The sequence below is a fragment of the Cibotium barometz genome, chromosome 54 (genome assembly GCF_041138505.1).
Source record: "Cibotium barometz isolate CiBa-2024 chromosome 54, ASM4113850v1, whole genome shotgun sequence".
In the NCBI taxonomy this organism is placed as follows: domain Eukaryota; kingdom Viridiplantae; phylum Streptophyta; class Polypodiopsida; order Cyatheales; family Cibotiaceae; genus Cibotium; species Cibotium barometz.
Genome location: NC_141099.1, coordinates 33,954,728 through 34,098,906, shown reverse-complemented (window position 1 = coordinate 34,098,906; position 144,179 = coordinate 33,954,728). Strand labels below are relative to the sequence as shown.

The 144,179-nt window shown below is 42.1% G+C and overlaps 1 protein-coding gene across 2 annotated transcripts; it reads right to left on the bottom strand.

The window, feature by feature from the left end:
- Positions 1-68,052: 68,052 nt before the first annotated feature.
- Positions 68,053-106,198, bottom strand: LOC147608074 (cyclin-dependent kinase C-1-like). 2 transcript variants are annotated; one of them, XM_086789802.1, is made up of 14 exons: positions 105,771-106,198; positions 105,047-105,128; positions 71,125-71,215; positions 70,981-71,010; positions 70,787-70,896; positions 70,584-70,656; positions 70,306-70,426; positions 70,047-70,164; positions 69,783-69,922; positions 69,624-69,681; positions 69,444-69,514; positions 68,828-69,355; positions 68,682-68,751; positions 68,053-68,591 (listed from the first exon to the last, which is right to left on the bottom strand). In XM_086789802.1, exons 1-14 carry the CDS (start codon positions 105,878-105,880, stop codon positions 68,475-68,477), a joined length of 1,719 nt encoding a protein of 572 aa, XP_086645928.1. In that variant the 5' UTR covers positions 105,881-106,198; the 3' UTR covers positions 68,053-68,474. The 2 variants fall into 2 exon arrangements, with proteins under 2 accessions (XP_086645928.1, XP_086645929.1); XM_086789803.1 differs by having other exon boundaries at positions 68,053-68,582.
- Positions 106,199-144,179: the final 37,981 nt, after the last annotated feature.

Here is a 144,179-nt window from a genome sequence, read left to right as displayed (position 1 = left end):
CAACAATGATGTATTCCGCATGTTGGCTGCTGAGGATAAGTTGGATGGCACCAACTATCCATTGTGGGCATATATGATGCGACATGTATTGGTAGCAAAGGGGTTATGGAACATTGTGCAGGGTATTGATGCACGTCCTATTGTGGCTGGGAATGCTGCAAACACATCAGAAACAGGTACTGTTGATGATGGTGCAGGCACAAGTGCTGTAGCAGCTGTTCGAGAACCACCACTTTCAGCAGAGCAGATTCGTTGGGATGGTAGAGATGCGCAGGCTCATGCCTTGATTGCGCTGTCTGTCAAACGTACCATTATCCCACATATTCGCTCCTGCAGGACTTCTAAGGATGCTTGGGATGTACTTGCCACATTGTATCAGGCAAGAAATGAGGCTCGTGTTGCTTACCTCCGAAAACAGTTGGAGAGTGAGCATATGAACGAAGGTGATTCTATGGATAGCTTTTTGACAAAGATCAAGGATTTCAAAGAGCAGCTCATTTCTGCAGATGAAATCCTGTCAGACAGTTCACTTGTGCAAACTGTTTTGAATGGTCTACCAGATTCTTATCAGGGTTTTGCTTCCACTCTTCGCTTGATGATGAAAGGCAATCCCAATGCCTTATCATTTGAGGAGTTAGTTTCTGTTTTGCTGCAAGAAGACCAGTCAAGGCAAAACAGGAATATTATGCGTGTCGCAGATCAAGCTTTCGTTGCTAGTCAGAGAAGCGGGAAAGGTAAAGCTGGCTTTTCTTCTAGTAAGCAGAAATCTGCAAATGCTGCGCAACCAAAGAAGGAAGACAAAGATGAGAAGAAGGGTGACAAACAGAAGACATTTTGCAAGTACTGTAAGGGAAATGATCATGTCATCAAAGCGTGTCCTAAGCTGGCTGCGAAAGAGGCTAAGAAGAAAGAGGCTGGTATGGCTGTTGCAGATGCCTCTCCTTCTAACAATGAATCTGCTAATGTTGTTCAAGATACAGAATGGGCATTCAATGCGCAGTGCAGTTATGACCCATCTTTGCATGACACATGTATGTCTGCAGTAGATTCAGATGTATGGTACTTTGACAGTGGTGCCACTAAGCATATCACCTCGCAGCGCAGTTTATTCACTTTCCTTGAGTCTGCTCCCACAGGGAATACTGTCACTTGTGCCAATAACTCCTCTTATCCCGTTAAAGGAGTTGGACAGATTGTGCTGAATGTTGCAAATTGCAACACCTTTACACTTTTTGATGCATTGTATGTGCCAGGGATCAAAAAGAATCTGCTGTCAGTCTCCGCATTTGCCAAAACAGGTTTGGTTGTAAAATTTGTGGATGACAGATGTACTGTTCATGATCTCTCTTGTGGTGACATCATTGTAGCATCTGGTTCACTATGTCGAGGGCTGTATAAGCTCAATATGGATGGCAAATGTGTAGAGGATTCAGCATGTGCTATTATGGATACGCAGGCTATTTCAAATGCAAAACTGTGGCATGCACGTTTTGGTCATCTGAATTTTGCAAGTTTGCTGCGCCTGCAGAAATCTGAAATGGTGTCTTCTTTGCCTAAGCTTGAGGCACCTGTCAAGCATGTTTGTGAGGGCTGCATATTGGGTAAAATGCAGCGTGCTTCCTTTCCCAAAGATGGATCAGTGAGAGCTGAACGCAGATTGCAGTTTGTTCACAGTGATGTTTGTGGTCCCATGCAAACTCCATCATTTGGAAACTACCTTTACTTCGTGACTTTCATTGATGATTTTACCAGGCATGCATGGGTATATCCTTTGAAGGCAAAGTCCGAAGTGTTTTTGTGCTTCAAACAGTTTTTGGTTATGGCTGAAAATGTGTCAGAAAGTAAGATGGGCACCCTCCGTTCAGATCGAGGGGGGGAGTATATGTCTTCAGAATTTAATGCATTTCTGGCTGAGCGTGGGATAAAACACCAATGTACAGTGCCGTATACACCACAGCAAAATGGTGTGGCTGAGAGAAAAAACAGGTCTCTCATGGAAATGGCAAGATGTATGGTTAAGAGTCAAAGTCTACCACATGGTTTTTGGCTTGAGGCTGTCATGTGTGCCACTTATGTACTAAATAGGTGTCCCACCAAAGCATTACAGGTTGTCACTCCATATGAGGCTTGGCATAGCCGCAAGCCATCTGTTGGCCATTTACGTGTTTTTGGTTGCCTGGCATATGCATTAGTGCCTGTGCAACATCGCAGAAAATTGGATGACAAAGCTGTCAAATGTATTTTTGTTGGATATAGTGCTGAGAGCAAAGGCTATGTATCATCCACAGACAAAGCGCATTTTGGTTAGCCGTGATGTTGTATTTGTGGAAGATGCAGTTCAGCCCTTGGTTTCATGTACTAAGGAGACAGATATCAGCTCACGTGATGTCTATGATACATTGTTGCCTCTTTTCAGTGGTGCACAGTCAAGTGCAATACCTCATGAGGCAGTTTTTCAGCCTATGCAGGTTTTAAATGATGGCACAGATCAGCCTATATCTGATGCAGATGTGCATGATGCACTTGAGGATGAGAGACAAGAGATTGAGGGCTCTAGGAATATGCCTAGATGGCTGGTGCAGACTTTGCGTGACAGCAAGTTGGATGCCCCTTTGTCTAGTCGCACTCGTTCTGGCTCTCATGGTGCCTCTTATGCGTCAGATTGTTATGCATTGGCTGTTTCTAGTATGTGCGATGAAAGTGAGCCTGTTTCATTTGATGAGGCACAAAGTTCAGAAAATTGGGTGGTTGCTATGCAAGCAGAATACGATGCTATTATGAAGAATAGTACATGGTCTTTATGTGACTTGCCCCCTGGCAAGAAGGCCATTGGCACTAAGTGGGTATACAAATTGAAGCGTAAGCCTGATGGCACAGTGGATCGCCATAAGGCTAGGCTTGTTGCAAAAGGTTATGCTCAAGAGAAGGGCATTGATTTTGATGAGACTTTTGCTCCCACATGTCGTATGACCACTGTTCGTAGCATCTGTGCATTAGCAGCTCATAATGGTTGGAATGTACATCAGCTGGACATAAAGACTGCGTTCTTAAATGGAGATTTGCATGAGGAGGTGTAGGTATCGCAGCCTCGTGGTTTTGTTCAAAGAGGGCAGGAAAACAAAGTGTGCAGGTTAAAAAAGGCTTTATATGGTTTAAAGCAAGCTCCACGAGCTTGGTATGAAAAAATACATGCATATTTGACTGCACATGGGTTTCAGAATAGTCCAACAGAAAGCACTTTGTATGTTAAACGTGTGGATGGTGTACATCTAATCATTGCTCTCTATGTCGATGACATGCTGCTCACAGGACCAAATGAGAGTCATATTGCTGATTTTAAGGCTGATTTGAATGCCTCTTTTGAGATGTCAGATTTGGGGCATTTGCATCATTATTTGGGGATACAATTTAAGCAGTGTGATGGAGGTATTGCTTTGTGTCAGACAAAGTATATTGAAACATTGTTGCGGAGATTTGGCCTTGAAGACTGCAAGCCTATTGCTACTCCAATGGAGACAGGTTTGAAGTTGAGTCTTCATGATGCTGGAGATCACTTTGATGTCACACTCTATCAGACAGCTGTTGGTTGCCTCATTTATGTATGCATTACGAGGCCAGACATTCAGTTTGCAGTCTCACAGGTGAGCAGATTTATGCATAGCCCAGGCATTAAGCATTGGCAGGCAGTGAAGCGTATCTTTCGCTATTTGAGTGGTACTCGGCATCTTGGGTTGTTTTATCCCAAGGGGGGATCATTGCCGCCAGATTTACATGTTTTTTCAGATTCTGACTGGGCTGGTTGTTATGACACACGCGTGTCCACGAGTGGTTTTTGCTTCATGCTTGGAAGCTCATGCATATCATGGTTGAGCAAGAAGCAGCCTACTGTGGCCACTTCTAGTTGTGAAGCTGAGTACAGGGCAGCTTTCACAGCTACGGTTGAGTGTGTGTGGCTCAGACGCCTTATGGCTGATTTGGGTGTTGGGCAGCCATCTGCCACCACCATCTTCACTGACAGTCAGAGCGCATTGGCAGTTGCGCGGAACCCAGTGTTCCATGCTCGTACGAAGCACATTGAGGTGCACTACCATTATGTCAGGGAGAGACTCTCTGCAGGAGAGATCAGTTTGGCTTATGTGCCAACACAGGATAACCTTGCAGACCTTTTCACAAAGGCTCTGCCTCGTGAGAAGTTCGAAGCTTTTCGCAAAGCTTTGGGCTTACTCCCTTTTGTGGATTCGTCCACATAGCTAGACACTTCCCTATACATGAGTGCTAGCTCTTGTTCACCGCATCACTCCAGGGGGGATTTGTTACCATATTATAGTAGTGATGTGTGTGAACACACTTAGGACCGCCGGGGCACTTTTTCCCTCACTAGGAGGTTTTTTCCCCCGTGCATTGTATATACGCCCATTATCTTCTAGGGCTAGTAATCTTTCATTTTTGGCACTCATAATACACTACTGTGTTGTGCTCAAGCTTCCTCATCTTCTTGAAGTTGTGTGTGCATTCCTGCAACCCTAATTCCAACAGGGAAAACATTCCCAACTTTACAGATTTGGTGTCTATGCTGATTATCAAAGAGAAGAGCTTGGGTGAAGACCAACAGTCTTCACAAAGCAAAAACAGTTCAGAGCAACATGCCTTCTATACGAGTTCAGGAAGAGGATGAGGTAGAGGAGGCCGTGGACGCGGTCAAGGATGAGGTAGAGGAGGCCGTGGACACGGTCAAGGAGGTGGCTGAACAGGTAATCAGAATTATGGCCAGCAGCAGCAGCAACAACAACAGTCCCAGAATCAACAACAACAACCACAACACTCAGGTGGAAGAGGCAAATTCAGAGGCAGGGGGAGTCAAAGAGGCCGTGGAAATTGGCAAAGGCAATACAATGATGCACGTGAATGCTATTATTGTGGTGGTAAGTCTAGACATGTGCAGGCAGAATGCTATAAGAAGCAGGCTGACATGCAAAATGGAAAAGTGCAGCAAAACAACTATGCATCCTCAAGCAGAAATAATGAGGATAATGAAAGGTTGTTTGTTATGTAGCATGTCGTGAATGAACATGTAATCAGAATTATGGCCAGCAGCAGCAGCAACAACAACAGTCCCAGAATCAACAACAACAACAACAACACTCAGGTGGAAGAGGCAAATTCAGAGGCAGGGGGAGTCAAAGAAGCCGTGGAAATTGGCAAAGGCAATACAATGATGCACGTGAATGCTATTATTGTGGTAAGTCTGGACATGTGCAGGCAGAATGCTATAAGAAGCAGGCTGACATGCAAAATGGAAAAGTGCAGCAAAACAGCTATGCATCCTCAAGCAGAAATAATGAGGATAATGAAAGGTTGTTTGTTATGCAGCATGTCTAAAAATGTTGATGTAGCACAAAAAGATAATGTATGGTATGTGGATTCAGGCGCTTCGAACCACATGATGAGTCATGGGGAGTGGTTCAAGGAGATGAAAAACCCGGAAAGACCAGGTTTTGTAGAAACAGGGGACTCACCCACTGCTCATCCAATTGCCCACGTTGGAGATGTGCCATTGTCTATGCAGGATGGCAAAGTGAAGTACCTTGCAGATGTACTTCACGTTCCAAACATAACAAAGAATCTGGTTTCAGTTGGCTAGATGATTGAGCAGGGTTTGCAGGTTCGGTTTAACCCTGATGGTTGTTATGTTGAAGATTTTAAAGACAAGTGCAGGTTGGTTGCAAAAGGCAAGAGAGTGGGCAGAATGTTTACATTGAATGTAGACATGCCTGAAATGAGTGCTGCGATGTTTGCAAATGGTTCAGGAATTGTTGCAGACACAGACATATGGCATAAAAGAATTGGACATGTGAATGTTCAGAGATTGAAGTCTACGCAGACAAAAGGAATTGTGACAGGGCTGCCAAAATTTAAAGTGGAAGGTATGCAGAAAATATGTGAAGCATGCCAATTTGGGAAGCAAACAAAGCATGTGTTTCCACGTAATAGATATGTGAGCAGAAATGCACTAGATGTTGTGCATTCAGATGTATGGGGTCCTACGAAGACCATATCTATGGGAGGCTGCAGGTATTATGTGACTTTCATTGATGACTACACAAGGAAAGTGTGGGTATATTTCATGAAAGAGAAAAGTGAGGTGTTCACTCACTTTCAGAATTTCAGAGTTTTGGTTGAAAAGCAAACAGAGAAATATGTCAAGTGCCTAAGGTTAGATGGAGGGGGAGAATACTTCTCCAATGAGTTCTCTGAATTTTTGAAGAAGAATGGTATTCGGAGACAGTTTACATGCAGATACACTCCGCAGCAAAATGGAGTTGCTGAGCGAAAAAACAGACACATTGCTGAGATTGCGCGAGCATTGATGGAAGAGAAGAATATGCCGCATTGCTATTGGGCTGAGGCTGTTTCTACAGTAGTATACATCATGAACAGGACTCCAACTGCAGCCATACATGATGTAACTCCAGAGGAGAGGTTTACTGGCAGAAAACCAGATTTGTCTCATCTGAAAGTTTTTGGATGCATTGCATATGTGCATGTGCCAGATGAGCTGAGAACTAAGCTAGATCCAAAAGCTGAAAAATGTGTATTTATTGGATACTCCCTTGTTTATTGGATACTCCCTTGAGCAAAAGGGATACAGGTGTTATAACCCTGCTACACATGAGTTGAGGTTAAGCAGGGATGTTGTCTTTGATGAGATGAGCAGCTGGTATGCTACTGAAAAAGAAGCTGTTGGGGCTGATGTGAGTGGAAGTGTGGTTGCACAGAATGCAGGTCAGCAATCACAGTCTTTGAGTGGACCAGGAGAGTCCTCATCTAGTGGGTCTGTTTTGATAGACCATGGAGTGGCAGGCTGCGTCATAATACCAGTCCTGCAAATGTGATTACTACATCACGTAAAGGAAAAGAGAAAGTGGTTGAGCCCCTTGGTATGCCTGACATTTCTGCAGGGCATTCTCATGTTGATGGAGAGTCTAGTGGCTCAGATATGAGCCTTGATGAGGAGCTTGGGATCCCAGCTATGAGAACACCTGGTGTAAAGAAGGCTATGGAAGCCATGAATGAAAAGCTGCAAAGATCAGGGAGAGTGAAGAACCCTGTGCAGAGATTTACATATGATGGTTATGTGGCACATCACTATGCATATATGGCAAAGGTTGTGCAGGTTGTTGAGCCCACATGCATTGATGAGGCTGTTGGAAATGTGTGTTGGGAGAAAGCTATGGATGAGGAGATGGATGCACTATATGGAAATGAAACTTGGGATTTAGTGCAATTGCCAGAAGGCAAGAAAGCCATTGGATGCAAGTGGGTGTACAAAGTTAAACATAACAGTGATGGAAGCATAAACAGGTACAAGGCTAGATTGGTAGCCAAAGGATATACGCAGACATATGGGATTGATTATGAGGAAACTTTCAGCCCAGTTGCCAAGATGGCAACGGTGAGAGTTGTGATAGCAGTGGCTGCGTCAAAGCAATGGTCTTTACATCAGATGGATGTAAAGAATGCATTCTTGCATGGGGATTTGCAAGAAGAGGTGTATATGTTGCAGCCACCTGGTTATGAGGATGTGGGTCACCCCGAGCATGTTTTCAGGTTGAAGAAAGCCTTGTATGGCTTAAAGCAAAGCACCAAGAGCATGGTCTGACAAGATTTCTGAATATCTTGTCACTATTGGCTTTCATGTAGCCAATGCAGATTTCTCATTGTATGTGAGACATGGTGATAGAGGGGTTGTGCTTGTTGTCATCTATGTAGATGACTTGATTATTACGGGGGACCATGATGCAGAGATCTTTGATGTAAAGATCTTGCTTAGACAGAAGTTCGAGATGAAGGATCTGGGGGATCTCAGATATTTCTTGGGCATTGAGGTGATTAGGTCACCACATGGTATTGGATTACTGCAGAGACAGTATGGCTTGGACATGTTGTCCAAGTATGGTATTGGATTACTGCAGAGACAGTATGGCTTGGACATGTTGTCCAAGTATGGTATTGGATTACTGCAGAGACAGTATGGCTTGGACATGTTATCCAAGTATGGTATGACAGGCTGTAAGCCTATTTCTGTGCCATTGGATCAGAATGGCAAGTTGAGTGCAAATTCAGGAGAGATCTTGGAGGATCCTACTTTGTATAGGAGCATAGTAGGAAGTTTGATCTACATGACGATCACCAGACCATATTTGAGCTATGCTGTTGGGTTGGTGAGTCAGTTTATGCAGGTTTCATGGAAACCGCATTTGGATGCAGTGAGACGCATACTGAGGTATGTGAAGTCTACTTTGCATTGTGGACTATTCTATGAGACTGGGACAGAGATACGTGTACATGGGTACACAGATGCTGATTGGGCTGGTAGTATCTCAGATAGAAGATCTACCAGCGGCTTCATGTTTTCTTTGGGGAGTGCTGCTGTGACTTGGAGCAGCAAGAAGCAGCCTACGGTTGCTCTATCGAGTACAGAGGCCGAGTACAGAGGAGCTGCTATGGCAGCATGTGAGGTAGCTTGGTTGAGAAAGCTACTTGCAGATTTGGGTCTATCAGTTGATAGACCAGTTGTCATTTTTTGTGACAACATTAGCAGTATACAGTTGGCCAGGAACCCAGTCTTTCATGCTCGTACGAAGCATATAGAGGTCCACTACCACTTCGTCAGAGAGAAGGTCTTGGCAGGAGACCTTGACCTTGTTTATGTCAGCACAGAGGATCAGGTAGCTGACATCTTCACCAAAGCATTGGGTACAGAGAAGCTCCGCAGATTCAGGGCTTCGCTTGGTGTACATGAGATGGAGTTGAGCTCGAGGGGGAGTGTTGAGATATCGAGCTCGTCTAGTGAGGCGGTGCCACTGATGACCCGCCTGGGGGATAGGCCCCACACTTACGCCACTGGCATGGTTGGTGAGATCTTGGGTGATATGCGGCCAGTGGGATGACAGGCTATGTGACAGCCATTCTAGAGACTGGCATAGTTATAGCGCCAGCTCATTTAGTCGGGTTCACACTATAGAGAACCCGTGTATGTATTTGGTTGAGTACCTTTCATATTGTGTGTACTCTTATCTTGTATATGGTGTGTTGAGTGTTGAGTGAAGAAGAAGGAGATTTTCAGCCTCTCACTTTGTGTGTTCTCTATTAGGGTTTTGTGAGTGTGTGTGTGTGCTTGCAAGAGCTCAAGCTCTCTTCCCCCCCTGCATCTTTTCAATTCACCATTGTCAAACCCCTATGGAAAGGAAGAAAAGCATAGGCAAGATTTGATGGAGTCAAAACAAAAGGAAATAGCCATAATTTCCAATGAAGATAACAAAGATAGATATGCACGGTTATATGACGAGGTCATACACTCCAAGTTACCAATTCCTTGACAAAAGATGAATTTATGGATTGTATGATTTCTACTTCTATTGGAAGCTTATGGTTCAAGCATAGTGAATCATTTGTAGAAGCTTTGCTCTCTTTTGATGGGGAAGGAGTCACTTGTATACAACACAAAGAGTCACTTGTATACAACACAAAGAGTCACTTGTATTATACAGCTCAAGGAATGGATTCGCAATTGGGATGCCTACTTTTGTGCATTTCCATGCACTTTGTCTTCCTCATTGCATTTCCTGTTGAAATATCAAGCTCGTATACAGCTGGAGGATAGCACATGGGTGCTGACACAGTGACAGTATGGTAGATGGATATCGTGTGGTGTGTTTATGACCGCGTCCAGCTGGTCATGTGTGGTGTGGACATTACATTAGGTTTACTTTGTAGTGTGGATATAACACTATGTTGTGTTCCTCTTTGTGTGTGTGAGAGAGATGGTGACTATGGCTTCTCTCCTTCTTTATGATTGATGGTTATGGATTAGGGTTTGCTTACTGAAGCAACAGATTCATAGTGTAACACGAAGGAATAGGAGTATACATGAGTATGTTCAAGAAATCAAGGGTTATGCAGATTCCTTGTCATCGATCCATGCCCCAATGGATGATGATGATTTGGTTGCACTCACATTGCGTGGCTTAGGCAAAGAATACAAATCTTTTGACACTTCCATCTCAGTAAGATTGGGAGGAATGCCAGACTTTAATGAGCTTGTGTCATTGCTCATTGTGGAAGAATTGAAGCTTGGCCTTGGTGGTATGAGTGTTACAAGTGGTGCATCCTCGTCAAGCAATGATGAACATGCAAGAAATCAGGCTTTTTACTCATCTAGAGGCTCTCGAGGCAGGGGGAGATTTACCCCTCGAGGCCGTGGAGGACGTGGTTGGAATGACAGGTCTACTCAACCACTATCAAATCAAAATTTTCAGAATTCACAGTCGTCATTTGGATCCCGTGGAGGACGTGGATTTCAATCCCATAGGGGGAGATTTGGAATAGGTGCTCGTGGGTAGAGGACGATGGCAAGGTCCTCTACAAAATTTGAATGGGATTGAATGTTACTATTGTGGCAAACTTGGACATTTGGCAAAAGATTGTTACAAAAAGCAGAATGATGCGAGGAATGGAAGACCACAACATGGAAATTATGCATCTACCAGTAACAATGATGGGAGTTCAAACCATCTTTTTGCAATGAAGCATGTTATGGGGACAATGGATTCTCAGAATGCTCGAGATGAGTCATGGTATATGGATTCAGGTGCCTCAAACCACATGACATGTCATGGTGAGTGGTTTGAGAAGATGCAACCATTGGATACAAATGGTTATGTGGTCACAGGAGATGATACTCAGCATCTTATAACACATGTTGGTAGTGTGCCTTTGAAGATGCATGATGGACATGTGAAAAATATATCAGAAGTGTTATATGTACCATCCACCATTACAAAGAGTTTGGCATCAGTAGGCCAAATGGTTGAGCAGGGATTACAAGTAAGATTCAATGAGAAAGGCTGTTTTGTGGAAGATTTTAAGCATGGCTGTAGATTGATTGCCAAGGGCAAGAAGGAAGGAAGGTTGTTCAAATTGGATGCAGGCATACCAGAATTGAGCTCAGCCATGTTTTCAAAGAGCAATGGGATTGTGCAGGACATTGACATGTGGCACAAGAGGATTGGTCATGTCAATATACAGAGATTAAAGAACATGCAAACAAGGGGCATTGTCAGTGGATTGCCTCGATTCAAATATGATGGTCATATGCATGTTTGTGAAGCTTGTCAGTTTGGCAACAAGCAGGCAAGGTTAAGGTTTCCTCGAGAAGGAAATATGAGTAACAGGCCACTTGAGATAGTGCACAGTGATGTATGGGGCCCAGCACAAAATCCATCTATCAAAGGAAGTCTATACTATGTGACATTTATAGATGACTTCAGCAGGATGACATGGATATATTTCTTGAGAGAGAAGAGTGAAGTGCTGGAAAAATTCATGGATTTCAAAGCTCTTGTAGAAAAACAATATGGCTGTTGGATTAAGTGCCTGAGAACAGATGGAGGTGGTGAATACACCTCAAAAGCATTTGAGCATTTCTTACGGAAGCATGGGATAAGAAGACAGTTGACATGGAGGTATACACCTCAGCAGAATGGTGTGGCTGAGAGAAAGAATCGAGTCATATGTGAAGTGGCAAGGGCAATGCTCAATGAAAAGAGCATGCCAGATTACTATTGGGCAGATTACTATTGGGCAGAAGCATGTGCTACTGCAGTGTATATCCTGAACAAAACACCTACAGCAGAGCCATTCATGGAAGCACGCCTGAGATGCGGCTTACAGGTTACAGGCCAGATATTGGACATCTGAAAGTCTTTGGATGTGTAGCTTATGTTCATGTGCTTGATGAAAGAAGACGGAAGTTGGATCCTAAATCAGAGAAATGTGTCTTTGTTGGATATGCACAGGATCGAAAGGCTTACAAATGCTATAACCCTCAAACTAGACAAGTAGTCATCTCACGAGATGTTGTGTTTGATGAGCTTGCTAGTTGGTATAAAGCCAAAGATGAGGGAGTCATTGACACACTTGAGGCTAATGTACCTGTGAACTTGCCATCACAAGCAAGTTCTAGTTCTACTACTATGTCTGGGCCAGCAGAGTAGTAGCAGTGTACGTCCATGGTCAGGACGTCTGAGACATGAGAGTGTGAGCACTGGGAGTAGTGCTATGGATAAAGGCAAGAAGAAAGTCGAGGGAATTGGGATCACAGGTTATGAGTCTTCTAGCTCAGAGAGCCTGGATGAGGAGCTCGGCATACCTGTTGTACGCACACCTGGTGCTAGGCAAGACAGATATGTGCCACCACATGCCCGAGTTACAGGTGTACAGAGTGACCCGCATGCATTGCGGAGATCCCAGAGAGTCAGATATCCAGTGGAAAGATTGACATATAGAGATTTTGCTATGCATTATGCATACATGACATCTATGGTAAAGCATGTGGAACCTACATGCTATTCAGAGGCTATTGGAGAGCATGTATGGCAGAAAGCCATGGATGAAGAGATGAATGCTTTGGACAAAAATGATACATGGGAATTGGCTGAGTTACCTCAATGGGTGTATAAGGTAAAGTGCAAGTCAGATGGCAGCCTAGAGAGACATAAGGCAAGGCTGGTCTGCACAAACTTATGGTCTTGATTATGATGAAACTTTCAGCCCAGTGGCTAAAATGGCTACAGTGAGGTCTATCATTGCATTAGCAGCACAAAAAGGTTGGGCTTTACATCAAATGGATGTCAAAAATGCTTTCTTGAATGGTGATCTACAAGAAGAGGTGTACATGGAACAGCCAGAAGGTTATGTACATCCAAAATATCCGACTTTTGTTTGCAGGTTAAAGAAAGCACTCTATGGTTTAAAACAAGCACCTCGTGCTTGGAGTGACAAGATCAGCAGATATCTTGTCAGTATTGGATTTGTGGTTGGAAATGCAGACTCTTCACTTTATGTGAAGAAGACACATGATGGTATCGTGATGATAGTCATTTATGTTGATGATTTGATTATCACAGGTGATTGTGGGAAAGGCATTGATGAGGTTAAGGCCTCTTTATGCAAAGAGTTTGATATGAAAGACCTTGGTGATTTAAGGTTCTTTCTTGGCATTGAGGTGATAAGAACAAACACAGGTATATGGTTGGTGCAAAGGCAATATGCACTTGACATGCTGGCAAAGTATGGTATGACAGCATGCAAACCAATGTTGACACCATTAGAGCAAAACATGAAGCTTAGGGCTGATTTGGGTGATGAGCTTGATGATATCACCATGTACAGGAAAATGGTTGCTATCCTTATCTACATGACCATTACGAGGCCAGATATCAGTTATGCGGTTGGTTTGGTGAGTCAGTTTATGCAGAGTCCTCGTAAACCTCACTTGGATGCTGTGAGACGGATTCTGAGATATGTCAAAACTACCGCGCATTATGGTCTTTTCTATGAGGCAAGAAAAGACATGCATGTCTATGGATATACGGGATGCAGATTGGGCCGGTAGTGCATATGACAGGAGATCTACCAGTGGCTATGTTTTCAGCCTTGGTAGTGGAGCTGTGAGTTGGAGCAGTAAAAAGCAACCTACAGTTGCTTTATCTACCACAGAGGCAGAGTATCGTGGAGCAGCCATAGCTGCATGTGAGGCTATGTGGTTGAAGAAGTTGCTAGATGATGTCAGGATACAGAGTGATATGAGAGTTGTCATTCATTGTGACAACATGAGTAGTATTCAGCTTGCTAGCAACCCAGTTTATCATGCCAGGACCAAACATATTGAGGTCCATTATCATTTCATCAGAGAGAAGGTGCTAGATGGGCATGTTGATTTGACATATGTGCAGACAGATGAGCAGGTTGCTGATATCTTTACCAAAGCACTTGGCAAGGATAAGTTCGAGTATTTCCGTACTCGATTGGGAGTCCTAGAGATGGACATGTCGAGCTTGAGGGGGAGTGTTGAAATATCAAGCTCGTATACAGCTGGAGGATAGCACATGGGTGCTGACACAGTGACAGTATGGTAGATGGATATCGTGTGGTGTGTTTATGACCGCGTCCAGCTGGTCATGTGTGGTGTGGACATTACATTAGGTTTACTTTGTAGTGTGGATATAACACTATGTTGTGTTCCTCTTTGTGTGTGTGAGAGAGATGGTGACTATGGCTTCTCTCCTTCTTTATGATTGATGGTTATGGATTAGGGTTTGCTTCTCTTGTGTGTGTTACATCCTGCTCCTGTTTTTTATCATTTCCATACAATGAGGAAGACAAAGTAAAGCAAAGTGACATGCAAATTTGGAGGCAAAGCTAGACAATGGTGGCTACAAGTAATGCATGAGTACAAATGGGATTGGGCAAATTTAGTCTATGAAGTGGTACAAAACTTTGTGGCTACTCAAGAGCAATGGAGCTTTAGGGAAAAATGCAAGCCATTATTAAATGTGGATTCATTATTACATGTGGATTCATTGCCTAAGTATGTCGAGGAATATTGGTACCTTTCTTTCTTTGTGCCTAACATTGAGGAGAAGGAGATTATAGGTGGATTTATGCAAAAATAAGGCAAGGAGTTCATGCAAGTGGTCCAATGCATCATGGATATTGACAATGACATTACTCTTAATAATGAGATCATGTTGTTAGTGGAGCTCTTCTACAAGCCTACCCTGTTTATACATGGGCTTTCTACTAGGAGTTCACTTCAGTCCACATCTTTTAGTGGAAGCCATTGCTATGGGGACACTTCAAGCGATGAAGGCAATGCTAATGATTTGTGTCAAGTGGCTTTAATGCATGTATGGATGGCTGAAAATGAACCAGTGGACAACCATGAAGATGCAAGTGTTGATGGGAAAGATGAAGAGCAAATGCATGGATCTCTTCTTGGAGAGAATTATATGGATAAAGATGAAAGCAATGAGACTCTTCTTGATGAAGGAGACAACTCTTATAAAGATCTTCATGGTGTTGCATTACATGAAGTATTTGTGGTTACCCACAACCATGAAGATGTGAAACATGATGTGGATTCACAAAATGATGGTGTGGATGAAAGTAATAATGTAGTTGATGGGGTGATCCTCATGATGACATTTATGAGAAAAATGCTTTGGGTAATGATGATGATGATGCTTTGGTTTATGGAAGTAATTTGCATTAATGTACCTCGTCTCACAAAATACAACTCTTAACATCTTAAGTGTATAAAACGGGCAATTGTCCATGGTGCCCTTGAATGTGCTTACACATTTACAAGCCAAGGTACGAGAAACAGTCATCAAAAAGAATGCAAAAGACAATACCTCAATATGGGTATAAGAACATGCTTTAAAGCAGAACCCAAAAGAGAAAACAAAACCTTCTAAACCCAAGAAAGATAAGGGACTACAAACTATCGAAACCAAGGTTGAATTAAAAGATAAGGAAAAGGAGCTTGTAGAGGACATAAACCCAAAAGGGGACATAATCCCAAAGGTGCCAAAAGCTATACATGATGCAGAAGCATCCACCTCAAAGACCACCACACAAACCTCAAAACCCATGTGTGACACAGGGTACAAAAGCCCAAAAGAAAATTCGATCTCGTCGCATGGGCAAACATGATGAAAAACTGACAATCCAAAGAAGTCAGGAAATGAAACAAGTTCTAATACGTCACTAAGTGAGGATGAAACAAGTTCTTACTCTTCACTCAGTGCACCACATAGACCAATCAAGAAAGTAGAACCCACCCAACCACCCAATCAAGAAAGTAGAACCCACCCAACCACCCCAAATGGATAACAATGATCACATGACATATGTGGAATGCAAAAAGCAAGCTCAAGAGAGCATGCTTTTTGCAATGTGATGCAAGACTCACCACTGACTTCAACCTCAATAGCTTCACCTAGGGTTTGACAACAAGAATGGAGGCCCAAGCAACACCAAGCAAGTCACTCAACCACTCTCGTGCATTCAGCACCTACACAAGAGCTTGTGTGTTCAAGCAACCCCAATGGTAACCAACGAGCAGTCTTATCTACTTCCTTCGACAACATGTGAGCCAAAAAATTAGGAATCAATTCCCATGTCTGCAGCAATGGAGACTTATGTGCGCATCAAAGATAAACTCACAATGCTCTTGTCACCCCTATGGATGTGAAGCATAAGTGCACAAGAACCTGTTGCTCATATGTCATGCTCTAGCTGACCCAAAGAATCATTTCAAAAAAATCATTGGGGTCAGAACCTACACTTTCACGGGTTTAGGCAATTTCATAGAATAAATTCATGGCCCAAAAAAACCTCACGGAATTCCAACTCACGAAACTACATCTCACGGAATTTCATCTCACGGAACTACACTTCACGGAATTACATCTCACGGAACTACACTTCATGGAATTCCATCTCACGCGGAACTACAACTCACGGAATTCCATCTTACGAAACCACACTTCACAGAATTCCAACTCATGGAACTACATCTCACGGAATTCCATCTCACGTAAGTACAACTCACGAAATTCCATCTCACGGCCAAAAAACGTGCAATCTCACGGATTGAGCATTTCATGATACATCCCTTCACACGGCCAAAAAACCTACATATCATGAATTTAGGTTTCGCATGCATTAACAGACTCACAGCTTACAAAAATTTCATGATTTAAGCCACATCACCGATTAAGCCATCTCACGCATTAACACTTTTCCAACAATCTTCAATAGCCATTATATATTTGTTAAGCTTATTGCTTACTATTCTTATGGCTAAATTAATGTAGCAGCTGCTCCATGAGTACATATCCATACTTATGCACTAGAGAACATTTGCACTAAAGCCTCACCATTGACAACTTCTAGGTACATCCCTGGATGGGGGGCCATGGTGGGCAAAAGCCTGGTCAATGGTACAACCCATCACTTGGAATTTTCCTTCAAATTGCAAACCTCTCCAAATAACACCACCATCTTCACAAATCAATGATCTTCAATCCTTAGTGTAAAGATATCTATATTAGCCTCACAAGTCGACGTAATTCTTTCAATCCTCACCAACAAGTGGGTACTTCAAGACAAATCAGTTTAAAAAGAGTCTATAGGACTCAATTCTTGTACTTCATGTATATCTGCTTCATAAGAGCACTTACATATACATAAAAACATAAAAGCACATGGGTAGTAGAAGGCAAGAATAGAGCCTACTTGACAATATTTGACAAGAATCTTGCCACACAAAGGGATATCATCAAAGGCCAATTTCTTGAAAGGATGAATGTCGCTTCAATGAATAAAATGAGAAACTTAAAATCACCATCTCGTTCTGATGATTAAGTCTATGTTCCTCCGAAAACCTTGCCTCTCTTCTCTGCCATTATTAACATCACTTAGCATCCCCACTAACACAAATCCCATGTACCATTGCTTATGATTGCCAAAAACAAAGTGAGCAAACAACCCAAAAAAACATGCTCACACAAATATAAAAATGTAATCATTCGTAAAAAACCCCAACCCCCACCCCGTTAGGAATTCCCAATGAACCACTAACCTCTTCGTTCATTAACTAGCTTTTCTTATTCCTTCTGGAGGAACAAAGACCATTGAATGTCACTCCACATCAAATCCATCGACAAAGCTTGTTCATTCTCCCCACACAAAGGTCTTCAATGCGATCCACGAGGATGCGATCACCATCAAGAAAGGGGGGATGTTAACCCCACTCTAGGGTTAACAAGAGCTACCACCATTATATGACATCAAGGAGTCACGATAGATACACCAATGGGTCATACATTCAAGATATGAAGCAATAGTGTTGAAAGCTACAACTTGGATGGGCGCCTGTAATGGTGTGACATAGTATTTACGATGATTCCTGCTTCAAGAGTGTGTGATAGCAAGTTAGGCAAGTTAGGATGAAGTCCTAAGTGATGTACTTCATGGATAATTATGAGATTAGTCATTGTAATAGCATTAGGCCTCTTATGAGCCTTAAGTGCCCAGCCAGCCACCACAGTTTAAGTGAGTGTGAACACTTATGGGCAGGTCATGTATATAAGTGAATTTCTCTCATAATACAACATACTCTCCCATTGTGCAATTGAGTCTTGCTCTTTCTAATCCTCTTACCAATCTCTCTCCTTAATGCATGCTAGTGAGTGTGTGTGAGTGAAGTGAGGTGAGAGGAGGGACGAGTACCTGTAGTGCAACGCGGCGGTGTGACAATGCTCGTGGGAGGCGCGCGGTGGAATTGTTTCTCAAAGGAGCTGTAGAGCTTGGAGACCTCAAGGGTCACGAGCTTGGCCATTAGAAAGATCCTCACGACAGTTGTGGTTCGCCAGGTAATCTCTTTTTGGATGTGTTCCAAGGAGGGTTAGGGTGAGCCATAACCACACTATATACAACAAAGTGCTATTGCTATATAGCATAGAAAGCTATATACCACTTTCAGAGAATACAACTTCATAAACACTATAAAGAAACAAAGTAAACATGAAAAAATTGAAGACCTTTGCGTGGGGAGAATGAACAAGCTTGTCAATGGCAATTGATGTTGAATGACGTTCAATGGTCTTTGTTCCTCCGGAGAAAATAAGAAAAATTGTTCGATTGTGGTAACCATATGATAGAATTACCATCATAGTATCCTTGTTGTTGAAGTACGTGCACATGACATTGTAATTTGGTAGCCGATGTGCTTGATGCTGAGGCTTAGGGGACTTTGTGATGCACTTGGGGACCCAAGCTTTGGTATTTCTTTTTGGTAGTACCCTTGTGCTTGCAGCAGTGTTTTTGGTACCCACACTTGTTGCATTGGTTGAGTTCTTTGAGGAACTCGCATAAGCTTTTGTGGACGGTGTTATGGAGTACTCTTATTCTTCCTTGGCTTTCAACGAGTGCTTTGTTGAGGAAGAGGTTTTGACTGTCGAGGTACCCAAATTTGATTGGCACCTTCATAGTAGCCTTGAGCTACAAGTAGGTGCTTCTCCACCCAAATTTTGATACTATTAAGATATCGTGATTATGTGAGTCTTGGTGGAGTTTTCTTTAGGGTTGATAGGGAAGGTTTGGGGTCTTCCTTGACTTTGGTTGGCGCTGAGGCTGTAGGTTTGACTCATTGGCATTGTTGATGATGAGGTTAGAGTCTCTTGTGGAATGGCTGTCGATAATAACGAGGCCTTTGAGTATGTGGTTATCTCCATTGGTGAGGTTTGTTTTGATGAAGATGCATAGGCTCCAGGGTCTTTCTTTTGAGTTCCTTGTTAGAGATAGATGGTTTGGGTATGGGAACTTCTTCAGGAATAGCTGCTGATTGCGAGGTTTTGGCATCGAACTTCGTAGGTGAGGATGGGTTTGAAGGAGTAGAGGCTTTATTGGAGTTGGTTGTTGATGCAGATGGTAGGCCATTTTGTAGAGGGGCTGTTGTGGAAGAGGCTTGTATCCTTTTGCGTTCAACATCATAGATATCCATTAAAGTTGGATCCTCTTCCTGGCAGTATGGTATTGTCAACTTTTTGTCATTGACCATCATGATGACTCTATTGCTAGCAAAGCACAGTGGTGCTTGGACAGCAACAGTCTATTTATGTCCCAAGATCAAATTTGCTTCCAACACATACTCAACCACAAAAAACTTGCAAGTGAGGGGGTTAGTTTCAATATACATTGTATGTTGAAAGTACCCCAAACTTGCAAGTGAGGGGGTTAGTTTCAATATACATTGTATGTTGAAAGTACCCCAAACATGGCATGTTCAAGTCTTGTGTAAAGGTAATCCTTTTAGGATGTGTCTTGAGTGTTGGTTGACCTAACAAATCCCATAGCTCGAGAGTCATGAGATTGTGTTCTCGTGTTGGATAAAGCTGTGCTTGAGCTGTGGTGATTTTATTTGAACCAATCCAACCAAAATCCTAGGGATCTTTTCAGTAAGATATGTTGGAAGTTCCAACTCATGCAAGGTTTCTTCCTCCTGTAATAGCAATTGTACATTGCCTGTGCAGGAGTGTTCAAGGTGATTGTTTGCCTAGATTCATCTAGTGAATACAATGATTCACTTATCCAAGGTCCACCAAAGATGACATCATACTCAAGGGGGAATCTAGGGTAACATGAAATGTAAAGTCCATATCGCCACCATCGACGATTGTTTGAGTAGTGTATCTAAAGTAACCTAGAACTTCAATGTTTTGTTCATTGGTTCCTTTATTGCTTGTCGGGGTGAGTTTAGGTTGTCCCACCAATGACACCCAAGTGTCTATTGTGATGATGTTATGAATTGCTTGAGGGCTAATCAATGCGCGTTTGCGCTACATCATTGTCTGTAGGAAAATCCAACCATACATGATAGAATCTAAGGAACCATGGGTGTTTCGGTTATTGTTTTAGCTTCAGATCTTGTGTCTGTTTCATATTCCCATTCATTTTCATCCTCTGTTTGGGTCTCATATTTTTCAAGAGTACCCAATGCATACAATGGAACACTTGGCCCTCTGACAATTCTTAATGAGGGCTGTTTGGAAACTTGTGAATCCTCACAATCCTATTTTATGTAGTTTGTTATGTCCTTGTATAACTCAGGTTGAGCCATTAAAGGTGCAAGTGCCAATGTGATGCTGGCTTTATTATGAGAGAAGAGCATTCCTCTAAATGAGGTTTTGAGAGACTGTTTTAATCTTGTAAGGAAATTATTGAATTCCTCATGTACTTTCTCAAGCCTATAGTTCGTACAGTCTGTTTCAAATGACTCTTTTGTAGAGAGTATGTATTCCTCTTGAAAGGGAAAGTGGTACTCCTCTAGGCTTTGTATTTTGGTTGGTGTTTTAGGTTTGGCATTCTGAGGCTCAATCACAACCGGTGACCTTGTAAGACATTCAACCAAGCTAAGCATGCTAACTTGAGCTTGCTTTTTGCATTCTGCATATGTCATGTGATCATCATTATCCATTTGGGGTGGTTGGGTCTAGTTTCTTGCTTGGTCTATGTGGTGCATTGAGCAAAGAGCAAGAACTTGTTTCATCCTCACTTAGTGATGTACTAGAACTTGTTTCATTCTCTGACTTTCTTTGGTTTGTTAGTTTTTCACTATGTTTATCCATGCGACGAGATCGAATTTTCTTTTGGGTTTTTGTATCATGTGTCGTACATATGGGTGTTGAGGTTTGTGTGGTGGTCTTTGATGTGGATGCTTCTGCATCCTGTATAGCTTTTGGCTCTTTCATGTTTATGTCCCCTTTTGGGTATTTGTCCTCTGTAGGCTCCTTTTTCCTATCTTTTAACTCGACCTTGGTTTTGATAGTTTTTTGTAGTCCCTTGTTTTTATTGGGTTTAGAAGGTTTTGTTTTCTCTTTTAGGTTCTGTTTTAAAACATGTTCTTCTACCCATGTTGAGATATTGTCTTTAACATTCTTTTTGACTGTTTGTCGTACCTTGGCTTGTAAGCGTGTAAGCACATTTAAGTTCATCGTGGACAATTGCCTGTTTTGTACACTTAAGATGTTAAGAGTTGTATTTTGTGAGACAAGTTGCATTGAAGTAACTCGTCTTGGGCAATCTTGGAACATGTGATCAATGCCACATCGTTCACACATCGGCGGTCAAGGTGTCAGTGACTATGGGCATGAAAGTATTCCAAACTGTACAGTCCGCCACCTTGTGAGGTCCATGACAATAGAAACATTGAAGTGTTCGATTAACTGCCTCTCCTGAGCAGTTTCTACCCTTTGGACTGTTTTGGTGCACAGGAGATGGAGGTTTCGATTCCATTGTAGATAAAGCGGGACACTTTTTAGTATCATGGTCAAAGGTTTTATAATATATGCAGTATAGGATAGGTGCCTTGTATACACAATGACGATTGGGATGGTCGTAGTGATTGCATTCAACACAAGGCATTTCGCTCCTCAGTTTTAGAGGCATTAAGGATGTCTAGTTTTGAAGGTTTTCATCCTCTCTTAGAGATGTTGGCTGTAAGGTTTTAAGCAAGGCTACATAAAATTCTAGGAATGTCAATTCCGAGGTCGATCTTTCTTTTGCCATTGCTTCACTTGGTTAAGATGAGAAACGCCTCATAGCATGCTCATCTTCCAGCATGTTGTCATCTAAACATATTGCTTCTTTACAACATTGATCGAATGTTTCCGGATTGGATACAATGATCAAGTTGTGTAAGCTGTTATTCTTCAAGCCCATCACGAAACATCTCCTCAATTGAACATCGTTTAATTTTTCCCATGACACAATGTGAGTCCAAGAGTTTTATCCGAAGGATAAACTCTCTAATAGATTCATTGGATTGATGCTCAATTGAATAGAGTTATGTTACTGCACTCCATCGATCACCTTGTCTGAAAAAGCCATGTATAAAGGCTGATTTCAAGGTTTTGAAGTTGGTCTTGATCGTCGACATTGTTGAAATATACAAGTGAATAGGATGTGTGCGGGAACAAGCCCATTGGTTTAGAGGCTGTAAAAGAGAATGTGTAAATGTGAAAAGGTGAGAAGAATCTACTGGGAGAGAATAAAGGGTAGCATGAGAGGATTTAGGAAGTGTGGAGATATTCTAGGAAAAGTGAAGAGGTGGAGAGAATCAAGCAAAAGAGGTGGAGTGAATCAAGGAGAAATCAGTGGGATTTGATGCTTGGATGTAAACTCTATAAATTGAGGCATTGGCCTAATGAGAATTTGTTGGTTTTTGATTATCCATGCCTACATTAAGCTATTTGTTAACTAATCATGTCTTAATTATTATCTAATCACTTTGTTAATGATATTGATTCTAGCATTTGATCCACCATAGCTCATCATCTAATCACTTTGTTAATGATGTTAATTATCATCTAATCACTTTGTTAATGATGTTAATTATCATCTAATCACTTTGTTAATGATGTTGATTCTAGCATTTGATCCACCATAGCTCATCACATTGCTTTAATTTCAACATGGTATCAGAGCCATGCCTAGAATTCATCAATTTGTGAGCCCATTATCTTGCTAATCATTTTGCTAATTAGGATTAGTAAAAAATTATAAAATTTCCCTCTTTTTTCAACTCACCTCTCTACCCCCAGCTAGTGGGGAGGAGATCTAGCTCCTTGCACACTCAACATTAGGCCAAACCCTTCTAGCCACAAATAGCCAACTCATTGCTACTCTAGCCAGTCGAATCAGAAGCGCAAACTGCCACGTAGAACTCCCGATTTTCGCTGATTAGTGGGCACCGTTTTTTTGAGGTGAATTTGATTTCTCTGCTGCTCTAGATCAAATGGGTCTAATTGCTCTTAACCCCAAGTGTTTTCAAGCATGCTCTACAAGCTGGTGAAGTCAGAATTCAATTTGATCAAGTCTACAATGAGATCCAAGCTCTTCATCAAATCTGCAGGTGACTTTGGTAAAACAAAGATTAAGCATTCAATGTTTGGTCAAATCTTGTGTTTCTTGGCTTAATCCTCTACTAGACTAATTGCTATTGATGACCTTGAAAGCATTTGAGCTCATTTGAAGTCTAAGGCACCAGATCTGGACTCCCCGCATACTTTGTTTTTTGCACACAAAACAGAGGATTAATTTGCTAATCAATGATTAATTAGTACTAATCACTGTATTTTGATGCAATTAAGGGTTCAAATTAACCATTAGGTATTTGATATAGATCCATATAACTTCAGATTGCAATTCGGAGTTGGTTTGATACTCCAACTATTCCGTACAAATTGGTTACCCTTGATTTAATGTAGTTTTCTGGTGATTTTATGCTGATAAATTTGTTGTAATCATCTCTTAAACACCAGATTGAGCTGTAAAAGGGTAGACACTACCCTTGAATCTTGAAATTGGATCAAGAGGTAAGACCCCTTCACATGATCATGAGTACAGCACAAGAAATAGCCAAATTTAATGGGGAGCAGTTTTACACATGGCAGACAAAAACCATGTATTTGCTCATGAGGAAAAATCTGTGGGGGCTAGTTGAGGGAAGAGATGAATGCCTGGAGACGAGAGGAAAAAATGAGTGGAAGAGCAGGAATGAAAAAGCATTGGGACTTATTGCACTCAGTTTAAATGATGAAATCATTCATCACATCACAGGGGTACAATGGGCAAAAGATGCATGGGATGAACTCAATAAATTATTTGGCACACAAGCTAAAAATTCAAAGATAAATCTATTAATGCAATTCTACAAATTGGATATGAAGGAAAGTGAACCTTTAATCACACACTTGAACAGATATAAAAGCATTAAGCAACAGCAGCTATTGGCAAAAAGGTAGAAGATGATGAGGCAATAGCAGTGCTTCTGAAGAGTGTGGACAAAGGTGAATATGAAAATATTATAGCAACACTAAAGAATGTACCTGAATTGAAGCTACACGAGATAGAAGGAGCTCTACTAGAGCAAGAGAGCAGAGGTAAAGAGAAGAAATGGCTCGACTCAACAGCAGGAGAAGAAAAAGCATTCTTCACCCGAGGAGGATTCTCTCGAGGACAAGGAAGAGGAAGAGGCAGAGTAGGAGAAAGGACCTTCACTTGCCATAATTGTGGAAAGCCAGGACACATGGCTGCTACAGCAAACCCAGTGGAGAGAAGGAACAACATCGGCAAACTTCATGGAGGCTCCAAAGGAAGTGGAGTCGGATCGTCTTTTCTGAGAGAGAGAGAGAGAGAGAGAGAGAGAGAGAGAGAGAGAGAGAGAGAGAGAGAGAGAGAGAGAGAGAGACCACAACCCAATGTAACCTACCCCAACAAAGTAAAACCACCTTTGAGCCACCGGTCAATGATGTAGACCACATGGTAGATGTATGTGTGAGCACTTTAGTCAAGGTCGCGGGCACTTGTAGTAGCCTTGGACACATAGAGAGAGAGTGTGTCAAGGACTATGAGTTTAGGGACTTGAGGCACTGGTTGCGGGTTATCAAGTAAGAGAGAAACTTGGTATAGGGTCCAGGTGTGCTAGGAGTATTCACTTGAGGGGAGGTGTTGAAATATACAAGTGAATAGTGTGTGTGCAGGAACAAGCCCTTGGTTAGAGGCTGTAAAACAGAATGTGTAAATGTGTAAATGTGAGTGAAAAGGTGAGAAGAATCTATTGGGAGAGAATAAAGTGTGTGCAGGAACAAGCCCTTGGTTAGAGGCTGTAAAACAGAATGTGTAAATGTGAGTGAAAAGGTGAGAAGAATCTACTGGGAGAGAATAAAGGGTAGCATGAGAGGATTTAGGAAGTGTGGAGATATTCTGGGAAAAGTGAAGAGGTGGAGAGAATCAAGCAAAAGAGGTGGAGTGAATCAAGGAGAAATCAATGGGATTTGATGCTTGGATGTAAACTCTATAAATTGAGGCATTGGCCTAATGAGAATTTGCTGGTTTTTTATTATCCATGCCTACAGTAAGCTATTTGTTAACTAATCACATCTGAATTATCATCTAATCACTTTGTTAATGATGTTGATTCTAGCATTTGATCCACCATAGCTCATCACATTGCTCTAATTTCAACAGACATCAATGTGATGAACCATCAACTAGCTTTTCCCTCTAAGCATAAGTTCAATGCATGTATCTTAGTGGGGTAGTTAGGGTTTCCAAAGGCTTCACATCTCTATTCAAACATTTAAATGAATTGAATAGGGTCTGTTGTTCCGTCATATTTGCCCATAATTTTGGAAATTTCTACGGCTGTATTTCTGTATGAGTAACTGAGACCGTATGTGAGTGCTCTTGTTGGAAGAGACTCACTCAGTCCTTGGGCCACCCCCCCCTTCCTAGACTTTTTAGTATGTCCAAGGTATGGGCATCCAGGAAAGGGTTGGTATTTATAGGACTTGTGGGAATGTTAGGCAAGGGACCTGGTGGAATCGAAGTCATAGAGGGAGTGTAAAACCCGATGACACGCTTGTTATAGGCATGGCCAATGGCATTGGGAGGTGAATTTGTGGCATAGATCTCAATGGCTCGAAGATGTCAGCCACATTGGGTTCAATCCTTGTGTGACCCCTGGCAATCCCTCCATCGTGGCCATGTCGGAGTGCCTAAATGCTCCTTAATGAGCAATTACATTTTTTTTTGTTTTTTATACTTTCCCTCGACCCCTTACAGCCTCAAGAGGCTTGGCCTACTCTCGTTTGATCAAACGGGTGTTCGTTTGCCCTAATTAGCTTAGGTGCTATACGTACGTGAACCTCATATTTTTCCAAAAAAGCGTATGCTAGGAACTTCCCAGATGGAAGAGGAGGTCCTAAAACCTATTTTCCATCACTGTCTCAAGACGAAAAAATTTTATGAGAATTTGTTTCCTATTTCGCAGTTTTTGAGGGTGTTCAAAAGGAATTTTGAAAAACTCTATGTGAGGGAGTTGTAGTATTTTTAGAGTACTACAACTTTGTTTCCCTGAATCATTCGTGATTTTGTCGTCTAGACCCTCAAATAGTAGCCCGAATATGGCTCGTCGTCGTTTTTGCACTGTTTTTTATGATTTTTCGTGGTTTTTGGGCTATTTTTCGCCTCGATTTTCGGGTCAAATTTAGAGGTTACTGGTCGGAGGCCAAAATTATTGATTTTGACTTCAGATGACCAAGTCCAAAGTCACAAAGCTTGATGTTAGCTTTTCGATGAGTCCTAGAGCGCTTTCATCGGATATATGGTTTAGGAGATACGGGCCTCCAAACAGGGGTGTTTTCCATTATTATTATTTTTTGCCACGCGAACTAGTGTTTCACGCCGTGAAAGGGTTTTCATGCCATGAATTGGACTTCACGTGGAAATTAAATTTTGATTTATTTATTTTTTGCCACGTGAACTGGTGTTTCACACCGTGAAAGGGTTTTCACGCCATGAACCGGACTTCACGTGGAAATTAAATTTCATTTTTTTTTTGCCACGTGAACTGGTGTTTCACGCCGTGTGAAAGGGTTTTTATGCCGTGAACCGGACTTCACGTGGAAATTAAATTTTATTTTTTTTTATTTTTTCTACGTGAACTGGTGTTTCACGGCCTGAAAAGGTTCATGCCGGACTTCACGAAAAATTAAATTTTAACTTTTTAAAATTTATTTTTTAAAATTTATTTTTTAAAATTTTAAACTTTCACGTCGGATTTTCGTTCACGTCATTTTTTTAATAATAATTTTTTTTTCACGTCGGATTTCCATTCATGTCGACTAAGCCTAATACAACTATGTGCAAGCCCTAAGAACATGAAAAACCACAAAAACAACAATAAAAATTATAAATTAATCTAAAAATTAAGCAAAAAGCATTCTTTTCAAAAACAAAAAAGAGAAATATTCTACACCAAATCTCACACAAATCACCATCAAATCCACATTTTTTTCATGAGAAACCACTAATCAAGATAATGGGAAATGGGTTATGCGTAGATTAGAGACAAAATGATGGGAAAAAGCCAAGGGATGGCTCCCCGCCCCATCGACAACGGCCCCAAAAATGTTATGGCTCACCCTAACCCTCCTTGAAATACATCCAAAAAGAGATTACCTGTAATGAACCGCAACTGTCGTGAGGATCTTTCCAATGGCTAAGCTCGTAACCCTTGAGGTCTCCAAGCTCTAACTCCTTCTTCAGAAGTAATTCCACCGCGTCTCCCACGAGCATTGTCACACCGCCACATTGCACTACGGGTCCTCGTCCCTCCTCTCACCTCACTTCACTCACACACACTCACTAGCATGCATTACGGAGAGAGATTAGCAAGAGCAAGACTCAATTGCACAATGGGAGAATATGTTGTATTATGAGAGAAATTCACTTATATACATGGCCATAAGTGTTCACATTGGCCGACCGGGCACTTTAGGCTCATAAAAGGCCTAATGCTATTACAATGACTACTCTCATAATATATCCATGAAGTACATCACTTAGGACTTTATCCTAACTTGCTACCACACGCTCTTGAAGCAGGAATCGCCATAAATACTCTGTCACACCATTACGGGCGCCTGTCCAAGTTGTAGCTTTGGACACTATTGCTTCATATCTTGAATGTATGACCCTTTGGTGTATCTACCATGACTTCTTGATGTAAGATAATGGCAGTAGCTCTTGTTAATCGTAGAATTGGATTAACACCAGAGTGGAGCCTGAAAGAATAGTGAAGGCCCAACCTTTAGTAGATTCCACACCCTAGCATGAATAAGTAGGAGGTATCTGATACTAAGTTGTTCTATGTTAACTTCTTTGAGGTCTAGGGAGGAAAGTGAGTCTTCTTTGAAAGGGAGATTTAACTAGCGGGTTGATAATGACTCATCCTCTCTCAGCTTTGCATAACTGTGAAGCCACACTCCACAAAGCTTCCTCATGCACAAACTGCTTTAGGTGTATAATCGTCAAAGATTGGTAAATTTTAGACATTCTTCAACTCTTACCAATCACTACCCTTGCCATCTAAAGGCATTGGTCTTTGCACAAACTGCTTTAAGAATAACCACGTCAAAGATTAGTAAAGTCTAGACATTCTTCAACTCCTACCAATCACTACCCTTGCCATTTAGTGTAAGGCTAAAGGCATTGGTCTTTGTAAGCTCATCAAAGACCTCGAGATGACTTCTAGGATTGCCCCTCCATTGAACTTATATGTGAGCTTCGCGATTTGTGCAGGCTTTCTAGAACTACTCCGTCCACTATCTCTCATGGTTGGTCCTATACTTTCAGCCACTGCTCTCTCCAATGCTTGCGCAAAGGCTAGTGGATTAATTGGGAGGGATGCTATTGCTATGAGTATCAGTATAGTAGGGGCAACATGTGGTACGAATGGTGCTACGCACGGGCATAATGGCATGAATCCTAGAGGAGTAACATGAGTTCGATAGGTGGGGGGTCGTATAGAAATTCCCATAGGTACCGATGACATATGAGCTAAGGGTGCCAGTAGTCTAGTCATTTCTAAAATGAGGATGTCCTCCTTGCTTTAGGTTGCATCGATAAAGTAGAGGAAGAGGCAAGGAATTGAGGATGTTGGGTGAAGGTTCCTTCTTGTAGGGCCGTAGTAGATGATATGGATGCGTTAACTAAGCTTGGAGCCATTGTTGTAGGGGATGCTGCAACCATGGTTTCCATAGTTGTGATTGACTGAGGGCATGAAACTAATGGGCAATGCTACATGTTTGGTCATAAGTGCTGCCGTTATGAGTGATGTAGTACCTAGTACCATAGAGCTCAGGATTGTGCTAACAACATCTTGAGTGTGTATCTCTCTACTACGGTCTTGGAATGTGAAGCTCGTACTAAAGACTCTTGGAGTCATGTGTAACCTTAAGGAACAATAGCAGTAGTCAGGCTTGGTCCATCATGTCCATCATGTAGTTAGGCGTCACCACATATGTGGGACTAGGAGGGCTTATTGATGGTGTCTCCATCTCACTCAAGGTAGGGTCTCGTGCATTACTTATCCAAACCTGTGCCCGAGGAAGTGGCATGGGCATGGTGATTCCTTGTCTAAGTCTCTCTTTCTCTACAATAGCCTGAATATATTCCATGAGCATCCGAATTTTCTCTTCCATGTTTGTGGAAGTAGAGACGGCTTGCTTGATTTCCTCCCAGCTAATAGCATATATAAGGCATGTAGCTAGGTCTATTAAGGTTTTTTTTGGGTTCCATCGAACTCCTAGCTCTTTGTTTGTAGTAATGAGTCTAAGAATATTACACCTAGATCCACCTTGGATATAAATTCATGTAGCTCCGTGCTCTTGACGCTGTCAGTCAGTCACTTGAGCAACCGGTGAGTGGGTGGCTTGCCCAATTAGTGCGGCTTGGGCCACTAATCATTGTTGGGATTGACATAAGGTCTATTTCTCTTTCGCCCTAGTAGCTTGGATTAGGGCTTCTACTACTTGCACCTCCTCTTCGGTCCTGCCATCTAGCAGTAAACTTCGAGTGAGGTTTTTGGTCTATGGGCATCAGGTTGCCAGTCAAGATTGGTTCCATGTGGACAGGGATTTCCACATGCATGGGCCGCGTGTGTAAGGCAACACTAGCTATGGCTTTGGAGCTAACCTCCACTACCTCATCCCCAAATTGATATGTCACTGGTTAGGTGAGAAGTAGTTGAAGCTGAACCTCTGAGTAATTAGTCATGTGGTCTATTAAGCTAGTGCGGGTCTATTAGTCATGTGGTCTATTAAGCTAGTGCGGGTCTACCACATTTATTGGTTGAGTGGGGATTTCTCCCCTCATGGTCTAGTATCCCTTCTATCGATTCTAGATCAGAGAAACTATCGCTGCTTGTTGAGAGTCTTAGGCCCTATATCGCACTCAATCTCATTCCTGAAAAGGGTCTCAAGGTAAAGGTGGGTTGATAAGAGCCTACTTGGGTCGACTTAAATTTCTCAAAATATGTCTCTAAAACACGTCCAGATCATAACTGCATATCATTGCAGGCTATTTTAGGGCTCGAGGGATATCAATTTTTTTGGGTGTTATAGGAACTTGTCTAAAGATGGATTTCATTCAATTCTAAACTCTTTGGGATGGGTTGTGCATGACCTTTTTTTGGGCCGACTAAAGGGTTTCCTATAGTTAGTCCCTTAACTATGGGAAATTGTAATTTATTTGGGTCTTGTATTAGATGCGCCAAAATGACAGCAATGGCCTAAAACCTATAGGTAAACTTTGTTATGGACTACCACACCTCCAAGAAGGAACTCAATGCATTCACCTTTGGAAAGAGCAATGGAACACAACTGTCATAGGGCACTTACCAATACTTCAAGCTCGTGTCCCTTGAGGTCTCGAAGCTCACTTGAGAAGCTCACTTGAGAAGCTCCAATCCTCCAAGCTCCACCTCCATGCTGTCACCGTAGAGCCGCTCGCACCACCACACAAGGCAATCACTCTCTGTCACTCCTAGCATACAAGTATAGAGAAGGCACATGTGCTAGAGTACTCTCTCTCAATCTCTCTCTCTCTCTCAAGACAAAAGCAAGAACTCTCATAGCACAAAGGGGGATTGTGTCCATTCATTATGAGAAAATGCCTTACATACAATTGGCCCTTATTCACACTTGGGCGCCTAAAACTTACTAACTAAGGCCCTTATTCACACTTGGGTGCCTAAAACTTACTAACTAAGGCCCTTATTCACACTTGGGCGCCTACTAAAACTTACTAAGGCCTTGGGTGGCCAATATCTCATAATGTACAACTTTATAGTACCTTTACATGACACTTATTAATGTCCTCAAATGGAGGAGCATATTTGTTAATCTAAAATGGGATTAACATCCCCCCTACCTAATGTAGGTTCTGTCCTTAGAACCTATCACCGAGGTCTAAAGACCTGGTCACCGAACTTGTGAGACGATAGAAGTTTTGGCGTGATTGAAGCTTTTTGAGGGTTCTTTTGAATGCAGCGTGTGATCTCCAAAACTTAATGTTAACTATATCTTCAAATGTTACATGCATGTATGCAAGTAGACACCTTAGGTGATGATAATATAACATCATGCCTCTATCAATAGGTCCTTGATTCATGTCGAATTGTAGATGATCAGCATCATATCCATTATATCAATGATATATTTCTTTAGGTTGATCTATGAGGACCATGATCAATTTCAAAAATCGAACACTGGTGGTGATAATTTTCGGGTTCGAAATGTGGTGCCATGCATGTATCCAAGTCAACAATTGCTTCCTTTTCTCTCCTATATTTGTAAATGTTGCTAGCAAGAATAAAGGAAAGTTGTAGCAGACATGTAAATCCATTTTCTTTGCCTCTTGGAACTCCAATGGTGTCCACTTTCTTTTCATTGGCATATACAAAGGGTCCACTCTCTGTGTTGGGGTGGTGCACACATATTTTGATGACTATACTCTGGAATGGTAAGATACTCTTTCCTCCATGCCAACTATATACCAAAATCTTCTAGTTTGGGGTTGGCATCATCGATGACAATGGCTGTATATCCCCCTTGTATATGGATTGGATTTGCTTTTCTCCACTTGTGGAAGCAGTAAAACTGATCATGAATGTGACAATTTTGATTTCAAGTAGATTTGCCAAGTGCGGGTTTGCCAGCTTTGTATGTTGTGCCACATTTGACCATATTGTGCCCTCTCCAACCAAAAGGTAATAACTCTTCTAATTTTGGCTTTGGTACTCGGAGAGGGTACGGTACATATGGTTGCTTCATTGGAGTAACATCCGAATAGGCCTCTTGCAGGATTCACTGAGTAGGTTCAAAAGGTGTTATTTGCATTAACACTTTGAACATTAACTTTGGCTTGAGTAGAGGATTGCAGACAAAGACTCAAGAATAGTATTATCAGTAAATGGCTCAAGAGTATCTTGGGGTAGAGTGTGACTAACCTCTTGAGTTGGCCGTGGTGGTGGAGACGGGTCGGTAACTCCTCGGGGGCGAGAGTGTTAGTGGGAAAATCTAAAGATTGGCCAAGAGATCTAGAAAATATACAGTCGGCTTGAGATTTGTTACTTGTTTTTGCGACATTCAAATATGCAAGGTAAGTTGGATTAGGTGATGAACTTGATGCTTCTTCTTGACCCTCTCTGGAACTAGGGGGTGGGTGGCTGGGTTTGTTGAGCTTCATAAATTCTTGTAGCTCAATGATATCCTTCAGAGATATGTTAGGATATTTAATATGTATTTTATCAAAATTATAAAGTACGCTGGTCAACATGGCTTCTAGATGTCTGTGGAAATTCTAATATAGTTTAAGAATGCCAAAAGGATGATATAGTTTAGACTCACAAAGATTTAAATGTTGGTGAGTATTATATACTTCTAACCACCCGTGGCTTATGATCCACTGGTAATTGCGAGCTACAACCTCATAATTGGCCGGTGTATCAAGAATATTATCTAGAACAAACGGGTCTAATTTGTTGACACTTTTGTCCAGGATGTCTGAGTTTTATCGCACCTAACACAAACTACGAAGGTTGAGCACAATGGGGTGTAATGAATAGAAGAAAATATCCTTAGGATCAGTTAGTACTAGGTATCCTCGAAAAATCCCCACCATGATTACGCTAGGGTTAGCATCATGCTCTGTATTTTGTTTAATAAGTGTTAATTCTCCTAGGCTCATATCATTAGACAAATTGATATCATATTGTAGTGAAGAGAGTGTTAGTGTTGTAGACAAAAAGAGAGTCAAAGTTTGAGGAGGGGCCCGAGGAGTTATTGGCAACACGAACATATCTCCGAGGCTCGCTCAAGGAGTAGTCACAACTTGTCGGTTGGCTCTTGTATTTGGTTGCGTTCCTGGATTGCCACCTGGTGCTCCAATTCCTGTATGTGAGAATCCTTGGTGGTGAGAAGATATGATATGATGGTTTCTCGCACCATTCTTATTGCATCCAATCCTTCAAATTGTCTTATTGTTGCCTCCTGTGCTCGTCTGGCTGTAACTTCCATTCCTTGAACCTCTGCAATCTTTTAAAGTCTTTCGGAGCAAGGCTTGACTAGCTTGAAGCTGCTAGGTAATTTGAAGCATTGCCTCTTTGTGTGTATCCATCATCTTCTGTATTTCCAAGTTTTTGATGTTGATGGTCTCGTTTAGTGCTCTTCCTTTTTTTGCATTTGCTTTATTGCTTTGTTCTCTTTCTCTGTATTTCCAAGTTTTTGATGTTTATGGTCTCATTTAGTGCTCTTACTTTTTCTGCATTTGCTTTATTGCTTTGTTCTCTTTCTTGTTGAAGTTTGAGCACTCTTTGTTCAGCATCCTTAAGGGCTACGGATAGTGATTTCAGGTTGCCTTGTAGTTCTTCTTCTTCCTTAGCCTGGAAGGTTTTTTAGAACTCCTGTAAGCTGTTGAGCTTGGATGCTTGCTTGTTCCTTGTTATGTGCCACTTCTCTTTGAATCTGTTCCTTTGCCTGCTCTAGTTATGCTTTCAAGTCTGTATTTTCCTTGATTCTTTGTACCAAGGTTTGGCTGAGAACAAGGTTATTATTTTCAAGTGTTTGGTATCTTACTTCCTGCTCCTCGGCAACCTTTAAGCTTAAATTTAGGATTACATCTCTGTGTGTTGCCTTCTACTGCTGTTAGATGCTCTTGGAGTGTTTGAACTTGATTGGTTGCATCCTGTACCTGCTTCCATAGCATTTTATTTCTATCATGAAGCATATGAGTGGTCAGGAGATGGCATCGCTACACTCTTTGCTTTTATTCCCAAAGAGAAGCACTTGTTTCTGCCCATTGCTCCTTCCAATCTAGAGTGTGGCAATTATAAGAGACCGTCCAGACCTTCCACAATCTCATGAAGGAATTTTTCATAATCCATGTTATGAAGGAAGGATGTCTCTGGAATCCCCTTTACATCATCCAAACATTGCCTCTTGCTGGTGTCTCCTCAATTCTTTGTTGCTTTCCTATATCCAATTGTTCTTCGGGGAGTCCTTCTTGTAGTGATGTGGCTTCTTTGTGGCTTTGGTGCTCTATTTCTGGCAATTTTCCTTGTTGAGTCTCTTTATGCAGCTCAGTAGAAGCAGGTGTATCTGACATTGTTGAATTTCGAAGAGGGGAAAGGTTTTTGAAAATCAATTGTGCCGAACTTGGGGGGGGGGTTGTTGATGTGTCTCTGCTGACGTCCCCTCTGGAGGTTCTAATAAGCTTAAACTTGTTGCTTCTCGCTGCCCCAGTACTTCCTGGTAAGATGATATCTCCTAGGCTACCTTGGCCTCTATTCTTTGTGTTTCCTCTGCAATGTCAGGCATTAATCCTCTCATCTTCCTTTTAGTTTTCTTCTTTCTCCCTTTCTTGAGGTCCTTCATGATTTCCTTTGTGTCCATCAATAATGCTTGTCCTTCCTGCATTTCTTCAGAGGCAAGTGGTGGTGGTGCTATCTGTATTGCCAGTTGTATCTATTCTTCTAGTTCTAAATCTAGAAGATATCCTATATGATTTAACAACTTTGTCATCAAGTACGAGTTGCATACCTTTGACTGGTGTGCCTTTAGATAATTCTCCATTTCTCTATGGATATAATATGCCCAGTCATCTTCTCTTTCTTCATGTACTTTGGCTATCCCGTTTTAAGGGGAACCCTATTGTACCTATCCACTGGCTTTACTTTGGCTATCCCGTTTTAAGGGGAACCCTATTGTACCTATCCACTGGCTTTACGTGCATTATGAGTGACATTGATTTGCAGGCCTTTTCTGTCACCTTATCTCTGATATTGTCATACTCAGCCGCCCCGTTGGAGTTGTAAGAAATTTTCTTCATCTCAGCATGGTGTCCAGGGGCATCTTTTCATAATTGTGAGAGTGTATCTTAAGAGATGGTGGTAATTGTAGGGCCTCTCGTATGAGATCTTCTAATATTAAAACCTGTTATATGGCTCCATCTGCTTTAGTCACCTTTCCCCTCTTAGTGGCCTTGTTGTATGATGTGAGGTACTCCGCACACAACTCTCTATCGATGGTTTGGGGGAGACATTCTGCCATCTGCCCTAGGCCAAATTTCTGTAGTTTGTCCTTGACTTCTGAATCCTCCAAGATTTGCAAGCACTCAGGGCTGTGGTACTGCACTTAGGGCTATGGTACTGCAGAGCTATCTTTCCATAAGCAGTGTGGACTTCCTTTCTTATGATGGAGCCATGGAATGCCTATGCACACTGACCCAAATAGCTTAATTTCGGGCTCCTTGTGGGTCTTTTCTTTCTGCTAATTGTTGGTGATCCAGCTGCACTACCGGAGTTTCTTTGGCTTTCGGGTCAGAGGTAGTTAAGGTCAACATCTGTAAGAATGAGAAGAAGGTCAGTCTGATGACTACATTAGGAATTTTTTGGACCCAAAGAGGGCCTCTTGGATTAACTTTTGATTAGGAATGGACCAATAGAAAGAGGGCTGGGTGCACATTTTTGACTTCTTTGACCCTAGGGGGCCTAGGCTTTGGTTTGCTAATGGGCACTAATTACTACTCTTGTCCCCCTACCTCTTGGGCCCAAACTTAGAGGTCCCCCCACCTAGAATCACGCAGATTAAAAACCCTAAAAATTGAAATTTTTTAATTTTTTCCCAAAAGTGTGTTTTCCCTCTCAAACTTTCCCCCAACATACTCTAGGTTTGGAAAGCTCATTTTGAACCTCTTTCTTCATCTTCTAAGCTCTATATTGCTGCAAAAACTCCATACCTCTCAAGCTCTCCCTCCTTGTCAAAAGATTCCTTAGTCTCAAGCTCCCTCTCCCTCTTTCTTCCTTTTCTAAGCTCTCCATTTCTGCAGAAACTCCATCCCTCTCAAGCTCTCCCTCCTTCTCAAGCTCCCTCCCTCTCAATCTCCCTCTGTCTCTCTCTCTCTCAATCTCCCTCTGTCTCTCTCTCTCTCTCAAGCTCCCTCCCTCTCCATTTCTATACAGAAACTCTATCCCTCTTTAGTTTACTCTAGGTTCAAGAAGCCTATTCTCAAACTCTAACCCTCTTTTAAGATTTTCATTGCTGCACTAAAAACCCTGAACTTTCTCTCCTCTCCACTCTTCTCTATTGTAAAACAAGCTTTTCTTTTCTCTTCTTCTCTTTTCTTACCACCATGGCCTCTTCTTGTAATGTGAGAAGACCTAGGGAGAAGGTGGAAGAGCTTGTGATGCATAACACAAGAGATGAGAATGGAGTTTAGGCTCCAACAAGATTCAGGGTTGGGGCTTGGGTCTACATGCAGCCAAGCTCTAAGGGATCACATCGAGTGCATCAGTAGCTAGGGAATATGCTACATCATTGGAAGGGGCAGCTAGGCTTTAAGCATACTAAGAAGGAAGGACTGGTTGCCATAGTGCAACATGTGTATACCCTTGGAGACCTATACATTCAAGGCCAACGACCAAGGTTTCCTTCAAATTGTCCTTCTTTAAATTCTCTATGTTTGCTGGCTTCTCCAAAAATCTCCTTGCCTTTGATCCAGTCATGGAGACCTTTTGAGCAACCTTGTATGACATACTAGAGAGGCCTGCTTATTCAATTCAATTTTCACGTTTCCGCCATGGCAACCCAGAGAATTCAAAAGATGCTCTAATTTACCAAGGGCTGCAACTTTCCTCTCTTGTGTAGGCATTGTGAATGCATAATCAATATGGCACTTAAGAAATCGATCAAAGATTCTCATGAATGCATGAAGTGTGCAAAAGTGAATATTCTTTAGTGGAAAATTAATGATGGGATTCCAATTTGAATTCCTGTTTGGTTCTCCTAGTATATCACCAGACATGACACCTTCCACCCATCTTGCATTTGGTTGTTCCTCATCTTCATCATCAGTTGACTCGGTTGAATCTACTGCATCTTCTTGTTGCTTCTTCCCTTTCTTGGGATCTTTCAAGGCATCCTTCCCAACAGAACCAACCTACGTAGATGCTTTTATTGTGGGGGGTAAGCCTGGACATGTGCAGGTAGATTGTTAAAAGAAGCAGGCTGACATGCAAAATGGAAAATTGCAGCAAAACAACTATGCATCCTCGAGCAGAAATAATGAGGATAATGAAAGGTTGTGTGTTATGCAGCATGTCGTTAATGCCATGTTTGAAAATGTTGAAGCAACACATAAAGATGATGTATGGTACATTGATTCAAGTGCTTCGAACCACATGACAAGTCATGGGGGAGTGGTTCAAGGAGATGAAAAACCTTGAAAGACCAGGTTTTGTGGAAACAGGGTGGAAATAGGGGATGACACTGCTCATCCAATTGCCCATGTTGGAGATGTGTCATTGTCTATGCAGAATGGCAAAGAGGAGTACATTGCAGGGTGGAAACAGGGGATGACACTGCTCATCCAATTGCCCATGTTGGAGATGTGGCATTGTCTATGCAGGATGGCAAAGAGGAGTACCTTGCAGATGTACTTCATGTTCCAAATATAACAAAGAATCTGGTTTCAGTTGGATAGATGATTGAGCAGGGTTTGCAGGTTCGGTTTAACCCTGATGGTTGTTATGTTGAAGACTTTAAAGACAAGTGCATGTTGGTTGCAAAAGGCAACAAAGTGGGCAGAATGTTTACATTGAATGTAAACATGCCTGAAGTGAGTGCTACGATGTTTGCAAATGGTTTAGGAATTGTTGCAAACACAGACATTTGGTATAAAAGAATTGGACATGTGAATGTGCAGAGAATGAAGTCTATGCAGACTAAAGGAATTGTGACAGGGCTGCCAAAGTTTAAAGTTGAAAGTATGCAGAAAATATGTGAAGCATGCCAGTTTGGAAAGCAAACAAAGCATGTATTTCCACGTGACAGAAATGTGAGCAAAAATGCACTAGATGTTATGCATTCAGATGATGTATGGGGTCCTACGAAGACCATGTCTATGGGAGGCTACAGGTATTACCACACAAGGAAAGTGTGGGTATACTTCATGAAGGAGAAGAGTGAGGTGTTCACTCATTTTCAGAATTTCAGAGTTATGGTGGTTGAAAAGCAAACAGGGAAACATGTAAAGTACCTAAGGTCAGATGGAGGGGGAGAGTACTTCTCCAATGAGTTCTCTAGATTTTTGCAGAAGAATGGTATTCAGAGACAGTTTACATGCAGATACACTCTGCACAGCAAAATGGAGTTGCTGAGAGCGAAAAAACAGGCACATTACTGAGATTGCACGAGCATTGATGATGGGAGAGAAGAATATGCCACATTGCTGAGATTGCACGAGCATTGATGATGGGAGAATATGCCACATTGCTGAGATTGCGCGAGCATTGATGATGGGAGAGAAGAATATGCCGCATAGCTATTGGGGTGAGGCTGTTTCTACAGCAGTTTACATCATGAACAGGACTCCAACTGCAGCCATACATGATGTAACTCTAGAGGAGAGGTTTACTCGTAGAAAACCTGATTTGTCTCATTTGAAAGTCTTTGGATGCATTGCATATGTGCATGTCTCATTTGAAAGTCTTTGGATGCATTGCATATGTGCATGTGCCAGATGAGCTGAGAACTAAGCTGGATCCAAAAGCTGAAAAATGTGTGTTTATTGGATATTCCCTTGAGCAAAAGGGATACAGGTGTTATAACCCTGCTCTACTACACGTGAGTTGAGGGTAAGCAGGGATGTTGTTTTTGATGAGATGAGCAGCTCGTATGCTGCTGAAAAAGAAGCTGTTGGGGCTGATGTGAGTGGAAATGTAGTTGCAGCACAGAATGCATGTCAGCAATCACAGTCTTTGAGTGGACCAAGAGAGTCCTCATCTAGTGGTTCAGTTGGATAGACCATGGAGTGGCAGGCTACGTCATTATACTAGTCCTGCAAATGTGATTAGTACATCGCATAAAGGCAAAGAGAAAGTGGTTGAGCCCCTTAGTATACATTACATTTCTGCAAGGCATTCTCATGTTGATGGAGAGTCTAGTGGCTCAGAGATGATCCTTGATGAGGATCTTGGGATACGAGCTATGAGAACACCTGGTGTAAAGAAGGCTATGGAAGCCATGAATGCAAAGCTACAAAGATCTGGGAGAGTGAAGAATCCTGTGTAGAGATTTTCCTATGATGGTTATGTGACACATCACTATGCATACATGGCAAAAGTTGTACAGGTTGTAGAGCCTACATGCATTGATGAGGTTGTTGGAAATGTGTTTTGGGAGAAAGCTATGGATGAGGAGATGGATGCACTACATGGAAATGAGACTTGGGATTTAGTGCAATTGCCTGAAGGCAAGAAAGCCATTGGATGCAAGTGGGTGTACAAAGTAAAACATAATAGTGAGATGGAAGCATAAGCAGGTACAAGGCTAGATTGGTAGCCAAAGGATATGCGTAGACATATGGCATTGATTATGAGGAAACTTTCAGCCCAGTTGCCAAGATGGCAACAGTGAGAGTTGTGATAGCAATGGCTGCGTCAAAGCAATGGTCTTTACATCAGATGGGTGTGTAAAGAATGCATTCTTGCATGGGGATTCGCAGGAAGAGGTGTATATGTTGCAGCCACCTGGTTATGAGGATGTGAGTCACCCCAAGCATGTTTGCAAGTTGAAGAAAGCCTTGTATGGCTTAAAACAACAAGCACCAAGAGCATGATCTGACAAGATTTCTGAATATCTTGTCACTATTGGCTTTCATGTAGCCACCAATGCAGGTTTCTCGCTGTATATGTGAGACACAGTATAGAGGGGTTGTGCTTGTTGTCATCTATGTAGATGACCTGATCATTATGGGGGACCATGATGTAGAGATCTTTGATGTAAAGATCTTGCTTAGACAGAAGTTTGAGATGAAGGATCTAGGGGAGCTCATATATTTCTTGGGCATTGAGGTGATTAGGTCACCACATGGTATTGGATTACTACAGAGATAGTATGGCTTGGACATGTTGTCCAAGTATGGTATGACAGGCTGTAAGCCTATCTCAGTGCCATTGGATCAGAATGGTAAGCTAAGTGCAGATTCAGGAGAGATTTTGGAGGATCCTACTATGTATAGACGCATAGTAGGAAGCTTGATCTACATGACAATTACGAGGCTAGATTTGAGCTATGCTGTTGGGTTGGTGAGTCAGTTTATGCAGGTTCCTCGGAAGCCGCATTTGGATGCATTGAGATGCATACTGAGGTATGTGAGGTCTACTTGGCATTGTGGACTATTTTATGAAACTGGGACAGAGATATGTGTACATGGGTACACAGATGCTGATTGGGCTGGTAGTATCTCAACAGATAGAAGATCTACTAGTGGCTTCATGTTTTCTTTGGGGAGTGCTACTGTGACTTGGAGCAGCAAGAAGCAGCCTACGGTTGCTCTATCCACAGTACAGAGGCCGAGTACAAAGGTGCTGCTATGGCAGCATGTGAGGTAGCTTGGTTGAGAAAGCTACTTGCAGATTTGGGTCTATCAGTGGTGGATAGACAAGTTGTCATTTTCTGTGACAACATTAGCAGTATACAGTTGGCCAGGAACCCAGTTTTTCATGCTCGCACACGAAGCATATAGAGGTCCACTACCATTTTGTCAGAGAGAACATTTTGGCAAAAGACGTTGACCTTGTTTATGTCAGCACACAGGATAAGGTAGCTGACATCTTCACCAAAGCATTGGGTACAGAGAAACTCCGCAGATTCAGGGCTTCGTTTGGTGTACATGAGATGGAGTTGAGCTCGAGGGGTTGGGTTGAGATATCGAGCTCATCTAGTGAGGCGCGATGGACACTGATGACCCGCCTGGGGGATAGGCCCTACACTTACACCACTGGCATGGTTGGTGAGATCATGGGTGATATGCAGCTAGTGGGATGACAGGCTGTGTGACAACCATTCTAGAGACTAGCATAGTTATAGCGCCAGCTCATTTAGTTGGGTTCACACTATAGAGAACCCTAGTATGTATTTGGTTGAGTACCTTTTCATTGTGTGTACTCTTATCTTTGTATATGGTGTGTTGAGTGCTGTGTGAAGAAGAAGAAGATTTTCAGCCTCTCACACCTTGTGTGTGCTCTTTTAGAGTTTTGTGAGTGTGTGTGTGCTTGCAAGAGCTCAAGCTCTCTTCTCCCCCGCATCTTTTCACTTATGTCACCTAAAATATCAAACTCCCCCTTAATAGTGACTTGACCTATATTTGAGGCCTAGAGGTCGTCTCTAAGAGTAAGATTGCCCCCTTGATAGAGACTTCACCTATCTTTGACGTCTAGAGGTCTCTTCTCTAAGAGTAGGGTTACAAAATGATTTTGACCTCTTTTAGTTTCTACATTCCCTTGTGTGCTATGAGAAACTTTGGCTCATGTTCGACTTTGGCCCTTAATGCAACTTTGGCTCTAGGTGAGAGATGAATTTCTAGCTTGGGTACGTCATCAGTCTCCTAGAGGTTGGTTATAAGCATTCTTTGTAGGAAGTAGGATTTTTTTTCCAACAAATTTTTGTTTAAGAGATGTGTAGTGAGGATTGTAAGATTCCTCCCCCAACCCCTCATGATGTCTAGTATCTTCCCCTGTAATAATCAATCCCCTCTTCAGAAATATAAAAGATCTTGTTTCTACCTGTTTTGGCCTAGAGAGAGAAAATATTCTAGAGAGATATTATTCATATTTTAAATATTTTTGGATAGAAAAATACCTCATCTTATTAAAATAAGTTTCCCTGAAACAGAAGTTCAAAAAGATTTTCAAAAGGCGCATTAGAAATTAAGTATAATCTGTTCAAGAGGCATTATCTTGGAGGTGAAGATTTTTTTAAAATTTGAAATTAAGGTTCCTATAGACCAATAAGATTCATCCAAATGTAGGGAGGAGATAAATAGAAGAATAAAAGAAAAATCCCCCAAAAATGAGTAAATACTCACATAAGATGAAGAGTTGACTAAGGACAAGGTTAATTGTTAAAAAAGAGAGATATTTAGGTGAAATGATGCATTTTTGACACCTCAGTATGGGGGAATTCCCCTCATGAAGGAGGCGCCTATTTCACATGCTTAAATGAGTTTTAAACTCCCAAATAATGAGATATTTTTATCTCTTCTCTCTCCTGTTTCAACTAGATCCAAAAAGTGAGCAAAACTGACCTAAAAATGGTCAAAAATTGACCAAACTGATCTGGAAAATTCTAGAATCAGCTTGCTTGGTTAGAGGCTCACTTTTTCCTATAAATAGAAGCCCTCCCCTTTGTTGAAACTCAATAGTGTTTTTGCACTGTTACCCTGCCTCTCCCAAGTGCCAAAAATAATTAATTTTACTCATAATTCATTAGTTTTTGACCTTCCCTCTTCCAAAAGATTGGTGGTTGCCACTCTTGTTTCCAAACAAGAGTAGAACCCTCAAACCATCAAGCCAAAGGAAAGCTCTTAAATTGTCAATGTAAGTTGGAGATTCTTCTTTTTTCTATTCTTTTATGGTTTTATGATTTTTTTTTATGATTTTGTCTTCTCTACATTGCAAATGATGTTATGCCTCATTGCAAAAGGCATTCCCCTCTCTTCTCTAGTAAATCCAACCATTATTTATCCTAGGTGAATGATTAATGAATAAAATCAAGTTTTTCATAATGTTTCTCTTAAATAAGAGGAAAAATGTTACTTTAGAATGATTTAAATACTCTTGATGCATTTCTAATTAATTTTAGAGACTTAAAATTGAAAAATGGTCAGCCATACAAAGGAGGTTATGGTGAAATTTTTCAAAAATTTGGAAATAAGTATTATCTTTCATTATTCTGAAAGAGTAATCCTTATGATTTCTATATTCTAAAGTGTCATTTTCATGCATAGAAGATGCATTTTGATTAATTGTATAAAAGAAATTTAGTTTTGTTATAAAAGTATTACTTTCATTATTATAGATTTTTATGTATAGAAGTATGCATAAAAGATTATTTTTTTATTATAAAAGTGTTACTTTTATCATATTTGATTTTCATGCATAAAAGATTATTATTTTTATTATAAAAGTGTTACTTTTATCATATTTGATTTTCATGCATAGAAGTATGCATAAAAGATTATTTTTTTATTATAAAAGTGTTACTTTTATCATATTTGATTTTTATGCATAGAAGTATGCATAAAAGATTATTATTTTTATTATATATAAAAGTGTTACTTTTATCATATTTGATTTTCATGCATAGAAGTATGCATAAAAGATTATTATTTTTATTATAAAAGTGTTACTTTTATCATGTTTGATTTTCATGCATAGAAGTATGCATAAAAGATTATTTTTTCTATTATAAAAGTGTTACTTTTATCATATTTGATTTTTATGCATAAAAGTATGCATAAAAGATTATTATTTTTAGTACAAAAGTGTTACTTTTATCATATTTGATTTTCATGCATAGAAGTATGCATAAAAGATTATTATTTTTATTATAAAAGTGTTACTTTTATCATATTTGATTTTCAGGCATAAAGTATGCATAAAAGAATTTTTTTTATTATAAAAGTGTGACTTTCATCATAAATGATTTTTATGCATAAATGGGTGCATAGAAGATATTTTTTTAATATTAAAAGTGTGATTTTCATCATAAATGATTGTATGCATAAACATATGCATAAAAGATAATTTTTTTATATTAAAAGTGTGATTTTCATCATAAATAATTTTATGCATAAATTAGATGCATAAATGAAATTCTTTTATATTAAAAGAGTGATTTTCATCATAAATGATTGTATGCATAAACATATGCAGAAAAGATATTTTTTATATTAAAAGTATGATTTTTATCATAAACAATTTCATGCATAAATTAGATGCATGAAAGAAATTCTTTGATTCTAAAAGTGTAATTCCTACTAAATTAAATTTATGTATGGAAAGATGCATAAAGAATTTATTTTAATCCAAAAGTGTTATTCTCATCAATTTTAATTTTATGCATAGAAAGATGCATAAAGAAATCTATTTTTTTTTTGTTCAAAAGAGTTATTTTCGTCAATTTTGATTTTATGCATAAGAAGATGCATAAAAGATTGATTTTTAATTCAAAAGTGTCATTCTCATTTAAAATGAATTTATGCATAGGAAGACGCATAAAAGATTGATTTTTATTTCGAAAGTGTTAGTCTCCTTAAAATGGAATTTAAGCATAAATAGATACGTAAAGAAATCTTATATCAAAAATAAGAATTCTCTTGTATTCTATAAATAGATATGAGGATGTGAAACGAATCAAATAGATGAAAATGAACGAGGAATAGATGGAGATGTATGTATGTGAAAGAATGGATGTAGTTATATGTATGTGAAAGAAATGATGTAAATATGGAATGAGGATGTGGATGTATGTGAATGTGAATGAGGATGTGGAATGTGGATATGGACGTATGGATGTGAATGTGAATGTGAATGTGGATGTATGTGAATGTGGATGTATGTGAATGTGAATGTATGTGAATGTGGATGTGGATGTATGTGAATGTGGATGTATGTGAATGTGAATGTGGATGTGTGAATGGAGATATGGATGTAGATATGGAATGTGGATGTGGATGTATGTGAATGTGAATGTGGATGTGTGAATGGGGATATGGATGAAGATGTGGAATGTGGATGTGAATGTGAATGTGAATGTGAATGTGAATGTGAATGTGAATGTGGATGTATGTGAATGTGAATGTGGATGTATGGATGTAGATATGGAATGTGGATGTGGATGTATGAATTGGAATGTGGATATGGATGTATGAATGTGGAATGTGGGTATGGATGTATGGATGTGAATGTGAATATGGATGTATGAATGTAGATGTGGATGTGGATGTATGAATGTGGATGTGGATGTGGATGTATGAATGTGGATGTGGATGTATGAATGTGGATGTGAAAATGGATGTATGGATGTAGATGTGAATGTGGAATGTGAATGTGGATGTACGAATGTGGATGTGTGTGTGGAATAAGGAATGCAAATATGAATGTGAATGGATATGAAGTCAATATGAGCAAATGGATGAGATGAGATGTCATGTGAATCAGAATGTGAATGAATAATATAAGATCTGAATGAATGAGATATAATGAGAAATGGATGTGATGAGACGTAATGTAAATTAAGAAAGATAAGAATGGATGATATATGAAGTGAATGAATCTCATGTGATGGGATGGAAAATGATGTATCTGGTCAAGAATGGACACATATGATTTGGAATTGGAGTAAGTAATATGGATTGATGTGGAACAATCTGGAAAGATGTGAGTTCATTATAGAAACTGTATTTGTGAATCGTTTGTAAATGACTGTTTTATGTTAAGAATGCTGGGGAAGCATTTTGACTATCTTGAGAATGTGGTTGTGAAGACCTACCTGATAAAGTTGCAACTGCTGGACGGAGAGTCAATGGAGGACGTCTCACGTAGCAAGGTCGGCCGAGGTCTTGACCAGCCTCAGTTTGATTTAAATGGTGAGCTTCCGGTACGGTGGATGAGGGACCAAGGAAGCGGCCTATGAGAGTGAAGCGTAGGTGACCTACGAAGGATCCTAGAGGGTGCTGACCATACGATGCTCGGGCTCTGGGTCGCCGAAGATACCCACACGTGTGTCGTGGAAGATATTGGAACAAGGAGTAAGAGTTATTTTCTAAAACCGAGTATGGATCTAGTTGATTGACCTTTCTAGTCCTCAACTGATGAGTCCATAGCTCTCTTATATGGATCTGTTGGTTGATCTTGCTGATCTTCAACGAGGATTCCATCTTAATTTTTATAAGTGATTATCTGCCGGGTACTATGAGCTAGGAACTATAGAAAATGCCCCTGAGTGAATAGGTGGTGAGCGTTCTAGTTGCCAACGATGCCATAGATACTCCGATGAAGGAATGATTGGAAATTAAGATTCAACCGGATACTTGGAAGTCTATGATCAGTAACACTATGATTTCATTAAATGACTGAATTAAATACATTTGAATCTAAGAAAAAGGCAATTTCATATTGGGTGTGTAAGTGGTGTGACTGGAGTTAAATTTGCTTGAAAATCCGGCTAGGGGGCCTGGGAACTCTTTTTCCTGGTACCCGGGACAAAACCTAACCAAATTCCTAATTGGATCCCATCACTACAGTGGTTGGACGGTTGGCTAATCCATGGGACTGGATGGGGTTAGGCTGGACTGATGGATCCGTAAATCGAGACTCAATTTCTGTTTAGTTCGATAGATGAAGTAAATCCCGGAAAAAAATTGTTCTATGGAAAAGAATCAACGGCTGTGCCTCTCAATGAGGAAAAAAGCGTTGGTCTCTATGATCCAAGTACAGTCTTTTTCCCTGATCTGACTATGGGACTTACGGGTTCGGTCAGATGAGCTCAGTTAGTTAAGGCTTTTGACTACGTTTAGGGAAAAGTTATCCTGGTGGAATCGCCCATGCTTTCTGGGCAAGAGAAGTTTTTCCGAGTTCGGTTTGGAAGAATCGAGGAATTAGTCACCTAGGCCCCGAGTGTGGGATCCTACCCCATGCAAGATGTGCTACTTCCGTTGCTAGCACCCCGAATCCGTTGCGCGGTGGGGACAGGGATCTTACAGTTGGTATCAAAGCTAATTGGCTAATGAGGATCAACTCAGAAGCCAAATATGTCAAAAACTTATCAACAAGCATAAAAAGGTTGTAATTGTGTGATAAAAATTCATACAATTTGATATTCAAACTGAAATTCGTAAATTGGTAATTGGGTCTTCAGATGGAAGTACCGCAATTGTATGAAATCCCTGACTTGCTTGAGGCCTAGACATGATGGTCTTTACCTTATAATTCCAAGGACCATGACTACCCGTATATACCGAGGGTATAACTGCAGCTCTTTACTGGAAGTATATACGAGTAAATCTAAGACTTGGAATTATAAGCATTAATGCTATCCAGATGATGAATTCGAATGTGGTTGATATGATTTTTAAATTTTGGTTGTGAACTGATGAATTGATTTGGATTCTGATTGAAAAAATGATGATTCTTGAAATTTGGTTGAAATGTAATAAGCCAAGCAAAACCACAATGGGGATGAATGGGACGAGTCCCTGTGATAATGTTCGTAGCTAGAATGACGTGATGGAAAAAAAATTAATTCGATGGACCATTATTGTATTAAAGATATGAATGAGATATTCTGTGAATGAATTGTTAACTGATAATGCGTTCTATATGAGTATCTTTATCCCTTGATTCTATGGGGAGCTGACCTATTTAGAGAACCCCAGAATCAGTTGAATCAAAAATTGGATTGAATCACAAATAAAGAGACTTAACAAGAATTTTTGTATTGATAGGAACATGGATCGAGGTCGTCATGGTAGAAATGTTAACCCCCAACTCGATGAAGAAGATCTCGATCTAGATGTTCGTAAAACTCTTCATAGTTCGCAGCCTAGACCTTTCAAGGGTGAAGGAAAAAACTTGGGCGAGGCTATGGAGAAGTGGATCGAATCAATGGAAGAATACTTTGATGTCACCGGGTACAATGAGAAGAGCAAAATGGCTCTTGCAAGGCTGAAGATAGTGGAGACAGCTAGAGTGGCGTGGAGAAACCACTGCGAGACAAACCGTCTCGACCAAAATACCCAAACCTGGACCGATCTCAAGGCTTACCTCAGAAAGAGGTTTTGTCCCCCAGGCTTTCTTGAAACTAAGATGAATGAGTTCTTGGAACTAAAGTAGGAAAACCGGACAATTGAAGAGTACCATCAGGCTTTTGCCCTTCTCCTTAAATATTCCCCTCAATTGGATGAAGAGCAGCTGATGGCCAGGTTCATTCGGGGAATGAACAAGCCATTAGATACTTTAGTCAAGAATGCCAAACCTATTTCCATGGCTGAAGCAATTCGGATGGCGAAGGATTTTGCCAAAGCCTTTGATGTCAAAGTCCCGCCAAAGCTAGCACCCTCACCTTTCAAAAGGTTTTTATTCCCAGAAGGTGATTCCAACCTTCCTCCACCTAAGAGATATCAGGGTCAAACCCAGGATATGGGAAGTTCCAAAATGGAAGAAATGTCCTTTTCCCGAAACTCAATCCCCTGGAATTCAACTTCAGAAGTTCCACTCTTGAACAAGAGAGTGAAATGTTGTAACTGTCAAGGATTTGGACATCGCAGTATGGATTGCCCAACTCCTTTTGGATCAAGGTTTTCAGGGCAGGGAAATCAGGGGTCAAGATTCCAGAGTTCAGTCCCTTCCTTCCAGAGTAATCAGGGTTCTATCCGCCAAAATCAGGGAAATCCCAGAGGTAGACCCTCTATCCAACCTACACTTTCAATCCAAAGTAATACAAGACCTCCACCTCTCAGAATAGGGGAAGTCAAAGAGAGTTGTTTCCAAATCGGCCGTCCACTTCCAAGGCAGCAACGCTGGAAGTGATTGAAGAAGAAGAAGATGATGAAAAAGATCATACTCCACGTGCGAGATGAGGACATCTCGCGTTTTTTAAGTGGGGTAGAATGTAAGATTCCTCCCCCAGCCCCTCATGATGTCCAGTATCTTCCCCTGTAATAATCAATCCCCTCTTCAGAAATATAAAAGATCTTGTTTCTACCTGTTTTGGCCTAGAGAGAGAAAATATTCTAGAGAGATATTATTCATATTTTAAATATTTTTGGATAGAAAAATACCTCATCTTATTAAAATAAGTTCCCCTGAAACAGAAGTTTAAAAATATTTTCAGAAGGTGCATTAGAAATTAAGTATAATCTGTTCAAGAGGCATTATCTTGGGGGTGAAGATTTTTTTAAAATTTTAAATTAAGGTTCCTATGGACCAATAAGATTCATCCAAATGTAGGGAGGAGATAAATAGAAGAATAAAAGGAAAATCCCCCAAAAAATGAGTAAATCACATAAGATGAAGAGTTGACTAAGGACAAGGTTAATTGTTAAAAAAGAGAGATATTTAGGTGAAATGATGCATTTTTGACACCTCAATATGAGGGAATTTTCCTCATGAAGGAGGCGCCTATTTCACATGCTTGAATGAGTTTTAAACTCCCAAATAATGAGATATTTTTATCTCTCCTCTCTCCTGTTTCAACTAGATCCAAAAAGTGAGTTTTAAACTCCCAAATAATGAGATATTTTTATCTCTCCTGTTTCAACTAGATCCAAAAAGTGAGCAAAACTGGCCTAAAAATGGTCAAAAATTGACCAAATTGATTTGGAAAATTCTAGAATCAGTTTGCTTGGTTAGAGGCTCACTTTTTCCTGTAAATAGAAGCCCTCCCCCTTATTGAAACTCAATAGTGTTTTTGCACTGTTACCCTGCCTCTCCCAAGTGCCAAAAACAATTAATTTTACTCATAATTCATTAGTTTTTAACCTTCCCTCTTCCAAAAGATTGGTGGTGGCCACTCTTGTTTCCAAACAAGAGTAGAACCCTCAAACCATCAAGCCAAAGGAAAGCTCTTAAATTGTCAATGTAAGTTGGAGATTCTTCTCTTTTCTATTCTTTTATGGTTTTTATGATTTTTGTCTTCTCTACGTTGCAAATGATGTTATGCCTCATTGCAAAAGGCATTCCCCTCTCTTCTCTAGTAAATCCAACCATTCTTTATCCTAGGTGAATGATTAATGAATAAAATCAAGTTTTTCATAATGTTTCTCTTAAATAAGTGGAAAAATGTTGCTTTAGAATGATTTAAATACTCTTGATGCATTTCTAATTAATTTTAGAGACTTAAAATTGAAAAATGGTCAGCCATACAAAGGAGGTTATGGCAAAATTTTCAAAAAATTGAAAATAAGTATTATCTTTCATTATTCTAAAAGAGTAATCCTTATGATTTCTATATTCTAAAGTGTCATTTTCATGCAGAGAAGATGCATTTTGATTAATTGTATAAAAGAAATTTAGTTTTATTATAAAAGTATTACTTTCATTATTATTGATTTTTATGTATAGAAGTATGCATAAAAGATTATTTTTTTATGATAAAAGTGTTACTTTTATCATATTTGATTTTCATGCATAAAAGTATGCATAAAAGATTATTATTTTTATTATAAAAGTGTTACTTTTATCATATTTGATTTTCATGCATAGAAGTATGCATAAAAGTTTTTTTTTATTATAAAAGTGTTACTTTTATCATATTTGATTTTTATGCATAAAAGTATGCATAAAAGATTATTATTTTTATTATAAAAGTATTACTTTTATCATATTTGATTTTCATGCATAGAAGTATGCATAAAAGATTTTTTTATTATTATAAAAGTGTTACTTTTATCGTATTTGATTTTCATGCATAGAAGTATGCATAAAAGATTATTTTTTTATTATAAAAGTGTTACTTTTATCGTATTTGATTTTTATGCATAAAAGTATGCATAAAAGATTATTATTTTTATTACAAAAGTGTTACTTTTATCATATTTGATTTTCATGCATAGAAGTATGCATAAAAGATTATTATTTTTATTATAAAAGTGTTACTTTTATCATATTTGATTTTCAGGCATAAAGTATGCATAAAAGATTATTTTTTTATTATAAAAGTGTGATTTTCATCATAAATGATTTTTATGCATAAATGGGTGCATAGAAGATATTTTTTTAATATTAAAAAGTGTGATTTTCATCATAAATGATTGTATGCATAAACATATGCATAAAAGATAATTTTTTTATATTAAAAGTGTGATTTTCATCATAAATGATTTTATGCATAAATTAGATGCATAAAAGAAATTCTTTTATATTAAAAGAGTGATTTTCTTCATAAATGATTGTATGCATAAACATATGCACAAAAGATATTTTTTATATTAAAAGTATGATTTTCATCATAAACGATTTTATGCATAAATTAGATGCATGAAAGAAATTCTTTTATTCTAAAAGTGTAATTCCTACTTAATTGGATTTATGTATGGAAAGATGCATAAAGAATTTATTTTAATCCAAAAGTGTTATTCTCATCAATTTTAATTTTATGCATAGAAAGATGCATAAAGAAATCTATTTTTTTTGTTCAAAAGAGTTATTTTCGTCAATTTTGATTTTAGGCATAAGAAGATGCATAAAAGATTGATTTTTAATTCAAAAGTGTCATTCTCATTTAAAATGAATTTATGCATAGGAAGACGTATAAAAGATTGATTTTTATTTCGAAAGTGTTAGTCTCCTTAAAATGAAATTTATCTCTTGTATTCTATAAATAGATATGAGAATGTGAAACGAATCAAATAGATGAAAATAAATGAGGAATAGATGGAAATGTATGTATGTGAAAGAATGGATGTAGTTATATGTATGTGAAAGAAATGATGTAAATATGGAATGAGGATGTGGATGTAAGTGAATGTGAATGAGGATGTGGAATGTGGATATGGATGTATGGATGTGAATGTGAATGTGAATGTGGATGTATGTGAATGTGAATGTGAATGTGGATGTGTGAATGGGGATATGGATGTAGATATGGAATGTGGATGTGGATGTATGTGAATGTGGATGTGGATGTGTGAATGGGGATATGGATGAAGATGTGGAATGTGGATATGAATGTATGGATGTGAATGTGAATGTGAATGTGAATGTGAATGTGGATGTATGTGAATGTGAATGTGAATGTGTGAATGGAGATATGGATGTAGATATGGAATGTGGATGTGGATGTATGAATTGGAATGTGGATATGGATGTATGAATGTGGAATGTGGGTATGGATGTATGGATGTGGATGTGGATGTGGATGTGGATGTATGAATGTGGATGTGAAAATGGATGTATGGATGTAGATGTGAACGTGGATGTACGAATGTGGATGTGTGTGTGGAATAAGGAATGCAAATATGAATGTGAATGGATATGAAGTCGATATGAGCGAATGGATAAGATGAGATGTCATGTGAATCAGAATGTGAATGAATAATATAAGATCTGAGAACGAATGAGATATAATGAGAAATGGATGTGATGAGACGTAATGTAAATTAAGAAAGATAAGAATGGATGATATGTGAAGTGAATGAATCTCATGTGATGGGATGGAAAATAATGTATCTGGTCAAGAATGGATACACATATGATTTGGAATTGGAGTAAGTAATATGGATTGATGTGGAACAATCTAGAAAGATGTGAGTTCATTATAGAAACTATATTTGTGAACTGTTTGTAAATGACTGTTTTATGTCAAGAATGCTGGGGAAGCATTTTGACTATCTTGAGAATGTGGTCGTGAAGACCTACTTGATAAAGTTGCAACTGCTGAGACGGAGAGTCAATGGAGGACGTCTCGCGTAGCAAGGTTGTTGGTCGAGGTCTTGACCAGCCTCAGTTCGATTTAAATGGTGAGCTTCCGGTACGGTGGATGAGGGACCAAGGAAGTGGCCTATGAGTGAAGTGCTAGGTGACCTGCGAAGGATCCTAGAGGGTGCTGACCATACGATGCTCGGGCTCTAGGTCGCCGAAGATACCCACACGTGCATATTGAAACAAGGAATAGGAGTTGTTTTCTGAAACCGAGTATGGATCTAGTTGATTGACCTTGCTGGTCCTCAACTGATGAGTCCATAGCTCTCTTATATGGATCTGTTGGTTGATCTTGCTAATCTTCAACGAGGATTCCATCTTGATTTTTATAAGTGATTATTTGCTGAGACTATAGAAAAGGCCCCTGAGTGAACAGGTGGTGAGCGTTCTGGTTGCCAATGATGCCATAGATACTCAGATGAAGGAATGATTAGAAATTAAGATTTAACCGGATACTTGGAAGTGTATGATCAGTAACACTATGATTTCATTAAATGACTGAATTAAATACATTTGAATCTAGGAAAAAGGCAATTTCATATTGGGTGTGTAAGTGGTGTGACTGGAGTTAAATTTGCTTGAAAATCCGGCTAGGGGGCCTGGGAACTCTTTTCTTCCCTGGTACCCAGAACAAAACCTAACCAAATTCCTATGGGCGGTTGGCTAACCCATGGGACTGGATGGGGTTAAGCTGGACTGATGGATCCGTAAATCGAGACTCAATTTCTGTTTAGTTCGATAGATGAAGTAAATCCCGGACAAAAATTGTTCTATGGAAAAGAATCAACGGCTGTGCCTCATAACAATGAGGAAAAAAGCATTGGTCTCTATGATCCAAGTACAGTCTTTTTCCCTGATCTGACTATGGGACTTACGGGTTCGGTCAGATGAGCTCAGTTAGTTAAGGCTTTTGACTACGTTTAGGGAAAAGTTATCCTGGTGGAATCGCCCGTGCTTTCCGGGCAAGAGAAGTTTTTTCGAGTTCAGTTTGGAAGAATTGAGGAATTAGTCACCTGTCCGGATATCCGTGGGGCAAGGCCCCGAGTATGGGATCCTGCCCCATGCAAGATGTGCTACTTTCGCTGCTAGCACCCCGAATCCGTTGCGCGGTGGGGATAGGGATCTTACAAGGATTTAGGATTGCGTGCTCATTTAGCCGCTTACAAAAATCAGATTCGACTCGTGGTAAGACAAAAAAACTCTGGTGGGATTTGGTGAAGTTTTTGTTGTTGATGATGCAAATGTTAATTTTGATGAAGAACGGTAGTTCTTCCCCTTTCCAACCTCTCATTTTTGACCTCTCATGGACAGGACTTCCTTTAGTAGGAGATGAATTACTTGATTCTAAGGCAGAAGCTACCTACAATGTTGCACACTCACCCTTGTTGTGTTCACGCTCTAACATAATCCTTAATGCAAGAAATTAGCAAACTCTAATCACTAAAAGAGAAGCTTAATTGGCCCTAACTTATTCACTAGGTTTACCCTAATAAAGTGGAGAAAACAAACTAAGCTAAGAGAGCAACACCTATGCTCTGATCCCATGTAAAAAGCATGGATCGAGGTTTCCTAACTACACACCCTATAATGAGACACTAATCTACTCTAATGATATTTCTAATCTAAGGTGGATAGAAATGAAGCAGACTTATTATGAGTGTGTGCAAATGAAGATTAGACTCAAGTTCATTTAGGTTACAAGATGGAAACTTGTACTCATAAAAAGACTTGGGATGTTGTTCTTGTATTCCATTGCTTGAAATGTCCCCCTTTCATATGAGGAGAGTACAACGTGGCTTTTCTCTTTTATGTGGGATAATTCTCATTCTCTCTAGCTCTCATGTCACCTCAAATCTCAACACTCCCCCTTGATGGTGACGACCTATATTTGAGGCCTAGGCGTCATCTCTAAGAGTGAGTTTCCCCCCTTGATAGAGACTTCACCTATCTTTGAGGTCTAGATGCCTTGATAGAGACTTCACCTATCTTTGAGGTCTAGATGCCTCTTCTATAAGAGTAGGGTTACAAAATGATTGTGACCTCTTTTACTTTCTACATTTCCCTGTGTGCTATGAGGAACTTTGGCTCATGTTCTACTTTGGCACTTCCCCCCCTTAATGCAACTTTAGCTCTAGGTGAGAGATGAATTTCTAGCTTGCATACGTCATCAGTCTTAGAGGCTAGTTATAAGCATTTATTGTAGGACGTAGGATTTTTGTTTTCCAACAAATTTTTGTTTAAGAGATGGGTAGTGAGAGGATTTTTTATTGTGTGCTCATTTGGTCGCTTACAACAATCATATTCGTCTCATGGGGTTAGACACAAAAACTTTGGTGGGATTTGGTGAAGTTTCTATTGATGATGCAAATGTTAATTTTGATGAAGAACATGTTGCGGAAGTTGGTCTTTTGTTACTCTTGTTGAAGAGAAAGCCAATGACAATTTTTGCATAGCACTTGGTGTTGCACTTGATGGTGCTCATGACGTTGATAAAAAACACAATTGGGAAATGTCCAAAATGAAATCGCATAAGGATCCATGTGAACACTATCTTATGGAAGGTAATAAGAGATGTAGCATGGATGATTGGAGAAGAACTGCCTTTGGGCGGTAATGGTGGCTACAACTCCTTTGCATAGCAATGGCGATGGTGTTCTATGTGGCTTTTCGTCTCTTTGTGTAGCTGTGTAGCATGCTAGACAACAATCGCGTTGTTTCTTCTCAATTGTCGTCGCCTTTCTCATGCTCGATTTTTGCATAAATCGCACAAGGGAGCTTATGCCATGTTACTACTATAGAGTCAGGCTACTCCTCTAGCGTGATGCTACGGATAGTGATATTGTGCTATAAGTTTTCTATGTTGCCTCCTGCTTGCCGGTTGGACCTTTCTCATAGAACTTGGGTGAGGCTAGTTCAATAGTCTTGGCCTTCTTCGTCAACTTTGCAGAGTTCTTCCTGACCATGTCAATGCTCTTGGCCACCTGATTTCAACTCAGCTGGTAGTTATGCCCCTTTTCGACCTCTCATGGGTAGAATTTCCTTTTTTTAGCATCCTTATAGGGTGGATTCTTCCCTATGTCAATCTCTTCTTTGCAAGTATAGCAGTATTATAATGTGGCTGAATGAGTGGTGGTATCTGAATGATTTTCTAAAAAGTTCTCCACTACCCATAGGATGTATGTGGCTAGTCATGAGGATCAACCGTGATGATGCAATCATCAAATTGGAGGTAGACATGGTTCTTAGACCAATCAATTTGATGATGCAATCATCAAATTGGAGGAGGTAGACATGGTTCTTAGACCAATCATGTACCAGCTTTGCCTCTCTCATGAATAGGCATCCTAAGATCATTTCATATGATTCGAGTCATTTGGAAAAGTCCATAACAATGAAGGTATGTTTAACCCGATGTTTAAGAACCTTGATTTTTAAATCTCGTAACATCCCAATAGGTTTGGCGACAATCCTATTAGCCATCTTGACAATGATATCCGAAACTTCTAGAAGCAGCTTGGCCAAAATTAACATTTGCATCCTCAACAAAAACTTCACCAAAGTTTTTATGTCTAACCATGAGTGGAATATGATTGTCGTAAGCGGCCAAATGAGCACGCAATAAAAAATCCTCTCAATACCCATCTGTAAAAAAAAAAATTTTGTTGGAAAAAAAATCCTACTTCCTACAAAAAATGATTATAACCAGCCTCTCGGTGATGACGTACCCAAGCTGGAAATTCATCTCTCACCTAGAGCCAAAGTTGTATTAAGGGGGGGAAGTGCCAAACTAGCACATGAGCCAAAGTTGCTCATAGCACATAGGGGAATGTAGAAAGTAAAAGAGGTCAAAATCATATTGTAACCCTACTCTTCAAAGAGACCTCTAGACCTCAAAGATAGATGAAGTCTCTATCAAGGGGGAACCTCGCTCTTAGAGATGACCTCTAGGCCTCAAAGATAGGTCAAGTCACCATCAAGGGGGAGTGTTGAGATTTGAGGTGATATGAGAGTTAGAGAGAATGAGAATTATCCCACATGCAAGAGAAAAGCCAAGTTGTACTCTCCTCATATAAAAGGGGGACATTTCAGGCAATGGAATACAAGCACAACATCTCAAGTCTTTTTATGAGTACAAGTTTCCATCTTGTAACCTAACTGAACTTGAGTCTAATCTTCATTTACACACACTCACAATGATTCTCCTTCCTTTCCCTCCACCTTAGATTAGCAATGTCATTAGAGTACATTTTTGTGTCATTAGCATGTGTAGTTAGGAAAGCTCGATCCATGCTTTTTAGATGGTATCAAAGCATAGGTGTTGCTCTCTTAGCTTGGTTTGTTTTCTCCACTTCATTAGGTTAAACCTAGTGAACAAGTTAGGGCCAATTAAACATCTCTTTTAGTGATTAGAGTTTGCTAATTTCTTTTATTAAGGATTACGTTAGAGAGTGAACACAGCAAGGGTGAATGTGCAATATTGTAAGTGAATCAAGTGCATTTCCTACTAAAGGAAGTTCTACCCACATGAGAGGTAAGAAAGAGGTAGAACTATTGGCGAAGTTGAAATCAGGTGGCCAAGAGCATTGACATGCCCGGGCAGAATTGTCACCAAAGTTAACGAAGGAGGCCAAGACCATTGAACTAGCCTTGCACAATGTCTCTGAGAGAGGTCCACGCGGCAAGCAAGAGGTGACAAAGAAAACCTATAGCACAATATGACCATCCGTATAGCATCACGCGATAGCAATAGCTATTTGATGCACATCGCAAGTTTATTGACAACTTGGGAGAGGAACTACAAAAAGTTATGTATTACAACCCTTCTCCCACTAAGTTGATAAACAAAATGGATGTCGTAGATGAACCAAATCTTAATCATTCCACAAGGCAGAAGAAGAACAAAGAGCTAGCCCAAAAAGAGAGGAAAGCGGAGGCTACAACTAAGGCATCTGAAGAAAATCAAAAGCCAACACATAACTTGCACCCTATCCCAAAGCAATATAAATCTTTTACAATTGGGGACTGCAAGTTAGTGTTTGATAATGCCATACAAAAACCAATAAGTGAGGCAAAAGGAGTTTATGATGGTCCTACTAAAGTAAAAGTAGACTTGGTTGGAAGACCCTAAGCCAATCTCTATAGCAAAAGACTTCACTCCAAATCAGGAAGCTAAACTTATTGATCTCCTCAAGGAATATAAGGATTGCTTCGCATGGACTTACCATGATATGAAGGGAGTACCTATGCTGAGGTTGTGCAACACACAATCCCCATGGTACCAACTGCTAAATTTTCCCATCATTGACCTTATCCAATGAATCTCAAGTATCCTAACATTGTTAAAAAAGAGATAGGCAAGCTCATCGAATGTGGATTCATCTATGAGATTGAACATTCAGAATAGGTTTCACCCATTGTGGTTGTGTCTAAAAAGAATGAAAAATTACGAGTATGTGTCGATCTCAAAAAGTTCAATGCAGTAACAAGATAAGATCATTGCCCCTTGCCATATTCAGAACATGTACTCAAATGAGTAGCTAGTATTTGAACGATGCAAACTTTATCGTCTCTCTCTAAACCTATTTAAATGCCAATTCTGGGTTAAACACGGAATACTCTTAGGACATATAGTGTCCAAAAATGGGATTTCTATAGATGAAAGTAAAATTAAAATTATCTTGGAATTACACCCCAGCAACAAACTACAAGGGAGTCTAAAGGTTTATGGGACATGCAAGCTACTACAAGCGATTCACCCTCTTCTATACTGAGATTGCACATCCCTTGTACAAGCTTCTCATTATATTCGAATGGATAGAAGAATGCCAACAGGACTATGACACGTTAAAGAAATCTTTGGCTAGCGCTCCCATACTATGAGTGCCAAACTAGGATGGTATCCTCTATGTGCATATTGATGCTTCTAACTTTGCAATTGGATATGTCCTAGCCCATCCAAATGAACATAAATTGGACTACCCTATAAGTTTTATCAATTGACGTTATGTGAGGCTGAGATGAATTATACTATGATAGAGCATGACAGCTTAGGAATGGTATATACCGCAAAGAAATTCTGGCATTACCTTTAGCTAATAAATTTGTTTTCTATGTTGATCATCGAGCCTTGTTGTATCTAGTGAACAGAGCATGCTCCATGGGAAGGATCACAAGGTGGTTGTTGATTATTCTTGATTTCAATTTTATAGTAGTTGTGAGGCATGGCAAGAAACATGTCATGTCTGATCATCTATCTCGTGTGTACCTACTGGTGAAGTACCAATCAGAGTTGATGATTTACTAGATGCTACACTATTTAAGGTAAAGGCTATACCAGAGTGGAGCAACAAAATTGTTAACTTTTTAGCTAATGGTTTTTCAGAAAGAAAGGAATTGAGGAAAGATTTACCAAGAAAGTTGCTAAAAGAGAGTGACCATTACCAACTTATTACTGGAACTCTTTATAGAAGAGGTAAGGATGAATTCTTAGACGATGCAACAGCAAGATGAATACCTCATGATCATGGAACAAGGACACCAGGGGGGGTAGAGGTGGACATTTTGCGATAGAAATCACCAACCAAGAAAATACTTCACTCAGTGTACTTGTGGGCAATGCTTTTTAAGGACTGCACACTATTTGTAAAAGGTTGTGATGAGTGCCAACGTTGTGCCAAGCTATATAAGAAGGACATGATGCCACTGCATCTTGTCAGAGTTGACCAAGCTTTTAAAAAATGGGGCTTAGATTTCATTGGCCCTATTAGTCATGCTACACATGGCACACAAGCATGCTTCATCATTGTTGCCATAGATTATGTAACCAAATAGGCTAAAGCAAGAGCTTCACAAAAAGCAGATGTCATGGTGGCAACTATGAACAGGAAGCGAGGTCCTCTACACTCCACCAAGAGAAACTCCTCCCACTATCACCTCCAACTGCTCCGATCGTCGTTACACTGTCGGTGCCCTCCGACATCTCCGACCCTCCGACCACCGTCACCCCGGTGCCCTCCAACATCTCCAACCCTCCAACCGTCATCATCACCGTCGGTGCCCTCCAACATCTCCGGGTCCTCCGCCGACTACCAGTGGCACTTACGACATGCATGGCCAACTCCGAGGGTGCTCATGGAAGTAACAGCCCTCTCCCTTTTCCAAGGCAGGGCGAGATCCTCTTCAAGATCCTATTTGAGCACCATCTCCCTTTTCCCGATGGAAGATCTTCCCTCTACACACAACATGATGAGGGTTGGGACTTCAAGGAGGAGGACACCCAAGGAGGAGATAAGAGGAGCACTCTCTTTGTAGTGGAGGACAGAGGGCATTCTGGGGTGTAGGGCATTCTCTGGTAGCACATTCTCTAGTGTAGCACAATCTCTCTTGGATCACAGTCTCTCTTGTATCATTTTTTTCAGCATTTTGGTATACAATGTTATGCTCTTATGGTGTTTGTCTATCTCTCCTATGAGTGAGGTGAGTAAGTGGTCAGTGGTGGGTGTGGTGTGAGTGAGAGGCCTGTAGGGATACTACGATGGTAGGCGGTGGTTGGAGAGCATGGTAGACAGTGTAGAGCATATGTCTTGCATGTCTAGCCAGTGAGGATGACTCATCTCATTGGCGGGTATACTTCCCTGAGAGGATCCATGCTCCCTTTCCCCCCCAACCCTAGTGTTCGTGTCAGTAGTCTGCGAGTTCCCTAGTGAGGACTAGCAGAGTCATCCACAACTAAGACAAAATTTGGTGGTCATGGTGCGACTCTCCTAGAGATCAAGGGAGATCAAGGATAGTCTCATATTTTTTTCTTTTTCTTTTTTTGGGATCGTGGTGAGAGGAGTGTTGTGTATTCCCCCAAAGACTAGATATTCTGGAGGTGAAGATAGGCCGTGCAATTCAGAACCTGCAGTGTCCAAAGCTAGTACATCTTTTTGATATATTGCAGATCGTGAAAGATAGAAACCGAACCTTTAATATTAAAGGTGCTAATACAAGCACAGCATGTGATTGTATTGTAGTGAGGTTGCCCATAGAAGGTTCCGTTAATGGCTACCCCGATGACATTGTCCGGCGGCCAGTGAATCTTTGTACATGTGAGTGATCAAGAGGATTTTTCCATCATTAAGACCTGAAGTGTTATTATGATTGTATTGTAGTGAGGTTGCCCACAGAAGGTTCTGTTAATGGCTACCCCGCTGACATTGTCCGCCGGCCAGTGAATCTTTGTACATGTGAGTGATCAAGAGGATTTTTCCATCATTAAGACCTGAAGTGTTATTATGATTGTATTGTAGTGAGGTTGCCCACAGAAGGTTGGGTGTAAATTCTCATGTTTCATATTTATGCCACGTAGATGGAGACGAACCTTTATTTCTTCAGATTTGTGAGACCATCCTAGATGACAATGGCTCTCTTATTGTCATTGGTACTATGAATCAAGTGACATTATAGCCCAAGCCGAGCAATGTGGCTTCTCCTTAGACACCCTGGTGAATGTGCGGTATACAACGCAAATTGGAAAGACATTTGGACAAGAGGTAACCAACACTAACCATAGAGGTTGCCATTGAACATCACTTTTTGTTATAATAACTCATCTCATACTCTTATCTAGACATATACCCTCGAGCATAAATGGAATAAACCATGCACAACCTTTCTCGCCGCCTGATTATATCATTGATTCTTGCACCACGATGCATTGGGCAAGTCACCCAGATGGGACAGCATGACGAGGTATGGTATAAACATATAAGTTCTCCAAGTTAAGGGTGTTACATCTTTGTGGAATTAAGAGAAATTTTTTCTTTGCAGGTGGATGTTAACGTGGGTATGACTTTTGGGATAGCCTGTTGAAGTGTTGTGCAAAAGAAGAACAAGTGATAGTAGAGCTTTATGCAGCATGTGGAGATTGTGCTATGGTAACGCGCAAAAAGGCATGAACATTGTTTGTATTGATCCCGAAGAGGACGTTGTGGAGGGTGTCTTGATGAAGATGTCATTGTAGTGCAATGAACATATTTGTTTACGAATATTTAAGTGATTGGGTTTAACAATTACTTATGATTATGTCATGATCTTATTTTATATATGAAAAGGGAGAGAGAGAGAGAGAGAGAGAGAGAGAGAGAGAGAAGGATCGAGAGAGAGAGAGAGAGAGAGAGAGAGAGAGAGAGAGAGAGAGAGGGAGGGAGGATAGAGAGAGTGAGCAAAGAGAAGAATAGAGAGAGAGAGAGAGAGAGAGAGAGAGAGAGAGAGAGAGAGAGAGAGTAAAGAGAAGGACAAAAAGAAAGAGAGGAGTCTATAAAGAGTGAGCGAAGAGACGGAGAGAGAGAGAGAGAGAGAGAGAGAGAGAGAGAGAGAGAGAGAGAGAGAGAGAGAGAGAGAGAGAGAGAGAGAGTAAAGAGAAGGAAAAAAAGAGAGAGAGGAGGCTGTAGAGAGTGAGCGAAGAGAGAGAGAGAGAGAGAGAGAGAGAGAGAGAGAGAGAGAGAGAGAGAGAGAGAGAGAGAGTAAAGAGAAGGAAAAAAAAGAGAGAGAGGAGGCTGTAGAGAGAGTGAGCGAAGAGAGAGAGAGAGAGAGAGAGAGAGAGAGAGAGAGAGAGAGAGAGAGAGAGAGAGAGAGAGAGAGGAGGAGGATAAAAGCAAAGAGAAGGATAGAGAGAGAGAGAGAGAGGGATGGTAGAGAGTGAGCAAAGAGAAAGATATAGAGAGAGAAAAAGAGAGAGAGGGGAGAGAGACAAGGGGGGGAGAGAGAGAGAGAGAGAGAGAGAGAGAGAGAGAGAGAGAGAGAGAGAGAGAATCAATGAAAAGATGTGAGATATTTGGAGAGAGGAGAGGAGAGGAAGGGAAGATGGTAATAGATAGAGAAAGAAAGCGAGGAGCAAGGTTGGTGGTGGAGGGGGCTGGGATGGGCTAGGCTAGGCTAGGAGAGGTGGTGGAAATAGTTAGAGAGAGTGTGTTCAAAGTATAGAGAGAGGGTAGCCAAGAAAAGCTCCTTCCACCGATGTCCCTTGGTGACCATCCCCATCTTATAGCCCTTCTTATCACTGAGGGAGATGAATGTTGGGAGTAAATCATCTTCTAGAAATATGCAGGTAGAGGAGAGGCAAATCATCATCTAGATATTGAGGTGCAAGTCATTTTGGAAACATAAACCATGAGCAAAAACAACAAGAATCTAATATACAAATAGGAGAAAGAGACTACTCTAGAGATAAGGGAGCCACAGAGGTCGAGGTAGCTAGCAAAGAATCAAATAGGAGAAAGAGACTACTCTAGAGATAAGGGAGCCACAGAGGTCGAGGTATCTAGCAAAGAATCAAAGTAGAAATAGCATGGAGTACTATTATTGTGACAAACTAGGTCATATAGCAAAGGAGTGCTATAAAAAGAAGAATAACATTAAAATTGGAAAGCTACAAAAAGAAAACTATGAGTAGTTTTTTGTGATACAACATATGCTTACTTCTATGACCTAAAATGCATTAACCCTGGAGATATATGGTATATTGATTTGGGTACTTCTATGACCTAAAATGCATTAACCCTGGAGATATATGGTATATTGATTTGGGTATATTGATTTGGGTACTTCTAACCACATGAAAAGTGGTTTGGAGGCATACAGAAAATGAAAAAACGTAGATATGCAGATCAAGTGATGATATAATGCATCCTATTGTGCATGTTGGTAAGGTGTCATTATCTATGCCAAGTGGCAAAATGAAGAATATGGCTTATGTACATGTTTTAAACATTACACAAAACCTGGTGTCTATTGGACAAATGGTTGAGCAAGGTTTGCAACAAGTGAGGTTTAACCCATGGTGGTTGTTACGTATAAGATTTCAATAACCACCAATGTCGCATGGTTGCAAAAAGGGCAACATAATTGGCAAAATGTTGACATTATATGTAAACATACCAGAAGTGAAGGGTGGAGTGTTTGCACATGGTATATGTGTGATTCCAGACATTGACATTTGGCATAAGCATATTGGTCATCTCAATATTCAACGGGCTGAAAAATATGCAAGCCCAATGCATTCATATAGGTTTGTCAAAGTTCAAAGTAGATAGAATGCAGAAAGTATGTGCAATTGGGAAAATAGTCTAGGCATTTCCACATGATAGGAATGTGTGTCAAAGATCACTGGATGTGGTAAATTCTTATATTCGTCTCGCAGGGGAATGTAAGGAGGTTTCATAAAATCCTCTGTTTCAGGGTATGGGATCTCTTACCCAAAGGATTTGGGTTGTGCGGGGTTTCCAATGACATTCTACCGGCTTGGCTTTGAGGTTGTTAGATAGTTGGACACATTATGTGAATGCTTGTGGAACCATTTGGTTTGAACTAGTCACAAGCATTGGCTCTTTACACTTCCCTGTATTCCCTAATCCTGATCCGAATGGAGAAGAACTAGAACTTGGTTTCGTGGTGAAGCCACTTCTAAAATGAGCTCCTGTCGCGGAAGTGACACTCTTTTGCTTGCACTATGTACGCCTGCTATTAGGTGTATTGAGGAATAGTTGTCCTTAATGGAACAACAAAAGAGACATGTCTCAATTGCCATAATAATTGTGATTGTTGGGTTTCTAATTGGTTGTGGTCAACTTTCGATAAATCTAGTTTGAAACATTGTGGCGTCAGACATGGTTTGACCACTTCTTAAGGGAGAAAACCTTGAGATTCATGGTCTTGCTCCCACTCTTTCACTGGAGCTTTTCCCCCAAAGATGAAGCAATTTAGTGCCTTTTTGTGAAGTTTATGGTGCTGTTTACACAGCTAGTTAGTCAATCTGGCGCTCCGAGGACCATGGGTGGCTCTTGTTTCTAGGTGTTTCATTGTTCCTCCACTCATGTTTGCATTTCATTGGCCCATTTCCCCAAAGCTCCTTGCTTGAGGTGGATCCAAAGGAGTCTAGTCCTCACTTTACTAAGTTCTGGTTGTTTGTTGGGATTAAAGGCTTGGTGGGTTTCAGGAAGTATGGTTTGATGTGTTACAATCAACAATATTTTATCGTTTTCACCAACAATTAGTCCAAATCAGTGGGTTTACATCAAAGGTCTTTAGTGCTTCTAGATCAGAGATCTAAAATTGATTTCAAATATGTTTTATTTTTTTGCTAGGCTCACGTCTATGCAGGCTCACATCTGTAAGCTCATGTATGCATGTTCAAGTCTACAAGCTCAGGTTCATACATGCAAGTTCACACCTCTAGACTCACGTTTACATGCTCACTGATGTAGGTTCACGACGTTTGTAAGCTCACATGTCCAGGTTCAGGATGCCTCTAGACTCACATCTACTACAGGCTCACGTGTTCAGGATTATATGTTCAAGCTTACATCTGCACGCTCACATGTTCAAGTTCACATATTTTTTGTATGAACTAGACTCACATTCTTTCCTTTTTTATGAAATAAGTCTACTTGGGGCACACAAGGATTGGTGTGCACTTTAATTTTTTTGGGGGGTAATTTAATTCTCTAATAACTGATAAAGATAAGAATTTTCCTTGGAATTTGTAGCTGGTATAGATTACCTCTAGACTCACATCTCCAGGCTTATATCTATAGGTCGTGTGTCCAAACTCATGACTCAAGTGTCTCGCTTCACGTCTTATATATCTAGGCTTACAACTCTCACGTATCCACCCAACTCATGTCTACAAGCTCACGTGTCCAAGTCCACGTCTTTTTGTGTGGGACTATGGGCTCACGTCCCCAACCTAAGAGTTAGTTTGGCCTGGTTTTTAGAGTTTTTTGAGATTTTTCAGACTTGATGGGAAAGGATTAAAGTCCTAATTCTAGTTAATCATTGCTATACAAGTAATTATGTGTTTTTTAGGGATTTGCATGCTTCCAAGCTACCAATTCAAAATTTAATGCTCATGTAGTTAGAGAGAAGCAAGCACAAGAAAGGGCACTCATCAAAGATGAGCCCACTTCCATGAGGCTCATATTATGTCCTAAAGGAATTCTGAGGCTATACACAATTTTTGTTGCCCTCCTTCAGAGACCTTCAAAGGCTTGTATCAAAATTTTTAGTGAGAAATTACTCTCGGTCCGAACAACTGAAAGGTTTTAGATCAACCATTTTTCTACAAAACGTGTCAGATGAATGGTCTCATAAAATGAAAATAAAAGAATCAAATTCAACCTTGAAATTTGAAAACAAAAGTTATTTTCTTCACAATAATGCCATTTTTGCACAGACAGTCTATTTGAGACCTTTATTTTTTAAAAGCTAGCGAGATGTGCCAAGATCTATTCAATAGACTTTTGTAGAGCTATCTTGCAATAGTTCTTTAAAATTCCCTTTCCATCAAAAATTATGAAGCCTCAAGGTTGGGCTATTATCCACATTTGGGACTAGGAAAGGATCTTGTTAATCCAAGGTCAAACTATATTAAGCTATTAAGGACTAGACACGAAATGATTATATGAGCCTAATTTGGACAAGGAGAGAAACTCAACTAACCCTCTTGATTTACTCATCTCTTAATTATTATGTTAATACTCACTAATTTCACCTAAAGCCTGATTGGCAAAAATTAATCATTTTCATCTCAATTGGCCAAGAGTGACCACAACCTTTTCCAACCCTTCTTCTCTTGATATACTCAACATCTAGGATTCATATTTTTATTGAAGTTTAGCCTCATCAAGGGCAATCTAATTATACCTCTAAGGAAAAAGAAAATCTACAAAATCTTCAAAGCATTCAATCCTATTTTTTTCAAAACAATATTAACAAAAGATTAAGCATAAAAATAAAGCCTACCCCTTCAAATAGATCTCTGAAGTGATTAAGGGTTGATCCAAGGTGATTCGAATCTCTCTTTTTCTGCAACTTCTTAGCGCCTAGAAGAAATTTATATGCAAGCTATGATACCAGCACTTTGTATAAATGATTCAATGATGCAAGGGAGACCCTCCCCACTCTTACACAAGTGAAGAGAGGCTAATCCCATGCAGATGGAGAGTTGCCAAGTGGATGGAAACTCACTGCATGCAAGGGGCAGAACTCAAGCTTGCTAATTTCTTCATAATTATCACTTAGATATGAATTAGTTTTTTTTCTAAGGTTTAAGCCACCATTCATTTTCTTGAGGTCATTTTCTTACCCTATGCACTAATTATTTGCCTCACCTATATCTAGACACGGCTCTTGCTCAAGTTTCCAGCCCATAATTAAAGTTTATTCCATCAAATTTGGAATTTAAGTTAAGGGATTTATTTCAAAGGCTTAAATTATCAAAATTAGTCATGCACATAAAATATTATGTTGACTTGGAAAAAAAAACATTTAAAAAATGGAGGGTATCTTGCACTCCAATGTCGTCATAACTGTGTGTAGCTTGACAGCTTGTTGCAGCTTCAGAACAAAAGGCAATAGCCTAGAAATATGTTTTCACATTGAAAGAAAGCAGTTCTTAGAAAGAGACCTTGTTGTTGGCAACACCTTGGTCTCAATATGTATGGCAAATATGGTCCACTTACCATCAGCAGCAGAAGTGTTGACAAGCTCTTTGTTTGGGAGTTAGCCTTGTGGACCACACTTATGGCATGAGATGTTGAACACGGGCATGATATAAGGAAGCACTGAAGTGTTTTGAGAATAGCTGTAATTGGAGTTGATGTCACATTTATTTGCATTTTGAGAACTTGTGGGTGCATTGGAGCTGAGAAAAATCAGAAAGACAAGGGTAACATATGGAGATGACTTGGAGGATAAGTCATTTATCGAGATGGTCTTGACAGGAGAGACGCATTGGAGAAGTTAAAAGTTCCAAGGTATAGAGTATCCATGGCGTACGTTTCTACCCAAGGTATCAACCATCGAAGCTTTGATTAATTCAAAGTCTCTATTCTCTTCTGATTGATTAATAAAAGTCACTCTACCAAAAGCTTGATTTTCTTAGATCAAACCTAAGAAATTAACTTAAGTACCTCTCCTTTTCAATACTCTCCTAAGGTTACAATTTACAATGTGTCCTCAACATCACCAACATCAACAGCATGTCTCTGTCCTACAAACTCATCTTTTCAAGCCGAAGAGAAAAGGGATTTTCTTCTAAATGCATAGGGATTTTTCTTCTAAATGCGTCTTCCAGGGTGAGAGGTTCCTCATCAATCTTGTATGACCATTATTTCATGCCTAATTCCTTCAAATAAACAATCTTTGAAGTTACATTGTCCTGAGAGAGTCCAGTAGAATCGTTCATTCATACCTTCTGATTTGTTGACCTTTTACGCACCATTTATCAATCCCTCTGACGCTCGCTCCCATGCCATTACTCAATTTGGCAATGCACAACCCAGCAGCTTGCCGCATAATTCAACCCCACCCCCAAAAAAATAAAACCCTTTGGAGACCCTAAGGTATCTGTCTCAAGTCCATAAAAATAAGCAATGCACATATATACCTTCAGGATTTTGGAGACCCGAAGGTATCTTTGTCTCAAGTCCATAAAAATCAGCAATGCACATATATACCTTCATAAGGTTGGAATATATCCAAAGCTTAGAAAAGGAACAATACAAAGCACAATCCACCAGACCCTTTTCTATAAATAATCCTCATTTGCATTTTCAGCTTGCCAAACAGCACAATCCTAAAAGACCCTTGCTTCAAATCAATCCTTCAGGATAACACAAATGTCTACCAATGTGTCTTCAGCCAAGTAAGGTAGGCATGCTTTCAGTTGAAGGTAAAGCCATCACCGATGTTGATCATCGTGATTGACAAAGCATGTCCCGTAGCAAAATGCATAAAATACATGTTCTAAAGGTCATATAACTGCTTCTCAAAATCCTCATCAATATATTAATGATAAGAACAGTGGATGCTACTTAAGAAGACCACTGCTCCCGGTCACGTACCAGTCATGATGTTATCGCTGCTGTTGCCGGTAATCTTGTCTATGAGGAGGGGAAGTAGGAGGCATTTGATAATTGTGTGTTGCAGTGGCACGAGAGTATGCACCATCCACATCAGCATACTGCCCAGCCTGCAACTTGTTAGCAAGCTGCCCAATATTTCACTCAGCAATCTTCTTTAATCCTAAAAGCGACCAATAGAGAGTTGATGTACAGCCTACCTGATCCGACATGTATGGCTGACCATTGTAAGCACCCGAAGGCTGAGGTAAACCTTGAGGGTTTGTAGTCCTGCATTCACCCCAATCCTGTAAGTAGAAAGAAGAAAACAATATCTTTGTGTTCATTTGATGTAATAAAATCTTACCCATATTGTTGTGCACGCCCAGTTCCAGTGGAGTTAGGAACTCTCCCTCCACTGACACCAGAATAAGACCCACCTTGAGCATAGTTGGTATTTCCACTTACATAACCACTTCCTCGCACTCCCTGACCAACAGCTGCAGGCAGAGCATAGCCTCCACCTTGTGCTGGACCATATCCACTACCTCCTTGGCCACCCCGGCTTTGATTATAGCTTCCTCTTGGACCTCCATGTGGTGGGCGACCAGCCTGAGGGTATCTGGTTTGAGGACCTCCGGGTGCTCTTTGGCCTCCACCATAATGATGGCCTGCACCAGAAGGAACAGGTGCTGGTGGGTTATGGACAGGCTGATTAGGACCAGGCCTTAAAGGCATATGTCCAGTAATATTTTGCTGTGATGGTGGCAATCGGCCATGTGGTGGTTGTGGATGTTGAGTCTTTTGCCGCTTGGCCATGTCATCTTGCTGTTGCCTCTGCTGTTGACGCTTTCTTTTAGTTTGGAACTCATGAGAGGCTTCATACTTGGGCAGGCTATACATTTTTAAAAAAACGAGGGTGACTGATTAGGCAAATGCCATGTGCTTCAGCCAACATCAACAATGTATAGTAGATAACATACCTGCTTGGTAAACAAGGTAATGGATCAGTCCAAAAATACTCAGCATCCAAGGCATCTTTGGCTGTTATTCTCTGCAGGCAGAAGGATGTCGGTGAATAATTTTGGTGAGTCAGGCATGTATACAGACACAATGAAAGGTAGAACAAGTAGTACTTGCATACTAATTAGATCACAAAAAACCTGACTGGGATCCAAAATAAGCATGCGTTCCACCAGATCGAGGGCATGACGGTCAAAACTGCTCCACAGTTTCACATGAGCAGAACAGATTTGGTCAGGACACGAAAAATTGACCATATTTTTTTTAACATCTTTTGAACCTTGGATACTAAAACATACTGTTTAAATACATCTCTCACTCGTCTCCTCATATTCGTGTTTGGCTTAAACTCCGTAAACCAGCGAAGTCTGGAGACTCCAGGCCAGTTGCTTTCATCAGGTGATCCACAAAGCTCAAATATCTTGCTCGCTTGTTCAAGCTGCAAATTTTGAAAATATTTTAATTACAATCGAGTTTAACAAAATTATACTGACAGTCGAGGCTTAATTTTTTTATGCTTCTAACAATAAACACACACGAACACAAATATACACAGAGAATACCTCATTCTTCCCTGGTAAAATGGGTTTTCCATACAAGAGCTCTGCAAATATGCAGCCAACTGACCACATGTCAACAGCCGGTCCGTACTTTGTTGATCCCAATAGAAGCTCTGGAGGCCTGTGTAGGAAAGATATTTCAAGGGTTCAAGTCCACAAGTCACCCTCACAATCTGCTGCTCTTAATAAGATATGCCAGGAATAGGAAACACACCCAGAAAGACCCCAAAGACCCCTACATATCCCAGAAGCAAAACCATACCTGTACCAGAGAGTAATGACACGATTGGTCAAATTCCCATTCTGATCATGTGAGAATGACCTTGCCAGCCCAAAATCAGCAAGCTTCAATATTCCGTTGTTATCAATGAGTAGATTGGACCCTATTGAACACAAAATCCAACAGACACAGACAAGTATTAGCACGGCTAGGAATAAAAATGCATCCCATTTCATGCCAATGTACATCAACAAAGCTGCCCACTCCTTAAGACCAATTTTACTATTGATAACAAAGGATCAAAGGTAGAATGTTCCTACCTTTTATGTCTCGATGTAATACTTGATTGACATGACAGTAATGGAGTCCAATCAACAACTGCTTCATGTAGCACTGCAGCCAGCACCAAAAAAAAAGTGAGAATGTGCGATATATAACTGTTTGAACATGCCAACGTAGGGATGGCGGCATAACATCACTCTCTCATGCAATCAACAAAGACCGTGACAAATATTGAAAATACCTTTACTTGTGGTACTGAAAATCTCTGCCCTGGAAGATCGGACAAGCCTGTCAGGTCATGATCCATGTACTCAAAAACCATGTATATGCTGCCTTTGTACTTGTTGCCATCTGCAGCATCCAACAAAGGCATTCAAAAATGCATGGACCATGGAACCAATAAAGCATAATAATAGATAGAGTAATCGGTCTCACCTATCTTGCCATGTTCATCCCTCTCAGGGCCTGCAAAAGATCGGAAGAAAGAAAATTTGAGAATCGTTCTAAAAGTTTAAAGACCAAACACAAAGAATGTAAGCTTTCGAGCTTAAGAGAACAGTAGCTTGACCATTTTCTCACCTGGAGAGGTCACTATCTCCTTAAGCTTGATCACGTTTTCATGCTGCAGCTTCTTCAAAAGCTTGATCTCTCGAATTGCCGTTATAGGAAACTGAAATCAGATAATACCACTCGTTAAAACCAAGCATGTAAGACTAATAGTGCTGTGACAGCATTGAGACTTGCGGCAGAAGACAAGCACATGCACACACTAGTAAATTGTAATCCTATTCTAATCCATATATTTTATACCATGATCAGCCCGTTGAAAGTGAAGCCTCCTGTTCAGATGCAAAGGCTGGCTACCAGACCGTCTTCCTGCTTCTCCAATTGCCTTGCTCAAGTGCAATAAATATCTCCCAGGATGCAGATATTTGATGAATTTATGTGGAGGGTTGGGGCCCAGTACAAAGCCCCATGTTGCTAGTCAGTGGAACCAAGTGGGTCGAGGGCTGATAAAACCCACAAATTTTCCTTATGAAAAAGTTATCTCCATATGTTGGGCACTCATAGCTGGCCGACCCATACCTGCTGTCCGTTCAACCAACTGCAGTCCACTCTACCATTTTAACCGGTGCAACCAACTCCACCACTCCTGGGTGCATTCACCTGGCCAGGCTGGCTGCCCACATGGCTGTCAGGCCTCTGTGAGCAGGTATGCTGCTGCGTGTACCTGCGATCCTTTCAAGAGCTGTGAGACCCAAGGAAGTCCCATCTACAATGCTGGCTGTCCCACACATTGTGATACCACTTTGCATCCACATGTTAGGCTAACAATCCGTCCATGCCTCGTCAATACCAAAACATGTAGAGAAAACTTCTGACACATCCTTTGCTCAACCATCTCTTATCACATGCACACCTTCCACCAACGGTGTGACATGGACTTGTCCTTACCACTCAGCCACTTTAGAGGGCGTGTTCCTGGCTGAGTCTTGGTCAATTTTGGGGCTTTTCAACCAATTCATTGTATTTGGTCCATGCGCCTAATGGACAGCCAAGTGTGGACACTTTTATTATATTTGGACATTATTATTAAAATAAGCAAGGGTTGTGTGAAGAAACAACCTTTTTCCAGCCCTAAAAAGGGACTTTTCTGGATATTTTATATTTTATATTTTTGGGGGTTTTTTGTCTTGGCTGCTGGCCTACACCTTTATGGTGACCGATGTGCACACTTTTATTATATTTGGACATTATTATTAAGAGACGATCAACCCATGCACATCACCTCATCCACACCACCTTTGCCGTCACGATCGCCCTCTCTAACTTTATCAGATTTTCATTCCAGAGGGGGATACATTCCTTCTGCCATTATGTTTGTGTGGGACTGTCATGGCCCTGTGAAAATGGAACAGTACAAGTGTGGGCATGGTGGTTGCAGAGTCAGAATATTTTATGATTCACATGGGGGGTGCCCGGACAGAGTCTAAGATGTGTGGACATCCCTAGGTGTGAAGGGGGGAACTAGAAACATTAAACTTTAATGTTTATTAAAGTTTGCCCCTAGGCCTTAGTGGCCCTAGGAACTTTTAATAGTTTGGGGCCCTAGGGATTATTTTGGGGAGGAGGGCCACTTTTGGAGTGTTTCTCTCTCTTCCCTTTTGGGAGTCGTGGAGCAAAAGGGACACACTAGCGTGGAAAAGCAGAAGAAGGAGGCGGCTGCTGTATCTATGCTGTAGCTGCTGTTTTTCTGTGAGCTGTGTGTTGAAGAAGGCCGTACAACAGCCGTACAACCCTGTACGACTGCAGGTTCTGCTGTGGACAGAGAAGCACAGGGCTGTGGGACTGAGACAGGCGCCTGCAACTGTTGAATCCAGGCTGTACAGTGCTGTACGACTGCAAGTACAGCTCTGTTACTTTCTGCAGGTACACTGTACGGCCAGTTCTAGGGCAAGTACAGGTGCTGGACAGTACTGTAGCAGATGACACAGGCAACCAGCAGCAAATCTGCAAGCGGCTACTTCTGGTTCTCTGCAAAAACAGCCCGTACCGTCAAGTACAAGCAAGTACAGTGAAGTACATTCAAGTACAGTGCTGTTTTTCAGATCTGTACATTCAAAGTCAGCATAGAGGTGAACACAGGGAGGAGGGTACAGACAAGTACATGCACATATGTGAAGCAGGATTGTGGATACAAGTGCCTGCAAGTCCAGATTGGTACCGTTGCTTCCTCCAGTGCTGTTTCACGAGCTGATTTTGGTAAGCTCCGTTTCTCTTCATCTATCTCTCTTTCTACTGCTTGATGTCTGTTGCAGATATGAGTTATCTGGCCCCTTGTGAGAGGAGGGGTATGGCAGATTGACAAGGGTTGAGACAGAGTTTGGACAGCATATGTATGTATGAGCTGAGATGATGTATCATGCACTTGAGTTATGCCAGATGTATGCTCATAGCAGCCCTGCTTAGTGATCTTGGCTGATCAGAGGGAGGCACAGTGTGTTATTGTGAAACACAGATCTGTGTGCATAGATCCTCTGTGCTAAGAGGTATTCTGAAACTCGCAATATAACTCGCGGCGGCGGTGCCCCGGGAGACTAGGGCCTTTGACACACTTGTTGATACCATCAATGCATATTAAAACATTTAAACATGGCCACAGCCTTAACACATATCCATCATCACTTTGCATAAAACATAAAGCTGGACAAAACATCCACAAATGCTGAAAATAGAGCTTGCACGTGTGACACCGCATAGAGGCCGGAATGGGCCGACCCCCCCCCTTGGAGTATTTTATTACCCAAGGAGAATAATATCATGTACAAGCTTTGAGGGCCTTACTCTCCCCACGGGAGATGCCGGATTATCCATATACAAATGCCATAACACAGCCCAACACGAGGCAACCAAGCCGGAAGTAGGCTGTAGAAATGCCGAGCCAACAATATAATCCATATACCTCCGTGTGGGTACTGATTCTTCCCCAAAAACCACGGGTCTTCATGCAATAGAGAGGGTACAGCAAGTACAACTCTCCATTCAACCGGTACAATAGGTACAATGGCTGGTACGGCTGGTACAGTGGCTGGAACAGCAGGTACAGTGGCTGGTACAGCCGGTACGGTGGTTGGTACAACTAGTACAACAAGTATAAAAGCTGGTACAGCCGGTACAATGGGTGGTACAACAAGTACAAAAGCTGGTACAGCCAGTACAAGGGCTGGTACAGCAAGTACAGTGGCTAGTACAACCGGTACGGTGGCTGGTACAGCAGGTACAACAAGTACAAAAGCTGGTACAGCCGGTACAATGGGTGGTATAGCAAGTAAAGAAGCTGGTACAGCCAGTACAAGGGCTGGTACAGTAAGTTCAGCAAGTACAAATGCTGGTACAACAAGTACAATGGCTAGAAATCATAATAAATGATTAAATACCCTTGCCTTCAGTATTTCTTCGCGATGGAAGCCTCCAAAACAGTCCCCAACAGCCGGTATTCTTCATGGGCAGCCTTCAAGTGAGAGAGAAAGAGAGTAGCCATCATTAGGGCAACCTGTAACGGTGATAGAGGCTAGTGTGGAGCAAGAGAGCCTCCATTAATGAAGAGAGAGGGCTCCAATTTATAGATTTGGGCCTCCCATGAGCTAAAATGGCAAGAGAAGGCTACAATGACAAGTGGAGAGCCACACAATAGCTAAAGTGACAAGTGTGAGGCCACTTGTCTCACTTTGATCCACTTTCTAACAAGTGTCAGGCCACTTGTCTCACTTTGGTCCACCTCCTTGCCACATGTCCCAATCTAAGAGATGGGTCCTTCCATAAACTTTCTCTCTAAAAATATCCCAACTGGTAGACATTCTGTCATAGGCACTTTGCCAACTCTTGGTATCTGCTCAATTCCAGATGTGATGACGCGAACAGAATTTCCATCGGAGTCGGGTCAAAAATAGCAACTCTCCTAAATTTTAGGAGTGTGGTCCTTTGTATTCTAGGATAATCCCCCATTCCCAAAGCTTGTACTTTCCAAATATTTAAACATCCTGGAGTCCACCAGACCCCTTTCAGACTGGGAAATATCCAGGCTGGTGACATCCTCCCCAACTTCTTAAAAGTTGTTCGCAACTTTAAGCTTCAAGCCATATATTCAAGATATAATCATGTCCCATCGATTGGGCGAGACGAGACAGTTTCAAAATCCAATATAACTGAAGAATCCATGTCCCAAAGAAATGGGCGAGACTAAATAAGTCTCCATAATACCAATATCAAAATCATGTCCCAAGATAAATGGGTGAGACAAAACAGTCCCATAAGTCCAGATATCATAATCATGTCCCAAGATAAATGGACGAGACAAAATAAGTCTCCTGCCAATAAGACATCGGTCCACATGACCCTTGGCATAGACATAAGTCCCGTGCCAACCAAGTATCATGTCCACTTTACCACTTGCACTCCATGTTGGTACTCTGACCACACACCTTGGATGAGAGGTGGGCTTACAAGAGACACACAATGAGCCGGAACGGCCGACTCCTCTATTGGAGAAATTCAATACATAGCTTCATGGGCATCCATTGCCAAATCCTCTATGCCAATGCATATGAAATTCAGCATTTAGAAAACAATGGTATATCGATGTAGATCACCAAGGAGCTGCCTTGACGCCTGGCCCGACTTCAGTGCCCATATTCTCTACCATTGGCTCTATGTTCTACCAAGCAAGGTAGCAACATCTTGAAGAGCACTTAGGTCAAGAGAAATACTACACAGGGCGGCTAAACAAGGAGTCCTGAAAACAATCACTCGCAGGCATAGATAACCTGTGTTCCATACGCATTTCTGCTACACATAGTTTATAGGCATTTCGGCCACCAACTCACACTACCCTCTCAAGTGCCCATGTTCCCTTCCATCTGCTCTCTATTGTTCCACCCACACATGGTAGAAACAATCTTCAAGAGAGCACGTAGGACAAGAGAACACTACACAAGGTAAGTGAACCATGAGTTCCATAAGTCCAATGCATCCCAAATAAAGGGAGCCAAAAAGAATAATCCATCCCAGTAAAAGGGAGCCATAAACATAATCCATAAACCTGAGGATGGATCCAAATTCCTAGAAAAGAAGTCCAGGAATCCATACACCTGTATACCATAATCCTTGTATACCATAACTCTTACCACATACTCCGTGCTAACCACACACCTTGGAGTAGAGGTGAACTTAATCCATAAAAGCATCATATCCATGAGATAACCAAAGATTTCTTCTCTATAAACTCGAACAGATTCGTCCATAGAAATTGCCTGTTAAGTCCAATATCTATATAAATCTCGTCCAAGAAAGAAATCTCCATAGATATATTCCATCCCAATAAAGGGAGCCATGAAAAGAATTCATCCCATTAAAGGGAGCCATAAACAATGTTTCCCTGAAACCATCTCAAGGCAAACAACAACACCTTTCTCCTTGCATAGCTATACAAGGGTTAGTGAACATCAAAAACACTTCATAGCAAAAGCACTAACTTTGCAAACTCAAAGTATACTTAGCTTTTCTTTGCCACGTTGGTCATGAAGCCAGAAGAAATCTCTCGTCACCATATCCTTAAGATATCCTAAGATATATCTCCATATAGCTTGCCTGTAAGCTTGATAGTATAATCCATAATATCCATATGGAAAGAGTGCTAAACGTGTGCACATAAAGCCAACTCCATACTTCCAAGATAAATTTTGTGAATTCATAAATCCTTAGACCAAGCTGTCTATTGCTCATGCTCTTGCTTCATAGGCTCTGAAGTGGCTGGCCATGCTTAATAGCAATGATGGTAAAAGTGGTCCCCACTCCAAATCTTTTCTCTTCCTTATTGATAAAAGGAAGCCTCCGCTTCCAAGAAAGCCTATGCTCTGATACCAATGAAACTCGCAATGTAACTCGCGGCGGCGGTGCCCGGGGGACTAGGGCCTTTGACACACTTGTTGATACCATCAATGCATATTAAAACATTTAAACATGGCCACAGCCTTAACACATATCCATCATCACTTTGCATAAAACATAAAGCTGGACAAAACATCCACAAATGCTGAAAATGGAGCTTGCACGTGTGACACCGCATAGAGGCCGGAATGGGCCGACCCCCCCCCCCTTGGAGTATTTTATTACCCAAGGAGAATAATATCATGTACAAGCTTTGAGGGCCTTACTCTCCCCACGGGAGATGCCGGATTATCCATATACAAATGCCATAACACAGCCCAACACGAGGCAACCAAGCCGGAAGTTGGAACATAGGCTGTAGAAATGCCGAGCCAACAATATAATCCATATACCTCCGTGTGGGTACTGATTCTTCCCCAAAAACCACGGGTCTTCATGCAATAGAGAGGGTACAGCAAGTACAACTCTCCATTCAACCGGTACAGTAGGTACAATGGCTGGTCGGACTGGTACAGTGGCTGGAACAGCAGGTACAGTGGCTGGTACAGCTGGTACGGTGGCTGGTACAGCTGGTACAACAAGTACAAAAGCTGGTGCAACTGGTACAATGGGTGGTACAACAAGTACCACCCATTGGGTGGTACTTGCAAGTACAGAAGCTGGTACAGCCAGTACAAGGGCTGGTACAACTGGTACAATGGGTGGTACAGCAAGTACAGAAGCTGGTACAGCCAGTACAAGGGCTGGTACAGCAGGTACAGTGGCTGGTACAGCCGGTACGGTGGCTGGTACAACAGGTACAATAAGTACAGAAGCTGGTACAGCCGGTACAATGGGTGGTATAGCAAGTAAAGAAGCTGGTACAGCCAGTACAAGGTCTGGTACAGCAGGTTCAACAAGTACAAATGCTGGTACAACAAGTACAATGGCTAGAAATCATAATAAATGATTAAATACCCTTGCCTTCAGTATTTCTTCGCGATGGAAGCCTCCAAAACAGTCCCCAACAGCCGGTATTCTTCATGGGCAGCCTTCAAGTGGGCAACCTATAACGGTGGTAGAGGCTAGTGTGGAGCAAGAGAGCCTCCATTAATGAAGAGAGAGGGCTCCAATTTATAGATTTGGGCCTCCCATGAGCTAAAATGGCAAGAGAAGGCTACAATGACAAGTGGAGAGCCACACAATAGCTAAAGTGACAAGTGTGAGGCCACTTGTCTCACTTTGATCCACTTTCTAACAAGTGTCAGGCCACTTGTCTCACTTTGGTCCACCTCCTTGCCACATGTCCCAATCTAAGAGATGGGTCCTTCCATAAACTTTCTCTCTAAAAATATCCCAACTGGTAGACATTCTGTCATAGGCACTTTGCCAACTCTTGGTATCTGCTCAATTCCAGATGTGATGACGCGAACAGAATTTCCATCGGAGTCGGGTCAAAAATAGCAACTCTCCTAAATTTTAGGAGTGTGGTCCTTTGTATTCTAGGATAATCCCCCATTCCCAAAGCTTGTACTTTCCAAATATTTAAACATCCTGGAGTCCACCAGACCCCTTTCAGACTGGGAAATGTCCAGGCTGGTGACATATTCTGGGCCGTCAGATTGGACATACAGGTGTAAACTCTTGGCTGATTTTTAAACATCCTGGAGTCCACCAGACCCCTTTCAGACTGGGAAATGTCCAGGCTGGTGACATATTCTGGGCCGTCAGATTGGACATACAGGTGTAAACTCTTGGCTGATTTTTGTTGTACTCAGCCATTCATATTATTTTAATTGAACAAAGAAATACCGCAAGGGGCGCCAAGCTTTGGGGCCAACAGGTGTCGCTTTGTTTTCAGATTTGGGCACTCTAGCTCCAATCTGTTTTGTTAATCATCTAGACTACAAGTGGACGGGTGACTACTAGTCTACCGCACTCTGGTTTCTATCAGAGGCCGGTTTCAAGGTTCCGTTGCCGGGACCAATCATCAACTTTCTGAAGAAGGTGAGCTCGTGGTTGTTTTGAAGAAAGCCATCGCTGAAAATTCAGCAAACATGTCTGATACAAAGGATGAGTACTTCTATCATGAAGAAGAAGAGCAAGACACTTCTCCTGAGAGAGATGTATCTGAGGATATTTTTGCAGGAGAACAGGCTGCGGATGTTGAGCCTTATGAGGATGTAACACAGCCAGAAGATGTGCATGGTAAAGAGGATGATGATGCTCGGTTCAAAGATCGCTTGGCTAGTGTTATGGATACTTTTATGCAGCTCACACAGAGCGAGAGATTTGCTGAATTTATGAGATCTCGCACAGAGCCCCGCACAGAGCCCGAGAAAAAGAAGAAGAAGGTTCGTTCAAAGAATCTTCCTCAGGGTCATAGTGGTGCCATCCCACAGGAACCATCTTTTGGCCAGTTTTCGAATATGCAGCATGCTTATGGTGCAAACTCTCAGAATTCCTTCTATGGACAGCCACCTATTCCTCAGCAGAATATGCATCCAGGTTATTTTGGTGGTGGTTCGGTGTTCCAATCCATGACTGGGGGTTACCCTCAGGGAGGCATGGGTATGTATGGGCCTTTTGGAGCCAATTTTCAGCCTGGCATGCAAGGGAATATGTATGGTGGTATGCAGTCCGGTATGCAAGGAAATATCTTTGGAAGCATGCAACCTGGGATGCAAGGCAATATGTTTGGTGGTATGCAGCCAGGTATGCATAATGGAATTTATGGAAACATGGCTGGAATGTATGGTATGCCTGGTGTGGGAATGGGAAATGTTGACCCAATGATGGGTATGAATGTTGGGGGCAGCAATCTCGCGAAACCACTTCCATATGATAATCTAACGCCTATGGGAAAGGCGAAGGATTACAAGGAAGGGGGAGCTGCAGTGAAGTTTGACACATTCAGTGGGGCCAAGGATAAACTTAAAGCACTTACCTTTTTACAGCAGTTTGATGCTGCTTTTTCTGGTGGGAATTACACAGAGTCCTCTAAGGTGAGGGAAGCTGCCATTTTTCTCAAGGGCAATGCTTTGCAGTGGTGGTCTACTCTTCTTTTGCAGGGCATAGCACCCACCACATGGGTCCCATTTAAACACGTTTTCTCTTCCGTATGGCTCACATCTACATTTGAGGTGGATGTTATGACCGCTTGGCACAAATTGGATGCTTCAAAGTGTGATAGTTTGGAGGATTATAACAAGAAGTTTTGGGAAGCTCTACTCCCAGTGACTTCTTATCGTGCGGTGCCATTATCTGAGCAGGTAGAGAAGTATTGTTGTGGGCTGCCCAAGGAGGTACGAGATTATTGTATAAAGACAAGAGTAACGAACATGTCACAGATGATTGAAAATGCTATGACAGCTAATGCGTTACTCACAGGTGGTTCATCTGGGTTTAAAGGCAGTAAGAAACTGAGCAAGAAAGCTGAAAAATTTGGGCATGCTTCTCGTGATGCTAAAAGGTCTTCAGAGACAAAGTATAAGAAGTTGCCAATGCCCAAGAGGACTTCTGAGGAAAGACACGCTTTGAGAGATGCTCAAAAGTGTTTTTACTGTACTGAAGAGGGGCATATGTCATTCAATTGTCCCAAAAGAAAGTCCCAAAAGGACCCTGACAATAAAGAAGAGCCCAAGCCAAAGAAACCAAAGCCTTCTGCAAGCTTAGTTCTTGATCTTGTGGGGGAGCAGCTAGGTGGTGAAGCTACAGAGTTGTGCAGGGCATGGGGCAAAGTGAGAGATTAGAATGCTTTGATCTTCTTTGACACAGGTGCTAGAGCCAACTTCATTTCACCAGATCTGGCTGGCCGATTGGGGATTCGCGCAGAGGACATGGGACCGTTACACGAGGCAAATATGGCTTGTCCAGGGTATGCAGAACCCGTTACTCCTATTATTGGGAAGCTTCGGCTTCATTTGCAGGGTTATGTGGACAGCGAGGAGTTCTTCATCATGCCTTTGGATGGCTGTGATGTTTTGTTGGGGATGCCATGGTGCCACAGGGTACATGAGGTGGTGGATACTTACAATAGGAAAATCACTCTGACTCATAGAGGAAAAGAGCATGTATTGGATGTAAAACTCAAAGGGGAATCTGTTCCTATTGTATCCGCTTCGGCAATTTCATCAGTAATGAAAAAGCATCTTTCCGCATACTTGATTTATGTAAAGGATGCACAGGATGATGAGTCTAAGTCTAATTTGTCTATGTTAGATAAGGACAGGACTGATTTCTTAAGTGGGTTTCAAGACTGTTTTTCCGAGTCATTGCCAGGAGAATTACCTCCTGAGAGGCCAGAAGATCATGCCATAGATCTGATTCCTGGTAGTACTCCACCGAATAGACCGCCGTACCGTGTTAGTGCAGCCCAACAGGAAGAGATTATGAGTCAGGTGCAGGAGCTTTTGAATAAAGGGTTGATACAGCCTAGCTCATCACCCTTTTGCTCACCTGTGCTCTTAGTGCAGAAGAAGGATGGTTCTTGGCGCATGTCTATAGATTACAGGGCGCTGAACAAGAATACCATCAAGAATCGATTCCCCATACCGAGGATCGATGACATATTGGACCGCTTACAGGGCTCCACAGTTTTTAGTCGTATTGACTTGAAAAGCGGGTATCATCAGATACGCATTAGACCCGAGGATGTGCATAAGACAGCATTCCGAACCACGTTTGGATTGTATGAGTTCTTGGTTATGCCCTTTGGTTTGACAAATGCGCCTGCCACATTTAACAGAATGATGGACAGGATTTTCAGGCCTCATAGAGAGTTTGTGGGCACATTCTTTGATGATATGATTGTGCATTCACAAACTGAGGAAGAGCATAGAAGGCATTTGGCCATTGTGTTTGCAGAACTCAGAAACCATAGGTTGGTGGTTAATGGCAAGAAGAGTGAGTTTTTCTTGCAGGAGATACATTTCTTGGAGCATATTGTGTCTGGTCATGGAGTCCGTATGGATCCAGCAAAGGTGGAAGCAATACTTAATTGGCCAGCTTTGAGGACAAGGCATGATGTACGCAGCTTTCTAGGATTGTGTTCCTATTACAAGCGGTACATACGTCACTTTGCTGAAATTGCTTCGCCTCTTCATGCTTTGACGAAGAAAGCAACTCCGTTTAGATGGGCTGATCGGGAAATTACAGCATTCAAAAAGCTCAAAGAAAAGCTTACTTCGGACCCAGTATTGGTGTTACCGGACCTCCGAAAGGCTTTTGTTGTCCAGTGTGATGCATGTGGAAGTAGCATTGGTGCAGTTCTCATGCAAGAGGGACATGTGATAGCCTATGAGAGTAGAATATTGCAAGATGCTGAGAAGCATTTACAGGTGTATGAGAAAGAGATGTTGGCTGTAATTCACGCTCTTTCTACATGGAAACACTACTTGCTTGGGGCTGATTTCACTGTGCAGACAGATCATCAGACCTCGCGATATTTCCTCATGCAGACTAAGCTTTCAGAGAAGCATATGCGTTGGGCAAACTTTTTGTCAATGTTTCACTTCCAGATTGTGCATGTGGAAGGCAAAAAGAATGTAGTGGCAGATGCTTTGTCACGCAAGCCACAGGTCTCTGCAGTTTCACTTGCTTATCATCATGAGCTTGATGAAATGAAAGAGCAGTATGCCCATGATGAGGACTTTGAAAGGTTATATGATCAGATGTCTGAGGGTCAGCGGCATGAGCATTACACTCTCAGAGATGGGTTTTTATTGATGCATGGCAGACTGTGTGTTACCAGGCCATTGCGACTCAAGGTTATGATTGAAAGTCATGCTCCACCGTATGCAGGTCATAGAGGTATTGACGCCACGGTCAAAGCAGTGGAGACTTTCTTTTATTGGCCAACCTTGAGAAGAGATGTTGATGCCTTTGTGAGGCAATGCATCGTATGTCAGAAGGTAAAGTTTGACCGTCAGAAGACACCAGGGTTATTACAGCCTTTACCTATTCCGGATAGACCTTGGGAGAGCATTGCCATGGATTTTGTATTTGATCTTCCACGGACACAAACGGGAAATGATGGCATCTGGACTATCATATGCAGGTTCAGTAAGCAGGCTCATTTCATTCCCGTGCGGAAGACAATTAAAGTGGATCATATGGTGAAGTTGTTCATGGCGAACATCTTCAAGTATCATGGCTTGCCTACGTCTATCATTAGTGACCGTGATCCACGGATGACGAGTTTGTTTTGGAGAGGGTTGTTTGACAACATGGATACAACTCTCAAGTTTTCATCGTCATTTCATCCACAGACAGATGGTCAGTCAGAAGAGGCTAATTCTACAGTATTGGATCTTCTCAAGTGTTATGTGTCAGAGCACAAGCAACAATGGGAAAAATATCTTCCTTTGGTGGAGTTTGCATATAACAACACTATACATAGCTCGACAAGCAAGGCGTCTTTTGAGATTGTAGAAGGAGGGAAGAAGGTTCCACCCATTTTGCATACAAAGGATAAGATCTTTGAGGCTGATCAGTATGTGGAGAGCTTGGATGAAGCTTATCGGAGAGTTAAGTTGGCCCTCCAGAAAACTCAGCAGAAGCAAAAGAAAGCCGCAAACCGTCACAAACGTGATTTACAGTTTGCATTGGGTGATTGGGTTCTTTTGCGCTTTGAAAAGGCTAGACTCAAGAAGATGAAGGGTAAAGAGCGCTTATTCCCTAAGTTGAGCATGCGATATTATGGGCCTTTTCAGGTTTTGGAAAAGATTGGTGAGGTAACCTATCGTTTGAAGTTACCAGATCACTGGAGGATTCACAATCCTTTTCACGTGAGTCTTCTTAGACCTTTCCGTGGGGATGTGCCTGAGGATGTATCAGATGAGGCTCAGCCGGAAGTTGAGGAACTTGATGAGGTTCTGATTCCAGAGCAGATACTGGCACATAAAGAAAGGAAGGTACGAGGTAAAGTTTCCCGTCGCTATCTTGTGAAGTTCAAGAACTATTCACCGATGGATGCGAAGTGGATGGAGGAAGGTGACTTAACAGATTCACCTCAGGTTTTGCAGCTATATCTCGATGCCTTTGAGTTAGAGCCGACTCTTATTGTGGCTCATTCAGGTTCAGCAGAGCATGGGTCTGGAGCATTACCTGATACTCAAGAGGGGGGTAGCACTTCCACTCCCTTGATACAGACAGGCTCAGATGACATCTAGAGGTCGCTTGGTGCAGTTTTTATCTCACCCGAAGGTACTGAGGCTGACAGTACATCTGTTTATGGGACTTCTATGATATATGTGTACTAGTCACATGAGATTTTTGTGGATATGTATGGTTCACAGTGGTATACAACTTGGACTATTACTATGCCATTGGTTTGCAGTGAATGTTGATACATGTGTATGGCTTAGAGAGATTGGGACGCTGATCTTGCCATATTGTATATTTCACTTTGGATATTTTGATGCATCACCAGAATGCAATCGAGGACGCTTGCCATTTTTCAAGAGCGGGGTTATGTCATGGCCCTGTGAAAATGGAACAGTACAAGTGTGGGCATGGTGGTTGCAGAGTCAGAATATTTTATGATTCACATGGGGGGTGCCCGGACAGAGTCTAAGATGTGTGGACATCCCTAGGTGTAAAGGGGGGAACTAGAAACATTAAACTTTAATGTTTATTAAAGTTTGCCCCTAGGCCTTGGCCCTAGGAACTTTTAATAGTTTGGGGCCCTAGGGATTATTTTGGGGAGGGAGTGTTTCTCTCTCCTCTCTCTCTCTCTCTTCCCTTTTGGGACTCGTGGAGCAAAAGGGACACACTAGCGTGGAAAAGCAGAAGAAGGAGGCGGCTGCTGTATCTATGCTGTAGCTGCTGTTTTTCTGTGAGCTGTGTGTTGAAGAAGGCCGTACAACAGCCGTACAACCCTGTACGACTGCAGGTTCTGCTGTGGACAGAGAAGCGCAGGGCTGTGGGACTGAGACAGGCGCCTGCAAACTGTTGAATCCAGGCTGTACAGTGCTGTACGACTGCAAGTACAGCTCTGTACTTTCTGCAGGTACACTGTACGGCCAGTTCTAGGGCAAGTACAGGTGCTGGACAGTACTGTAGCAGACGGCGCAGGCAACCAGCAGCAAATCTGCAGGCGGCTACTTCTGGTTCTCTGCAGAAACAGCCCGTACCGTCAAGTACAAGCAAGTACAGTGAAGTACATTCAAGTACAGTGCTGTTTTTCATATCTGTACATTCAAAGTCAGCATAGAGGTGAACACAGGGAGGAGGGTACAGACAAGTACATGCACATATGTGAAGCAGGATTGTGGATACAAGTGCCTGCAAGTCCAGATTGGTACCGTTGCTTCCTCCAGTGCTGTTTCACGAGCTGATTTTGGTAAGCTCCGTTTCTGTTCATCTATCTCTCTTTCTACTGCTTGATGTCTGTTGCAGATATGAGTTATCTGGCCCCTTGTGAGAGGAGGGGTATGGCAGATTGACAAGGGTTGAGACAGAGTTTGGACAGCATATGTATGTATGAGCTGAGATGATGTATCATGCACTTGAGTTATGCCAGATGTATGCTCATGGCAGCCATGCTTAGTGATCTTGGCTGATCAGAGGGAGGCACAGTGTGTTATTGTGAAACACAGATCTGTGTGCATAGATCCTCTGTGCTAAGAGGTATTCTGGGCCGTCAGATTGGACATACAGGTGTAAACTCTTGGCTGATTTTTGTTGTACTCAGCCATTCATATTATTTTAATTGAATAAAGAAATACCGCAAGGGGCGCCAAGCTTTGGGGCCAACAGGTGTCGCTTTGTTTTCAGATTTGGGCACTCTAGCTCCAATCTGTTTTGTTAATCATCTAGACTACAAGTGGACGGGTGACTGCTAGTCTACCGCACTCTGGTTTCTATCAGAGGCCGGTTTCAGGGACCCTGGCATACTTCATCTTCTCTCATTGTCCCCTTTTTGGCCTGAGAGGGGGTGTGAAGAAACAACCTTTTTCCAACCCTAAAAAGGGACTTTTCTAGATATTTTATATTTTATATTTTTGGCGTTTTTAACTTTTTTGTCTTGGCTGCTGGCCTACACCTTTATGGTGACCGACCAGCACCCCCCCTTTACTATATATAGCACTGCCTATACCTCATCATTCATGTACCACTTCATCGCCATATTAGGTACCATCTGCCCGCCTACAGCAGGGGGTCATATCTGCGTTTTCCTCTGCTGGTCCAGGCCGCCTTCTGCAAGGCTTACATCAGCCTGACATCAGGCTGTTTCTTGGCGCTTACATCGGGCCTTCGTCTGCTCCACATCTGCGTTTTACTTCAGCATATGTCAGCACCTACATCAGAGCATACATCAGCTTACATCAGCGCTTCGCTTTAGCAATCATCTGCGTTTTGCTGCAGCATAATCAGCGCTATACATTAGCCCACATCTGCGCTTACATCAGGGTTTATATCAGCGTTTATCTCAGCCTTCTTCAGCGCGTACATCAGGGCTCACATCCGTGGTTACCTTCAGCATATCTTGTGCATTTTGGCATAGCCCTTGGGACAGCAGCCCTCTCTACATCGGGACAGCAGCCCTTGGGACAGCAGCCCTCTCTACTACATCGGGACAGCAGCCCCAGCAGCCCTCTCTGCTCCACATCGGGACAACAGCTCTCTCTGCTTCAGGTACACAACACCCGTGTCACCAAAGCTTGCACCACTCGGACGGCAGCCCTCTCTACTTCAGGTATACAGCACCCGTGTCATCAGCGACTGCACCACCATCATCGTCATCAATGTTACCTTTTTCCGCTGCCACCATCACCTCGGAGTGTTTTGCCTCACATCGACGCGAGCCTTCGTCATCGATCGTGCTTCAGCTCCGACGTCTACTCTGCTTCAGCTCTGACATCTACTCTCCTTCAGCACTGGTCTTCTTTCTCAGAGTCACTTCTCATATGAGGGCTCTTGTACATTTATGCACTCACCCTTTTATATAAATTCACTCACATATTTCATGCTGTGTGGTTTTACTCTAATCCCTCGTATATCTAGTCCTTCCGTCCTTTTGCCCTCACAGTTGGCAGCCAACCAACCCTAAAGGCCAGCCAACTAGCCTTAATTCATGCCATGTCAGAGTTTCCAGGTCATTCCTATAGAGTCCAAGGTCAAGCAAAGTCAAGCCGATTCAAGCCGTCATATGAAGCAAATCACCCAACATTACTCGAGGTAGCCCTCTCAATGTTCTAGACAGAGATTATTGCATGACTCAAATTGTGACTTGTATTAGTTACAAAACAAGTACATGCTTTATAAGCTAAAAGCCTCATCTTTTGACCCTTTCAAATCTCACATTAAGGACACATGGCACACTTATCTTATCCATTTATAAGAGTGTTCACACCTAGATTGGTGTTCACACACAAATATATACATGAATAAGGTTACACCACACACATGATGGGTGCACATATACATACGAACAGAGTCAAAGTAATCTTCCTGTTGTACGTATCCACCACCGCATGTACTCTATGACACCATGGCATACCCAACAAAACATCACACCCATCAAGTGGCATGATATAAAACTCCTCACTGTCCACATAACCCTGCACATGAAGCCTCAGCTTTCCAATAATAGGGGAAACGGGTTCTGCATACCCAAGACAAGCCATATTAGCCTCATACAAAGGCCCCATCTCCTCTGCACGGATCCCCAATCTGCCAGCCAAATCTGGTGAGATAAAGTTGACTCTAACACCTGTGTCAAAGAAAACCAAGGCATTCTGATCTCTAACTTTGCCTCATGCCCTGCACAACTCAATCTCCTCACCACCTAGCTATTCCCCAACAAGATCAAGAACTAACCCTACAGAAGGTTTTGTTTTCTTAGACTTGGGCTCCCCTTTTGTCATGTGCACAGTGGGTATCTACCGTGTGCTATACGCATGCAAGACTAGTTTCGAGGCTTGGGGAAGCTTGGAACTAGGCAGGCTGATTGATGAGCTGAGTTAGCAATATACTAACGGGCGGGCACCCAAGTATGGACGAGCGGGCGGCCAAGTGTGGACGCCCGATGACCGGCCAAGAGCCTATAAAAGGGTGGCCAAGGTTAGTTATTGTATAATAGAGAGTCTCGCGAGTTTGTGAGAGCTCTATGGTCTTGGAGCCTGAATCTAGTGCAGACGTGCACCTGCTTTATGCAGCCGAGGCCGGCAACGATCTCCAAGCCCGCGAGGGCAGCTTCGTGGCGGTATGGGACGTCGCGAGGAGGAGATTGGTCGGTACGTCAACCTAGTTAGCTCAGCTCATGGCTCGGTGGGAACAGCCAAGACTGTGGGCTCGCCCACGGCTGTCATGGTTGGGAGGTGAGTCAGGCCTGCACCCCCTTGCTTGTTTGTTTGTTCGTTTGTTTGCAGGATTCGAGTTTCGAACCAAGGTCGATCACGAGGGGATCCGTGGGGATTTGACAGTGGTATCAGAGCATACCTCGTGAACGAACAAGTCGGTAGGTAAAGAAGAAGAGGTCGAAGAACAGTATGTGTTAAAAAAGCTTGCTGTTTTTTCTGTGCATACTGCAATTTTCAGATTTGGTATGTGTTTTTTCTTCATCAAAGAACCCCCTGTTGATGGGAGATGGTAGTGTAATAGGGTTGAATGCTTTTGCAAAGAAGAGAAAAGATGTTGTGCAGTCGTATAACCTGCAGGGAGAGAAACAGAAAAACGAAAAAGCAAGTTTGCTTTTCGTTGTTGAACGAGAGAGAGAGAGAGAGAGAGAGAGAGCGTGAGACGTGCTGTCACGCTGGCAGGTTGGTGCACTGGCGCTGGCGAGTATTGCAAGCTGTAGATATTGGCGGGCTGAAAGCGCCTAGGCCAAGCATGGCTGGTGCCCAAGCCACGTGGCCTTGTGGCCAGCCTAGCGCAGCCAACCCAGGCGGCGCCTAGGCCAAGCGGGCAGCACCCAGGCCAGCCCAGGCCTACGCAAGTGCCCAGCCAGGCCCTGTAGGCGACCCAGCGCTGGTAACGCAACACGCTGGAGAGGCGCAGAAGCGCAGGCAACAGCCACCTGGGTGACGCACGCGTGCAGGCGCCGACAGATACTTCAGGCGGCATCAGCAGCCGCCAGGTGAGTTGGCCGACGGGAGACGCCTATAGCCGGGTGACACCAGCAGATTAGGAGGGAAGCGGAAAAAAAAAACACGCAAGGAAAGCATTCGTTTTAGTGCTTTCGTTTTTTGTTTTTTTTTTTTGAAGTTTAAATTTTTTTTTTCTAAAGGTTTAAAAGTCCTCTCCTCTCTAAGGTTTCCAAGGTGTTTTATTTTTTTTAAGAAAAGAGAATATATATATCCATATATATATATATATTAAAATATATATATATATATATATTTATTCAAGAGAAAAAAAAACAAAAAACAAAAGCTAAAGCAAAAGCATACCTTGGCTTCAGCTTTAGGCCCCAATATTACTCCGGAACCGTTCGGGGGCGAGCAAAAGCAGCGAACCAAGGAGATCGTGGACACTTGGCTACACAAGTGGCAAGTTCACTTTCAGTTTCATCCATATGATGATGGAAAGAAGATACAGTTAGCAGCAGGTTTCCTGTCCGGCAAAGCTTTGCTTTGGTGGAAGGAACTCAACCCTAAGCCAACGACTTGGGCACAATTTGAAGACATTTTCAAGAAAGAATTCCTCAAGAAAGAGGATGACTATGATGTTGTTGCCCGGTTTTCAGCTTTGACCATGACCTCGCAACACCTCACTTATGAGGTCTACCTCCAAAAGTTTCGTGACTTGCAAATGAAAGCTACAAAGATGGATCCCACTACTCTTTTGGGGTTTTTCGTAGCTGGTTTACCAGACTCGTACCGATTACAGGTTAAAAATAACAAATGTAAAACTTTGGACGAGGCCATTCATTCAGCTCGTATCTATGATGATACGATGGTCTCTTCCAAGTCGAAACCCGTTACCGAGCAGGGAACAAGCATAAAAGAAAGTTCTCCGCACCTATGGCTAACACGACTGAAGGTAAGTCTTCGGACCAACCTTCGAAGAATTCAAATTCGACACCAGCGAAGAAGAAACGACTTCTTAGGGCTTTGAAGCTCAAGAAGGAAGGACGTTGTTTTATCTGCGAAGAAAAAGGACACATGCGTAATGAGTGCCCGAAGCAAAAGGGTACCAAGTCAAACGCAGGACCCAAGCCAAAGGCAGCTAACCAGTTGTCTTTGACACGTCAATTACTGTACTTTCTCGCCCTAGTACTTGTTCTGATTGTCTGTTCAATTCTAAGGTATTTGGCTTGCATGATCTTCTCCGAGTTTATGGAAAAGTGAATGGCCATAAGGTTCACATTCTTTTAGACCCTGGCAGTTCGCATAACTTTGTTAACTACAAACTTGTGCAGAAATTGAGTCTTGATACGACACTCAGCGACCATACCTATGAGGTACGTCTACCTGCGAGAAGACAAGTTTGGGATCGCAAGGTGGAGATGCTTCCAATCCAGATTCAGGACTACAAAGACACTCTGGAATGCTATGTTATGCATCTGAAAAATGTAGACTTGTTATTAGGGATTGAGTGGTTTAAGACTCTTGACGTCCAGATAGATTAGTCTAGTCATATTTTTTCTTTTCAGCATAGGGACACCAAGTATAGTATTTTAGGTGATAGTATTCATCCCTCTCAGGGACCTCTTGTAAATACAATTGATTTTGGAAATATAATGAATTCTTCTTTGTATACCGCTTTCCATTGTGTATTGATTTCACTTTCTTCTTTTCTCATCCCTTCCATGGATGTGAATGAATTAAGTGTGTTTGAAAGCAAAGAATTACAGAAGATACTTGATTCGTTTCAAGATGTATTTCCTAAGGAATTGCCATCGGGTTTACCACCTGAACGGACAGTAGATCATCGTATTGACTTGATCCCTGGTGCTCATCCTGTCAGTATTCCACCTTATAGGATGAGCCAAGCTGAGGAAGATGAGTTGGCTAAACAACTCAAAGATTATTTGAGGATGGGCCAGATCCGTCCAAGTAAATCACGTTGGGGTGCACCTGTGTTGCTTAGGAGAAAGAAGGACAATACTTGGAGAATGTGTATAGATTACAAGAGATTGAACAAGCTGACCATTAAGAACCGTTATCCTCTCCCTAGATCAGATGACCTAATTGACCGGTTAGCAAGAGCGAAATATTTCACGAAGATAGATTTACGTACTGGCTATCATCAGATACGTATTCATAAAAGGCATGTCGAAAGAACCGCCTTTCGGACTCGGTATGGCCATTACGAGTTTCTCGTATTATCTTTTGGGTTAACCAATGCTCCAGCCACTTTCCAGCAAATGATGAACGATCTTTTTCGTAAACATTTGGAAAAATTTGTGGTGGTGTTCCTAGATGATATTTTGATTTATAGTCGTACTCTTGAGCATCATGTCAGACACCTCACAATTGTCTTATCTATTTTGAGACAGAATCGACTATATGCCAAGTTGAGTAAATGTGAGTTCTTTATGACCGACATCATTTACTTGGGACACAAGATCACTAGAGATGGATTGAGCATTGACTATGACCGAGTTCAGAAGGTTTTGGACTGGCCTATACCGCGAACAGTGAAACAACTTCGTTCTTTTCTCGGTTTTGTTGTTTTTCTTCGGAAATCTGTACGGGAGTACTCTCAGCTCACACTACCGATGACCGACTTATTGAAAGGTCGTGGACGTAAGTCCAATCAACCTATCACTTGGAATAACAATTTGGATATGGCCTTCAGACTTTTGAAAGATAAAGTCAAGGAAGCACCTATCTTAGCATTACCTGATCCTAATCGGCCTTATGTTCTTGAAACTGATGCCAGTGACTATGCTATCGGGGCTGCTTTATTTCAAGATGGTAGACCGGTTGCTTTTGAAAGTAAAAAGCTAGACGACACTCTAATCTCGTTGGCCAACCCTTGAGAAGGAGCTTTATGCTGTGATTCATGCTCTCAAGGTTTGGAGACATTATTTATATGGCTCCAAGTTTGTGGTATTGACTGATCATCAGTCAATCAAGTATGTGTGTGATGCGGATGATTTGAGAGGCAGGAAAGCTCGTTGGGCAGAGTTAATGCAAGATTTTGATTTTGAGATCCGTTATCGGAAAGGGTCCATGAATAATACTGCAGATGCGCTTAGTCGGATTAGAGAGGTGAATTCTTTGTCGTTCACCGAGATTTCTACCGACTTATTTCAGTCATTGAGAGTGCTTTGCAGGACTGATAGTTATTTTGGTCCATTTTGGCAGAAGATCCAGGACGGGAGCTCATTGATTGACCAAGACTCGGTGACTGAGCAGTCTACTATTCAGGCTGCAGGAGATCAGTGGATGATTCGGAATGGTTTACTATTCCGTAATGACAAAATTTGTGTACCACGGATCCCGGACATTAGGTCCAAGATTCTGAAGGAGTGTCACGACGCCCCTTCTGCTGGACACCCTAGGGTACACAGGACATTATCATTAGTGAGACACACTTTTTATTGGCCGAAGATGAAAGGGTATGTAGAAGATTATGTTCTCAATTGTCAGATTTGTCAAGCAAATAAAGCTGAACGCTTTAGATAGGCTGGGTTGTTGCATCCTTTGCAAATCCCAGGTAATAAATGGGAAAGTATTTCCATGGATTTTATTACCGGATTGCTGAGAACACATCAAGGCCACGATTCTATTTGGGTTGTGGTAGATCGCTTGACAAAAATGGCTAGATTTTTACCGACCCGAAAGACTGTTACAGCTACGCAATTAGCTCGGCAGTTTATCAAGCAATTGTTTAGACTGTACGGGTTACCGCAGGACATAGTCAGTGATAGGGACTCTAAGTTTACGAGTGACTTTTGGAAACTTGTTTTTGAGAAGTTGGAAACAACTTTGAATTTGAGTTCCTCTAATCATCCTCAATCTGATGGCCAGACTGAAAGAGTGAATCAGATTTTGGAGGATATGCTTCGAGCATATGTATCCAAAAGACAGAGTTCATGGAGTTGCGAAGGAATCTATTAAAAGTGCTCAAGACCGAGACAGGTTTTATTCTAATAGACATCGTTCACCTAGAGAGTTCTTTGAAGGAACGATGATGTATTTGCGAGTTCCGAAAGATTCCGAGACTTTACGAACAGGTAGATCTCCGAAATTATCCCCTAGATACTGTGGACCATTTCGTGTTACACGACGGATTGGTTCAGTTGCATATGAATTGGATTTGCCTTCTCATGTGAAAGTTCATCCTGTATTTCATGTCAGTAGACTTAAGGAAGTACTGGGTGGAGCAGATCAGTTAGTTACTCCTCAAGAAATTATAGATGTCCAGGACATGACATTTGTTCCGCACGAACCTGAAAAGATTCTTGGCTTTCGTGAACGAAGATTGCGTCATACGCTTATCACGGAATACAAGATCAAGTGGAAGGATCGTGTTGAGGAGGACGCTACATGGGAGACATTGACTTCTCTTCAGAGAGATTACCCTGGCTTTTTAGTGAGCTCAGGAGTGAGCTCAGGAGTGAGCTCTTAGAGGAAGGGGAGTATGTCATGTGCACAGTGGGTATCTACCGGGTGCTATACGCATGCAAGACTAGTTTCGAGGCTTGGGGAAGCTTGGAACTAGGCACGCTCATTGACGAGCTGAGTTAGGGATATACTAACGGGCGGGCACCCAAGTATGGACGGGCGGGCGGCCAAGTGTGGACGCCCGATGACCGGCCAAGAGCCTATAAAAGGGTGGCCAAGGTTAGTTATTGTATAATAGAGAGTCTCGCGAGTTTGTGAGAGCTCTATGGTCTTAGAGCCTGGATCTAGTGCAGACGTGCACCTGCTTTATGCAGCCGAGGCCGGCAGCGATCTCGAGGCCCGCGAGGGTAGCTTCGTGGCGGTATGGGACGTCGCGAGGAGGAGATTGGTCGGTACGTCAACCTAGTTAGCTCAGCTCGTGGCTCGGTGGGGACAGCCAAGACTGTGGGCTCGCCCACGGCTGTCATGGTTGGGAGGTGAGTCAAGCCTGCACCCCCTTGCTTGTTTGTTTGTTCGTTTGTTTGCAGGATTTGAGTTTCGAACCAAGGTCGATCACGAGGGGATCCGTGGGGATTTGACACCTTTAGTGTCGGAGTCCTTTTGGGACTTACGCTTGGGACAATTGAAAGACATGTGTCCCTCCTCAATACAAAAAAAGCTGTTCTTAGCATCCATCAAAGCCTGTCTCTCCTCAGGAGTTCTCTTGGGCATTGGTAACTTCTTATACCGCTTCTCTATAGGCAATGTTGCATCACGCGAAGTATACCCTGACTTTTCAGTTTTCTTACTTGTGCTTTTGTTGCCCTTAAATCCAGATGAAACTCCAATGAGTAATGCATTTGCCATCATGGCATTCTCTATCATCTGCGACATGTTTGTTACTCGAGTTTTTATGCAATAGTTGTTAGCACATTCATCCCCAAATTCTGCTCTTTTATGGTGCCCATTTGGTTCCTTTTGCATGGCCCTTGCTTGTGGGCTAGCCACCCCTTTTTCTAGTATTTTTTTGGGATTTTTCCTAGCTTGACTTGTGGGCTACCTATTTATACTCCCAATAAATAGCAGTCGACCAGTTCTTATCCAAGCGGCCAGCATCTTTTTGTCCCACAACTGAATATTCAGCATTTAATGCTGAATAAATTACATAAAAAGCTGCGCTTTTCTTCATGGCTGGTGTAACATGCGGAAGCTTCGGAGAAGGATCGGTACTTCAAAACTCAGAAATCAGCACTCTTTTCGCGACGGAATTAACGCACAAACTGAAAGACGATGTGCAGAAAATAGAGAGAGAAGGGGGAGATGGAGAGGACACAGTATTGGGTCCCAAATACCCTCTGTAGGGCCCCCACCACGGATGGTGTATTTGCTTTATTAGAATGATGTAAATCTGAAACAAATACAAAGTACTTGACCTTTTCTTGGCTGGAAAACCTGCCCTTGACCTTCAGTCCTTCACCCCTTTGCTTTAGCAATGTTCTTGGCTGTCCTGGCCCTTGGTTGCTTGGAGCTCTTGGTGAATTATGAGATGGATTCAATGAGATCTTGGCTGGGCTTTTATACCCCTCCCTTCATCCAGTCGGCCAGCTAATAAAAGCTCCACGACTGTGTTTATTCCAATAAAGTGTTTTCACACTATATTCCCTGCAGTCCAGCCTGCGCATGCTTCTGGGCAGCACCCTGGCTGCTGGACAGTCAACGCATGGGTGTGGGATTGCTCCCTACACCTGGCCGACTAGCTGGGTGGGGTAATAGACCTGTAGGCTGCCTGTCCAGCAGCTTGAAAGCTGGCCGACAGCCCCTTCCAGCCCATGCCATGGCTGGTGGGCATATCTTGGGCTCTCCTGGCCCCTTGGGGGTGGTTCTACACCTCCCCCATGCCCATACTAAGAATGCAAATGCAAATCCTTGCACTGGGGTAGCCCTATGGGCTGGCCCCATCTCTACATGCAAACCTACATGCCTACAGAGGCCTGGCATCCAGTTGCAAACCAGATACACAGCACATCTGACATCATTCCAGAGGGAGACTCACAGCGCGGACTGGCACTGCTTCATGTGCAGGACAGTGCACACCTGACCTCGGACGACTGAGATAGATCCCTGGCTAACTCGTCCCGGACTGGGCTCACATGGGACCAGTTCACCATCCCAGGTCCTGCACCTTCTGTACAGACATGTCTACGTGGCATCCAAGTGCGGGATGCACGTGACATCCCCTTCTACTTAACTTGACGGAAGCTGCATAGCCTCCAAATAATCCGTCAATAATGCCGGATAGTCTTCGAAAAATTCTTTGTCGAGCCATACCGCTTCATGAGTTCCTCGGTCCTGAAACTTCGTGAGGAACTGTCGTAGTCTTCGGCCTGAGCCATGCTTGAAACGGTGCAGAAGGATCTGTTCTAGAACCATTACTTCTGCTTCATCAATGATGTCTGGTTCCGCTTCGTCTTTGACCTCTGAAGGGGGTGGACCTGCATATGGCTTTAACCAACTGACATGGAATACATCGTGCATAGTCCAACTCGGAGGTAGCTTTAACTGCATAGACACCTCATTAATCTTTTTCCGAATGGGAAATGGTCCGAAGCTCCTGAAAGACAACTTTGGGCATCGCTTGCCCACCTGCTTTAATCTTTGCTTCATAATCCGAAGATACACCCAATCTCCTTCCGAAAACTTCATGTCCCTTCGGTCTTTATTGGCCTGTCGAGTGTAGGCCTCTTGCGCTTTAGCCAACCTGTCTTTAACGGACTCTAGGATCTCCTGGTAAGACTCCGTCACTCTGTTCGCCTCCTGTACTGAAGACGAAGTCCTGGTTAACAACGACTGGAAAGGCCTTCCAAACGCTGCCTCATATGGAGTCTTGCCAATAGCTGAAGAAAAAGAGTCATTCAAAACAGCTTGAACTAAAGGCAAAAACGATTCCCACTTACCTTGCTGATCGTGGACATAACACTTCAGCACATCAAAGGCCAACTGGTTGTATATCTCTGTCTGGCCATCTGTCTGTGGGTGGAATGCACTGGAAAAATTCAACTTAGTACCAAAATTATCAAACAATGCCCTCCAAAAATGACTGGTAAACTTGGCATCTCGGTCTGACACTATGGTCCTAGGAATTCCACCAATCGGGTACCAATGCCGAATGAATAGCTGGGCAACATCCTCGGCGGTCACATTGGCCCTGCAAGGAATAAGCATCACAAATTTGCTGAACCTGTCAACAATAGTCAAACACTGTGTATTACGCTTACTCGGACTGGGAGGCAGATTTGTGACAAAGTCCATCGAAATGTCTTGGAAAGGACCCTCAGGAATTGGCAAAGGCTGTAACAACCCTACCTTCTTTCCACGAGGAGCTTTCACCTTTTGACAAATGTCACAGCGTTGTACATATGTAAACACATCACACCTCATCTTTGGCCAATAGTATTGCCGTTCTAATTTCTCCAGAGTCGAATTCATGCCCCTATGACCACCTGTAATGGCGTCATGGGCATCATGGAGAAGAGCTGCCCGGAATGATTTCATGACACACAGTCGGCCTTTGTAGTAAAGCCAACCATCGCGTATCAGAAAATGGCATGGTCCTGTGGCATCCAATGCTTGTTCCCACTGAGTACCGAATTCCTCGGAATCCGCGTACGTGTGCTTCATGTCTTCTAGTCCAGTACCAACAAGGTCAAGTCTAGTGGTCTGAATCGCAGATACTTGTCCCTTCCTGCTCAAAGCATCGGCCACTGGATTGGCCTTTCCTGGAAGGTACTCAATCATGCCACCAAACTCCTGGAATATCTGACTCCAGCGGTGTTGTCGATCACTCCACTGTGCACTTGGCATCGTCTGAATCCAGCGCAATGCCTGATGGTCAGTGCGGACCTCGAAGTCACGGCCATACAGGAAATGTTTCCAATGTTTCAAGGCCTGAATGACTGCTAGGAGTTCACGATCATAGACTGAGTAATTCTTTTCGGCGGGCAGTAACTTACGAGACATGTAAGCTACTGGATGACCATTCTGTTGCAATACACCTCCAATTGCGATGTTACTCGCATCGGTGATCACTTGAAATGGTTCGTCCCACGAGGCAAGGGCTAAACAAGGCGCTTCTGACAAAGCCACCTTGAGGTTCTGGAATGCCTCCAACGCTCGTGGAGTCATTCGAATCTTTTGCCTCCTTGTTTTTACTCCCTTTAGCAGATCGGTGAGGTCTGCCGAGAGATCAGAAAACTTGTCAATGTGGGTGGAATATGCCTGGCATATACCCACAAATGATCTAATGTCATAAGCAGTCTGAGGTACTTCCCAGTTAACAATCTCGGCCACTTTAGCCGGATCAGTTCGTATGCCTTCGGCACTGATTATATATCCCAAGTAATGTACCTGGAACAGATAAAATTCTGACTTCTTTTCATTGACATAGAGCTCGTTGCTTTCCAGCAACTTAAGGACTTTCTCCACATCAATGTCATGCTGCTCAACTGTAGCTGAAAATATGAGTATGTCGTCCAGAAATATGAACACACACACTCCAATCAACTCCCGGAAAATACGCATCATCATGCGGTTAAATGTAGCTGGGGCGTTCGTCAAACCAAATGGCATGACCACGAATTCATAGTGGGCCCGTTCTGTACGAAAAGCTGTCTTGGGAATGTCCCCCTCAACAATCCGAACCTGGTGGTACCCACTCTTTAAATCCAATTTAGAGAACACCTTAGCTCCATTCAGCCTCTCGAGAATATAGTCAATTCGAGGCATCGGGAATCGGCTCTTGATAGTTAGCTTGTTGAGTGCATGATAATCGACACACAACTGAGAAGACCCATCTTTCTTCTTGACAAATAAGATCGGTGCTGCAAATGGCGACACGCTAGGGCGGATGAAGCCAGCTTGCAACAATTCTTGGAGTTGGCGGTCCAACTCCGATTCCATTGCCTTAGAAAGGCGATACGAAAACTTGCTCGGGGATTCCGAGCCTGGGAGGAGGTCAATCTTGTGATCCTCCGGTCTGGACGGGGGAAGCTAGGGAGGGAGACTGTCCCGAAGAAAAATCTTCTGGAACTTTTCATGGAGAACCGAGTACTTCTCGGAAGCACTGGCCACCGTCTGGGCTGTCTGGATGTAAATCATCGCACACTGTGCGCCTTTCCTGACTGCTCGCTTAGCCTGCAAGTGGCTTATGAGCGGAAAGTTTGGAATACCTGGCTCACACTTAATGGTCACCGGGGTGTTTGACACATTCCGATCAATCTGGAACGTGTGCTTGTCCCACTTGACATCAGGAAGAAACTTGTGAAACCACTGGATACCCAAAATTATGTCTGCTCCTACAAGAGGGGCAACCATAAAGTCACGCACAAACTCTATGCCCTGAATCACTAATTTAGTACCTAGAGCTTCATACTTGACGCTCGTTGTCATACCTGTGCTAAAACCCTCAACCTGTTTGTCCACCGGAGTCAGCTCGAAACGGGCACGCCTAGCGGCCTGTTCCGTGACCACATCCTCCGTGCTGCCGCTATCAAACAAGACAACAACTCTCTGGCCACCTATGTAGCCAAAGGACTTGAGCAATTCGTTGCGCTCATACTCCTGGTCATGGGCGCCCTTCTGCTTATCTTCGAGTTCCCGGCTAATAATTGCTCCAACTGAAGCACCGAGGTTTGAAGAACTAGGGGTAGCCGCTGGGGTCTGTGTGGGAGCTATGCTCACCACTGAAGCTGTGGAGGCGGCGGCGGCCTTTGGAGGCTTCTTCGGACAATCCCGAGAAGTATGTCCTTTTGTGTGACAAAAGTAACATCTACCCTCCTTCCTGTACTGAGCAAGCTCCTCAGCACTCAACTTGCCACCTGTCTTGCCTGCCTCCGCTTTCTGGTCTGGAGTAAGCTTAGACGCATTGTTCGAGTTCTGGGAGCCAGAGGCTCCCGGGCTCTGTCCTGGGGAAGACCCCGTCTGGTTCTGGCTTTTGCCCCCCGAGGTGTTAGCCTTGGGAGAAGCCGGCTGGGAAGTCTTGGGCTTGCCACCATTGTGTTTCATTTCTGCACTCTGCGCAAGCGAGAGTGCGTCCTCAAAGGTGGCTGGCCTAAACATACGCACCTCCCATTGGATTTGCATGTCCAGGCCATACAAAAACTGCCCTTTCTTGTCCGCATCAGATAAGCCTAATTGTAGACACAAGGTCAAAATTCTATTGGCAAACTGAAGGACTGGTTGCGCATTCTGACGCGCACCCCTGAACTCGTCTTCGAGTCGCTCAAGGTAGTGGGGCGGTAAAAACCGCTGCTTAAGGTCACGGACGAACTCGTCCCACCCATAAGCTGCCATACCTGCTCTGGTGTGGGCATGAGCCCACTGAGTCCACCAAGGAATGGCCTCACCTTCCAAGTACCAATTGGCTAAGATCACTTTGTCAATATCTGATTTCCTAACTGCGGCAAAGTAAGCTTCAAATTGATGTAACCATGAATACAGAGTAGTGGGATCGAGTTTACCATTATACTTACTGAAATTCATTTTCTCGGGAAAATGATTCGAGGGCGCCGCCGGTGTCAGTCTGGCGTCCAAAGCTCGGATGTAACGCTCGTGTTCCACTCGTCGCATGGCGTGGTCTTCTCGTTGTCGAATCTCCAATGCACGCATCTGCCTCTCAAGCCAAGAGCTTGGCTGGGGCTGTGACCCCTCGAGAGGGTCCCTGTGACGAGGATCTGGTATCTGGGATACGGAAGGAGAGGGAGGAGGAGATGGAAAACGCGACGCTGGAGAGCGAGAACGCTCCTCTAGAGCCAAAATCCGTGCCTTCTGCTCATCCAACTTGGTTGTCTGGTCTGCGATTGCTCGCATCATCTGCTGGAACATGTCTTGTACACTCAAGCCGGGTGCTCTAGCTGGGCTGCCTGGTGCACTCTGGTCCCATGGTTATGGTTCTCTCTCGTCGCCGAAGTTCGCCATAGTGGGAAAATGCAGTTCCTTTCCGGAACGCAATCTGACCATCCACTATCTGTGTGGGAGACTTCCGGAGGCTTCCGGAGGCTAAAAACCAACCGTCCTTCGAGGGACAGGAGTCACTCCGAATGGGGTAGTCCACCGGTGTCTAAAAACCAACCACACGAGCGAAAAAATTTTCTGGTTTTCTTTGCTGAATCTTTGTCCTTGAAGTGAGCTCTGATACCACTGTAACATGCGGAAGCTTCGGAGAAGGATCGGTACTTCAAAACTCAAAAATCAGCACTCTTTTCGCGACAGAATTAACGCACAAACTGAAAGACGATGTGCCGAAAATAGAGAGAGAAGGGGGAGATGGAGAGGACACAGTATTGGGTCCCAAATACCCTCTGTAGGGCCCCCACCACGGATGGTGTATTTGCTTTATTAGAATGATGTAAATCTGAAACAAATACAAAGTACTTGACCTTTTCTTGGCTGGAAAACCTGCCCTTGACCTTCAGTCCTTCACCCCTTTGCTTTAGCAATGTTCTTGGCTGTCCTGGCCCTTGGTTGCTTGGAGCTCTTGGTGAATTATGAGATGGATTCAATGAGATCTTGGCTGGGCTTTTATACCCCTCCCTTCATCCAGTCGGCCAGCTAATAAAAGCTCCACGACTGTGTTTATTCCAATAAAGTGTTTTCACACTATATTCCCTGCAGTCCAGCCTGCGCATGCTTCCGGGCAGCACCCTGGCTGCTGGACAGTCAACGCATGGGTGTGGGATTGCTCCCTACACCTGGCCGACTAGCTGGGTGGGGTAATAGACCTGTAGGCTGCCTGTCCAGCAGCTTGAAAGCTGGCCGACAGCCCCTTCCAGCCCATGCCATGGCTGGTGGGCATATCTTGGGCTCTCCTGGCCCCTTGGGGGTGGTTCTACACCTCCCCCATGCCCATACTAAGAATGCAAATGCAAATCCTTGCACTGGGGTAGCCCTATGGGCTGGCCCCATCTCTACATGCAAACCTACATGCCTACAGAGGCCTGGCATCCAGTTGCAAACCAGATACACAGCACATCTGACATCATTCCAGAGGGAGACTCACAGCGCGGACTGGCACTGCTTCATGTGCAGGACAGTGCACACCTGACCTCGGACGACTGAGATGGATCCCTGGCTGACTCGTCCCGGACTGGGCTCACATGGGACCAGTTCACCATCCCAGGTCCTGCACCTTCTGTACAGACATGTCTACGTGGCATCCAAGTGCGGGATGCACGTGACAGCTGGCTGGGCATCAGGCGCATGCTTCAAAAATGACTGGGCACTATTTTGCAAGCAACTTGGGGGCTGGGCAGCCTGTATGGGCTGCCCCATACTTGCCCTACAGCCATATAACGTTGCATGTCTTATGTGTTTTCCCCTAGCCTGCCCCTAGGGCTGTCCTACAGCCCCTCCATGGCTGGTGGGTTCAGCCAGGGCCTTCCTGGCCCTCATGGGGGTGGTTTCACACTATCTCCATGCCCACACTAAGACTTGGGGTAGCCCTATGGGCTAGCCCCTCCTAAAAGCAAACCCTAACAATGATCTGGCATCCAGTACCATACTGGATACACAGAATCACTGACATCATTCCAGAGGGAGACTCACAACGCGGACTGGCACTGTTTCATGTGCAAGGCAGTGCACACCTAACCTTGGACTCCTGTGTAGGACAATGCACACCTGACCTCGGATGACTGAGATGGATCCCTGGCTGACTCATCCCAGACTGGGCTCACATGGGACCAATTTACCATCCTAGGTTCTGCACCTTCTATGCAGATATGTCTACGTGGCATCCAAGTGCGGGATGCACGTGACACCTGGATGCATAGACTGCTACGGAATAGATGGCTATCCAAAAAAAGAACTCTATGGGTTTGCACCATAAGTATTCTGCATGTTAGGCAACGGTCCAAAAGCAGAATCCTGTGGGAAGGCACCACTATTGCCTTGAGGTGGGTTCCTAGAACGCTCTTTCTTCTTCTTCTTCTTAGGCTCGGAAGGGACTCTAATAAATTCAGCAAACTTCTCACTTTGTGTGAGCTACATAAACACATCCACTGCCCCTGCCAAACGAGCTTTAAACTGGGCATCATCTTTAAACGAGCTTTAAACTGGGCATCATCTTCCTCTTTACTTGGCATGTCTTCTGGCTGCGTTGCATCCTCATATCGTGCATCTTCTGCAACCTGTTTTCTTGGAAGTACATCCTCAGATTCAGTCCTCTCAGGAGTGGTCTCTTGCTCTTCCTCATCATCATAAAAATAGTCATCTTTTGTGTCTGACATCTTGCTGAGATTTTCAACAATGGCTTTCCTCGAAACAACCACGAGCTCACCCCCTTAAGAAAGTTGATGATGGTCCCGGCAACGGAACCTTGAAACCGGCCTCTGGTAGAAACCAAAGTGCGGCAGACTAGCAGTCACCCAATCCAATTGTAGTCCCCCCAATAAGCTAATAAACAGGAGCTAGTGTGCTTCAAAACAAGAAAGAAAACGACACCTGTTGGCCCCAAAGCTTGGCGCCCCTTTCGGTATTTCTTTATTCAATTTCAATGGAAAAGTTTTAGATGATTACAAAATAGCCATTCATGGCTCGTATGTCTGCAAGTCCAATCTGCCAATCCTCAAGACCTCTTAGCATAGAGGTTACACAGCTTTGTGTCCCAAGAACACCACACTGTTACCTCCTCTAATCTGCTAAGCCAGTGCATCCATGAGGCTTTGAATATGCATCTGACTAAACCATGCACATAGCCACAAACTCAGCCATGATAACAGTCCACAAACTCTTCCAAATCAGCCCACAATCTTGTCCTGTTTCCACCCTCTGAACTGCCAAGCCCTTCCTCTCACAAAGGGCCAAAGAGAACAACTCTAGAACACTCATGAGCCAGTGAAAAGAGAGCCTCCATAAGACAACTCCTGCAGTCCCAATGCCCACTTGCTCACAAAGAGAGAGAGAAACTTACAATCTTTATGTCGCTTTTCACAAGAGAGAAAAGACGCGAGGGAAAAGCCCCGTTCTGTCCTGCCCTCTTGTCTTGCAGCCGGGAGAGAGAAATCCAGTGAGAGAACCTGCTGTCCAGCCTTGTGTTCCCTTCTCACAGTTCATGCTTCCCAACTGATAACCAGCTTCTTGCCAAAAGCAAAGGAAAGACAGGAGCTTCTGTAGGCGTCTGTTTTCTCTGCAGCACAACAGCCGGTTATCCTCCAAAGACCAAAGAAAGAGAGAGAGAATATGGCCTGTGTCTCTGCCCTGTAGCACAGCACAGCAGCCAGTTTCAAACTCTTAATAGCATGCGTGGAGGAGTGTTAGGCTGCCCCTGCAGCCTCAGCAGTACAGCCCTCCTACAGCCCTTCCAAAAAGCCACCTGTGGCCAGCAGCGCAAAGTTCCCAGTAACTGATTTTGCCACGCCTACAATCAGCGCTGCCCGCCTACAGTCCCTCCAAGAGCAAGAGTAAGAGAGGCGCAGCCTGCAGCCTGCCTGAATCAGTTTTTACTCAGAAAATCTCAGCTCCATGCTGCCCCTCAGCACTCTTTTCCAAAAAGCAAATCATAGAGAGAGACAGAGGGAGGCGTGTTCTCTAAAAGTGGAGTAGCCCGCCCCCCACCCCCCCCCCCAAATTATCCTAGGGGCCACTTAAAGTTATTAAAACTTTCCTAGGGGCCACCCAAGGTTATAAAACCTTATGACCCTTAATTCCCTTGGCACCAAAGGTTATAAAACCTTTTAGCTTTAATTATCTTTGTCCCATTCACACTTGGGGTTGTCCACACATGGGTCAATAAACCTTAGCCCCAAATATGAACCTTTAAAAAAATTATCTTGCTCACTGATCACCATGCTCACACTTCTGCTGCGCCCATTTCACAGGGTCATGACAGATACCAACCTAGATCTCCAGTACCAATTGTACTTAAGGGTATTCAGATTGATGTGGCTAGAGATTTCTAGGCAGATATGCAAAAAATGCTAGTCATTGCACGAGAGGCTCTGAGGAGTGCCCAAGATCATGAGTTGGCATCGAAGGGGGGTAGCACCCTTGACATCATGCATTGTCCATCACATTAAACTTTGTCACGACAAAATTGTAAGATCAGTCACCTTCTGTCTCACAACCACCTGACATTTAATGATGGGAGCAGAGGTGGAAAGGATTACACACTATTGGCTAATGGCTTGGCTTGTGCACTCAACGATGGCTAGAATATGAGAACCTCTGGGCTGCAGCTTAGGGTGTGGAAATCTTACAACGTTTATTGCTGTACAAGTAAGCTTCTCTTGCAAAATGAAGATAAGGCCACACTGTTGTTAACTTCACCTTTGATTCGGCTTCAAAGTGCCATGGTGGCGGAAAACAGTAGTGTATGGGCTTTGTAGAAGGTATGGCGATGGGTGGCATTCCTCACAGCCCCCGATTGTCGAGTGTAAAGCTTCATGACATGGTTTTCTTCCATTGAAGTGATATAAATGGTGCAAGTGACATTTTTTCAGGTCATCAAGGAACCTCGGCGGTGGTCAATCTTAAGAACAGACCTTAAAAGGTACATAGTTTTCCAGTTGAGCTGTACATACCCCTTCTCTTTCATTATCCATCCTCACTTTCTTCAGAGCCACAATGTCGCCTGTGGCGATCTCTTTGGCCATATACACTTGCCTGCGACACCATCATAAATTGTATGTCAGACAGCCACAAAACACATATGCTACTTTGAAATTCCGAGAGTTTCTTGCTAATACTAATCCAGCTAGGTTGTTCTGCTAAAGAATTCTCTATCATTGACGAGAGGCGGGAAAAGGAGCCAACTCCAGCCTTTCACACCAAACAACAAATCATAATACGACACATAGCAGAAGCCATAGAACCCTAAAAACTAGATTTTGCAAGCTAACTTTCTTTGAAAATAATAGTTTTGATCATCTGTAGAGAACTAGATGCAAGTCCTCTAGCATGTAGCCATGTGGTAGAGGGATTGGATTACCAGGCAGGAACATCCCCTGGATGCCTGTGATTAAATATGTAATATTTCTCTCAAAAAAAAAACAACCTATTTTAATGTTTTTTTTCTAGAAAGAATGCCCGTGAACACCACATATACATAAACCCTAGAGATGGATGCGAAGACACAGATTTTTGGGGGGAAAAGTTGCTTTTTGAGAGCAGGAAACCCCTAGATTTGATGGGGGGAAAACTAACATCAAGTAGTTGTGCAGGGAGGCAGACATGGATAACAGTTTTATACTTTCCTGAGAGCAGAGAAAAACGATGTAACGAGAGCGGAATGGAGGGGATGAATACCCATAGGTGCCTTCTCCGATCTGCTCGAGCTTTTCGAAGACGTCAACGCTTCGGGAGCCCCAGGAGGGAGACTCTTCCAGGTTCAACTGGCCAGGTGCAGCCACCGCCATTGCTCCCAAAACGAAGCAGCACAGAGAAACCCTAAAGGAGAAGATGAAGAAGGTAGAAGGACTCTTACTCTCCTCCTTATCTCTGATTTCTTTGCCTTCTCTTTACTGTCTGCGTAGTATCATCGCCTGTCATGTACCTTGAGGCTTCATCATTCTTCTCGAAAAACACCGTCCGTTTCCTTCCCTTTTCCTCCACTTTTCCTTATTCCCTAATTTATATTTTATTTCAACAAGCCTTAAAAAAGCTGAGAATTAGGTTGATTGTTGCCGGAATAAATAAATTGCACGCTTAGAGAACAGCTCAAATAAATATTCTTTTGACTTAGGCTGGGTTCAGACCGGCCCCGGCGGAAGAGAGAGAGAAAGGGGCGCTCATCCTTAGTGGCTGAAATGTATTGGCTAGCAAAAAGGTTCTCCACTGCCGGCCCCACTGAACCAGGGGCGACCCCCCCCCCTCGGAAATGAAAAGCTTCCACTTGGAAGACGCGAGAGAGAGGTGCCACATAGGCGATTGTCAGCTGTGAGCCGTAGATCTTTTCTGCCTTGCTGGTCTACCTCCGCCTCGTGTGAACCGTAAGCCCGGCGGAAGGAGTTTTTGCTCTCCTCTTCCGCCGTCCTTTGTGAACCCACCCTTAGAAAAAGTCTCACCCATAGTTGCTTTTTGAAGGGCGTCAGGCCCGTTTCGTTTTTGAGCATTTTGGTCGTAAAATACTTGCAAATTTTAAAATGACCGTCAAAAATTACAGTAGTATACAAAAGAAGTTGCTATATTTCACCAAACCCGTGAATAGGGTGCCTGTCAAACATCAAGCCTAGTCACACCTCTCTCTCTCTCTCAACATTAAGCAACTCTCGTCTCTCTCTCTCTCTCTCTCTCTCTCTCTCTCTCTCTCTCTCTCTCCCCCCCAAAGTATAGGCAAGCCTTTGGAAGATTTACCAGAAAGAGCATTGAAAATGGTAAATATTAAGACAAAGAAGATCAAGAAGTCCAAAAATTGGAACAATAAAGAGACAAATACGAAAGAAGACTCCAAAGGAGAGCCTAAGTCAGAAGAGGAAGAGGAAAAACCAGAGTACAAAAAATGATAGAATTGGTATCAACCCTATACCTAGCAACTAATGCACGGTTCCTCCAGGTATTAGAAGAATGAGGGGGAGTGGGTGAGCTTGAGCTCCTTGCAAGCTTTCTTTTTTACACACACACACATGAGAACGAACACATGCACACACACACACACACTCACGAGAATAGATAAGCACACAAGAGAGGAATGGATGGCTGAATTTTTCAGTGTCTTTTTCATTGTAGGGTACTCCAAGAGATCATCTATATATGTAGACAACCTCATGTTCTACTCCAAACAACGGCACTGAGATTGGCTTAAACCCTATCATCCCATACTTGGGTAGCATGTCCAAAGCATGTTGCCTGCCAAATCCCATCGTGTGATCTAATCACCTCTATACCTAGAAAGTATCACATCTCACCCAAAATCTTACTTCTTAAGAAGCATCTTCATCTCATGAATGGCATCATCACTGTCACATGTGACGATCAAGTCATGTGACTATACCTAGAAAGTATCACATCTCACCCAAAATCTTACTTCTTAAGAAGCATCTTCATCTCATGAATGGCATCATCACTGTCACATGTGACGATCAAGTCATTAACATAGATGACCACCTGCACAATCCCTTTGTCAGTCTTTCTCACATAGAGTAAGCATTGGATATATAAAATCAAATATAATACTTATCTGACTATATTCTCTAAGTGCTTGCTTTAAGCCATACAAGGCTTTCTGCAACCTACAAACAAAATCTGGGTGTATACGATGCTCATATCATAGTGACTGCACCATGTAAACTTCATGTTGTAAGTCACCCATGTACAAATGCATTCTTTACATGTATATACATAACCTTTGGCACCAATCTTGCCTTGTACCTGTTAACAAAACCATCTTAATTATGCTTCACTTTGTAGACCCACTTATATCCAATTGCCTTATTTTCCTTAGACAAAGGCACCAAATCCCATGTCTCAAACATGTGAGCTGTCCTTTTGTATAGCTTTGACCATGTATGTATTTGATGGCTTGTATACCCATCATGTCTCAACCTATCTCCACTGGTTATGTGGCTATTACACCTAGATCGCTACCATGTGTTCTCAACACTACTTTGGTTCTTTGTACTCCAGGTGTAACAATAGTCAAGATCCCAAACTCCTCGTCATCAAGGCTCTGTTTTGAGCCACTATCGTCATCAACAAAGGAGTGACCTACCGAAACATCAGCATTATACAAGGTCGATCCACCTTTTCTTTTCACTTTTTGTGATATATGTTGCTAAATTTTCAGACCTATAGTACCACCACATGATACAACAAAATACCTATAGCATTCTACCTCAACTTTACTTGACCAAGATCTCATAATAGACGTGTTGCTATAGTAGTCTCCTAGTCCACTAAATAGACCAAGAGAGTCAAGACCAAGATCTCACAATAGACCTGTTTTGCTACAAGACTCTCTTGGTCCACTATGTGCATGTGATTGCTGCTTAGTATTTAAGACTGCACACACTGAAATCACCCATAAACGCCTTCATGAATAGAAGATTTCTTAAACCATCCCCCATATAGGAATTAGAATTCTTCTTATATTAAGAGAAAATATCTGTATGGGAATTATATGGCTTCTTGGAATTTCCTAAATCACAAGTACATTTCCTAGATTGAGAAAGCATTCTCCATATAGTAATTGAAATACTTCCTAGATTAAAGCTGGATTTCCTAGCTCAAGAAGGAAGGACTACATAGATAATGCAATTATCTAGATAGTAGGAAAAAGTTGGCTTTAGAACCAAGAAATTCCTTCCCATTCCCTATTTCAATAGGATTCCCTATATAGGTGTTGGTATGATTCTTTACATCAACCTCTATAGAATCTTTCACTGGAATATACTCATCTTATCAAACACAACATCCCTGCTCACGCGTAGCGGGGCTATTGCATTTATAAACTTTCTACTCAAGGGAATAACTAATGAATATATATTTTTCCACCTTGGGATCCAACTTACTTCTCACCTCATTTGGTACATGTGCATACATAATGCACCCAAATACTTTCAAGTGTGCCAAATCAGGTTTTCTACCAACAAACTTTTGTTTAGGTATCATTCTATGAACTATTGCAACCGATATGTTCATGATGTAAACTGTAGTTGCTACTACTTCAGCCCAAAAATAATGAGACATTCCTCTTTTCATTCATTGTAACTTTTGTAATATGCATGTTTTTCCTTTACAACCCCATTTTTCTATGAGGTGTACCTACATATAATTTGCCTTGTAATCCTATGCTCTTTCAAATAATCACTGAATTCATTGTAGAAAATTCTCCCCCACCATCTCACCTCAAATAATCAAAATTCATTATACCTGCATGTAAACTGTGTAAACTGACTCTTTATCCCATGCTCTCAAATATTATAGAAATATTATCCCCCACCATCTAATTACCTCTTTATCCCCATGCTCAAATAGTCACTAAATTCACTGTATAAAAATATTCTCCCCCACCCTTTGACCTCAGGCATTTTATGTGCATACCTTTGTCTTTCTCTTCCATAGCTTTGAAGCTCTCAATGTGAGTACACACTTCACTTTTCTCTTTCATGAAAGTGAGTAAACACTTCACTTTCCTCTTTCATGAATCTTCTCTTTCATGAAATACATCCACACTTTCCTATTGTGGTCATCATCAATGAAAGATACATAATTTTGGCGTTCTCTGATTGATGCCATCTTTGTAAGGCCTTAAATATCAGAATGCACCACATTCAGGACTTACATGCTTATCATGTGAAAATGCATGCTTAACTTGCTTACCCAATTGGTAAGCTGCACATACTCTCTGTGCATTCCATCCACTTTGAACTTTGGCAAACCTTAAATAATACTTTGGGCTTTAGTCGCTCGCTAAATATTGTCATGTCCAATACATTTATGCCAAATATCAATGTCTATAATCATACTTATATCATGTATAAATATTATAGCCTTCGTTTCATGCGTGCTTACATTGTGCCAACTTTGTTGTACTCACAACAATCTTGCAATCTCCAATAATCTATATGATAAATACATACACAGTTACCATCAATACATGTTATACAACCACTTTATATGAACCAATCACATAAACTACATCTACCATACATGTGCAAATCCTAAAATCTCCGTAGGCACTTCAAATCAGTTGCTAGACACAATAGTCTGTGTGAAGAAACACTGCATACCTAGAAAACGTCACTATAAACATTTCTTCAAAGTGTTTTGCAGGGTCAAAATAGGGTTTGAAAAGACTCCAAATGGCCAAAATAATGATAGATAAGCCCTTTGCGCCTTTCCTTCTCAATCAAAGGGAAACATATAGAGTTACCCATACCCATGTATCACTTCCTTTGCTTGCCACTTGCTTTGCCTCTTTGATACCATAAGAAGAATGTGAGGGAGTGGGTGAGATTGAGCTCCTTTGTAAGCTTTCTTCGCACACATACACACACACACACACACACACACACACACACGTACATACACAATAATAAACAAGCACACAAGAGAGAGATGGATGGCTGAATTTTTCAGTATCATCACTTCTCTGCAACCATAAGATACATACTCTAAGGAAAAGTACTCAACTACTAAAACATACAACATCTATAGTGTGAACTATATGAGCTACCACCATAACTATGCCATAAGTCTAGTAGACCAAAGTGGCTATCTCACACATCCTATAAAGCATATCAACCATAATCTCACCAACTATGTCAGTAGTGCAAGTGTAGAGCTATCATCTAGGTGTATCGTTCATATCCACACTAGTTGAGCTCGATGTCTCAACAATAAGGTAAATGCAAACTAAGAGACAAATACCGAAGAAGAAGACTCTAAATGACATTTAATTTTGAAAAGAAAGAGAAAAAACCAAAGTATAAAAAATTGATGGAATTGGTATAAACACTAGACCATGCAACCTATACATGGTTCTTCTAGGTAGATGAACTCCCAAGAAGCACAACAAATGCACATAGGAGCCGTTATATGAGGCATAAGCCTCTCCGAATGGGCTTCTTTGAACCTTCTCATCGTGTATCACTCTATCCCTGCTAATATTATAGGAATGAAAGCACTCAAGCATAAGCTTTTGTCCAATGGCTATATAGCTTGGCTTGCTCAGAGCTTATAGGCTCCTCGTCAACTTTATTGGCCACTGTTGTGGCTTGAAGGGCAATCTTATTCAAGTCAGCTTCATATTTTTTGGTATAGGTCTCATCATGTGAATCCACATCCACAATGTAGGAAAGCCAATGAAGATCCTTCTTAGGCTTTCTATGTAGTTTTCTCGTTGGGTGATTGTGGGCAATGTGGAAGTTGATCCGTTCACAAAGGAGTCCTCGCTAGATGAATCACTAGCTACTCTTGGTTCAAAGTCACTCTTTCTCCTAAAAGGGTTATGGAAGAGTGTCCATGGTTTCCAAGATATGAATCTAACCCTTTGAGTCATTAGGCTCATAGTCATGGTTCTCACCTTCACTATCCAACAACTTGTACACGTTAAGATCAAAGCGGTTTAGATAATTGTGTCAGACATTGGCGAGAATGCCTCAACCCATGGGATTGTTGAAATATACAAGTGAATAGGGTGTGTGCGGGAACAAGCCCTTGGTTAGAGGCTGTAAAAGAGAATGTGTAAATGTGAAAGAACCTGTGAAAAGGTGAGAAGAATCTACTGGGAGAGAATCAAGGGTAGCATGAGAAGATTTAGGAAGTGTGGAGATATTCTAGGAGAGGTGGAGAGAATCAATCAAAAGAGGTGGAGAGAATCAAGCAAAAGAGGTGGAGTGAACCAAGGAGAAATCAGTGGGATTAGATGCTTGGATGTAAACTCTATAAATTGAGGAATTGGCCTAATGAGAACTTGCTGGTTTTTTATTATCCATGCCTACATTAAGCTATTAGTTAATCACTAATCACGTCTTAATTATCATCTAATCACTTTGTTAATGATGTTGATTCTAGCATTTGATCCACCATAGCTCATCACATTGCTGTAATTTCAACATGGTATCAGAGCCTAGCCTAATTTGTGAGCCCATTATCTTGCTAATCACTTTGCTAATTAGGATTAGTAGCTAATTATAAATTTTCCCTCTTTTTCAACTATTCTCTACACCCCCAGTTGGTGGTGGGGCTTGATCTCCCTCCATGCTCAACATTAGGTCCATTGCTTCTAGCCACATATATAGCCATGATCCACACAATTCAGCCCATCAAGACAGAACGTCAAACCGTCGCATAGAACTCCGAAAATTCACTGATTAGTGGGCGCCGTTTTTCTGCAGCAAATCAAAGATCTCTACTTCATCAAATCAAATCAGCCTAATTCCTCTTAGCCCCGGGGGTTTTCAAGCATGCTCTACAAGCTGGTGAAGTCAGAAATTGATTTGATCAAGTTTACAGTGACATCCAAGCTCTTCATCAAATCTACAAGTGACTTTGGTAAAATAGAGATTAAGCATTTAATGTTTGGTCAAATCTTGTGTTTCTTGGCTTAATCCTCTACTAGACTAATTGCTATTGATGGCCTTGAAAGGATTTGAGCTCATTTGAAGTCTAAGGCCCCAGATCTGGACTCCCTGCATACTTTGTTTTTCTGCACACAAAATAGAGGATTAATTTGCTAATCAATAGATTAATCAGTGATGATAATCACTATATTTTGGTGTAATTGAGGGTTCAAATTAATTTTAGACACAGATCCCTATAACTTTAAATTTCAATTCGGAGTTGGTTTGATACTCTAACCATTCCGTACAAATTGGTTACCCTTGATTTAATGTAATTTTTGGTGATTTTATGCTGATAAATCTGTTTGTAATCATCTCTTAAACACCAGATTGAGCTGTAAAAAGGGTAGACACTGCCTTTAAATCTTGAAATTGGATCAAGAGGTAAGACCCCCTTCACATCATCATGAGTACAGCACAAGAGATAGCCAAATTTAATGGGGAGCAGTTTTACACATGGCACAGACAAAAACCATGTATTTGCTCATGAGGAAAAATCTGTGGGGGCTAGTTGAGGGAAGAGATGAATGCCCAGAGGTGAGAGGGGAAAATGAGTGGAAGAGTAGGAATGAAAAAGCATTGGGACTTATTACACTCAGTTTAAATGATGAAGTCATTCATCACATCACAGGGATACAATGGGCAAAAGATGCATGGGATGAACTCAATAAATTATTTGGCACACAAGCTAAAAATTCAAAGATAAATCTGTTAATGCAATTCTACAAATTGGATATGAAGGAAAGTGAACCTTTAATCACACACTTGAACAGATATAAAAGCATTAAGCAACAACTAGCAGCTATTGGCAAAAAGGTAGAAGATGATGAGGCACTAGCAGTGCTGCTGAAGAGTGTGGACAAAGGTGAATATGAAAATATTGTAGCAACACTAAAGAATGTATCTGAATTGAAGCTACACGAGATAGAAGGAGCTCTACTAGAGCAAGAGAGCAGAGGCAAAGAGAAGAAATGGCTCGACTCAACAACAGCAGGAGAAGAAAAAGCATTCTTCACCTGAGGAGGATTCTCTCGAGGATGAGGACGAGGAAGAGGCAGAGTAGGAGGAAGGACCTTCCCTTGCCACAATTGTGGAAAGCCAAGCCACATGGCAAGAGACTGCTACAGCAAACCCAGTGGAGAAGGAACGACATCGGCAAACTTCATGGAGGCTCCAAAGGAAGTGGAGTCGGATCATCTTTTCTAAGAGAGAGAGAGAGAGAGAGAGAGAGAGAGAGAGAGAGAGAGAGAGAGAGAGAGAGAGAGAGAGAGAGAGAGACCCCACAACCCAATGTAACCTGTCCCAAACAAAGTAAAACCACCTCTGAGAGCCACCGATGATGTAGGCCACCGATGATGTAGGCCACGTGGTAGATGTATGTGTGAGCACTTTAGTCAAGGTTGCGGGCACTTGTAGTAGTAAGCCTTGGACACATAAGACTACGCATACCATAGATCAGATGACACCATCCCAGCTAAAAGAACAAATCATTATCTTAGAGAAATGAATGGCCATACAACAAGATGAAAATAAAGCTTGACAGACTACCATGCTAGAGCTCGAGGAAGCGTTCAAAAACACAAACAAGGGAATCACCCATGCTTATACAAAGCTAGACAAACAAAAAACCAAGCTAATTCAGCTAGAAGAGCAGGCCATGGAGGAGAAACGCCCCCCCAAAGACAAGGTCCCACAACAAAAGACAAGGTCCCACAACAAAAGACAAGCACAGCAGAGCAACGCATCAGGAAACCATTAGTGCAAAGAAGTTACAAGAGGCTAAACAGTATGAAAGAAGAAAACTCCAAGCTGACCTTCCAGTTGGCAGGAAACTCAACAGGAGCTAAGGAAGAAGTCGACAAGCAACAAGAAAAACTATAACATATGATAAAGTTTTTCAGGAAGAAACTGATAGAGTTACACATAGGAATTCAGCTAAGGGATACAATGTTGGCCAAGGTAAATCAAATAGAACAGGAGAGCTGCAATGCATACAAATACAGCTCATACAAGAGCAAAGTAAACAACAAAAGCTGCATGAAGAGCTACTGATAGTTAAGAAGCAGATGAGGTCATCAACTTTATCAGATGGTACAACTAATCAAGTAAGCATTCTCCATTAGTAGCAGCTACCAGTAAATCTACAAGTAAGCATTCTCCATTAGTAGCAGCTACCAGTAAATCTACAAGAGGCCAAGCAAAGATAGCAGAGCAGGCACATGCAACAGAGCAATTGAAGGCTAGAGCACAAAATCTGGAATATGTTGCCTACTCGCTTTCTAAGTTCAAATAGCAATATGAGGAAGAGAGATGGGACTTGCCAATAAACCCCTCCAGGCTAAATGGATTTCTCAGTAAATATAAGCTAGAGGAAAGATCCATCCCAAACCGCCGGATCTTCATTAGGTGAATCCAAAATAATGGTGCGCATCGCTACTACAGGGCAAGATGAGTTTGAAGCTGAACTAGACCTCCACGATGAAGATGAAGATGCACTGCAGTAGTTGGAATGCAACAAGCAGATACACATATATGCAGTAGTTGGAATGCAACAAGCAGATACACATATCTGCCAAATTATTATTTCATTCTTTAAATTATCAAGTTGCACATGCTAATACAAATAGAGTTTTTGATACAATACAGCCCCGTGATAATAGGGGAAGCTTAGGATGTGATCTCCAGGTAGCAGACATGCACTGGTGGAAGATTAAATAGCAACTTCTCAGACAACACTCGGCCACCCCCACCCCCACCCCTCCATCAATCATTCTGATCAACCTCTAAAGTAGCTTGTTTGCTGGCTGCGCTGCCCGATAGACGCCGCAAACTGGTGGGACCTAAAGAACTGGCTGGCAAACATAGGCTGATAATGTGCAAAAGTAAGATCTCAGATCTTAACTAGAGAAAGAGGAGATCATAGATGACAGCCTTGATGTAAATCCTAAAAAAGTTGGGGCCGATGACTTCAATCCTAGATCCATTTTATTGTGAAAATTAGATGTAGTTATTGGCTTCTTTGGATGTAGTCCAACACAAAGTTGGATCTAAATTTAAGAATGCTAAAGAAGAGGAGATATCCCTTTACATGCTAAGTGCCTCATCTTTTGAAGATATGCCACAGGCCAAATCATCTAATGAGAATGACTCTAATGATATTCTTTTCGGAAAGATAAGAAAATCCAGAAAGAAATTGGGAAAAATAAGAAACATACCACCATTAAGGTGAAAGCTCCAACACCCCGCCCAAATTGGAGGTGAGGAACATTTGGAATATGTGGGGGAAATCAAATTTTTTGACAAGATCACCCAAAACTCTAGGTGAGAAGTGGAAGAGTACAACTCCTATCTAAATGATGGACCCTCTTTAGGAAGTAGATACCCCAAAGGAGAGAGACTTGGAAGATGTTCCTTTCTAAAAAGTTGTATAGATCAACTCGCAAATAAAAAAATAAAGTTCTAAAAGAGGCTAAGAAAGATACCAAAAAGAAAACTTGGGAAGAAGAAGAACTGGAAGATAATGTGTCCAGAATACTTGAGTGTTTCCAAAATTACAATTGACGAGAGCACAATATATTTGGCGAAAGGGAAAAAAGGATCAAGGAAGAAAGTTCTAGACCATCTTATGTAGGACCACTAAGGTTAAGCGAGTTGATCTTACTGAGCCTACTCAGGACCCTAAACCAATGTATATTTACAACATTGAACACATAGAATGGGTCTCTCCCTTTAAAAAACTCAAAGTGTGTGTAGACCTCAAGAAGCTAAATGCAACAACTATAAAGAACCACTATCCATTGCCTTTTATAGAACATGTGTCAGAAAGAGTGGTTGGAAAAGAAGCTTACAACTTCTTGGATGGCTTTTCAACTATAAGCAAGTTCAAATTGACCATGCAGACCAACACAAAGCAGCATTTATTATGGAGTGGGACACATAAATACGTATAAATTTATGCCTTTTAGCTTAACCAATGCCCCAGCCACTATCCAAAGATTGATGTGTGCAGCATTTAAGGATATTATCTCAGAAGTTTTTTTTGGCTTTTTTATGGATGACCTAGCTATAGCATCTCTTTGGAAAGAACATTTGGATAATCTTAGAAAAGTATTCCTAAGATGGAGGCTCTATAGAATCTCTTTGAATCTAAAAAAGTTTCAATTTGTGGTAAAGCATGGTGTGATCTTAGGCTATATTATATCGAGAAATGGTATTTCCAATTGATGAAGAAAAAATCAAAGTAATTTTGGAAATACCACCCCCTACCATTGCAAAAGGAGTCCAAAGATTTATGGAACATGTATCGAAGATTCATTTTCATGTAGTCGACATCACTCGTCCTTGATATAGACTCCTAATTATTTTTGTATGGACTAATGTGAATGCCATAATCTTATAGCAACAACTCCAATCCTTAGAGCACCTAAATAGGATGTGATCTTCCATGTTTACATGGATGATTCAACATTTTCTATTGGGTGTATTAGCCTAGCAAACACTAACATTAATGTCCCTATAATTTTTGCTAGTAGACAACTTAATAACACAGAAAAAAATTACACCACCATAGAAAGGGAATGGTTTATGCAATAAAAATATTTTGATATTATTTGTTGGCAAACAAATTTATGTTCTTTGTTGACCACCAAGCTCTTCTTTATCTAGTAAACAAACCTTGTACCACACTAGATGCATCAACCCAGGTGGCTCTGTATCCTGGTGGAATTTAATTTCACTGTTTACTATGAGAAAAGGAACTACCTATGTTCATGCCAATCACTTATTATCAAAGGTCGACGATGGAGAACCTCTAGTGGGGGTCGATGATGATCTTCTACATATACTCCTCTTTTTCAAATCGACTTAGTTCCGAAATGGAGCTTGGATATAGTAGCCTTTTTGACCAATAGTCTACCAACCAATCCTGATATTCCTAATGATAAAGTTTGGAAACTTATCCGCCTAGCTGCACCTTTTCAATTAATCTCAAGGCAACTTTAAAGTTAGGCAAGAACAAAGTCCTCTATAGATGTGTCCTAGAATTTGAATATGTATCTATACTTGAGGATGCACATTGTGGCATTGTAGGAGGGAATTTCAAAGTAGATACTATGGCCAAAAAAATTCTTCAATCTGGCCTATGGTGGTGGCCCACCACCCTATTTGTTGTTACTCAATTTGTTAAATGATATGATGAGTGCCATAGGTTTGACATTGCTCACAATAAGGATCGCATGCCTCTTACTAACATATAAGTATTTCAAAAATGGGAACTAGACTTTGTGGGTCTAATCAGTGTGCTAAAGCAAAAACTATTGTTTAAAATGGGTGGAAGCGAAAGCCATGTTAAGTTTGATGCACAAAGTGCATCTAATTTTGTTTATGAATGCATCATCTCAAGATATGGTTGTCCGTTGGAAATAGTGATGAGAAGCAGGGGAACTCAATTCCTTAATGAAGTGAAAAATTTTCCTTAATGAAGTGATAAAGTTTCTACTGGGCTGAAATTCTTGGGAATTCACTAGAAATCCTCTCCATACTATCTACATGACAATGGACAAGACAAAAGCACTAACAAAATCTTATGCACCATATTGATAAAGATTATGAATGAGAAACGGAATGACTCAAAGCAAAAGTAGCTACTCTCTGGGCTAAGCCCTCTCCATACTATCTACAAGCCAATAAACAAGACAAAAGCACTAGAAAAATCTAATGCACCATATTGACAAAGATTGTAAATGAGGAACAGTATGAAAGTAGCTAACTAGCTCTCTAGTCTTATAAGACTACATACAAAATAGTGGATAAGGCCATGATGCCCATGGAACTTATAGTACCATCTCTCAAAGTAGTAGTGGGTGTAGGGCTTAAAGGCCATGAGCTTTCAAAAAGACTAGTTCAGTTATAACAAAGTGAATCAGGGCTTGAAGGCCATGAGCTTTCAGAAAGACTAGTTCAGTTAGAACAACTAAATTAGGGCTTGAAGGCCATGAGCTTTTAGAAATACTAATTCATAATTCAGTTAAAAAAACTAGACAAGATAAGGCTATGGGCCAAATGGGCTTTATGTGGAGTTACGTGGAGAAGCTTCCCCAAAAAGACATGGTTTATTCGATGATAACTAGTTAAATGTGAATTTAAGGAAGAAGACCTAGTACTCATATACACAGTCAAAAAGAACAAAAGGAAGTTCAAATTAATGGGTATGGGACCCTTTCATATTTTTGCATTAACAAACCCTGGATTTTTAAGGCTGGAAATATTAGATGGAGTTCCATTTGATTCTTATGTGAACAGAAGCAAATCGCAAAAGTTCTATGGACCTTTAGGCGAATCCATGTTAAAAGAGTTCCATATGGCAAAAAGAAGAAAATATCAAATCTGGTTTTAATTTCATTCAATGGTTATTATTCTAAGTGCCTCGGCATTTTAACGCCTTCCTACCATGTTGCAAATTATCTTTTTGGAAGGTAGTTTTTACATCATGTATGTAGGTGAAATGTCAAAATAGATATTATTGAGTGGAAATTGCATGGCAAGGTACTCATGAAACCCAAATTAGAAAGAGTATACCATGAATGCAAGTGAAATGTTAGAAGAGATATTATTGAGTGGAAATTGGATGGCGAGGTACTTTGGCATTAATTGCTTTATCTATTAAAAGAGCAATTATTCCTCATATTTGTTCTTATTGCAAAACATCTAAACTTGCTTGGGACACTTTAAAGACTATGTATCAGGCTACATGAGTTACTTTTCTCAAAAGGCAACTTGATAATGAGAAAATGTAGGAGAAGGGGTCCATGAATGAATACTTAACCAAGTTGCAGGACTTAAGAGAACAACTTCTTAACATTGATGAGATCATTCCTAACAAGGAATGGTTAACATCAACCTTAACTCTTTGCATGAATCTTATCTAGGTTTTTATCCCTCACTCTGGCTTTCTTTCTTACCTACCAAGAGCATGCATCTATTAGTTCTAGTAGTGATCTGGCTCTTGTTACCAAACGCGAGAAGTTCTAGGTAAAAAAACAATTCAGGCCAATCTTCTAAGGGCTAGGAATGATTACAATAATTACTCGTCGGTATTATAAGAAGCATGGCCATGCACTTGAACAATGTTATAAATTGCATGCTAAATAAAATAAGAAAAAGGAATCTAACGAAGGTTCTACCAATTCTACCTTAGACAACCAGAGTGCCAAGAAAGAGGTCTCTGCAAATCTTGGCCTTCAAGACTTCTCACTTATGACTATTTGTAGCTTTAATCTGACCAGGATTCGTCTCAATGCTTCAGACAATTGGTATCTTGACAGTGATGCTTCCAAGAACATTACTTCTCAGTGTGCAATTACTTTAGATAATTGGTATCTTGACAGTGATGCTTCCAAGAACATTACTTCTCAGTGCAATTGCTTCAGATAATTGATATCTTGATAGTGGTTCTTCCAAGAACATTACTTCTCAAAGAAGTTTAGTCAATAATATGGAATTTGTTAGTCTCAATAATATGGAATTTGTTAGTCTCAATAATATGGAATTTGTGCAAGATGGTCACATTATTATGCCTGCCAACAATGCTTCCTATCTAGTTAAAGGTATTGGTGAGATTTTCCTTACTACTGCTAGTGGTGAGAGGATCTTTATCTTCAAAATGTACTTTTTGTTTAAGGTATAAAAAAGAATCTACTTTCATTGTCCATTCTAGCAAGGAGGGGTCTTAATGTTGAATTTGTAGATGATAAGTGCATTGTCTGTGTGATAGAGAACATAATAGACAAATTGTGTTTACTCGAACTCTCAGCCATGGTTTGTACAAATTGGACATGTATAACAAGTGTGATGATGCTTGTCTGACACTTCAAATGTAATGAAAGATGCCCAATTATGGCATGCTAGGTTTGTCCATACATTTGTTGGTGGTTTAATGCTTTTGTAGAAACATGAGATGTTAGAGGACCTGCCTCAATTTAATCTCTCACCCAGATATGTTTGTGAAGGATATAGAAAAATGTCATGCCAACCTCTTTCCCAAAGAATGCAGTAGATAGAGCTAACCACAAATTGCAGCCTCTGTCTTTGGAAGGAAATCTTTACTTTGTGACCTTCATCAATGATTATAGTAAATTTGATTGGTCCTACCCCATGAAAGCAAAATCAGAGTTATTTTCTCATTTCCAGCACTTTCTTGCTTTGGTTGAGAATGAAATTGGTTTGAAGGTCCAAACCCTCTTTACTGATAGAAGGGGAAATATTTGTCTAATTCTTTTAAAGACTTTTTAACAAAAAAAGGCATTAGGCACATCAATGTACAACTCCTTATACACCACAGAAAAATCATGTTGCTGAGAGAAGAAACATGACTCTCATGGAGATGGTTAGATGCATGGTTAAAGGTCAATAGCTTCCACACAAGTTTTGGATGGAAGTAGTTCTTTGTGCTACCTATGTACTGAACAGGAGCCCCACTAAAGCTTTGAAAACCATCACTCCTTATTATGAAGCTTAGTTCAACAAAATACCTAAGGTTGAACACATGCGTGTTTTTGGTTGTTTGGCATATGCCCATGTGCTAGCATAATGCGAGACTAAGCTTGATAATAAGGTAGTGAAATGCATTTTATTGGCTATAGTTCAAAAACCAAAGACTATCATTTCTACACTATAATCCTCTTACCAAGAAAATCATTATCAGTATAGGGACATATGTTCTCTTTGTTGAGGATTGTGTCTATCCTATGATGGAATTCAACAAACATACCTATGCCAGTTCCTCGAACATGTTTGATGGTTTGTTGGTGATTTTGCCAGCGTCTATTGCTACTGAGCAAATTTTGCCTTATTTGTTGCAAGGGGGAAATGCTCAAGAAAATGATGCACCAAATATTGATCAGCTCTTGAAGATGCATTAAATCTGAACTCTTGAAGACGCAGTATATTTTGAAAGATCACTAATCAATGAGTCTAGTCTTATGCCTAAATGGGTTAGAAGCACCTTGCAGCAAGGATAGAAAATTGTTTGCTCCTTTGTAGAGTATAACTAAATCCGGTGCTAAAACCATCTCTTTAGTAGATATTTCTCAAGATCCAAATTGGGTTAAAGCCATATAAGATGAAATTCAAGCCATTCAAAAAAGATTTAGTGGATTTACCTCTTGGTAAAAATGCAATTAGTACTAAGTGGGTTTACAAAGTCAAGAGAAAGGCTAATGGATCTATAGATAGATTCAAGACTAAACTTGATTTTCTACTCCTTTGGTAGCCCACCACTATGGATGAAAAAGTGCACTAATGGATCTATAGATAGATTCAAGACTAAACTTGATTTTCTACTCCTTTGGTAGCCCACCACTATGGATGAAAAAGTGCACTAATTGGACATCAAAATAGCATTTTTGAATGGTGATTTACAGGAAGAAGTTTATGTGAGTCATCTAGTTGGATTTTTCCAACAATTCGATCAAGAACAGAAGGTATACAAGTGTAAGAAAGCTTTATATGGTTTGAAACAAACCCCTAGGGCTTGGTATACCAAAGATTCATGCCTACTTGGCTCGATAAGGATTTCAAAATAGTCCTACAAAAAGCACTTATATGTAAAAAAAGGACAAGTAGGATTTGCTTGTTGTTGATAACATGTTGTTGATAGGAACCAATGAGAATTTGATTACAGCATTCAAGGTTGACCTCACCTAAAATTTTGAGATGTCAGATCTTGGTCTTTTGCACTACTACTTGTGTATGTAGTTTATATAGCAAGATTATGGTATAGTCATTAAGCAATCTAAGTACATCAAGGCACCGCTCAAAAGGTTCAATATGGAAAGTTGTAAACCAATCTCTACACCAATGGAACCTAGTTTAAAGCCAATCTATAGGATCCCAACGAAGAACCATTTGATATAACCACTTATGATCAAGCTCTTGGATACCTTATATATTTGTGCAACTCATGACCATAAATTCAATTTGGTCTTTCATGGCTTTAAAAGTTATGCATTTCCCAAGCACTAAGCATTGGCAGTAGTAGCAGCAGAGGCAGTTAAGTTACTTACAAGGCACTCAAGACCTTAGATTGTTCTATACCAAGGGGGGTGATTTAGAACTGTAGTTCTTCTCTAATTCTAACTGGGCAGCAAGTGATTATGATACACGATACTCCACTTCTCTAATTCCACTGGGCAAGTGATTATGATACACGATAGTCCACATGTGGAAAAACCGTTTCTTTCTTGTTGTTGGTAACTTGTTCATATCTTGGCTAAGCAAGAAGTAACCAATTGTGGCAACATCATCTTGTTTTAGCCTTTCCCTCAGTTTTGATGTTGGTGGTGATTGTTGGATTTCCTCCTGTGTCATCTCTTCTATTGGTTCTTCTTTGATGATAGGGGACAATCCTCATATCACTAGATTTTTGCCTATTTCTTCAAGTTATTGGTTCTGCTGCTCCTTGTTTGCTTGGGCCTCCTTTTGCTTCTTTACCTTGAGAGTGGTGATGTGCTAAGACCAATCAAATTGTAGGCTGAGTTATCCTTCTCCAAATCACCCAATTGTGCCAAAGCTCTCAAGTGACTTGCCACCTTTGTGTAACCTCTTGATAGTGTAAGCTTTTTGAGCTTACTGCTACATGTGTTCTTAGTCACCATCGCTGCCCAATTCACCTTCTGTCTGTTTTTGTTGCTTCCTGTAGTTGGTTTTGCTAATGTTGGTGTTCTTGGCAGAGCAAACAGATCATATCCATATAGAATCTAAATTGCTTTTGCATGTTGAGATAGTATTCCTTACCGATTTTGGAGAGCTCCTCTTTGATGTCTGCATCATAAGAGTCGACGTTGGTGATGCCTTCTGTAGTAGGAAGGTTGAATGCTTTGGCAATATTTTATGGTGTTACTGACATTGCCTTGCACGCTTTCATCTTCACTGTGTTGTTCTTTGTCAAATATGCTAGCGACACCTTTACTTCTAGGTTTTCCTACATACTTGTCTAGTTCTTTGCTCCGTGAAGCCGTACAATCTGACCTTCTACAACCACTCGTGCTAAAACATAGGGTCTAACATGGTGTTGCAGTGGTCAAACTCTACTTGCTTGATGCTACTAGCCATGGCTAATTCTGGTTGCTAAGGTTTGCAAGAAGGAGGAGAGGCAGGAGATATCAAGAGAGCGGGAGATGGCAAGACAATAGGACATAGCAAGAGAGCAAGGCACGAATAATTCCATGAGAGTGAGGGAAGTTTGTGTGGGGTTTGGTTGTTCTTGATTAGGGTGGCAATTTTGGGGCTCTTGCTCCTTTGTATGATTATTTCCCCAAAAGCGAGGTAACCGCCTAAAAATGTCATTATTCCCATGTGTTTGCATGGTTTTACGTGCCACATTTACATTTCTTTGCTCCACATATACACCCCTTTGCTCCTCATCATACATTTTATCTTTGTTTGATGTTACCTGTTAGAGTTCTCCACACGTGTCTTCATCTGGTTACACTGTGTAGATGGGGATTGTTATCACCATGCACTCTTCCGCTGTTTCTACCTCTGTGTCTGCTTGATTTGTTGGTTGCTACCCTTTATCATTTTCTTCTTTGTAGGGCTTGAGTTGGAATCTATTTACAAGCTTGGGGAGTGTTTCACCACATAGTGTCTGTAGTGCCTGAGCTTTATTATTATGCTATCTTATAGGGACCCATCCAACAGATTTTGAGCTTACTTGGGTGTGGTTTGAGCTTTGAATTGAATAGTAGCACTCTATCTCCTTCCTTGAAGATCTTATGCTTAGTGTTCCTATCTACCCCATTACTTTCTCCTTTTTTGAGTGATGTCTGCCACCCATGCACTATGTAGTCTACTTTCTTCTAGCTGCATGAGATGCTACATTCCCTGGTTGACTGATTCTTTTGGGCTGAGCCTTTCAGTCAATGCTATTCTGAGGCTGGGGACAACATATTTCATTAGAGCAACTGCCTCTAAACCATAGACCAAAGAGAATGGGGTAAACCCAATGTTCACCTTGTGTGCTATGTGGAACGTTGAGAGTGCGGAGTGTAGCATTTCATCCCAGTCTATTCTGTTCTGATTGACTCTTTTTAGGAGGATCTGCTTCAGCACCTGATTTGTAGATTCTACTTGACCCTTTGCCTAACTACGAATAGTAGACAATTGATTTCTTGTGCAATATCATATGCTGTTGAGTCAGCTTCTGAACTTCATTGATGAAGTATCCTCCTTGATCACTTACCAACTCCACTAGAAATCCAAACCTTGTCATGATATTCTCGTACAAGAATTTGGCTACCATTGCAACTGAATTATCCTTGAGGGCTTTTGCCTCCACCCATTTAGTGTAGTAGTCAATTGCTATGAGGATGTATTTGTTTTGCCAGTCCTCTTTGTTGGGGGTTTAAATAGTTCTACAAAATCCATTCCCCACTTTTGAAAGGGTTTTAGTGGTAGGACTGGCTAATGAGGCATCCGATCAGTAGAGCGGATGGCTATTGGATCCTCTGACATACATCACACTGCTAGAAATAATCCCATGCATCTTTAAGTACCGTGAGTTACTATAAGCCGACTTGCATAACTTTTCTACTTGTTGTTTCACCAGAGTGGTGTCTGCGTGACACTCCTTGATGTGCTTCTATGAACAGCTGTTTGTTCATGGTCTGGCACACATCGGCGACTTGGTCTATGCCTTATTTGTACAATGCTCTTGCAATCTCAAGGTACCTTTTTCCTTATTTGTACAACGCTCTTGCAATCTCAAGGTACCTTTTGCTTTTGAGAGCTAGTTTCGTTCGTTGATCTCTACTCATGTCACCAGGCAATGTCCCTTCTGGGATGAACTCTAGCATGTCAAAGTACCAATTCCTTTCCATGGGTATAGACTGAACAACAAACAAGATTGCATTTGGAAACTGTCAGGCAGCTACCCTCATAGGTTACTCTCCTATGTTTATTTTGTTGAGGAAATCCGCTAGTGCATTCTGATTGCATGGAGTGTGCATAATGGTGAACTAAAATTCTTGTAATAAAAGCATCCACCTTGCTAACTTTCCAGTCAAATTTGGCTTATTTACCAAATACGATAGTGCAATGATCTACGTGAAGCACAAATTGATTACCCATGAAATTTATTGACTGAGTAAATTAGTCCCAGAGCTTCCCATCCAAAGCACATTGCTAACCTTGTACAAAATTAGACACTGCCAGTGAAGTACAACATAAGCTCATTGGTAAGACCTTCTCAAATTGCAAGTGTTTTGCACTTCAAGGCATCATTTGGGGAAGGGTGGAATCCTTGGGAAACTCATCATGGAAAAACACATGTGCATAAGTATCAAAAGCAAAGAAAAGGTGCATAAAAAACTATCATGAGCATTTCTAAAGCAAAAGAGCATGAGATGACCATAGCTAGCATCATGGCATCCACACTAAATGCATCAAAGCACCAATCACGTGGCAACAAGAAGAACAACATCCACACCAAAGAAGCTATCAAAGAGCCAAGAGTCAAGCCAAAGAGCAAAGACCAAGAGCCAAGAATTAGTCAACAAAGTGAAGAAGGAAACAACATCAACATGAAGAGTAAAGGAAACAACAAGGGATCTTTATCAAGCAAAAGCAAGGAGATCTTGAGCCAGCAACACTAAGCAACATCAAGCTACCAACCACTACCCAATTCTTAAACAAAAATTTGTTCTTAAAAAATCATACTTCTTACAAAAAGTGCTTGTAACTACCCTCTCGCAGCACCGATGATGTAGCCAAGGTAGAAGAAATAGCTAAAAATTTGTTACCTCACTCTTATAAGAGACCTCTAGACCTTAAAGATAGATCAAGGGGGGGACCTCACTCTTAGAGATGACCTCTAGGACTCAAAGATAGGTCAAGTTACCCATCAAGGGGGGGAAGTGCTAAGGTAGCACATGAGCCAAAGTTACAACACATAAGGGAATGTAGAAAGTAAAAATTCAAACCAACATTTTGTAACTGACATCCAGACAACACCTTGAGTAGTCCAAAGATTTGGCACCAAGGGGGGGTGTTGAGAAATGTGGTGCCAAAGAGCATAAGAAAACGGTAGGGAGTGAGTTGAGTAAGCCAAGAAAGTGCAAAGCATAGCATGCATCTACATGAGCAAAGGGATATATCCTACATTGATGTACAAGCCTAAGGGTGTACCTTCTCATATAAAAGGGGACCATTTCAAGCAATGAAATCATATCACTTGTATACATCTCAAGCCTCTTTATGAGTACAAGTATTAATCTATTGAACTTATTCATCAACATGAGTACACTTAGATTACATCCACCTTAGATTAATTCACTCTAATCACACTAGATTAGTATAGAATTAGCACAATCACTTGTATACATCTCAAGCCTCTTGATGAGTACAAGTATTAATCTTATAAAACCTAATTGTGCTTGAGTCTATTGCACTTACTCATCAACATGAGTACACTTATTAGATTACATCCACCTTAGATTAATTCACTTTAATCACACTAGATTAGTATAGAATTAGTACTCTAATCACACTAGATTAGTATAAAATTAGCACTAATCACCTTGCTCATGCACATCATGTCTATGATTCTCAACAAGGCATTCTTGGCCAATGAGTATGACACAACTGCTCAGACTTGTTATGGGCTACCACACCTCCAAGAGGGAACTCTACACATTCACCTAATGGATGAGCGATAGATCACAACTATCATAGGGTACTACCAATGCTTTGATCTTGAGTCCCTTGAGGCCTTCAAGCTTGATTGTTAAGCTCCAAACTCCAAACTCCAAGCTCGATTGTTAAGCTCCAAACTCCAAACTCCAAGCTCCACCTCCACACTATCATCGTGGAGTTTCTCACACCTTCACATAGGGCAATCACACACACACACTCTCTCTCTCTCTCACTCTCTTACACTCTCTCACTCTCTCACACAAGCATGAAAGAGGCACAATGCTAGAATGCTCTCACTCTTCCAATCTCTCTCAAGACACAAAGGGAGAGCTCTCAATAGCACAAAGGGGATTGTATCTTTTCATTATGAGAAAATGCCTTATATACATTTGGCCCTTATTCACACTTGGGCGCCCAAAACTCACTCTACGAGGCCTTGGGTGGCCAATATCTCACAATGTACAACTCACTCTACGAGGCCTTGGGTGGCCAATTGTCAGGCTAAAATCTGAGAGGTATTTTTGGTCCGTGTACATATGGTGCGTGTGGTGTGTGAATAAAATTTGCCCTGAATGCCCTGGCAAGTGTACAGGCCGAGTGGTTTGGTCGTGAGCCAGTTTTTGCACGTGTTTTTTTCCAGAGAAAGTGCTGGAGATTTGGAGTTTTATGGCAATTGTGTGATGTGCGGGTGGTTGCTAAGTACAGGGCACCGAGACTGGCAATTGCAGATTTGGAAATAAGGATGTTGATGAAGACAGTGGGCAGCTCTCGCATTTATTTAGAAATTATGGGCGCCGTATCTTCTGGGGAAAGTATAAGGAGAAGGAGAAGTTATTGAGGGTATGGCCATTATTAAGCTTTTAAAAAAATATATATATGTGTATATAATCCACATGACCACTTAATAAATAACCACGTGAAGGCATGGTGGGCCGCCAGCTCAACGCCTGGAAGAAGGAAGGAGATGGCCGCTTCGAGAAGGTGACGGGGTCCGTGAGAAGGGCGCGCCTGGTGTAGAGGAAGTGCCTGGGGGGAATAGTGAGAAGGCAGAGTGCGCTACAGAGACGGGCAAAGGAGAGCCGCATGTGAGAGTGGCTGGCGCAGATGAGAGGACCCTCTGGGGCGTAGCTACAAAGCTGCAGAAAAGTGACGCCAGGGAGAGCCAAGGGAGTCGTCGCCTTTGCTGAGAGGTTGAAGCTGTGGGAGGCAGAGAGAAGGCTGCCTTGGTCGATTGGGCGCAGGCGCTTGGTAATAGAAGGCTCAGGTGCTGCAGGTAGCTTTGAAGACTTGAGGCCTGGAGAGGGCAGAGATCAGAGGCGACGGCTGGACGTGGGTCTGGCCTGGTACGAGAGCTAGCTGGGAGCACCGGGGTAGTCAGTGATAGTGTTGGGAGTCGGCGCCTAGTTTGAAAAGAGTGGGTGTTGTGTGTATTGGCTCTGCAGGCAATCCTTACGAGCCGTGTGGGAGCCAGTTGGGCAGTTGGTAAGAAAGCGCAGCCACTGAGAGGTGACAAGTTGGCGTCGAAGGGCTCTCTGGGGCCAACGTACAGATGGAGAGAAGCTGTGCAGAGCTGGAAAAGAGAGCAGGCCGGGCTGTGATTGTACAGGAGAAGCTGAGTCGGGGAGGTGATCATGGAGAGCTCACGACTGGGAGCTGCCTGTACGAGTGAAGGGAACACTGAACAGAGGAAGCTGGAAAGAGAGGATGCGCAGGGCGCAGTTGTTGGGTCGAGGGTTGATGATTGAAACAGCAGAGAGGGCTGTTGTTTGGAAGGGATTGAGTGATGTGGCTTGGGCTAGATATTTGAGGATGCTGCGGTGAGCAGTGGTTCGTGGTGAAGAGATTGTGCAAGGCTCTGGTGGTTGGTGAAGCTGCAGGCAATCCTTACGAGCCGTGTGGGAGCCAGTTGGGCACTTGGTAAGAAAGCGCAGCCACTGAGAGGTGACAAGCTGGCGTCGAAGTACAGATGGAGAGAAGCTGTGCAGAGCTGGAAAAGAGAGCAGGCCGGGCTGTGATTGTACAGGAGAAGCTGAGTCGGGGAGGTGATCATGGAGAGCTCACGACTGGGAGCTGCCTGTACGAGTGAAGGGAACACTGAACAGAGGAAGCTGGAAAGAGAGGATGCGCAGGGCGCAGTTGTTGGGTCGAGGGTTGATGATTGAAACAGCAGAGAGGGCTGTTGTTTGGAAGGGATTGAGTGATGTGGCTTGGGCTAGATATCTGAGGATGCTGCGGTGAGCAGTGGTTCGTGGTGAAGAGATTGTGCAAGGCTCTGGTGGTTGGTGAAGCTGCTGGTCACAACATACAGAGAGTGGGAGCTGCTGAGTCGAAGGTTAGCTGGTGTGGGCGCCTTTTGGAGAGAGTAGCTGGTCTTGTGTGGGCGATGATTGCAGGCAGTGCGTGGATGCTGACCAGAGAGGGAGCCTTGGGTTTTTGTGTGTGTTGGATGCAGAAGAGGTGCTGATGTGTGGGCTGGAGACAGTGGGGCTCGCCTACGACAATTGGCAGGTAGCAGCAGACAGAGAGTAGCTGGGCTATAGAGAAAGAGAAGAAGGGTAGCTGGTGTGGGCGCCCTCTGGAGATTACAGGGACCGAGAAACAGAGGCTTGGTCGTCAGACGCAAGGGTGTGATTCCCTTGGCAGTAAATCCTGGCCAGAGTCCTGGTCTTTGGTGTATTTGTTGAGTTTGTACATGGTTGATGCTGTATATGTTTTTTGTTGAATGATCATCTGTTCGTTGTGGTTCTGAGCTGTCTTATGGTGTGGGTGGGTGGCGAATGGTGAGTGTTCCAGCCGGTGGGGCTGGTGGTGCCCCGTTCGTGGTAGTTTTTCCAAGTTTGGGAGGTGGAAGGGCTATAGAGGCAGGTTCTTTCTTCTTTTTTTCACCTCACATCCTTCTGGTGCCCCCACTGAGGATTGCTTAGGGATTTCTCTTACGAGGGTGTATGCCCCAGAGTGAGAGATTGAAGGAAGGTGTTTTTGGGTTTTTGTTGGGATTGAAGTGAAGTTTTGGGATCAAGATGATGTCTTATCTAGAGTTTTATGGTGGTCCGAATGAGGATGTGGCAGACTTCTTGGAAAGGATGGAGGTTGCATGTATAAGCAACCATATTAATGAGTCGGTACAGGTGTTGCGGCTACTGAGCATCTGTTTGAAAGGGGATGCAAGGACCTGGTACAGAGCTTATGAGGAGTCATTGAAGGTTGCTATTCCACTCATTGAGATGACTGAGGATGGATTGAAGACAGCACTTAGCAACAGGTTCAAGAAGGTAGAAGACCTTGACAAGGTTTGGCATGAGGTGCAAGCTCTGACACAAGGTGAGTTTGAATCAATAGATGATTATATGAAGAAATTTTCTTTGTTATGGGAGACTTTATGCAGGGCTTTAGGAGAAGACCAGGTGCCGCCTGATATGATGAAGAAGAATAAGTTTGTAGCTGGACTTAAGAGGAGTATTCGCTGGAAAGTGGAATTGAAGAAGCCCAGGTCCTTTGAGGATGCGGTGGAGATTGCTAAGTCAAAAGATTGGAAACTGCACAGCGGATGAATCAGCTGGGGATGATTCTAGTTGTAGCACAGCCGGAGATTCGGAGAGTGGAGGCTACACCCATGAGTGCAGTGATCGAGAGGATGAAGCCCACTGAAGCCCAAGTTATACAGATGGTACCTCAAGCTAGTCAGAGAGTACCTATGGTTCCTGCAGGTTCTGATGAGGGATTGCGACAGGATATGAAACAAATGGTTGATCTTATGAAGAATTTGAGCTTAAATTTAATGGGAAGTACAGGTGGTGGACGTGGTAGAGGCCGTGGTGGTAATAATCCTGAAGGGGGAGATGGACAAGGCAGGGTATGGACAAGGCAGGGTATGGACATGGTCGCGATAGGGGCCGTCATTTCATCCCTACATGCTGGAACTGTGGTGAGCTTGGTCATCTGAGTACAGATTGTGATAAGCCTCAACGAATGGGCGGTGACATGTACCCACTACCTTCACAGCTACCTGACAGGTCAAATGATTTTGGTATTGATATCAGGGATCAAGCAGGTCCCAGTGGAATCACAACTGAAGAGAAGGGAAAAACTAAGGTGATAGATGTGGTCACCCTTGAGAGGACGAAGGAAGCAGAAGCAGATGTGATGCCTTTGGGGAAACGGATGCCACAGGAAAGGGAAAGCAAGGATGCTGTAGGACCCAGCAAGAAGAAAGGTAAAGTGAAAGAAGGAGGGGATGTGAAGGTCAAGCAGAAGCGAAGGTCTCGTAGGAAGTTTCAGGTAACTGATTTTCCACTAGGGGGTGGGCAGGATAGCTATAGTTTGCAGGAGGACATGGCTGGAAGGAAGGCTAACATTACTTTTGGGCAATTGATAGAGTTAGCTCCTAATTTGAAGCGTCAGTGGAAGAGACTTGTGAATCCAAGAGAGAAGGAGCCTGTCAAAGGGATAGTGACTGTTCTATCTGTTCAGGAGTTACCTGATATATGTCATGTGTGGTGAATGTTTGGTATAAAGGGAAGAATCTGGGAGAGGCATACATAGATGGTGGAGCACAGATTTGTGTGATCACATTAGCAGCTGTGGAGAGGCTTGGTCTTAATTTTACTGAAGCGTCTGGATTTCATATTCGGCTGGCAAATCATCAGAAAGTCAAATGCTTAGGTATGGTTAAGGAATTCGAATTGCAAGCTTTTGATGTAAAGGTGCTTGTGGATTGTCATGTTATGCCTGCAGGAATGGGTGCATTCCCCATTATTTTGGGAAGACCATGGCTGAGAGCGGTGAAGGCTATTCAGGATTGGAGGAAAGGGGTCATTACTCTGTATGACAGGAGAGGGGATAAGAAGCAGTTTAACATGGATAACCAGAAGCCTGTCAATGATGAAGAGGAGAGTGAAGCTGATTCGAGTGATGATACGACTAGTAGTACTACTACTAGTGAGGGAACAGAGGATACTTCATCTAGTGAGGAGGATGTAGAGATGGATGCCCTGGTTATTGATGAGAAAGTACTTGCTGATGAGGTTGCTGAACAAGAAGAAACCATACATGAGGAATGAGAGGACGTTCAAGTGGATCATGAACAAAGGTATGCATGTGATGTGAAAGAGCTTGCTTTTGAATCTTTGGATAATGAACCTGTGTGGGATGAGTGGGATATAGACAGTTTACAGGATGATGAGCCTGAGTTGGAGCTAGATGACCAGATGTGTATTAATGTTAAAAAAGCCATGACCAGAATTGAGGCTATGAAGAAAGAGAAACACCAGAAGGCTTTGAATGATGCTGCTACTATAGATGAAAGGGATGCTGTAATGGATGAATTTCTTGCTGGCCTTGATGAAGATGAGCATACAGGAACTGAGGTGGATGCTTTGGGAATGGTGCCTTTTAAAGAAGAGTTTGTTTTGCCTGTGATGGCCAGTTTTAATGGTGAGGCTTCTTATGTGGATGGACAGGAAAGTGTTATGGCACGGCAGATTTTTTTCTTGATGAAGCTTTCATCAATTTTTACCCTCAGCAGGAGTTGCTGTACTGGTTCTCCGATATTGGTGCTGACCGTATCAAGGATTTTGGAGTTGAGATGAGACGGGATGGTGTGTATGTCAGGAGCTTTGTCTCCAGAAGTTCTGGTGTTGTGTTGTGGAATAAGGGATGGAAAATTATGCCTTGGGAGGATGACAAAGTTTCTTGGATCATTTGGAAGAGAGATGTGTTAGTTACACTGTATGATGCTCAGAGGATTGATGGAGGGAAACGTGGTCATATGCTTTCTGCTGATCATAAATGATTCAGCAGGCTAGGGGTTGGGCAAAGTATGTCAGGCTAAAATCTGAGAGGTATTTTTGGTCCGTGTACATATGGTGCGTGTGGTGTGTGAATAAAATTTGCCCTGAATGCCCTGGCAAGTGTACAGGCCGAGTGGTTTGGTCGTGAGCCGGTTTTCGCACGTGTTTTTTTCCAGAGAAAGTGCTGGAGATCTGGAGTTTTATGGCAATTGTGTGATGTGCGGGTGGTTGCTAAGTACAGGGCACCGACTGGCAATTGCAGATTTGGAAATAAGGATGCTGATGAGGACGGTGGGCAGCTCTCGCATTTATTTGGAAATTATGGGCGCTGTATCTTCTGGGGAAAGTATAAGGAGAAGGAGAAGTTATTGAGGGTATGGCCATTATTAAGCTTTTAAAAAAAAATATATATGTGTATATAATCCACATGGCCACTTTATAAATAACCACGTGAAGGCATGGTGGGCCGCCAGCTCAACGCTTGGAAGAAGGAAGGAGATGGCCGCTTCGAGAAGGTGACGGGGTCCGTGAGAAGGGCGCGCCTGCTGTAGAGGAAGTGCCTGGGGGGAATAGTGAGAAGGCAGAGTGCGCTACAGACGGGCAAAGGAGAGCTGCATGTGAGAGTGGCTGGCGCAGACGAGAGGACCCTCTCTGGGGCGTAGCTACAAAGCTGCAGAAAAGTGACGCCAGGGAGAGCCAAGGGAGTCGTCGCCTTTGCTGAGAGGTTGAAGCTGAGGGAGGCAGAGAGAAGGCTGCCTTGGTCGACTGGGCGCAGGCACTTGGTAATAGAAGGCTCAGGTGCTGCACCAGCTTCGAAGACTTGAGGCCTGGAGAGGGCAGAGATCAGAGGCGACGGCGGCACGTGGGTCTGGCCTGGTACGAGAGCTAGCTGGGAGCACCGGGGTAGTCAGTGATAGTGTTGGGAGTCGGCGCCTAGTTTGAAAAGAGTGGGTGTTGTGTGTATTGGTTGCAGGCAATCCTTACGAGCCGTGTGAGAGCCAGTTGGGCACTTGGTAAGAAAGCGCAGCCACTGAGAGGTGACAAGCTGGTGTCGAAGGGCTCTCTGGGGCCAATGTACAGATGGAGAGAAGCTGTGCAGAGCTAGAAAAGAGAGCAGGCCAGGCTGTGATTGTACAGGAGAAGCTGAGTCGGGGAGGTGATCATGGAGAGCTCACGACTGGGAGCTACTTGTACGAGTGAAGGGAACACTAAACAGAGGAAGCTGGAAAGAGAGGATGCGCAGGGCGTAGTTGTTGGGTTGAGGGTTGATGATTGAAACAGCAGAGAGGGCTATTGTTTGGAAGGGATTGAGTGATGTGGCTTGGGCTAGATATTTGAGGATGCTGCGGTGAGCAGTGGTTTGTGGTGAAGAGATTGTGCAAGGCTCTGGTGGTTGGTGAAGCTGCTGGTCACGACATACAGAGAGTGGGAGCTGCTGAGTCGAAGGTTAGCTGGTGTGGGCGCCTTCTGGAGAGAGTAGCTGGTCTTGTGTGGGCGATGATTGTAGGTAGTGCGTGGATGCTGACCAGAGAGGGAGCCTTGGGTTTTTGTGTGTGTTGGATGCAGAAGAGGTGCTGATGTGTGGGCTGGAGACAGTGGGCCTCGCCTACGACAATTGGCAGGTAGCAGCAGACAGAGAGTAGCCGGGCTACAGAGAAAGAGAAGAAGGGTAGCTGGTGTGGGCACCTCTGGAGATTACATGGACCGGGAAACAGAGGCTTGGTCGTCAGACGCAAGGGTGTGATTCCCTTGGCAGTAAATCTTGGCCAGAGTCTTGGTCTTTGTTGGTGTATTTGCTGAGTTTGTACATGGTTGATGCTGTATATGTTTTTTGTTGAATGATCATCTGTTCGTTGTGGTTCTGAGCTGTCTTATGGTGTGGGTGGGTGGCGAATGGTGAGAGAGTGTTCCAGCCGGTGGTGGCTGGTGGTGCCCCATTCGTGGTAGTTTTTCCAAGTTTGGGAGGTGGAAGGGCTATAGAGGCAGGTTCTTTCTTCTTTTTTTCACCTCACACCAATATCTCATAATGTACAACTTTTATAGTGCCGTTTCATGACACTTATTAATGTCCTCTATTGAGGATCATGTTTGTTAATCTAAAATGGGATTAACATCCCCCCTTCCTGATGTAGGTTCTGTCCTCACATCAGAACCTATTACCTAGGTCAGAAGACTTGGTCATTGAACTTATGTTGGTAAAAATTTCTTCTAGATTGGAGCTTCTTAAGTGTATATCTGATCTCCAAAATCCAGTATCCACCACATCTTCAAAAGTGATGTGCATGTATATTGGAAGACAACGAAGACAGTGGTAATAAAGCATGACTCCTCTATCTGATGGGCTTTGGTTCATGTCGAACCTCAAGTTTTCTGCCTCATGACCATAATAATGTTCCTTTGGTTGGTCTATGAGGACCACCACTAACTTAAAAAATCAGACACTGGCTATAATGGCGGGGTCGGGGATGTTGCGCCATGCCCGGATCCATGTCAATATTTGATGTCTTTGTTCCTGCAAGTGGCCAAAAGTTGCTGGTACAAAGATTGGGAAGTTGTAGCACCAATGAGAATCACGTCTTTTGGCTTCATGAAATTCCAGCAGCGTCCATGGTCTTTTAATTGGCATATACAATGGATCGACTCACAATGTGGGTGGCACGGTCATGTACACTTGGTTGTATTCCAGAATCACTAGGTACTCCTTCCTCCATTCGGGGGTTGAATTCCGAAATCCTCCAGGCAGGGGTGCTCTTCAGTAGTTACAATTGTGGCGTAGCCACCTCTTGTGTGCACGGGGTTTGCTTTTTGCCACCTGCTCTGCAAAAACAGTAGCTGATCATAAATGTTACTATTCTGATCTCCAGTAAGCTAGCTAACTATGGGTTGGCGAGCTTTGTGTGCTTGGCCACATTTGCCCATAAGGTGCCCTCTCCTGCCCCAATGTAAGAAGTTCTTCGAGATCAGGTCGTGGGGCACGGAGAGGGTATGGTACATTATGTTGCTTTGTAGGAGTGACTTTTGAGTATGCTTCAAGCATGATCCATTGTGTAGGCTCAAAGGGAATAATTTGCATTAGTACCTTGAACATTAGTTTGGGCTTCAAAAGAGGATTGCTTGCTCTTATGAGTCGTATTCTATAGCTGACAAAGAATCCAATACTGTTTCATCAGTAAACGGTTGAAGATTATCTTGCAGTATAGTTTGTCTTACCTCTTGAGCATGCCTTGTTGGAGATGGGGTAGGTGCCAGTACCTCCTTGGGGGTGAGAGTGTTAGTGGGAAAATCTATTTCAGGAGGATAAAAAGATGAGAGAAAATGCATTCTACTGCTGCTGTCTGAGAGGTGTTAGTAGGTTTCGAGCTAGGATATGGGTTAAGTAGCTTACTAGCGACATTAGCATATACAAGGTAAGTGGATTTTGAAAATGAAGAAGTTTCTTCTTGACCCTGTCCTCTGTGCTAGGTGGTGGGTGATTAGGCTTATGAGACAATAAATTCCCCTAAGTCTGGAATTTCCTCTTCGTTTATAGTTGGATACTTTATATGGGTAGCATCAAAATTGTATTGTATAGTGGTCAGCATGGCTTCTAAATGTTTGTAAGTATTATTGTAGAGTTTTAGAATGCCATAAGGGTGATAGAGAGCAGACTCACAGAGGTTCAGATGTTGGTGAGTGTTATAGACCTCTAACCAGTCGTGACTTATGATCCATTGGTAGCTATGTGCTACGACTTCGTAGTTGGCGGGCATCTCTGGAATGTCATCTGGGACAAACAGTTCTAATTTTTTGACACTGTTGTCTAGAATTTCTGAGTTTTGGAGCACACGACACCAACTACAAAGATTTAAGACGATAGGATGTAGGGGATAGAAAAAGATATCTTGAGGGTTAGTCAATACTAAATCACCTCGTAAAATCCCCATGATTATTGTGGGATTAGCATCTCTTTTTGTATTTTGCTTGATTAGGGTTAGTTCCCCTAGGCCTATATCATCAGCTAGATTTATGTCATATTGAAGTAAAGAGAGGGTTAGTGTGGACAAAAATAAAGAGAGAGTGTTAGGAGGGGCACGAGGAGTTACTGGCAACTATCTCAACTCGGAGGCTTGCTCAAGGAGTAGACGACGATCTTCATTGGGTTCTGGCCGCTGACTTCTTTCTTGTATGGCGAGCTGGCATTCCAATTCTTGCATGCGAGACTCTGTGTTGCTCATGAGATTTGATATTGCAGTTTCTCTGACCATTCGCATGGCATCCAAGTCTTCAAATCTTTAGGTGGCTTCTTCTTGGGCTCACTTAGCTTTTGCTTCCCTTGCCTGAGCATCTGTGATCTGTTGTACTTGTTGTGCTGCTAACCTCTCGGTGCCTTGAAGTTGTTCCGTGAGTTGTCTCATTGTTTCCTTGTGTGCCAACTCACCTCTATGTGCTTCAGCCTGGCATCATGCAGCTATTGTATCATTGAGACCTTTGATCTTTTCAGCATGGGCCTTGTTGGTCTGTTCTCTTTCCTGCTGATGTAGTGTCTTCTCTTCCTTTGCTTTGAGTAATGCTGTTAGTTGTGTAATCTGATCTTGCAATGCAATTTCTTTGGTCCTAGCATTGTCTTGGATGACCTGTATTTGTTTGCTGCGCATGTCATGATTTCTTTTGTGTAATTTACTTCTTTTTAGAGTTGTTCTTTTGCTTGTTCCAGCTTGGCGTTGAGATCCACATTCTCTTTGATCTTCTGTACTATTGTTTCGCTTAACATAAGGTTATTATTTTCTAGCAAGTTATACCTTTTCTCCATTTCTTATGTAGCCTTTAAACTCTTCAAAATGACTTCCTTGTGTGTTGACTCTGTTGCTTCCAAGTGGGCCTTTAACTTTTACACTTGTGTTGATGAATCCTTGACTTGCTGCCATAGTGCATTGTTGTTGCGTTCATGGAGCATATGTGTTGTTAGTAGATGGCATCGCCACACTTTTTGCTCCTGCTCCCACATGGCATCGGTTCTTGATTCTGTCTCCAGCCCAGTTGGTGGTTGTTTAAGTAGCTCGTCAAGTCCCTTTATAGTCTCTTGCAAGAATTGTTGGTAATCGATGTTTTGCAGGGAGGCAAGCTAGTCCTTCGTCTTCTAATCTCCTCCTCTTGCTTGGACTTGACGGTTCTGGAGTTCTTTGTCATTTGCTTGCTTCCATGGGTCTCTCAGGTTCCTGTACTTAGGCTGGGGCTGCCTCTTCTTCTCTTGTTTCTTCAGCTTATATGAGTGTTGTTCCCCTCTAGAGCTGTTTCTATGGGTGTGTTTGTTAGACTGGAATCCTTTTGAGAGGAGATAAGTTGGTAAATATAAGTTGGGCAGGGTGGCTAGCTGGGGGAGTGAGTTATTGCTGGGGTGCCTGTTTTATTTGACTGAGGATATTCTCCTTCAGTGCCTCTTGGTAAGTTTGGATTTCGGTGGCCACCTCTTTCTCCAGTCTTTGTGACTTCGCCTGCAACATCAGTGAGTACCCCCTCATCCTTTTATCTGTTCTCTTCTTTCGATCTTTCTTCATCTGCTTTATTATATCTTTGTATTCCATTAAGATTGCCTGTCCTTTGTGTACCTCTTCAGCTGCTGTTAATGCGGGTTGATCTGGTAGCAGAGCCAATTGCATGTGTTCTTTGATGATTCAGGCTCCTTGTTGAGAGGTCTTTTGGCAACATGATTGACACTTGTGTGAGGAGGTAAGGGTTAGAGATTTTGGATTGGTGGGCCTTCAAACAGGTCTCCATCTCTTTATGTAAATAGAATGCCCAATCTTCTTCCTTCTCTTCATGTATTTTGGTGACCCACCCTGTTGTATCTGTCTACAGGCTTTATCTGCATTATTAAAGACATCTCCCTGCATGCTTTCTTTGTAGCTTTATCTTGGATATTTTCATATTCTGCACCATTCGAGTTATAGGAATTCTTCTTGAGCATGTCCTTCAAAGGCATCTTGTCAATGTTGTGTATGTGTGCCCTAACTGCTGCAGAGCTGGGAGTTGTAGAGCTTCTCTTATCAAGTCCTCTGTGATGAGGAGCTCTTCAGTAGTGCCATCTGCCTTGGGCATCCTCCCTCTTTTGGTCTGCTTGTCATATGTCTTCAAGTACTCCGCGTAGCAGAGTTCTGCGTCAATAGTCTGGGGAAGTATCTCTGCCATTTTTCCTAGATCGACTTTGTCTAATTTGGCCTTCACTTTAGCATCTTCCAGTATCTGTAGACACGTCGGGCTATGGTACTGGTGGAGAGCTATCTTTCCATAGGCTATAAGAGCTTCTATCTGGATGAGGGTTCCATGGAACGGTTGGTGTAAGGACCTAAGAAATTCAGCTTTGGTTTTTGTGTCCCCCATCGTTTCTGACTGCCTAGGGATCTAGTGGCACTGCTTGCTTGAGTGGTAGATATGTGCTCGTGGGCTTCAGATTCCAAAGCCGACATCTGTATCAGGCACATAAGATCAGTTGAATAATTGGTGGGGTTGATATTATTCTTTTTTTTTGGGGTAAGTAATTTAGTGGGAATAAGTTAGTAATTTAGTAAGTAATTTAGTGGGAATAAGTTAGTATAGTTGAAGAGATTGTTAGTGTATGAGCAATCCATTGGTTGGTTAATAGTCAGTTAATGTGTAGGCCATGAAAGGTGAGGCTGTGAAGGTGTAGTAATTGTTCCATGAAATGCTTAGGCATGAAACAACCTGACGTGAAACGCTCAAGCATGAAACACCCTAGCGTGAAACACCTTGGCGTGAAACTGTTAGTCGTGAAATGCATTGGCGTGAAACGCTTAGGCATGAAACACCCTGGCATGAAAGTGTTAGTCTCGTGAAATGCTCATGCATGAAACAACTTGGTGTGAAATGCTCAAGCATGAGACCGTCAGGCATGAAACACCCTGGCGTGAGAGACGCTCAGGCGTGAGACACCCTAGCGTGGCACGCTCAGGTATGAAACACCCTGGCATGAAGGTGCAGACAAATTTTGTGAGAGTGCAGACAAATTGTGAGAGTGTAACATTATCTTCAATCATTTGATTTGGTGTATGTGGAGACACCAATCTTTTATAAATTTTGGATTGAGTTACGTGAAACAGCCAGAGTATTTATGCCAACACTCACTGTGTTTAGACGAACACAAAACGGATACCAAAATAACTACCAAAACAAAGAAAAAAGAAAAAAGAAAAGAAAAGAAGAAACGAGTATCAAGCTCCCACTTGGTTTGAAAGATTAGCCGAAAATCGTCGGAGGGGGATGGCGAGCTCGGATGATGCACAGGGGAGCGAAGGCGACGATCACTCAAACACTCAATGCAAAATGACAAAAAAGGAAAAGAAAATCGATTTTATAAGGCAGCCGTTGGACAGGGCAGCTCTCTTAATGAAGAACGCTACATGGCATTGTGTGATTGGCGCCGAAAAATTAATGTTTCACGGCATGAAACGTTTTGAACTCTTTCATGGCATGAAACTCTATAAGGTGGCTCTCACGGGCTGTAATGGGGTTCACGTCGTGAACTGCTTTTTTTTCTGCAATTTCACGTGAAATGCATAAGATCAAAATTTTCTCATTTTTTTCTTTGTGCTCAAGCAGTCAAACATGCACGTGATGAGTGAATGATGCATTGCTTACCTTGTACCCATTTGTGCATTTAGTGGATACCTATTGTTTATTGCCATGAGAACCAAGGGGTCACTTGGGCCCTTTTGGGCATTTGTTGATGCAGTCGTTTTAGTTCCATGTGGGAGTTTTTTATTGTTCCTTCCACCCAATTGAACAATTTTGTTGTTGTGTTTAGTTGTGGAGGGCTTCCATTTGCATCTCCTTGTTAGATTCTATTTGGTTGTGTTTGGTTGTGGAGGGCTTCCATTTGCATCTCCTTGTTAGATTCTATTTTTTTTACTGTTAAGTTCCCTGCTCAGTTCTGTAGCCAAAGTGGGTACTTTTGTGGCTTTGGGAGTATTCAACCCATATGGCTGAGGTTGTTTTTTCCTACACACAAGGCTTGGTGTGGGGCTAGCATGGCTTGGGAGTAGATATTGCACACTTTTACCACCCTCTTTTTGATGACTTGATCTGTTTGTGGTATTGGCCACCACTAAGTTTGTTTTGGGTACCCATATTGTTGCATTGCCTTGGTAGTACCCTTGTGCTTTGCAGTAGATCCTTTCGGACCCATTGCTCACTTGCTCCTTAAGGTCTCTTTGGATTTTTGGAGTCTTGCCATTTGGTTTGAGTCCATAAAGTGACTTTTGAATTGTTTGTAGGCTCTTCTTGGCTTCCTTATATCATTTATGTTGTCCATCCTGTTTGGTTGATCTATTAGTTGATTCTTGGGCACCCACTTTTGTGTACCCTTATATGTAGGGTCTTGTGTGGGTAAGCGTCCGCTAGTCCTGCCCTCTCAGGTGTTCCTATTGCACTCATTGTTTGCTCATCAGTTATGATGTGCTTTCCTCTGTTTCTCGAGCTCCATAAGGGTATGGACATGACCTTCTCTCCTATGCTTATTAATGATGTTCGTTCTTCCCATTGGATGTTGCATTTACTAGCACAGATCCAAGATCTTCCTAGAATCATCTCTTCCTCCATGAAACGTGCAGGCATGACAAACACCTTTCCAACGAAGGAATTATTTTTTATGGAAATGTTAACACTTGAAAATCCCTCGACTTTTGTGGCTATCAAGTGAATGCTACGAACTTATGCATCAATGGTTTCAAGGTGTGGTTTACCTAATGCTACGAACTTACGCATCAATGGTTGCTACGAACTTACGCATCAATGGTTGCTACGAACTTACGCATCAATGGTTTCAAGGTGTGGTTTACCTAATGCTACAAACTTACGCATCAATGGTTTCAAGGTGTGGTTTACCTAATGATACCCATGTTTCATATGAGATCAAGTTATGACTTGACCCCGTATTTATTAATGCAATGATTTTGTTGCATGGCCTTTAGCTGAAGTAAGTCCCACCTTGAGTTGTGCTGGTTCGATGTTTAGTTCCCCTTCGTCCAAAAGGGTCACAAAAGCCATGTTGACATGTAGCAGTCTTTTATGCAGTACTTGTTTGGCTTTGATCTCTCTAGCCTTGGCCTCATCTTGTGCTTGCTGTATCTTTTCTTTTGCAAGCTGTTTCTGTTGTTTCAAAAGATATTCCTGCAGGAGTATCTCTTGGGTTAGTGGTCCAAAATATTTTTTTAATTTACTTCCATTGACATAACCCTCCATTTGGATGCCATCAATTGTCTCAATTTGGACAGACCCCTGAGGTGTGATTTTCGATACTCAGAAAGGTCCTAGGCCGAGTATTTAAGTTTTTTTTTCTGGTGCTACCGACACCATACAAGGACAAGGTCCCCCGTTTCAAGTTCTTTTTGCTTAAGGTTTTTGTCAAACTAGTGTTTCCTTCGTAAATTTTTAATCATGAGCCCATGTGATGCTATCAGTTTAGTTTCGTCAAGCTTTTCTAAATCAATTAGCCTTTTGGCTTATGCATTCTTCGTTAGCCACTCTTGTACGGTGATCCTTAAGCTTGGGACTAGGTATTCCATAGGCATAACTGCTTCCACACCATAAGCTAAATGGAAGGGAGTGTAACCTATCGCCACCTTATATGATGTTCGATAGGCCCATAGGGCTGCTGTTAGCTTGTGTTCTTAGTTTGTTTGACTTGCTTCCAAGGTTTTTGTCAAGATAGTACATAAAGACTTGTTTGTACTCTCCGCTTGACCATTGGCCTGTGGATAATAAGGTGATGATTTTTGATGGATCACTAAGAATCCTGCAAGTAAATGATCAATCACCTCATTGATAAAATGTGAACCGCGATCACTTACTAATTATAATGGGCAACCAAACCTCGAGATGATTTGCTCCTATAAGAATTTTGCAGTTGTTCGCGCATCAGCTCTCTTTGAGGCTTTGGTTTCTGCTCACTTTGTGAAATAGTCCGTGGCCCCATGATTATGTATCGGGCTTGGGATGGATGTGCCACTGGACTAATCGGTCCCACAAAATCTATCCCCCATTTCTCAAATGGTTGTCTTACAACAATAGGGGTGAGCGGCATCTTATCCTTTTGCTGTGATAGTGAAACGTTGGCATTCTTCGCATCTTTTGACAAATTCTATGGCATCCCCGAATCACATAGGCCACCACAATCTTGCTTGAAGCACTTTTCAAGATATGATTTCTCCAGAAAATTGCCCGCCTGCTATCCCTGATGAATGAGCCTCTTCCAATATGGTGAGTGATGAACTCATCCTCTCTAATGCACCGTCGGAGCACATTATCTTTTTTGAGTCTATATAATTCTCCCGTAATCAATTGATAAGGTGCAGCTAGCTTGATAAGTCGTCACATTTTATCTTTGTTCAAGGGTATTTCTTGGGGCGGAAAACCATACGCTTCTAAGATTTCTTCGCTCCATTTGGATACCATGTCCAACTTAAATAAACAAGCATCAGGAAGGTCATCATCAACACTAGCTGGTTCCCCATTTGGAATTCTAGACAAGTGGTCGGCCAACACATGTTATGTCCCCTTTCTAATCGTGACTGTAAAGTCGAATTCCAACAACAATAGTAACCATCATGTGATTCTCCCCGTGGTGCAAGGTTTATTTACCAAGGTATAGTAAGGCTTGATGGTCCACAAAAAATATGAATTTGTTGGCCAAGAGGTAATGTCGATATTTCTTCACGGTTTAAACCATGGCCAATCCTTCTCTCTTTATGGTGGTATAATTCACCTTTGCATCGTTCAACTCGACGACTAGCAAAGCAAACTGGATAGTCCAATTTGAGCTCACCAAGCTGGGCCGACGACTAGCAAAGCAAACTGGATAGTCCAATTTGAACTCACCAAGCTGGGCCATCACGCAACTAATAGCAAAATTTGATGCATCAATGTGCACGTGAAATATGAGATCCCAATTGGGGGGTCATAGAATTGGCACGCTTGCCAATGCTTGCTTCAGACGATCGTATGCTATATGACATTCCTTAGTCCACTCAAAGACAATGAGAAGCTTATACAATAGTCTGGCTATCTCAGCATAAAAAATTATGAAGTGTCGATAATACCCCACATGACCCGTAAACCTTTGCACTCCTTTGTAATTGGTAGGTGGTGGAAGCTCCAATATCAGTTTGAGTTTACTATCGTGAGTG

Coding starts and splice junctions, on each gene's coding strand:
- LOC147608074 (XM_086789802.1), bottom strand. CDS start 105,880: ATGGCGGTGGCTGCACCTGGCCAGTTGAACCTGGAAGAGTCTCCCTCC. Junction 71,011..71,124: donor GGAGATAGTGACCTCTCCAG/GTGAGAAAATGG, acceptor GATCTTTTGCAG/GCCCTGAGAGGGATGAACAT. Junction 68,752..68,827: donor GGGCGTGCACAACAATATGG/GTAAGATTTTAT, acceptor GGGTGAATGCAG/GACTACAAACCCTCAAGGTT.